Below are 144179 nucleotides of genomic sequence, written 5' to 3'. Positions count from 1 at the left end.
TCTGTATCTATGGTGTGTATATATGTGCTGTGATTGACCTCCATTACAGGGTGGGTTGGGTTGTTGCTTCTGAGACTGCATACATATGTGAAGATGGCCTTCTGGTTGCCCTCAGTGGATGTGCCTGATTTGTGCTCATAGTCAGCCTTACAGTAATCCACCTGTGACCTACTATGGTCATTCAGACGAAGGATGACATGCTGGCAGTTGGTGCCTGTTCCTACTTTTCCCTGTACAGCCAATATAGCATCCCATTATGTGCTTTGTGCATTACTGCTGTCCAGCAAAGGGGTTTCCTCTACTTTGGTGGAGACACGTTATACAAGTAAGATATTGCTGAGGCCATACAGCTATATGGGTGGTCATATAACTGTTTGTGGTAGGCATGGACATGAGGTCATAACACAGTTGGACAACTCTAAAATGTCTACATGATACTCCTGCTTATGCTAGTACCCATGTCTGTGTCAGGGCACTGCAACAACCATTAGCTGTAGAAGTGTAACTCTGTTGGATGCACAGACAGTAAGATTACACACGTGAGCGACATGTACAACTCATTTACTGATGTTTTGCATCCCATGTCAGGTGTTATGAGGCAGCCAGATACACCTACCCATACATGCATACATTTGCACAGGTAATACATGCTATACAATTCTGTTCTATGTCAGTAAAGCACACTGTCATAACACTTTTGTTGCTCAGTATTTCCTGTCAACCTGGTAGGGTAGGACATCTGGAGGATGCCGCACAGAGATGGTGGGCTATGGGCCAACATTAGTGACACTGTCTTCATATTGCTATAACACACGTATGTCATTTGATAGTTGGGTAGCCTTTGCATTCACAGTCATACCCTGGAGGATGTGCAATGCTCCTATGGCAGGCAGAGAGGGAAAAGGCTAGGAGTGTGGTAGTGAGTGCTAGGAACTTTTACTGTTGCATGTATGGCTGGTATTGGTACTGAGCTAGTTGATATGATGGACAGATGAAAGGTGGCTATATTGTGTGTGCCACAGACCAGATGGAAGGGGTTAGGGCTGTGTGTATCATACTTGGGTACAAATAGTTCTAACATGGTGTGTATGTGAGGGGAAATGGTGTAGGTGTTAACCTAATGGAGCATTATGCCAGGAGTGTGTTTGGCAGTGATAGGAGTGTTGGGTAGAGCAAGGTTTATGCGGCTGGGAATTAATGGTGTAATGATGACAGTTTTTAGCACATATGCTCCACTAACTGTGTGTGTGAGTAATAAGAGTGACGTACTTTTGACTGGTTGGATGAAGTGCCGATGACTGTACCCAAGGGTGAGAGACTGGAGCAGACTTCAATGGGCAAGTTGGTGAAGGGGACAGAGGAGATGCAGAAATGATGAGCTGGTATGGTGTTAAGCAAAGGAATGCAGAAGGTGAGATGGTGGAGTTTGCAAAAGAAGTTGGACATGGCTGTGGTGAATACATATTTTTACAAGACAAAGGGGCATAGGATGACATACAAGATTGGGGGAAGATGCACACGAGGGGATTATCCCCTATGCAGGTGGGCCTGTTTGAAGGGGATTGGAAACTGTAAACAGTTGACAGGGGAAAATTTAGTTAGGCAGCATGGAATGTTGGCCTGTGGGATGTTGTTGGTGATCAAGAAGAGGAGGAGAAGTGTGAGGGCAGCACCCCAGATCAAATGGTGGGTACTGACAAAGGGTGATTGTGAGGTTGAGTTCAGGGAAGAGTTATGACAGGCAGTGGGTGGCAGCGAAGAGTTACCACATATTTGGTTAAATATATCCGTGCTAGTAAGGGAGATGATTAGAACAGGGCTTGGTGTGACATCTGGACAAAGAAAGGAGGATAAGGAAACCTTTTGGTGTAATGAGTAAGTATAGGGGAGTATACAGAGAAAGAGGTGTTCAAAGGAGAAGTGGGATTGTCAGACCGATGAAGAAAGTAGACAGCAGTATAAGGGGATGGGGTGCATGGATAAGAGAGTCGTGGCAAAGGCTAAGGATGTGGCATCTGAATGGTTGTATGTAATGTTGGACACCAAGGACTGAGAATAAGACCTGTACCAATTGACTAGACAAAGGCACATAGCTAGGAAGGATGTGCAGCAAATAAGGGTGATAAAGGATAATGTTATGGGGAAAATATACTCAAAAGCAAGGAGACTGTGTACAGCAGATGGAAACAGTACTTTGATAGGCTATTGCATGAGGACAATGAGATAAAGAGAGATGAGGTTGGATGATGGGGTATGGTGAATCAGGAAGTGGAATAGATTATTAAAGAGGAAGTAAGGATAGCTATGAAGAGGTTTAAGAATGGAAAGGCTGTTGGTCCAGACGACATACCTGTGGACGCATGGAGATGTTTTTGAAAAATAGCAGTGGTCTTTTCAACCTGATTGTTTACTGTAATCTTGGAAAGTGAGAGGATGCATGAGGAGTGGAGAAAATGTGTTTTGGTTCTGCTTATGAGAATAATGGTGGTGTCCAGAGCTGTAGTAACTACAGAGGAACATCATTGATCATAACAGCATGAGGTAATGGTAAAGGGTGATGGAAGCTAGGTTAAGAAGGGTAGTGAGGATTACTGATCAACAGTATTGTTTCATGCCAGGAAAGAGCAGTACAGATGTGATGTTTGCTCTGAGAGTGTTGATGGGGACATACAGGGAAAGTTAGAAGTAGCTGCATTGTGTCTTTGAGGACTTAGAGACAGCATATGACAGGATGCCTAGAGAGGAGTTGTGGTATTGTATGGGGCAGTCAGGAGTGGTGGAGGAATCCGTAAGAATGCTACATGATATGTTAGCTAGAGTATAAGTATTCCCGGCTTCACAAAGTCTACTCTTCAATTTTTCCCTTGGAACTAGACAAACTTTCAACTTAAGCACTCAAATCATTCACTTCTCATCCTTGCACTTGCCCAAAGCTCATAGCAAGCACTAATAAACCTTAGCACTAGACCCCCTTATACTGTAGAGAAGGACAAGGGTCTCCACTCGACCTTACCAGCCAATCAGTAAAACAGTTCACTGTACCTATTCAGGCCTGTTCAAAGGGCAGTTTTAGATGCACTCTCCAGTCCAACTGGTGAATCTGTGCATTTTGAGGCAATGTTACAATTGCCTCATGTACACAGACAACCCTCTGCTCCTTCCACCAAACACTAATACATGAGAGAGATGCAATTATACAGCCAAACTGGAGGCTCTCTCAACCCAAGACTGGACCAGGCAGTCAAGAGGAGAAGGGAATCAATTGCATCACACCACCAGTCTCACATAGACCTATGAAACCAGTACTGGCAAAAAACACACATAAATACACAAAAACATACTCAGAGGCTCTAAATAAAAATCTGCAAAAGCAACAGAGACCTCCAAAGCATACATCCAAACAACCTCCACCCCCCAACACAAACCATGAAACACATACTTCACAAAACCAGTGTGCCACACAATCACAGCCCTTAAGGCAAAATAACATACCCAGCACACTAGTAATAGGTGACACTATAGTCAGGCACACTGATGTCCCACTCATTAGGTTGAACAAGGAGAAGGATACTATTAGTTGCCTGTTGGGTGCCAGGATCTGCTACATAACAAAAGCACTCAGGTCACTCCAGAATAAGTACAAATATGACTCTGTCATTGTCCATGTTGGTGTGAATGACCTGAGCTGTACCTCCCTGGACTACATGAAAAGAGACATGGAGGAGCTTTCTGATCATGTAGCCCAGGCTGATATGACCCTGACCCTGAGTAGCATCCTGCCCCCACCAAGAATGATACCACGGTATAGAGAAAAAAAAATATCAATTTCAACAATTGACTAAGCTTCTGGTGTCATTCAAAGGAGATCCAGTGTCTGTCAGACTGGGATGACATGCTCGACAAGCCAAGCTGCTTTGCTAGAGATGGCTTGCACCTGTCACCCTTAGGCTTTCGAATACTGGCCAAGGTTCTTTCCACCCCCATAGTGCCTTTTTTCGGCAAGGCTCAAAAGACAAAACCAACACTGTAAATAGCACAACTAACAAAAAAACGAGGGTAATGCCACTCAATGCCAGAAGTCTAAACCTCAAAACGCATGCACTCGAGGCACTCCTCAGTATGGAGAAAATTGATATATGTGCATTAACAGAAACCTGGTTTAAGGCTCCAGAGAGCACCCCAGCACTACCAGGCTACAACTCATACCATAAATTTCAGCCACAAAACCTGGACCAAAATACAAAAGGCAGGGGAGTATCCATATTCATCAAGGATACCCACACCTCCAGGTTAGTGGCACAGCACGATGCTTCAGAGATCATCCACGTGCAACTAACAATGGGCAAAACTGCTATTCAAACTATAACTTGCTACAGATCACCCATCATGTCCCAGGACCCCCACTCTGCATTCCTGGAAACACTGGGAAACATAAAGGTCCTACCAAACACCCTGATATTGGGTGACTTCAATTATCCAAACATTAACTGGGAGAACTACTTAAGTACGAACTCCCTGGCCCAACATTTCCTAGAATTTATAAACTCAACTGGTTAACACTCCCACCAGAGGTGACAACATATTGGACCTGGTCATCACCAACATGGGCGACTGGCGTTCCATACCAGAGGTCAATCCCTCACTGGTTAGATCTGGCCATAAACTAATCACTCTGGATATCCACATTCTGCCACCACCCCCGGTCAAAGAAACCACCATGAAAAACTTTTAAAAAGCAAACTTCACATTACTTAAGACCGAGGTGGGAAGTTTCAAAGCCCCCATGCTAAAGGATAATGCTGTCCAAGCTGCAAAATCCTTTACTAATGCACTTTACAGGCATCTACAAGAATGCATGGATCATGCTATCCCAAACAAAACCAAGACTCACTCCTCCAAGAAAAGGAAACCAGTATGGTGGTCCCCTGCCATAAAAAAGCTATACAATAGAAGGAGGAAACTAGTACAGAAAAGAGTAAAATCCCAAGAAGGGAAGACACCCCTGATCAGTATCAGCAAAAAACTACGTTCCCTCATAAAATTATCCAAGGCTAGCTTCGAAAGAAAAATTGCCATGGACTCCAAAGCTAACTACAAAGGCAGTCTTTAGCTATGTGAAGAATCTAAGTGGCAATTCTCAGATCTGCTCAGAGTTAGTGCAGAATGGCACAAAATACACTGAACTGACAGATATAGCCAACATCCTGGCAGACAGATTCAGTGCAAACTTCACCCCCCTCTCACCCCAAAAAGGGCCCATAATTATACCAGAAGAATGTAGTGCCCCTGAAATCACAGACACTCAGGTTAAAACAGCCCATTCCAAAGCCAAAAGCACAGCATCAATGAGACCGGACGGTGTCCCAGGCTGCGTCCTACACGAGCTCAAAGATGAACTAACCCCTCACCTAAACACACTGTTTAAACTCAGCATCTCCACAGGCTATGTGCCCACAGAGTGACGCACAGCAATGGTTATTCCACTCCACAAAGATGGAGCCACAATGGACCACGGGAACAATCACCCTATAAGCCTGACTAGCTTGGTCTGCATCTTTATGGATCTCATTAACAAATACACTGGAAACCTCCAAACACTGGACCCAACCCAGTTCGGCTTTGTTAAGGGCAGATCATGCCTCTTAAACCTGGTGGACTTCTTTGAGAAAGTTACCAAGGCTATAGATGAGAGAAAAGTGATCCACACAGCCTACCTAGACCTCGCAAAGGCCTTCAACACTATTCCCTACTCAGGTATTATAGACAAAATCCGAACTTGAAAAATTCACAAACATTCACCACAGACTAGGAGAAAAAGATCAACTCCAACAACTGGAACCACTTGATAGCACTGATATACCACTTTATTGAACGAACAATGTTAGTTGTATCTTTTTCATACCATGCAACTTCCTTTCAAACTCTTTAAAATGCTCAGTAAGTGTCATATTGACTCTAACAGTCATACCGTTAAATCGCTGGCGGATCAACAGCAGTCTGTAGCTACAAACAACATGTTTGGTAGTTTGGGTTTTCCTTTAACCCAGCCCACTCCCAGCACCAATACCCCTGGTTCTGGTATCAATGAGACGAATACTGGAGTATGACTACAGAATGGTGGTAGGTCTATGGTGGGTAATGTTATTGACTTGGATATGGATTTTGACAAAGCGCAATGGAAGAACAATAATTTCAACTTTCAAACAGACACGAGCAACAAAGTGGGTATGACCGTTAGAGTCAATATGACACTAACTGAGCGTTTGAAAGAGTTTGAAAGGAAGTTGTATGGTATGAAAAAGCTACAACTAACATTGTTCAATCAATAAAGTGGTATATCAGTGCTATCAAGTGGTTCCAGTTGTTGGAGTTGATCTTTTTCTCCTAGTCTGTGGTGACTGTTTGTGAATTTTTCAGTTTGGAATTTGTCCGTTTGTTTTTTTCGGCATGGAGAAACAGGAATCCAATTCTGACATTATGGAGCTACTACACAAAATAAATCAGCAGCTGACAGAACATACAGCGCAAATTAAATCATTGGCGGATCAACAGCAGTCTGTAGCTACAAACTACAGGTTTGGTAGTTTGGATTTTCCTTTAACTCAGCCCACTCCCAGCGCTAATACTCCTGGTTCTGGTATCAATGAGGCGAATGCTGGAGTACGAGTACAGAATGGGGGTAGGTCTATGGCGGGTAATGTTATTGACTTGGATATGGATTTTGACAAAGCACAATGGAAGAACAATCATTTCAACTTTCAAACAGACTCGAGCTACAAAGTGGGTATGACCGTTAGAGTCAATATGACACTAACTGAGCGTTTGAAAGAGTTTGAAAGGAAGTTGTATGGTATGAAAAAGCTACAACTAACATTGTTTGTTCAATAAAGTGGTATATCAGAGCTATCAAGTGGTTCCAGTTGTTGGAGATGATCTTTTTCTCCTAGTCTGTGGTGACTGTTTGTGAATTTTTCAGTTTGGAGTTTGTCCGTTTGTTTTTTTCAGCATGGAGAAACCGGAATCCAATTCCGACATTATGGAGCTACTACACAAAATAAATCAGCAGCTGACAGAACATACAGCACAAATTAAATCGTTGGCGGATCAACAGCAGTCTGTAGCTACAAACAACATGTTTGGTAGTTTGGGTTTTCCTTTAACCCAGTCCACTACCAGCGCCAATACCCCTGGTTTTAGGATCAGTGAGGCGAATGCTGGAGTACGAGTACAGAATGGGGGTAGGTCTATGGCGGGTAATGTTATTGACTTGGATATGGATTTTGACAAAGCACAATGGAAGAACAATAATTTCAACTTTCAAACAGACTGGAGCAACAAAGTGGGTATGCTCATTAGAGTCAATATGACACTAACTGAGCATTTGAAAGAGTTTGAAAGGAAGTTGTATGGTATGAAAAAGCTACAACTAACATTGTTCGTTCAATAAAGTGGTATATCAGTGCTATCAAGTGGTTCCAGTTGTTGGAGTTGATCTTTTTCTCCTAGTCTGTGGTGATTATAGACAAGATCACCAGCCTGAACATAAACCCCTATGTCACGAGATGTGTTGCCAACTGGCTCACGGACAGAACCCACATGGTAAGAGTTGAAGGAGCAAGGTCTGACTCTACACCTGTCACAAGTGGCATTCCCCAGTGCTCAGTCCTAGGACCCCTCCTGTTCAGCATATACTTCTCAGAGGTACAGGAAAGCACAGGAGGACTATGGTTTACCAAGTTTGTAGACGACTGCAAACTAGGGTCTATAATTGACTCTCCGGCTGACTCAGACATCCTCCAAAAGGGTCTCACTGAGACAAATACCTGGTGTCAAAACCATGGTCTCAAGCTAAATGCCAAAAAGTGCATAGTCATCCCCTTTGGAAAAAACAAAGTACCCACAAACTACCACATAGGTGGTAGTCCCCTAAATAAGGAAGTTGTAATAAGGGATCTGGGTACCAAGTAGATAGTAACCTCTCCTTTGATAATCACATTGCCAAAGTGGTTAGAAAATCCTTCTATGTGGCCCACCTAATCACAAAAGGGTTTGCATCCAGATCGAAAGAGGTCATTGGGTCCCTCTACGAATCGCTCATCAGACCCATCATAAAGTACAATGCCCCATTTGGGATGTACCTTACAAGACACCTGCAACAACTGGAAAGACCACAGGAGTTCCTCAACAAGAGGATCACTGGCCTCAGGCAGATGCCCTATGCAGCTCGACTGAAGAAACTTCAGCTGTTCTTGGTTGCATACCGCCTACTCAGAGGTGATCTTTGCCTGACATACAAGATCATGTCCAACCCAGAAATTATGGACATGCTCCACCTAAAAAAAACATATCCCCCTCAAGCCACATGCTCCAGGGATCTAAACCTCACCACAACAATAAATAGGATGTGCTGGAGGGATAGATTCCTGTCCCAGTGACTTCCCATGCTCTGGAACAAGATTCCAATCTACATTAGGCACAGCTCCTCGATAACACTCTTCAAGAGAAACCTTGATGAGTGGATGGGAAACAGAAAGTTTACCCCAGGGATCACTTCAATGGCTCTGCTGGACAGAGGCACAGGGAACTAATCTAAAGGGGCGGTGAAAGCCAACACATTCCAGCTAGGCTTATAAATGCCTTCAGGCAGATAGCCTAGTACCTACCTATGAACCTATGAACCTAAAAGGCTAGTGTGACAGCAGTGAGTTCTCTATTGGTAGTGACAGGTGCATTTAAGGTAGAGGTGGGAGTACATCAGGGATCAGTTCTGAGTCCTTTCTTATTTGCTGTCGTGATTGACAGGTTGACAGACATGATAAGACAGGGGTCCCTGTTGACTGTGCTGTTTGCAAATGGCATTGCGGTCTGCAGTGGGAGTAGGGAACAGGTTGAGGAGACCTTGGAGAGGTGGAATTATGGTTTAGGGGGGGTGATGGTCAGCAGGACTAAGACAGAATATATGTCTGTGAATGGGGGGGATAGAGGAATGGTGAGGATGCAAGGAGTACAGTTTGCAAAGGTGGAAAAATGTAAATACTTGGAAACAACAGTTCAGAGTAATGTGGAGTGTGAGGTAGAGGTGAAGAAGAGAGTACAGGCAGGATGCAGGTGGTGGAGTGGAGTGTCAGGAGTGATTTATGACAGATGGATACCACTAAGCATGACAGAGAAGTTGTACAAGAGGGTAGTGACACCAGCTATGTTATAGGGGTTGTAGACAGAGGCAATGAAAAAAGGCAGGAGTCAGAGATGGGCATAGCAGAGTTAATGACATTAGGATTTGCACTGTGTGTGACGAGGGTGGACAGGATTAGGAACATGTATGTTAGAGGGTCAGCCCAGCTTCCATGGGTTGGGGACAAAGCCAGAGAGTGGCAGGATTATGTCGGTTTGGACATGTGATGAGTAGGTATGCTGAGTATATTTGTGAAATATGAGGCACGCATATGCTCAGTGTGCATAACACTGTTGAATGGTGTGAGTTCTGTATATCACATTAAGTTCAACACACACACCTGCAACAGTATTTCACAATGCAAATGCCCTGTATAGATCCCTCATATTTCTGAGACAAGCATGTATATCATATTTGTATTCATAATTACTATATGGATATCTACTAGATCCCAGTAGCTAGCCTAGCAGTGTCACAGTCAGTATTGTTCAACACACACTCCAGTAGTAGTCATATGTGAGCCATCCTTTCCTGAGGTGGCTCAGGGGCCTGAGCTGTAATCTATGTTTCTGCAGACAGATGCAGATGCTATAGCCATATGTTATGATTATCAATATATCAGTACAGCAAGTGTTGGTGAGACATATTTGTTGGAATTCATATTTACCATTATTACATACCCCCTACTACATTCCATTACATGCTTACTTGTTTGACATACCTTTTTTTCAAGGTGTGGATGGATAGATGGCTAGCTAGCTGCTGTATCTGGATCTGGATCAGAATGTATCTACCTGTGTCTCTCTCTGTATCTGCCTATCTCTCTCCCTCTCTCTCTCTCTCTCTCTGTCTCTCTCAGATGTAGGGTATACACCTGTTTTGCATAGGCAGCAGCTAGCCTTTTGTAAGTAATGCTCATGAGCAGCTGGTGGTCTGTGTACCAACTGCAGTCTCCCACTTGCTAATTGCATGCAGAACAGCTGTTTCATATAGCCACTAGCATGGGAACACACTCCTATAATTGAGTACTTCATGTGGGCATTGTCCCTTTACCTTGCCTGTGAGGTGAACTTCATGGAGGTGTGTCAACAACAGCATCACAGAGGTTGTTTGGAAATACCTCTTACAACAAAGACTGTGGAGACAGCCCAAGAAACATGGGGAGAATGTTCCAGACATAGGGACAGAATGTAAGTATTGCTGTTATAAAGTTGAATTCATGCTAGTATGACAGGGTTTGTGTGGACATGGCTTTTCTGCATGAGTTTAAGTCTGACAGTGTTATGTGGTTGACATAACTCACTACTGTAGGACTATCCACAGACTGCTAGAGTTTAGACACTTATGTTCGGTGTGTTAATCATACATGTTTATTCTATAAAAAATCAGTACTATACTCTGACGATTGCAGTCAGTGAATGGTAACAAACATTTTTTTTCTGACTTTATATCCATCAGAACAGATATGTTACAACAAACCCTGTTACACCAGCTACGTTCTCAGTTTATGACACCAGTACGTCAATACTCCCCCTGTGTTTGGGCCTCTGTCTCCCAGGTATGTCAGGCATTGTCCTGATGTAATGCATTAATAGGTGGATAGGTATGGTATATCATTATTTAGTGACTTCATTCCAGATATTGTCCCAGTCATGTATCAGACTGCCAGACAAGTTATGTGTGAGAGACCTTATACATAAGGACAAAGCCTGGACATTCTGTGTGACTCTGTACAGGTGGGAGATCTGTGTATTTCTGGCATTTGTTAACAGACTGTCAGGATTGTGTAGCAGTGTAGTGTGAATATGTTATTTTGCCTGTGTAGGGAGGGGGGGTAGATGTATGTCTTATGTGCCCTTTTCTATCTGACTTTGCATGCTGCCCCAGTTTCTGGTGCTCTATCAGCTGCATATGTTTGCAGAGGCAGACTAAGACATGTCCCATACCACAGTCAGGCATCATACTACACTGTGAATTTGTCCAATATATGTAGGGATAGTGTGAGAGTGGGAAACATGCTGATGGTTTTGTTAACACAGTCATTATACTCTACTGTTAATTTGGCTTACCAGTATGTCACTGTGACAGTGGTGAAATTGGTTGTGGGTATGCACTTTCACACTGGTGTCTATTTATCAGTGCTGTTACATCCCCGTAGTACCTGATATATTTGCAAATGCATGTGTAGTTCCCCATAGCAGATGTGGGTTAGTGTTGTGTCAGTCTGACTGTAGTGAGAAAGTTGTTTGTTGTCATCCTTAGCATCTCAGTGTAGTTTCCCTAATGTGATGTTATGTCTGTATATTTGTCTGATGTACTGTTGCCTGGCCCCCATAAGTGTTGTATATTTCTGACACATTAGTGGGATGATGTGAAGAATTAAGTCACTAACTAGTGGGAAGTAACTGGATTTTGGACTTGTGCTATTCCAGTCAATAAATGTTAGAACAGACAGGACGCTGTTACTGCATCACCTATGTCAACTTACCTACGCCAGTATTTGAGATATGTCCCCATTTTCATGGCTTTAACCCCCCCCCCCTTTGTAAGGCTTGGTCCAGATTTGTTGCACTAAGGGGTTCAGAGCATACCTCTTGACTGGTCAGATTGTTTCGGACTGTGCAGTTTATTGCTCATATTTCTGGTCTGTTCCACAGAATCATATTATTTTCATTTCTCTGGTAAATCACTGTGATGATCTGAGGATTTCTGTCAGAAATGACATACATTTCAAGTTCAGAACTCATATCCTTCTGCACATGTATGCGGACACAAACCCTGTTACTATAGTAACATTCTACATTTGTAACTGCAGTACTTACATTATTTCCCCCATTTTGGCAGCCTTTGTCCAGCATTCTTGCAGTAAGATGTGGACAGATATGGTGCTGAAGTATGACTGCACTCCATGTTATGAGCATATATATATATATGAATATAAATATATATATATATATATATATATATACATATATATATATATATATATATATATATATATGTATATATATATATCGCCCACCTATCCTATTATCTTTATTATATATATACTGATATTATTATTATTATTATTATTATTATTATATCTGCTATCGCCCTATTAGCCTGATGAGATTGATCTGCAAGGTCATGGAGAGTACTATCATGGAACTCATAAACAAGGATATTGCTAACTTCCAAACTCTGGACTCCACACAGTTTGGATTTGTGAAGGGCAGATCATGTCTCCTGAACCTGGTCAACTTTTTTGAAACAGTCACCAAAGCCATGGACGAGGGTAATGCAGTCCATACAGCCTATCTCGACCTCGCCTAGGCTTTCGATTCTATCCCCCATTCTGGTATCATAAATAAACTCACCAAGCTGGGTATAAATCTATATATCACAAGATGGATCACCAACTGGCTCACTGACAGAACCCACACTGTAAAAATTGTGGACTTCAAATCTGATTCCAAACCTGTGGCAAGTGAAGTATCACAGTGTTCATTCTTGGGTCCCCTCCTGTTTGGGATCTACTTCTCTGAAGTACAGGCCAACACAGAGGGCATTTGGCAGACAAAGTTCACAGATGACTGCAAATTGGGTGCCATAGTCGAGTCCACAAATGACATGGACATCCTGCAAAAGGGCCTCACCGAGACTGATGCCTGGTGTGAGAGCCATGGCCTCAAGCTCAACGCCAAAAAATGCATTGTCATCCCCTTTGGTAAAAACCCTGTACCCATGGACTACCACATAGGTGGCAGCCCACTTAACACCGAAGGTGTGATAAGAGACCTCGGGACTCTAGTTGCCTCTCCTTTGATAATCACATCACCACAGTAGTCAGAAAATCCTTCTTTGTAGCGCAACTCATTATGAAAGGGTTCTCATCCAGGAAAAAAGAAGTCATTCTCCCCCTCTACTCGGCTCTCATTAGACCCATTATAGATTACAATACCCCATTTGGAATCTACCTTACGAAGCATCTGGAGCAGGTAGAAAGGCCACAAAAATACCTCACAAAGATGATTATGGTACTCAAACAGTTACCCTATGCTGCCCACCTCAAAAAACCCAGGCTTTACTCCATAGCATATTGCCTACTCCAAGGTGATCTTTGCCTATCATACAAAGCTATGTCAAGCCCTGAGCTGCTGGACATGCTACACCTAAAGAAATCCTAATCCCTCATAGCCACATGCTCTAGAGAACTAAACCTCATCACCACAATTAACAGAATATGCTGGAGGGCTAGATTCCTGTCCCAGAGACATCCCATACTCTGGAACAAACTACCTATCTATGTTAAGCAGAATTCGTCACTAGCACTCTTCAAGAAATATCTTGATGAGTGGATGGGCAATAGCAAATTCACCCTGAGCATCAAATTGGTGGCCCTACTAGACAGGGGCACAGATTAATAGCATCCACAGTGTGGTGAAAGCAGGGAACCTTGTTGGCTAAGCTTACATAGGCCCTAGGGCTGATAGCCTAGAACCTACCTATGAACCTATATATATATATATATATATATATATATATATATATATATATATATATATATGTAAATATGTGTATTTATATTTATTTATATGTATATATATATATATATATATATATATATATATATATATATATATGTACATAATTACTTTTATATATCTGCATCTATAGTTCTATAAAAATATATTTGTATATATTCTGTATGCATTTGTTTCATATGTATAGCTCAATATATCTGATGTATATACTTTTTCATATTTAACTATAACCATACACATCTATATGTGTATATTTATATATACTAAACATGACTGGTTCCAAAGTTTTCTCCCTACTATTCACTACCTGTACTGAATGATATATTTGAATACGAAACAGTGATTTCTACAGCTCTGATGGTGTAGTGGTACCTATCTCTGACTATGCTGTACAGGGTCCTGGGTTTGAGACTTGACAAGGCTGTTTATTTCTTGTTGCTGGGCAGAACTGTGGCTGATGGAGACAGGGTGAATAAGGCAGTTTTAAGCCATTGTAAGTGGGTTTGCCTGGTTTTGCGCAAAGCTAAATGATGACAACACACAGTTAAACATAAAAATGCTTCATCTGCGTAGGCATCGCTTAGAGTCATGCAAACTCTCTTACTGCCACTTACCATTGCTTACTGTCACTTACTCCTGCTTACCCCTGTGCTAATTTCTTTAAAAGAAAAGAAAACAGGGGTGATAGGAAAGTGGTAAAAAAGGGGCATGCAGAAGGAAAATGATGAAAGATAGCTAGGGATGTGCAGGACAGGAGTAGGGAAAGTCCACAGCTGTCCATTTCTTCTACTGCTACAGCTGTGCACTTCTACAAAATTTGGAGGTAGATTTGGACACTCAAACCCCTGAGAGAGGGATGAGGACAACAGTAATGTGTTGTCAGGCCAACTGGACCAGATTACAGACATGTGTGTGAAATGGACAGCTATGTATGGGGCACAATTTTTTTGGGAGGGAAAATTGGCCTTTTTTTAAGGTGAGAGTGGGATGTTGGGGAATGATAGTAGGTATAATTGGTGAGGTAAGTTGGGTAGGAATACAGACAAGACAGACAAAACAACAGACAGGGGTGGTATATGACACATGTGGGGAGTAATCACCTTGGACAGGGAGGGTGGTTGGGAATCAGATGCACATGAGCTCCCAAGGGAAGTAAATATTGTGGGAAGAAATAGCCATGGGATTGTTATGGCTAGGCTTGTAAAGGACCTAGGGCCAATACCCTAGAACCAACCTATGAACTGTGAACCTATGAATCAAGTGGTTACAGTGGGACTGAGGTCCCCACCCATAGGCAGTCACAACTGCAACTTCATGGCCCCAAAGATGGCTGTGCTGGGGGCTGAGTAGGAGGGGTAGTCTGACCCTCAAGATGTGTCACGCAGCCCTCAAGCTGGCATAGCTGATGGAGCTTCTTACGCACCACATCCCAGACCTGTGTACTGTTGACAGTGTCCTGTCTGCGCCCAATCCTGGGGAAGACAAGACCCATCCCCTGGGGCAGTTCCAGCCGAAAGTGGTGCAGGACCAGCAGATGAGGAGGTCCCAGGGTGGGTCTCAGATGTGTTGGAGCCTCGTGCCATGGCCAGATGAGGTGGGACAGGTGGGTCTGCCAGGATCTGCATTCCCAGACATGCTGTGGTATTAAGGTTTTAGTAAATATTAAAATGGTTATAATATAAAATATAATAGGATATATAAATATTTGATATGGTTAGTCATGAACCACACATTTCATGATTAGTTATAACAGCGTGCATGGGTGTTTCAGTTGACCTCATATAACAAGTTTGTAACAGTTGCACAGCAAACAGAACACGTGCATATATGGAACCACAGTGGACATTATAACAGCACCCAGGTTACATTGATAGCAACAGGCCACCAATGATAATATTTAAACAGGGAACATACATTTCAAACATTTAAGAATTTTTTAAATAATAGGGAACATGTCCCAACAGTAGGTTTGTTGAAAAACATACCCATTGATTTATGTGTATAGATTACTGGTACAGAAATGGTGGGGGAGAGAGAAAAATGACAATTAACAACTAAATAGGATTCAATTGCTCACAACTGTAATGATCATTATTCTACTTATTACTCTCCAGGCATGACCTAACTTTACATCTGCCTATGGCCTTGGAGTTGGGCAGTGGGTGTTTTACACAGTGCATAAGTACAACCTTCTTACAACACATATATACCTTTTCTTACCTGGTTCACCTGTGGAGGAAATTCTGTTAAGACTACCTGACTGTTTCTACCCATATTCACATAGTCATGGTTACATATGTGCACTCATACTCTGCCTTATTTCTATCAGTCTTCCTGGGTGTTGGCAGCAATAACCACTAGGTGTGACAGCATGACACTTGAGGGGCATATCCTGGAGGGGACTACTTGGTGTATGTACTTTTCTTTCTGTCATTTGCAGCCTTGGGGCTGAACAGTGGGTGTTATACACAGTGTATAAGTACAGCCTTGCTACAGCTAAGATATACCTTTTCTTACCTGTCAGACCAGTGGAAGAAGTTTATGTTAACACTACCTGACAGTTTCTACCCATATTCCCATAGTCACGGTTACATATGTGCTCTCATACTCTGCCTTGTTTCTATCGGTCACCCTGGGTGTTGGGAGTAATGACCACTAGACATGACAGCATCACACCTGAGAGACATATCTTTGAGGGGACTACTTGGTGTATGTACTTCTCTTGCTGTCATTTGCAGCCTTGGGGTTGGACAGTGGGTATTTGTTATACACAATGTGTAAGTACAGCCTTGTTACAGATAATATATACCTTTTCTTACCTGTCATACCTGTGGAAGAAGTTTCTGCTAACAATACCTGACTGTTTATACACATATTCACATATTCCTGGTTGACATTATGCATACAGCTTACTACCACTTAAAGGATTCGAACTGTGCCTGTTTGTGCAAAAAAGTACAACATGTTTGTGTTTCATCACAATGATCTATTGAGGACCTGTTGTCTCTTGTTTGACTGTTTTCTACCTACTACTCTCTTGGTTGTACAATTTGACCTTGTAATTCTGACATTCATGTATTGCTGATAGGTCTTATAGTGGGTATTCATACTTTTTGACATATGACACTCTGGGAAACAATGGTTAACACAACATTACTATTCAGAGATCAAATCATGGTGCATGGAACATTTCATATAGTTACTCTCATTTTTTAACACATTCATAATCTTTGTCAGATGAGCCACATTTATTTAATGATTTCAGAGCCATGGTTGCTGTGCAGAAAATATACACATTTATAGACTGATAGCACCAAATATCAAAGTAAACACAACCGTCTGGGGTTTTCAGTTTTATTGACAACTACTGACACTTTTATTGATATATAACGTGTAAATCAGTTGTAATATGCTAATTTGTCATTTATTCAGTACCAACAATACACATTTTGAAATAATGACAGGTGACATTCTACTCCTTTCTATTTATTTGCCCAGAATACTGCAAGCTAGATTTGTACTCACCAGCCTTGTGACACATCCTTAACAACCTATTGGCATGTGCGTCCACATTCACAGCCCTCTCATCTGCAGCTGTACAGGAGATAGAGAAACATTTATGCATACCTATCCATCATATACACAGGCTGGACTTTTCATTAAATAGTATTTGATACTGATACACACAGCTGGGACATTCTCTGTCTGAGTATCTTGGATCCACTGGTCCAAGAGATCTCTCTTCCTATGCTTAAGATCAGCAAAATGGTGTCAAACTTGATCACCAGTCTGAAGGATGCCAGTAGCACTGGTGAGATCATGTATGAGATGGTCCTAGGCCACTGCTTTGTATTGGGAGCCTTGGTACTGGCCCTGCAGCAGTCTCACTTCATGGTATTTTACAAGGATTCTGTTCATGACCTTGGACTCCTAAATGCCCCAGTACTATGCCCGAAAGCATGATCCTTCACCAACTCCAGCCATAGTGCCTGCTGTGATGAGCTACAATGTGTTATGGGCTGAATTCCTGCCTATGGGGTTTAAATAAGGCTGATTTCCTGCCCTTTGCCATCATTGGACCATTTTGAATATGCTGAGCTAAGCTAAGCACTGCACAAACCAGCTTAGCTAAGGTTGGCAGTGCTTACACAGTCAGAGCACTGTTTACCAATGGGCAGATCTGCTTAGCTGGGCTACTAAATGCTTACCATTCATATTTAAGCAATGCTTACACCCGGTAAGCATAGCTGTCCACTGCTTTGCATCGCTCAAATTTTTTGTAGACAATCAGCTTTATGGGATTGTTCATCATTACTAACATATTATAATTTTATGTTTACCTTCTTTGACATCCCCCTATGTGCTTTCATTACATTTATTCTTGTGTTACTATCCTGTATGGGGCACTTGTGTTTATATTGAGGTTTCACATCTTTTCTGGATTGGAACCACATTTTTGGACCTGATACACTACAATGGGTGACAAATATTATGTACTACCTTATGTATTAAAACATATCACTTTTACAACTGCTTTCACATGTAAAAGTGAACAGACTTTATTGGGGCTTGAACTGTGAATGCCTGCATGCAACATGGAAGCTCTAAACACTACGCTATTTTGGCTTACTCATATATTTCTATTTAGCTCCTTTGGCTATTTCAGCTATGCTAAGCACAGCTGTGTGACACACACATATGCTCAGTTACACTTAAACTTTACTTAGGTTAAAAAAAAGAGAAAATTTAAATGGAATTTAACTTTTTCTCACATTAAGGGTATGCACATATCTCCAGCCTCTTTCAGCATGAAATCTGGACAAAGCCAGATGTAATGGGGGAACAAGGGCACAAACCTAGGAATGATTTTAGCAATTTAAAAGTGCATAGGATAACAGGTTTTGCATTAGCATGTATTTTTTGAGGTTTATGAAGTCTGGAAACTCAAGCATGTCACTGATAACTTTATACATTTTTTTTTCTTTTTTTTATTTATTTAACATTTGATTGGGAAAGTCCTACTAGAATGGAGCCTATTTTCACCAGAGGCCCAGGGAGACATGCTCCAGATGCATGTCTATGAAATGCATTCTGCAGATATCTGCACAGTTGTGCAGTATATCCACATACAACTCTTTTTATTTACTTTTAACAGTGCCATAATGTCACTTTCTGAGTGAAGGGGTCATGTTATATTTGCGGACATGGATTGTGTCCATGTAGGTGTGACAGCAACGCAACTTCATGAATATTCAAGGTGCACTGCTGTGCTGCACAGACACGATCCGTTCCATGCAAGAATAGTTTATTCTTGCATGGAACTTTATTGAATCCTGGGGTTGGTTTATTTACGCAGAATAACACTACCAAACCACAATGAAATATAATTAAATAGTCAGGTGTATTTATGCATTGTAGAAGTTGCCATTTCATCAAAACAGTCTAAGACTACTTACATTTAACTCAGCATTTGATCACTATAGTTTAAATGACTTATGTAATGAGTTATAAAAGAATTTTTAAGTCATACTGGAACAAAAATGATTTTTTTTTGTAATTCATAAAAGGAAACATAAACACTGTTTTGTTAGAAGTAATTAACTTAGGATATATTTTATTATTTGTCCCTGGATTTTTTCTTGTTGCCTTTCACAGACCATTCAGTTTTTGCTGCTTGTCTTGTTAACGTAGAAGAAGTATCAATTTGTTCTTCTGTAGGTATTAATTTTTTGTGTTGTGCAAAGTGTTGGCTTCATCAAGAGTCTTGAAATTATTTTTGCCTTCTAGTAAACAATTCTTATTTTAGCAGGGAATATCAGTTGTGTTTTAATACCATTTTTTAGAGATTTTATAAGAGGTATACAGGACTTTCTTTTTGAGACGACAGCAGTAGAGTAGCCATTATCAAATCCAAGTCTTTTATTTCCTATTTTTAGAGGAGAAAGAGCCCAAGCAGATTTTAGGATGAGATCGTTATCTTGACTTGATAGAAATTTCCCAATGAAGGATCTTGGATGAATGGCTTTGTTATAAGAAGTGACTGTGGTTAGAGATCTATGGGCTATTTTGATGCCGAAAGAGATAGAGCTTCGAGTAGATTTAAGGTTGTAGAGAGCCATGTAGTTAAAAATATTGCTATGTTGTCTCCTTCCATTCCTTCTTCTCCTTCTTTGCTGATAATGAGTTTCTAAATCATAAGATTATTATTTTGTTGTAAAAGGAGTTCAATTTTCTTTTCTTTATCAATGTATAGTCTATATCAGAGACTGATTCCTCTAGTGCTATTTGCCTTTTCTGCTGTCTTAAAGCATCACTTAATATTTAAATTTGTTTTGCTGAGTCTTCTTTGATTTTGTCCACTTTAAGGTCTAGTTTGTCTATTTTCAGTATTAGGTCTTGAATATTTGTTAGTATTGATTGTTGTTCTCTTTAAGCTCGTTTTCTTGATGGGTGGATTTAGAAAAGACATCTTTCTTCAGTGAAAAGTTCTCTCTTTCTTCTTTTTTTCTTCTTCTTTGAAGTTTGACAGGAAAATATAAAACTTATCTGTGAAAAAAACACCAATAGATAGCTTGAAACTTCTAGAATGTAGATGGATATCTTTTAAGATGTTATTGGTGAATTTTATGTATAATTTCTGTCAGAAGATTCCTGATATTGCAGAGCAGAAAATTTGTGCTGCTTTCAGTGTCCCATCCAAGCCATGTCTCGATTTAGTTTAAATTCGGATGGATTTCCAGTGAAAGTAGCCATATAGTATGCATAAAAAGTCGAACTGCCACAGTAGAAGGAAAATTATTTATTGCAAGGACAAAGTGAGCACTTTCACGACCTTCCAGCTCGCTTCATCGACTTAATAAAACATCCAATGCCTTCCTTGACATATATACTTTCAAAGTGACCAATCAGCTTAGACAAACAATTAAATATTTATATCAGACTCAATTAATTTAAAAATAGTAGAAAAAATATAAATAGACATAAAACTGCTAAAAACAGTATACAAGTTCAAGTGTGAATGCCTATAGAACCATGTAGAAGGGGATTAGTGCTTTAAGGCTCTTGCCTTTAAAAATGGTTTCAAAGGAACAGTTTCATTAATGCCTGGGGGTTTGTCTGCATTTAGTTGCAGAATCCATTTTTGCTCAACCTCTTCTGTTCTGTTTCTAATGTCACACCCTCTGATATTTTCTTCAAGAACTTCTAAAACTAAAAATTTAAAAACATGGTGCATTCCTTCAGCTTCTATATGTTTAGCTAGGGCACTACTCTCCTTTGTGTTTACTATGTCCCTCATATTTTCTAAAATGTGTTCTTTGAGCATTCTATTGGTTTAGCCCAAATAAAAAACTTTACAATACTGGAAAACATTAAAATAGACTATATTTCTAGTCCTGCAGTCTGAACAGAAATTAAATTCAATTCTAAACTTTTGCTGTGGATGTACAAAAGTTCCACATGAGAAAATGTACTTACAAGCTTTGCAGTTCCTGCACATATATGTCCTTATCCTATCTGATGTGTTCAGGGACTTATGTTTTTGTGTTTTATAACATAGCTGCCTTTTAAGCAATTTTTTGTTTGTGAATGAGAAGTGGGGTCCAGAGTCTATGACCCCTTCAAGTTCTTTAGTGGCTAACAATATGTTCCAGTTCTTCCTAAATATATCACAAAATTGACTGTCATCACTTGCATATGTAATGGGAAACCTGAGTTTCTTATCTCTGGAGTCGATTTCAGGGTTATCTCTTGTAGTTTGTTCTGAGAAGTAAGGTCTACCCTTCCCTTGATGTTCTTGATATACTCCTTCTATGGTGGTGTCTATTTCTGTCTGGTTATATCCTCTGTCAAGTAGTTCTCCTCTTAACACTTCCATAGATCTCTCCAACTCATCATTTTTACTATGTAATCTTGAGGCTCTCAGGAACTGCCCTTTCATAACGTTTTTGCTAAGGTATCTTGGATGCATGCTATTTTTATGTAATATGGAATTCTTTGCACTTGGATTTCTATACAGGCTAGTAGCCATCTGCCCCATTTCTGATTTTTTCACTAGAACATCAAGGAATTCTGTCTCTTCATTTGAGTACTTACAGGTAAATTTTAAAAATGGTGTTGTTGTGTGTAGTTACTCTAAGAATCTACCCAGCATATCTATTTAGTTTTCCCATAGAAAAAACATGTCATCCACAAAATGTGCATACCACAGAACATATTTGCTAAATTAAGTTCCCTGTAGTAGAAATGTGTCTTCCCATTGGACTAAAATTAGGTTGGCGTAGCTGTTTGCACAAGCTGTGCCCATAGCTATGCCAACCTTTTGTAGGTAGAATTCTTCTTTAAAGACAAAAACATTATTGCCCAAAATTATTTTAAGCAGACTGCATAACAGATTCACTTTATCATTAGAGAAAGCACATTCAGAACATAGCAAGCTACTAATGTTCTCTATTCCCCCTGATTTTGAATCACTGTGAAAAGTGATGTAATATCTAAGGTTACAAGCAGATACTCTTTATTTATCAAAACTGTATTTTTGTACAATGTTTGGAGAAAAGATTTTGTGTCTTTCAATACTGTTTCACACTTTTCAAGCACTGGATGAAGATTATTCTTTGCATTCTGTTGCCCAACCACTACTAGACACTATGGGTGCCATAGGTGAACATATGATATCTTTATGTACCTTGGGAAGGCCATATATAACCGGAATGGTGGGAGTTTCTACATTAAAATACTTAAATAAATCCTCAGTTATCAAATTTGTAGTCAGCAAGTCAAACAGCAAAACAACAACCCTGTTTATAACAAATTTTACTATATTTACTGAGATACAGGTATAGGTTTCATGGTCATTCAGTAGTTTCATCATTTGCTGGATGTAAAATTCCCTATCCATGATCACAATTCCCCCTCCTTTATCTGCAGGTCTAATTTCCACTGGATGTATTTCCCTCAGGTCATATAGAGCATCAGTTTCTTCTTTACTCAAGTTATAAAAGACAACTCTTCTGTCTCAATTAAATACTTTTCTTATTTGCTTCTCACATACTGACACATAAGCTTCTACCATAGGATGTAATTTAGGTACAAAGGTACTGTTTTTTTTAATATTCACATTATCAGTCATCTGTCCTTTAAACATAATTTTTAAAGTTAAGTTGCGACCAAATAACTTAAGTTCTTTAAGAATGTCAACTAACACAGTTCTCTGGGCTGGAATAAAAGACAGCCCTTTATTCAAAATTGATGTGTGCATCAGTTAGTGTTAAAGATGAAAGATTTATTACTAGACTTTTGTGTTCTTGCTGTGGGTTACCATTGTGTTCCGTGTTGCTTCTGTGTTTGGTATCTGCCTGACTCGACCCTTCTTTCCTATGCTCCTCGATCTGCTTTTTATCGGTAGAGCATTCATTATTGTGAAGGGTATCATTTGAGTTCCTGGTATTCCCTTCTGTTGCATAGGAAAAGTGAGATTCTCATTAGAAGAAAATATCAGAGGGGTGACATTAGAAATAGAAGAGAAGAGGTTGAGTAAAAATGGATTCTGCAACTAAATGCAGACAAACCCCCAGGCATTAATGAATCTGTTTCTTTGAAACCATTTTTAAAGGCAAGAGCCTTAAAGCACTAATCCCCATCTATATGGTTCTATAGGCATTCACACTTCAACTTGTATACTGTTTTTAACAGTTTTATGTCTATTTATGTTTTTTCCACTATTTTTAAAGTAATTAAGTCTGATATAAATATTTAATTGTTTGTCTTAACTGATTGGTCACTTTGAAAGTATATATATCAAGGAAGGCATGGGATGTTTTATTAAGTCTGATGAAGTGACCTGGAAGGTAGTGAAAGCACTCACTTTGTCCTTGCAATAACAAATTTTGCTTCTACTGTGGCAGTTCAACTTTTTATACATACTATTGGCTCTGAGGTGAAGACCGAGCTGTTCATCTAGTACCTGTGTTTTTGTCTTTCTCTGAAAGTAGCCATATGCTCAATTGTATTTACCTTTTTTTTTTACTCAGAAGATTTTTATTTTAAATTTGCAATAAAACAATAAATGAGAACTTATCACGGTTTACAAAATTGTATTTACCTTTTGTTTACATTCCCTACATATTGTACATTTGATATGCTGCAAGTTTTACAGTAACCACAATTACGAATGTATAACAACATTTGTTTTAGCTGTCTCTACATTTCCACACCCCTTCTACTGCTTCCCTCTTACTACTTATGTACACTACAGCCTAGATCACTGTACCAGTAAATAAGGGAATGTGCTAAGGTGCCACAGTTTTGTATTTAGTATATATCCTTAACATTTGCACATAGAGTGTCATTATTAAGATTATTATACTTCTGGTTCTTATAATGATAACAGGAATTCTTGAAAGAAATGGATAGTCCCCAGGATTCAGTAAACTCCACGTAGGCTTTGCACAGAGCCTATATGGAGCTTTTCACATAAGTGATGTTGGTCATCATACGGCATTAAAAAATGCATATTAATGAGGCACAGTGTACTAGTGTTGCTGGCCATGAAACCTCTAATATGAATGTGTATCATACTTCTCAACATTTTTGTGCAAACAGTATGGACAAGGACTAAAGTAATGGTGGGACAAAGGCCCAAAAATAGGGACAGATTTTAAATATTGTTCTTATAAACATAGAAAGTAGTTAGAATAATAGCATTTGTGTTAGCATGCCTTTTTGGAGGATATTGAAGTATGAAACTCAAATGTATGCCATTATTTATTGACTTCAGTCATCAGTGATTTTTCAGAAAACTACAAATTTTACAAGGAACAGTCCAAAAATATGAGAAAAAAATCTGGACATTCCACAAAAATCCGGACTGTTGGAAGGTATGTTGCGGATAGCATTTCCATGTAAGGTTGCTCGCTGCAAAAGCAGATTGCTTGACAGTACAGCAATTGCTTTTCCCTTTCTTGAGTTTTCTTCATTAAAATGTGTTTGTGGCACTGTCACAGATTGTTTTTTTCTCATTTCAACTATTTCTCTATTTTTTTTTTTTTGGGACCAGTGTTTGTGCAATGTGCAGCTTAGCGCAAACATGTTTGGCCTTGCTGATCTGGTTTGCGTGAAGCACAGCAGTTTAATGACTGGATAAATGGACCACTCATGTTGCAGACAGGCCCAGACAACCACAAATATAAATGCAGATGCATTCAATTATTACTGTTGTCCATCACACAAACACTGTAAACAGTGTTGCACTACAATTAACAGCTAGAACTTTACAATGAATACTTAGATAGGGAATATCATGTAAGGAGTCTTGTAGCAGCAGCCAGCAGGTGTTAAGTCTAGGTCTGGAATGCAGATGGTCCTGGGTTCTGGAACAGGGTGAGCAAATGTTTTAATGTTGTGACATTGCACATTAAAGCAATGAAGTGCAACATACATAAGTGTTTTCTCAGTCATCATGTGGTAACAACTGCAAGTGTAGGGCTACCATACATATTTCAAATACAACATATTCCACATACTTTTAATGATGTTCCTCTTCACATTATAGTCACTCTCACTTATAACACTTGACATAATATGGCTCATATTAATATTTTTATTTGTGAGGGGGTGAGACACTGATATTGTGTCAGTTATTTATTTATTTATGCACTGCCTGTTTATTATCAAAATTATGACTGTTGGCATATTGCATACTATGTTCATGCAATTATACGCCTGGACTGCCATGGTCTCCCTATTTGACTAACGCAGTTACACAAGTGCCTGTATATCAAATAACCTTGAAATTGCATTGCTTGCCACTGTTGTGCATCACTTACTATTATGCAAACACATTGCCCAGGAATACTCACCCACAACTACCATCTTTGCACAATGCTAAGCTATGCACAAATTTTTCAAATGTTGCAAAACCAAGATGTGCAAACTTTCAGTAAGCGCGATGCATACAATTGATGGGAAATCATCAGGATACAAAATGCATTTGGCAGGAAATGTCCATTCTACACTGGGCTTGATCTATGGTAGTCATGTCTGGTGTTTCTGATGAGGGACTGGCTTCCTAGCACAAAGGAGGGGTATTCAGGAGTCCAAAGTGTTTATTGTACTCCTAGTTAATGAGTAGGGCCCTGGTTGCTGCAGCAGGACTATTTAGGCTCAGTATACAAGTGTGAATCCTGAAACAGTATTGCTAGGGCTTTAGCCAGTGCTACAGGTATTCTTCTCACTGAAGAACAATGTTAACATCATTTTGATGGCCTCCAGTGGAGGAAGAGGCATACCGTTGACCATTGTATCAGGGAATTTAGTATGGGGGACACCCAAAAGATGTGTAAGTATCAATTACAGTGACTAATTGTAAGAGTTAAACAGTGAATATACTCAAGACTTGTATTCATAATGGTATTCTGTTCTGTTCTTTTTCCACAGGTGCCACTGAGCAAGCATCAAATGTGAGATCCCATGCCTCGGGATTGGCAAGGATACAAGAAACATGTGGTAAGTATGCATCAGAACAGTACTGTTATTTTAGCATTAAAAGCTAAAGATGGCTTAGTTGGTATTTAATAAAGTTGTATCAAATTGAGCATGCATATGTCAACTGTAAAAGAAAGTCTGTATGCCTTAGTCTGTAGCACAAAGCAACAGTTCCATATTCTCAGATTACAGTGAGCATGCATCTCTAAACTGTAAAAGAAAAGTATGCATTGTGTAGTCTGTAGGACAAAATAACAGTACAGTATTAGAGAGTAGTCAGTAGTTGTGGGTTCAAAATCCACACTTTCCAAGTATATAATACTGTTAGTTTTTCATTATTATTGCAATGTAACTTCAGACCTCTATAAAAGTGGCACAAATGGTCTGATGTAAAATGTAATCAGTAAAATTAGAACACGCATTTGTGCAATATATGCACATATCAAGGATTGAGAGCTGCAATCTGTACTATAGTATTCGTCTGTTATGAACTGAGTAGTCTCAAAAGTAATAAGGACATTTGTTAGGAGTTTGTAGTGTTAAAAGCAAAGGTAACAGAATAGAGTCAAATAATTGTTTCAATGCTTTTATGTCACATATGAAGTTACTAATGTTCTTCCTTTTTTACATTTCACCCCAACCCTTATCTTCTCTCTTTTTTTTATTATTCCCCACAGCACAGTGGTTTAGGTCTGTCACACAGGATCCTCCTACACCCCATTCCACCAGCTACAGCACCACTCCCCAGCATATCTGGTGTGCAGCCTGGTTGCACTTCCTCTGCTGACCCTTAACTACCTGGCCTCTTGGGTAATTATGCCCTGGAGGATAGGCCTGTGGTTCCCTCTGGGAGCAGTGACAGAGGTGGTGACTTTATCACCTGAGAAGCACTGCAGGGATGGTGCATAGGATTGTTCTTTGCACTGTGTGTGCACGTCTACACCACATGGAGTATCCAGTTTCCATTCTGGTTCAAAATATCTGAAAGAGATGCAGATATTTAGCACTGCAGCCAGAGGTCCAGTGAGGTGACAGTGATGATAGTCCAGTGGGTGAGGACTCGATTCTCACTGTCACCCTGCTTGATGTACATGAGACCTTGATTTCCCCTCCCTCTTCCCAACCATGGTGTTCACCCACCTCTTGTGTCCTTCAACATCCCTGTCTCTTGTCTAGTATGTCCTGTCTGTCTGCCATTGCTATCTTACCTACCCAACTTACTTGACCCAGACATACTTATGTCCCTTCCCCAAAATTCCTCTCTCTCTCTCTCTCTGCAAAAAAAAAAAAAGGGTACCTGTCGTAACAAAAAAAATGTCCCACACATAGCTCTCCGTTTTGCACATGTGTCTTCTTGATACCCTAATTTGGTCCAACTGGCTATTCAACATGATTGCATTGTGGTCACCCTTCTCTCTGGAGGTGACAGTCCAGTTTCAGCTAATATTCTGTATATATGATCACGTTTTACTGTTGCAGAAATGGATAGCCATGGTCCTTTTCTACATCCTTCCTGCACATTCCTGCACTCTTTTCACTTTGTTTTTCCCCCTGCTTGCTCCACATTTCACTACTTTTCTGTCTTCCCCATTTCTTTTCTTCATTGTTACAATTATAAGCTTACTTTAGAGTTGTCAGCCACATTCTTGTTGAAAGTAGAGTTAATGCACATATAGAGATGTACATATATTTCCCCCATCATACTGTTAAATGTGATGATGTTGCCTTTACCTTTTGTGTAACTTCTTTCAGGATCATCAGGAATGCAGCAAGATATGCCTCCTGCAGATGGTAAACCAAATAAAGTTATGTCAGTACTGCAGATCAGTTTAAAAGAATATTGTAATGTGTCATTTTAGGCCTTTTTTGTGTTGCTATACTGTGTGTAACAGTGGCAGCACTGTTAGTTGTTTAGCATATATTGCACCATAGTAGTGCAGGTATTAATGTATTCCTGTGCTTCTTCCTTTTTATCACAGGATATCATGGCAGTGGGTGTGTTGGCCTTGTGCCATCTGATGTCAGTGTCTTAGCAGACACTGATGATGATGGTAGCCAAACTGAGGCACAGTCATGGGGGTGCAAAGGTTGAATCTGACACAGAGTTTGATATCCAGCCACCCCCTTCATTTTCCCCAGACACAGCCAGTAAGGCTACACCTACCCAGTCCACTGAGCCCACAGATATTAGACAGGTGGAAGACGAGGATATTGATGAAACCACACAGAAAGATTGATAGGGGTGCTCCAAGGGGGCCAGCTGTCCCTCCACCATCTGGTGCAGGCTCTCTTCCTGTGAAACTCAATGTATGTTTACAGCCTTCATGGAGGCACAGGCACATTCAGAAAGGTGCTGCAGACAAATGCTCAGGGTTGTAGATGTGGCACAGTCTGACATATGTGACTGCCTCCAGTGTGTTGCTCATACAATGGATTGGATGAATGACATATTGGAATGAGCAGTGTCTGTGATAGAACATCTGCTGGGAGGAAAAAGGCATCCTTGTGGGTGTAGGTCAGCCACACCATCTGCTGATAGCCAATGTGGCCATGCCAGATCATACTCCTGCAGTGCTATTGCTTCCACTGCCCTGTCAGTAAGTATGTTGCCCAAACTCAGATATGGCAGGGCATAGGGTCATGGTCCTGGGTGTTCCTGTGAAGGGAGCATGTCCAGCCAACATCAGTCATGATCAGGTAACAGCACTGCACCTGACCTTTGGCATGGAAGTGCCAGTGCATCTCCTGACAGAAACAGTTCTTTTGGTTGGGGGCAACAACTATAAACTGCCAACTCTACCATGCATGGCTCACACCTGTCTGGCATACCACTGAGCTTACACACACACACACACACACACACACACACACACACACACACACACACACACACACACAACATGCAACAGCTGGACAGATCACAGAGGTTTCTCATCAAGATAACACAGGGCCTACAAACCATGCCATGATGTATGTGGATAAATTAAAAGACATGTCACTGTAATCTGTCAGGTATTAAATGAGATGACATCTGCCTAGCTTCCAGGATGGTGTCTGATTATGCCTTGGTGGAATGACTGGATATGCAATAATCTGATATAGCTGATGACATCAGCATTGTCTGTTGAGCATATGGTAATAACAATGTCCCACATGCTGGTTAAAATGCTGTTTGTAATATCAAGTAAAAGCTCACACAAACATATGCATGCCCAGTTGACTGCAATGAAAACATAATCCCTATCTAAGTGCACAGACTACAGAACTCAGTACTTAATGCAAGCTCCACAACACAAGGCTGATTTATACAGGAATGCAGGTGAACTTATAGTAGATGACATTAGCAGGCCATGTGGGAGAAAAGAGGTTGTGAGGGCTGCAAGAAATGGATGTGTAGTTTTGTGCAAGTATCAAAATACTGACAGGTCATGCCATTGGACAAGTAACTATAAGATAGCACATCTACTCTGCTGACTAGAGACACAAACATACCAAGTTGACTGCAGTGAGAACAGAAGCCCCCTATCTAAGTGCACAGACTACAGAACACAGTACGTAACACAAGTGCCATGGCACTAGTCTGCCATTAACATGGCTGTGCATTTGGAGAGAAGAAAACCACAAAACTCAGTACTTTACACAAGTGCCATGGCACAAGTCTGATTTATATAAGACAGCAGGTGAATTTATAGCAGATGACATCAGCATGCCATGTGCCATGTGGGGGACAACAGGTTGAGAGGTCTGCAAAGGTTATATAGATTTATAGGCTGATATGATGCCAATATCCTAACAGCACTATTGTTTGTGAAGTCTAGCTGTGTAAAAACACAAGTACACTTATTGAGCATAGTTCAATGTTTGAGTTTAGCAGAGTGAGGCTGTACGTACCACCAGGTGGCCCTGTCCATGAGAAAGCACACAACATATGTTATACTTTGTAGTGTGGTTGATATATGTGTGGAAAATAAATACTGAGTCCCCAGGTTTGTACTGCTTGGTGGGGGGACCAACATATGGATGTATTGTTAATATATGACGTATAGTTAGATTGTGCCCTTAGTTTGCAATGTTTACAGATGTAGTTTTCTGTCATGCAAAGGAAATGAACAATAAACATCAGTAAGAAAGTATATATATATATATATATATATATATATATATATATATATATATATATATATTAAAAGATCAAAGAGGTGTTTCATCGAACACCTCTTGGTCAACACATAAAGAGTGAGTGCACTAAAGTGTGAACACTCAAAACAGCAATTTCTTTCCTTGGGAAAGAAATTGCTTGGCCATCCCCGTGTGTTTGCCCCTTTCCTCACTGTAGTGTGATCTCGGAGTTGGTATATTTAGTTAGGGGGGTGTAGGGGGTGAAGCCCCCTCATGTTGTTATGTATGAAAGTGTGTGTGTTTGTGTGTGTGTGTGTGTGTGTGTGTGTGTGTGTGTGTGTGTGTGTGTGTGTGTGTGTGTGTGTGTGTGTGTGTGTGTGTGTGTGTGTGTATGCGTGTTTGTGCTAGCAATTTCTTTCCCAGGGAAAGAAATCGCTGTTTTGAGAGTTTGCGCTTTAGTGCATTCGCTCTTTATATGTCGACCAAGAGGTGTTCGATGAAACACCTCTTCGGTCTTTTAATATAGACCCATATATACATATATATATATATATATATATATATATATATATATATATATATAGTTATGTTAACAATGTGTACATGCATGCATGTTATACTTGTTTGGAGACAGGTAGGCACTGCACAAATTTGAGCCACATTGCTGACATCTAACAAGCAGACTGCAACAGTGACAAGCAATTGTATGTGTAGGCAGTTTTGTATGTGTTTTCCCCAAAAGTTAAAGCCATGCCAGTCCACATAACAGGAATACATATACAGGACTATAGTATACAGTATACCTACAGTCATATGTTTGATCATTAATTTGATAATACATAGAGTACTCCATCAGTAAACGTAATACTGTATGGAATATTCTTTATTCAAACCCAGGACCATGTGTATGGCAGTCAGCACTTGCACCTGTTGCCACAAGAATGTTGAGGAAACAATTGTCTATGTTGCATTTCATTGCTGTAAACTGCAGTGTCACAGCAGTAAAACAAAGGTTGCACATTTTGTGCATATGCGGACAGAGACTGTGACAGCCTCTCTTTACCCCAAGCCATCAATCAAGGATCCTCAATCCTCACCACTGACACTGGTGAGAGATGGTCACTAAAAATAGGAATGAACTTACACAGCATTTTAAATGCAGCTCTCTGCATTAGGCACATTTTCCCTAAGAGCACACAGGGAACCTGCTTCAAACCTGGGGCTGGAGTCTCTAAATCTCCAGATCCCAAACAAGACTCGCTTTGGAGCACTGTGTCCCAGTTCCAAGTAGCTGACACACCCACACCTGAGTATTTAATTTTCATACACACACATTCCTGGGAAAGGCTAGTACAGATTTACTAGCTGTACCCCTTCTGCTCAGACTATCAGGTAACCTCACTACCATCAGTCAACCACTGTCAGGTTCTTACAAGGGTAACCAATTATACTGAGTAAAATCAATAATAACATAAATAGTAGAGTGTAACTAAAGCAGCCAGGCTTTTCAGAGTGGCCAACACATTCCTAAAATTAGCACAAGTACTTTCAAGCTTATAAAAGTATTCTTAAAAAGATGCAATAAAAGGTATAAAAATATTTAATAATAAATAATAAAATAGAAAACGAAAATACTAAATATCTAAGTACACTCAACATCAGAGTTTCAATCACAGGAGAAATAAATATAGCACTATTGGACAGATTCAAACAGATGCAGAAAAACACTACTTAATTGATCTCTCTGTATTTTCTGACTCTCTAAAGAATAACTGTTCCCTAGCTAACTTAATTAATACAGCCAGGCAAGATTAGATGCTGAGATGCTTACTTCCACAAGGCAAGGTCAGGAGCTTCTAACAGATTGAAATGAACTCAACTGAACTCAAGTAAATGTGATAACTGTCATAGATTGTTATATCAGGTTACAAAGAAAACAAAACAGGCTGTTTTGTGAGTTCCATCCTCTCAGTGCTGGTTGTAGAATAATATCATATTTGATCACCTAACTCTGGTACAATACACATTTAGACCTTTGCTAAGATCTGTTGCAGTATTTAAAAATTATAGAACAATTTCAAAAACCTCTACTCTTCCCTTCCAGAACTTTTTGTTTAAACTAAATGTTTAATCAGTTATAATAACACTGTTGATACATTTTTAGCATAAACACCTGTACAATTCAGTGTGATAGTCAAATTACACAAAATTATTTGCAAAACTCCAGATAACTATGCTGGCATATGTTACCGATGCACTACCCTATTCTCCCTGGCACAGATGGCAATACCTCACATCACCACATCGACTACACATTTTAACAAACAATAAAGAGGATGACACAGAACTTGTGAATTGTAAACTGCTTACATTCACTTTCACACTTCACAGACCTACATGTACACCTCTGTAAGTGTAACCTGATCCACCCCCAATGTCATCATTCACTGTTGCCATCCATTGAAAACAAACACTGGTGAAGTGCCTACAGGAAGTGAATATACCTAATCCCTACACAATTACAATTTTTTGGGATTCAACAATTCTAATGAGTTTTGATCTCATCTGTATCTTCGCCATGCTGACAGCCCTGATATAGTCAGTTGGGAAATGTGTAGGCAGAAATAACTGAAGAGGAGCCCAATGTTGTACACACAAAAGAGGGTATTACTTCTCTATATATCTGCACAGAGAAATACAGGTTTGATAAACTTTGACTGTATTCCATCAGATACATACTGCATATGTTTACATGACAGTATGAATTGTATGTTTCATGGAGTTTACACTTTTAGCTGTCTGTATGTTTCATGGGGTTTACACTTTTAGCTGTCTGTATGTTTCATGGGGATTACACTTTTAGCTGTCTACATTTGTCATGAGTCTATTCTTCATTTGGAGGTAGGGAGCAAACCTACATTTATGTCATGACACTTAAAAAGGATTGTTGCAATTGTTACTATACTTTTGTAGCATGCACTCTGTCTAATAATGTCATGATTTGTCTGCTATTACATGTTAAGGTCAGTTCTGTTCAAATCTAATCACTTTTACTTGCTCTTGTTTCCATTGTAGACTCCTTTCTGTGGCTATATTCGAAATGTTTTTGAATACATAGATAACACGAGCATGGTGTCTACACAGCTGCTTTACAGCTTGTTGTATCACTCCACCATGTTGGTTTGCTTCATTAATATACAATTCAGCTACTTATACTGTAATTTGCATGCAATGGAAATTGCCATGTTTGGTGGGAGTGAGTGCCGCTACATGGAGTTTACTGAATCTAGAAATATTCACAGTTGTGTGCACATTGCACCATGCCACTCACACTAGAAAAAAATGACTGTGTAGGCTTTATTGAATCCTCCCCACAATCTATGCAAAGTAATGCACTGTTTGTATAATCTGATATAAACTCACTAATCTTCTGCTTTAGTCTACTCTATTCAGTCATAGCAGTAGCAGTAATTCATAACCATTGGGATTTCAAGATGGCTGGAGTAGTGTGAGCAACTAAAAACAGATCCATGATGGGAGAATTGTTAAAAGCAGCAGAGGACAGTATACCACTGTAAACTTGTAACAGAAACTGACAGTTGAAGTTTCTTTGATATCCAGGAGATCAGCAAAGAAGCAAATAAATAAATAAATAAATAAATAACATAAAATAAAATAAAATAAAATAAAAGAGAAATCAAAGAGACAATAACTGAGATATATCAGATGGCGACAAAAACAGTATGGACAGATAAGAAAAAAAAAAACATATCAATTTCTGTTTAAAGAGAAAATTACTCAGTTCCACAGACAAAAAGGTTGATAAAATGTACTCTTGAGATTTCCAATCTAAGTGTCCCCCTTTTTGAAAGCACAGATGTGGAGAATAAATGGGTCTTCTGGAAATAGAAGAAGTTTTAAATAGGCATTCAGGGGAATAAACGGTTAGTCTAACTATTGAAAATCAGATGAAATTAAAAACTATGGCACAGCACCTCATATATAAACAAATGACAGAAAAGCTGGTTGAACATGAAGACATGTCATACATAGACAACTTGCAGTTTACAGAAAACTGAAGAGAATAGCAGTAAAGGCTTTTTGAGAAAATGTCTCCACACATGTACGGAATGTTTTACTGCTAATGTTAAATTAGTAAGTGCACATGCAGCATGTATTCTTTAATTGAGTCTGAGAAAGCAGCCAAGACCTATATTAATTAAACTGTACAATACTAAGGAAAAGAGTAAATTATTCTGATTTTTTTTAGAAAACATACATCTGAAATCTTGCAGATATAAGACTCATTGTAGATTTGTTTTAGTACAAACATAAACTAACTTAAATGTGTTTCTTGCTTCCATAAGATCTGTAGAGAAATTAAGTTTTGTTTAAAGCTAAGATGTCCTGGATTATTTCAAATCTTCTATCTACAGGGATTAAAAAGTTTTGCTGATGCACAATAGGCAAAGATGAGTTACAAAACAAAAACAAAAGAAAAAAGAACTGGAATAGAAGAATCGGAAAGAATGAACAAATAAACAGGCGACAAATACTGTAAAGTAAATTATGCTCACTTCAGTGGAGATTCCCTATGAAGTCTCTTCATGTTTTTGTAAAGAAAGTAATAGTTAAAATTAAGGTGATGAAAGAGCATTGTAAAACTGAAATTGTGTACAGAAATGCACTGGAAACATTAAATGAGGACAGTACTTAAATCAGATGTATCTATATGGACAAGAATTACTAATATAATGAAAACATGAGTTGTACTCTGAAGGATACTTTAATATTGTAGAAACAAATAAGTGCCAGAGGGAAAACAACTGTGATTAATAACATGGAAATATTAAGTATTATTTTTCAAATGTTGCTTACAAATTAAAGACTATATGCAATTGGAGGGTGAGGTTTTGTTACATGTTGTTTGGTGAAAGTCTTGTAAGTTTTCAAATTGTAAACTGAGTTATTTGGATTTGAGGATGGGAAGGAATAGTGGGTCGGAAACAAATAATGGCTAAAAAGGAAACTGCTTTAATATAATTTGGAAAAAGATTGTCAGTAATGTATAGGGTTATTATATGTATCAGTTGTAGGAATGAATAAAATGCTAAAAACACAAGTTTACTGAGTGAAAGTGGGCAGATCACAAGATTGCTAGTCTCAAAAGTAAGATGGCTAAATTGATATCTGCAGGCAACTGAAACAAATAGATTAGGGACAACATATTTCAAAACAATGCACTGGATGCATTGAGTGATGACAGGAGTTGAAATACATATAGATAGATAGATAGATAGATAGATAGATAGATAGATAGATAGATAGATACATACATACATACATACATACATAGATAGATAGACAGATAAATGGATATAAGTGACTATGTAGAGGAACAAGGGTATTTTATATAACTAAAATATAAGCTGTACTCTCAACAATTAAATGGAATTAATAAACTGAAGAAATGAAAGGAAACTTTAAAGCGACAAAAATACCAAATTAAAAAGGTAGATAGCAGTACTTGGATTTCTAGTAATACAAGAAGAGAAGGATAGCTTTAGAAAATAGATATCTAAATTGCTAGCTGCCGGCAAGTGAAACAAATACATTAACAATTTATAGCAGATATTCTCTAGCCCAAACAAATCAGTGTTTGAGTCTGAATAAAAATTGGCAGAATAAGCTTTATACTGCTGCACTTACAGACTGACACTCAATTACCGTGAGAAAATATGTATACAGTTATTATGCATGTATTTTTGTATGTATTTTTAGGGAAGACCAGGAATACTGAGTTGTTTAAATAAAACTAAGAAATCAGGTTTATTTAGGCCAATATTATAAACATATCTATACCTATATCTATATCTATATATATATATATATATATATATATATATATATATATATATATATATATATATATATATACATATATCTATCTATATATATATATATATATATATATATATATGTGTGTGTGTGTGTGTGTGTGTGTGTGTGTGTGTGTGTGTGAATATTACTTTAAAAATATGATTGAAACAGACTATGATGGTCCAGTTTCTAAAATCATGACAAACAATATAGGCAAGTATAATTAATGATGAGTTCCATTATGACAAAATTTGACTTAGTCTGAAAAATTAATGGACTAGTGGACAGGAAAAAGGAGGACATGGTGTGGACTTATATTTACATGAGTAATGCACAGATAATAACATTGCATGAAACATATATAAAACATAAACAAAATGAAAGACTTCTAAAGAAAAGTGGAAAGGATGGATTTTATTTTTAGAACAGAAGAGAAGTAGAGTGAAAAATGAGACTTGATATTAATTCAGCATAAAGACTGAAGAACAAATGAAAGATAGGCAGAGATTTATAATGGTGAGAGAATGCTGGACGTACATAAAAATTAAATTAACTGCAGTACATATTCAGCTAAAATCTGTAAGGCAAGATGTAAAGAATATCATGGGAAAAAATCACAGCATTTCATCGAAGATGTATGGCAGTGGGCTGAATGTGCCATGATAGACTGAATGCTGTAATTAAATAAAAAGGTGCTTCAAAAAAGTATTAGTTTAAGGGTGTGCACACGTATACAATAGCTTATTATACTTTTTTTATTTTTTACATTTTTCCCCTAACAGATTAAAGGTGAGAAAAGATGTTAAATGATTTATTGTGGTCTCATTTTTATACCACAAAAACCTGACATTTTAACAGTGGTGTATAAACTTTTTATATCCACTGTATGACCCTACAAGGGATGTAATGCCCAATACCTATTAATAGAAAATGTGAAAATATCCCCACTGGTATTAATGATATGTTATCCATTGCCCCCATACTAAAACTAAGGGCAGCTAAATTCCGATTAAATTTTAGATTACATGATTATGTTCTGATGAAGTCCTCTATATCAAGGGGGTGAAAGTGCATTGATTGTCATTCTATTGTGCTAAATGTGTGTTTTTAATAAAGTTTTTGTTTACTTGGACCCAGCTTGGCATTCCTTCTTTAGTGGAGGAGTAAGATTCCATCTGGTTTCCTTTTGTGATGTTTGATGGTTGGTTTTAGTTCCAGAATCCCATGGCTGTCCCTTTGCTTGATAGCCATGAAAGCACATTTGGTGAGGATGCCAGGCCATCCACTTATACAAACTAAGCTTAGTAAGCCAGCAAAAGACTGTCTTGACAGTCAGTAGAATTTTTCAGCATTTCTTCTTAAACATAAGTTGCTTAATAATTATGCGATAAAGCTTTAACTTGAAATGAAATAAGAATAAACTGCTCTAGCCAAGGAGTCCTTATGTTAAAGAAAAGAATAAAATGGTGATACATATAAAATTCAAGAAAACTTTTATTACAAAAGCGGGCGTAGCTTTTCGTATATAAAATACGCTTCCTCAGACCATAAGATAAAGTAAAGTTGTCCAAGATTATATAGTTAAACCAACCATCTAATTACATCATTAAACAATTAAATGAGCAATCAGCAAATCATTTAAATAGTTGTCAAACTTCTTCAAGCAACAGTAAAATATAATACAAATACTGAATAAGTAAGCTAAACTATATATGCCATCAGCTTTAACTTGAAATGTTATTAGACTTGAATCTAAGTAGTAAAGAACTCACAAAGTACGGGGATAACTGTAACTTAAGATTAGATGTGTAGTCACAGTGAAAGCAAATGAGATGTGAAATAATATTTACAATAGTTATCTACAAGACTCTAAAAAGTAAGAGTTTACAGATGTGAAAATGAATAACCCCAATACGCCATCTTAAAGATCATTTAAAAGAAGCTACAATGTCCAGGCAGAAATACTTACAAAATATAAATGAACAAAACACAAAGCTGCCTGGAAACTCCAATAAGTGTACCACCACCTTCTATGAGATGATGAGAGTTTATTCACAACATATAGACATCCAAGAGGTAAAAAATGAATTCAAAGTAAAAACATACATAAAAACAGAACAGACAGGTTAAGATCAGAACACCAACATTGTCTTGTAAATGCGTTAAATTCAAAATCTGGTGCCAATTTTATCAGCTGTTACATTATCTAAATCATTAAACTTCTTAAAGCGGTTTTGGTCATGATCTGTTGAAAATATAAATGAACATAGAGCACTGGTCTTGGAATTATTGTTTTTATAAAATAAGCCTGGATCTGTTAAATTGCTGTCTCGGTGTTTGGGACAACAAAAGGTAGAAAGAATGATAACTAAAATACAGAATTAAGAGAATGGTGGGGTGGGGTAGTAGTTGACCCAGTCAATATTATGATTTTAATGGCAATATGTATGTAGAGGGTGAGACTAACACATAGGAAATTATATTACACTTGAGACGTTTAGAACTATCCCAGTAAACAGAGATGGAAGGAATGGTATTAATAATGAAAATAAAGAAGATGGGTTCAAAGAAACTTAATAGGTATGCACTCTAAAAGAACATTGAGAGCCTATCCATAGTTCCCAATTGTCCCAAAACATTGTCTGGTTAAGTGACTTTCTCAAGGTCACACAGAAGACAAATGGAGTCTGAAGGATTCAAGCCCTGGACCATAGGCAGCAGCTCATTAAAAGATCATAGCCTTAATACTCTATGCTAACTTCTTGAAAAAAAAAAACATATATCAAAAGGACAAAACCCATGACCAACATAATTAAGTTTTTACTAAACTACCATATACTACCACACTACATACAGATAAAAAAAAAATAAGAATCCAGAGAAAACCCTTTAAAAGTGAAAGAATTCTAAACTGAACAGGAGATAACAACTTGTACGTTTTAATAATATATGTTTTAGCTTGTACTTTTTAATAATACTCCCCATTTGAAAAGGGCTTGTTGTAGTTATTCCAAAAGAGGGGAAAGATCCTCTTGATCAAGGGTCAAACAGACCCATTTCAGTTCTGAATCATGACTACAAAGTGGGTATAATAATTTTAGCAAAAGACTGATAAAGATACTGCAAGAATAATAACACTGGGCAGTATGGGTCAATAGAAGTTAGTCAAATATTTAACATCATTAACAGAATCCTTCTGATTTAAAGGGATGCATCAGACAATAATAGCACTAAAACTATTCTAATGTTAATAGGTCTGGATGATGAAAAAGATATTTGAGACAGTTGGGAATTTATGAATGGATCTTTTAAGGCTTTTGGCTTTCCAGAACATGGCCTACATTATTATTTAATATCTACAGAATACTTCAGGCTAGGGTGAAGTGCAGTTTTGAGCTGTCAAAATGTTCATTCTTAAGCTAAGAACCAGGCAGAGTGTTTACATTCACCATTGACATTTTATTTATTTATTTAGAAATATTAGCAACAGACATACGACAATCAAGCACAATTTGATATAAACAGAGAAATACTTATAAGAAAACAGATAAGACTGTGGAACTGATATTTTTTGACACTGATAATAAGGTGCAGCCAATTATGATGTTTTGGTCACACTAGTTCTTTGCATAGGTTAGAGAAATATGCATCAGATAACTGACTAGATATGGAAGATTATGAAAAAAAGTTATTTGTTTGGATAACAAGAGCAAAAAAGTACAATGGAAATAACTGACACTGACAAATGAGCATGGTACTTCGAACAAGGCATGTAGTAAGGTCACACAGCTTAGGTTAATATACTTGAGTCAGTACTTGGAATGCATGCTGGAGTGCAAACACATGTTAAGCATAGTGCCCATCGAGGCAACTACAGGATCACATGTGCAAATTTGTGTAGATTTTTGAAAGGAATATAAAGAAAATTATGTACGTTCTTATATAAATAAAACAATTAGCATTTCTTATTTAGATGTTACACATTGGAGAAACAGAATAACTTTAACAAGATATACCATATATAGTAATAAAAACACATAAGCAAATAAAATGCATGTTTGGAAAAGAAAGAACAATGGGCAAAAACTTTGAGAGCACATGTCAGAATGGATTATGTAAAAAATGAATAAAGCTAGGAAACATTTGGGTTATTGAATTCAGATTAACTAGCATATATAGGTCTAATGTTTGAGCTGAAGGGTGATTTGTGGGGACAATAACATTTTACATCACAAGCAGAATGTTTTTATATTTAAGAAAAGAAAAGAAATGACAGAGCAGAAAACAGTTGTAAACAGAACACCAAAGGCAATATAAGATTTGAGAAGACAAAACAGTATAAAATTAAAACAAGCATGAAGTGAGCAATTAGAGCTGTTATAGTTGATGAATGGGAAATATTTCATATCCATAGATATGTCGCCATTTTTATAAATGATCTTCACACCACTATTCCCTCTGCAACCTGTATACAATACACTGATGATTCTACTTTGATTTGCTCTGCCTCTTCCCCCTCAGAATTACATTCTATCACCCAACAAACTTTCAGAACAGTTGAAACTTGGTTCCTTAAACGTTGCTTAATCTTAAACCCAAAAAAAAAACAAACTGTTTCTCTTCTCCCCAACCCGTAAATCCTCTCCTCTCAACTACTCTGTCTTGTCTAACAATGGTACTATCATAACACCTGACATTTCCACCAGGCTCCTCGGAATAGAGATATAAAACAACCTATGTTTTGACTGTCACATTAACAACACTATAAAATTAGTTAACAGAAAACTAGCCTCCCTGTATAGAATTAAACCATTTCTTACACCTCTTGCTAAAACTTGCATTGCCCATTCACATCTGATCTGTACTCTACTTTATACCTCCCCTATTTACACTAACCTGTCCAAAACTAACCTCTCCAAACTGGCAGTCACTTTCAACAACATTGCCAGATTTGTCTCTAACTCCACGTTCAGAACTCATCACTGCTTAGCTGGTGGGTGGTGCACAGTGTAAGCCTAAGCCACAAAGAAGCCACAGTTCCAGTTTCTTTTCTGGGCTCTGGCTCTGTTCTGTTTGCATGTTCTCCCTGTGTTCTGTGTTTGTTTTCCGGGGTACTCGGTTTCCTCGGCTTCTCCAGACATCCAAAGACATGCATCTGAGTTGCTCCGGCCTCGGGCCGAAAAAACAGGCTCTGTGGAACCTAGTCGGACATTCCTGGTCAACAAATGTTAAATAAATAAATAAAATAAACCATAGGCAACTAGGATGGCTTGAACTTCAAAATCTGATCTTATTTCATCAGCTCTTCTTAGTCCATAAAATCCTCTATAAACCCAACAACACCCCTATTCTCAATACTCTTATTACAGGGTTCAGGTGCCTAGGCAGTGAGACATTTCCCTGTGGTACATTTGGCTGAGGAAAACATGGCTGAAGTGACATGCAGCTGCAGAGAAATATGGCTGTTTGCAAATTCACTGTGGGCAGAGAGAAGAATATGATGCCATGCCCACAACTTCAACTATCAAATGCACAGGAAAAAAAATGATGGCCATGGTCCCAAGGCAAAATTGGGCAGCATGCTGTATGGCAGGCACCAGCAGCAGGCTGGCTAGTGGGAATGTCAGTGGCTGTAAAAATGTAGTGCACAATGGGCAGTGCCTTTATAATTGTTGTGTGGACCACCACCCCCTTCACAGTGTGTAGGGAACATTACCTAAAATACATACTGGAGCATAAATGTAACTACAGCTGTATGCAGGATTTCCTCCATGCTGTAGCACATGTCTACATGTTGTAGCTGCATAATCATGCACTGTACACTGAACACGACACTCACTACTTCTTCTGCCCCCTTGCACTTGTTTATTAAAGCTATGGGCATGGCAGTGTGTGCTTCTTTTTGCTCACAGGCAATTTGTAAACATCCATCTTTCTCTGCAGCTGAATGCCATTTCTGCCACATGTCTCCAACCAAATGTACCACAGGGAAATGTCTCACTGCCTAGGCATGTGAACCCCTTATTACACCATATTGCAACCTCAAAAGCCTACGTTCTTCTAACAAACTTCTTATATCAACATGTAAATCCAGTAACCTGGCAGGAGCCTCCTTGTTCTCTAACACTGTAGGAAAGGCTTGGAACTCTCTTCCTGACAACCTCACTTCAGTCTCCTCTCTTCCCAGCTTTAAATCTCATCTCAAAACCCACCTCAAAACTCACTGGCTTTGCCCCTGCACTAATCCTGACTAGACTGCCTTTCCTACTAGTATGTTCACATTCTCCTGCATACAAAGCTTGCCTTTTGCTACTAGTATGTTCACATTCTCCTGCATACAAAGTAGTACTTATCTTCCTTTATGCTACCTCTCTTAATTTTGAACTCCCTCCCTGTAATTAATTCCTGTTGTTTATCTGTAATATTCTTTGTATTAGTTTGTTACTTCAGTAATATATGACTGCACTATTGCTTATTTTATTTATTTATTATTTTTTCTCTTGTACTTTTTTTCTCCCTGAGTGAATTTTTTGTGTGCTATTGTATATTTTTATCTGAGTAAAATTTGTAAATTCTCTTGGAACCTTTCTCCCCCGGCTTCTGCTGAAAATGGACATGTATCCAGTTAGACCAGCCCGGTCAACAAATGTAAAGTAAAATAAAATAAAATAAATAAAATGTTACTAAATCAAGAAAATGTAGGATTTTTGCACGAAAATGATTGCACAGATATTTTGTACACCGTGAGACTAAAATGTCCCCACAGACAAGAAGAATATGTTGGAGATGTGATTGTTAGAAAGCGGTACTTGAGAGCATATGTATATTGGGAATGTATGGAGTTTCTTTAGCATAAAAATGAAATAAATAGTATTCTAATTCTTATACTCTGAAAATTATTTAACCTCTGTATAGAAGTGTTCTTGTTGAGTTTGTGTAAAATAATTTTCTAAAGAACTGAAAGCATGTTGTCTTTCGTATTGATAGTGGTTATGAAGGCCTTAATTAGAAAATATAAAACCAAGGACAAGTAATCAATAAGAGAAGCAAAATAATGATTATAGAGATTATCAATATGGATATGATAACTTTTAAAAACAGGAACTGAACTCCCAAGTAAAAAAAATGGCTATAACGGATTATGTAATAGAGGTTGAGCGTGAAGAGGGTATCGGCATGCAGTAAAGTATCTAAGATGTGAACCTATTTAACAAAAACAGATTGTACTAAAATGAATGAAGTCACTGGTATATTTGTTGAGCTTTATTAAGTATAGTAAAATAATATTTTCACTAATTAATACCTGATCTCACGTTATATTGCAAATAGTTAACTTGTGTGCTTGAATGTTTTTAAGAAATAATGTTAAATCCATCTGCACATCTGATTCAGTTGAATAGTTTTGGATATATGGATTTACATTCTAAATAATGGGTAGTTATTGATAGTTTAAGGTAAGCACTTCTTGCCTGACAGAAGGCTAGTTTAGTAACATTATATATGCATGTAATTGTAAAATGGCTAAATCATCCATCAACATCAAAATAACATGTATACTATGCATGGGGATAGCACAATATGTATAAATGAAAATATGATATTGAATAAAATGTTGTACTTAAAAAAATAACTCATAATTCTTTTACTACAGTATACAAAAGAGAATGTACAAACATAATCAAAATCCCTAACAGCTTGAGCTTCCCAGTAAAAGACATACCCAGAAAATATCAGTTATGAAGTCTACAGATGCAGTATCTCATACTGGTTACGTATTACATCTAAAATGTTTACTTTAGGCAGTACTAGTTAATGTTCCCTTAGTTGTAATGTAGCAGATTGTTTATATCGTGGCTTGTTATCATTTTTGAAAACAACAGAAACATCAAAACACCTCAAAAAAGTAATATACATTATTGCAAAAGATCCTTTGGGAACTTCAGGAACAGTTCAATTGGAAATGTATATGAATCAGGTCCAAAAAGGAATGTTGACATGGAAAGTGATTAGTTCATTTTTCTGATGTTGGGAAAAAACAGGTTCATAGCATGGTTATTCATTGCTGACAGTTTACTGACCGTCTGATAAGAAAAAAGAATGAATAAAGAGCTGTAATTATATAGAAACATATTTATAATCTTGATTAATGTTGTGGCACACATGGATTATGAAAGGAATTACTCTGCATCAATAAAAAAAAAAAAAAAAAAAAAAAAAAAAAAACAAGGAAAATCCTTGAGCCAAAGATGATTCTTCCCAGAATACTACTTCTGCCTTCATTCTGAGCCATTCATCTTCTCCCTTGTCTTAATGATGTCAGTATATATATATATATATATATATATATATATATATATATATATAATAGAGAGAGAGAGAGAGAGAGGAAGAGGGAGGGGTGGGGACTTAATCAATAAAATTCAATAGGTTTATTATACAAATATTTGACTTTGCAAAAGTAAGAGGATAAAAATATGCACGTCTTCAGTCTGCCATTAGCACCTGATACCGTGCATAAAGGAATATGTTCAAATGCACCATACTGTTGATAAGTGTCCTAGATCCAAATACAACACAAAGTTCTATTAAGCATTTCCCTGTATGTCATTGAGTTATAATGAGTACTGAGTACCAATGATATCTTATTTTACCTTTATTTGAAAAACTATCAGTAGAATTCAATGAATATTTTCTGTAAAAGAAGTGTGTAGTTCAATGAACAATGCAAAAATGGAGTGATACTTCAGAACATGTGTATACGTTTAAATGTTTTGGGAATATAGCACAAACATCAATATCAAATATATTTAAATTGACTAGAAAGTAAACTGGAACATTCTTGTAAATGTATATTAGATCCAATTTGATAAGAGCTGATAAGATTGGCAAAGCATGTTGGTAGTTAATGCATTGGATTAAGGTTTCTAAACTGTTATTGAGTTGCTTCCTGTAGCCAAGAGTACATGGTTTGACCCCTTCCATCTCCAGTTGCCTATTGCATGACTCAGTGTTAGTCATTTAACCAGACAGTACTTGTGGGTCACCCTGAAAAGCAAGTTAGTAATACTACTGTTGTGTAATGTGCAAATTAAAAAAAAAATAGTCAAGGAATGTTAAAATGTGCAAAACATTTATCTGAATCATGTGTACACATATTTCTTGTCTTTTGTGTTGCATTTCTCTGAATATGGTGTGGATGCATTTAATGTGCCAGAGATTTCTATGGCAGAAAATTAAACTAGTTCTTTAATTGCTTGCAAGTATTCAATGATATTCTGTCCATTTTTTCAGCATCCTGTTTCTAGGAGCAATAATGTGAATGAAACAGAGGTGATTTCTTAAAAAATAAAAGATAGAAAACTAAAATAAAAACAAACGGTATGTTCTTCCCAGTTGTGTTTTCAGCCTTTGTCATTTGTCATTTTATATGTTTTGCAGCCTTATTTATACATATCTCTCTTTATATCTATCTAGCTACCTATTTGTATATCAAAAAGTGAGACGTAAATATTTAAGTTTGTTTACAGTTCAAACGTCATAGAAAAAAAAACAAATTTCACATCCAGTAGTATCAATATTTCCAATTCTGAGTGGAAAATCCTAGCAGACAACATGATTATTCATTAGACCATTGAGTTCTGATTAGCATTACTATCTGAAAAAAATCTCTCACTTTTTCAAGGCTGCAACCTGTACTGTAAGTGCATAGCAATATAATGAAACTGAGTAGCTTTTTTATTTTCTTTAAAAAGTAATACTGTATATAAGTGAAAGTGGGAACCTAGACACTGAAAAGTTGTGAAAGAAAATTAAATTACTTTCATACCAGAGTGTGCATAATTAGCAGGATCTTTAGTCTACGGTATGTCTAGCTATAAAAATCATACATGATTTGCACGTCTGCTAAACTGTACACACACCTGTCACTTCTGAACATCCTGGTCAGACATGTCAGTAGAAGTACATGTAACTCAGTGCTGTTACATTTTTGCTTCCACTTAAAACTATGTTCTGCACTTTAGAAATGAGTTTTGTCTAGTAGAGAAGCAGATAGGAGGTTTTATGTTATAACTTTATGTGTATTTCTGACACTGATTATTATTATCATGAAGACCTATAGTCAATGAATGTTGGCTCTTAAAGTCAAACAACCGCAAAGGCATTTGTTTCAACATACAAACAAAATAATATTTAATTGTATTGGCCTTTCATAAATTAATGTATTTTCAGACACAGTCATGTGAGTTCAAAACATAAAAACGTAAGCATTTTTTTTGCAAGTATGCAAACTCATTTTGCACAGCTGTTATATAATCATCTGCATGTTACAATGTGTATATTATAAAAATGATAAGTTAGTGGAAAGAACATGGGTATCTGAGACACAGGTGAGTGGCTGGTGGTTTCCTCAGTTCATATGACATTGCTATTAAGTTTTTATTTGTGTCCCCATGAGCTTTAAGAACTCATCTGGAGCAAAGCTTAAAGCAACACCATGCAATTTTAAATTCAGCATCAATCACCTGCTCAGTGGTATGTGCCCCAGCTGTGATGCTGGCAGGTGTCCTCCTACATCTAACAATGTGCAGTTTCAATTCATGTTTGAAGTGATAGCCTTTTTTTTCTCAGTTCATACACTCAATTCACAGGATGCCATTGTTAGATTTAACAACTCCAAGCACTAATACAACTGAAAGCCCTTTCTGGAAACTGAAACAAAAATACACAGTGATATATGAACTTTGTAACATTTTGTTCATTTTAAGAACTAAATAATTGTTCTACCTTCTGTATGCAGGTGCAATTGCAGAATTAGCTTGGTTTCACTAAGAATATATCATTGTATTAAATACTTACACGATACTTCATAGTAATCTATCAAGTAGAATGCTTGAGCTTCTATTTATTACAATTTTATATCAGTATTTTTATGCTTGCCATTTTTAGCTCAAACAGCAAAGGATTTTATGATAAAAATACAGTAGATGTAATAATGCAGCCACCTTCCTAGGTAATTTATATGCACAGATGAATTAACTGCATGCACAGGTAAGAAATACAATTGTTATATTTGCTAGATTTAGACCTGCATATTTACGTATAGCATCATCTCAACTTGTGCTATAAATCAGACACATATTTATTCAAAGGTTATTAGTGGAAGAAACTGCAATTTTCAGTGCAGTTGGAAGCTAAAGATTTTTATATAATTGGACTGTAAATAGGATTTTTAATGGAATCCTTTCATCTGGGTAAATGCATCATCTACAGAAGCAACGAGGAAACACTAAAAATGAATGCAAATGTATAACTCCAACTAAATACAAATATGTAAAAATATTGTGGCAGCATATGCACAGTGTTTATATAAAGAGCAATTAACGAGGATAGTGTGGAAGTGAATAAACAGATACAGGCAGACCGACAGCTACATACAGTGTGGTTTATTAATACAAGTATGCAAGGCTAGCAAAATAATGTCTTCTTCCTCTTGTATGCTCAGAAAACAGTATATCATATTAATTTATATAGAAAGAAATAAATAACTTTGAATTACTACAGTCATAAAATAAATATTTGCATGAGTATTGTTTCTCCTCAGAACCACTGCAGGGCAGAGAGTCATGTGACTGTAAATGAATAAAAAAATGAAATTATCATAGCATTAAACAAATGTAAAAAAAAAGCAACTGCACATGGTAAAGGAGTGATAGGGTATTTTAGAAACAGCAGAAAATATAAATCCTAAGAATACGCACAGTGTTCCACAAAACTGCTACAAGTAACAGTTCCTGAGATGTCAGCTGACCAACAGACCCTACAAAATTAGTTCATAATTCACACAGATGCTTGTGCAGGTCTAGTAGCTGATCTTTCAGTTTCAAATTAAAGCCAAATGTGATATGCCAAGGCATAGAAAACCAAGCAAAGTATTTGATTGCAAAGCATCAGATCTGCTCTTGAAATATTGTAACCCTCTTGCTGCATAAAGTTACATACTGCATGTCCTTTGAGAACTCAGATAACTTTCTCATACACATTACTGACACCAAAAAAACAATTTCCCTGTGCTAATCTAGATGAGTTAAAATGGTCATAAACATCTGCATATTTTCATTTTCAGTTAGAATGTCAATAATTCCCACGATTGCCAAAGATAGCAGAGTGATTCATCTGTAAAATAGTATACCTTTTTCATTCCTTGAATTTATATCTCATTAATTTAATTTTTTAAAATATCAAATAAAATATATTTTGCCTTCTTAGAACTAAAGTATCTCAGATCCACCAGAAATTTATAATGTGTTTAATAATGAATTCTTAGGCATTCATTGTCTATTTGTGTAATTACACAAGCGATGTAGGTTGTAATTCCTCTGCCTAAACACAAAGACAAGCATGACATGTATACTTCCAATATGTTGCAAAAGTCTGGTCTGTTATATCACTCTCATTATAATTTTTTTGATCACAGAATACAAAGGAGTAATGAGATGCCTAGTTCACCACTTCACTTTTTTAATTACATAGGCAGAAATCATATATTTCTCTTAAAAAATGTTTTCATAAACACAGGACACATAACCTTTCCCAGTAAATTTAATTATTGCTCAAACAGATGATTCCATGGCCACATGATACCATATGCCAACACTAGATGAAATACTATGAAAGCAAACCTATTGAAACAGGCATCAACCCAGACCACATTTCCTGGTTTAAAAACTTCTTCAATGCTAGACATTTCAGAGTTAAAATAGCCCCCCTCCCTGAATTAGAATCTGCAACTATTGTCAAATGGTACCACAATGATCCTTTCTTGTCCCCTTGCCTTCTCTATATTCATTATCAAACTTTCTTATGACCTCCCCATCTCTGACTCATCATATAAGCAGATGACACGGTCATCTACTGATCAAGTCAATCTCACACCAGCAATCAATCCCGACTCCAGTCAAATTTACATGAGTTCCACCAATGGCTCATAAACCATAAACTACTTCTCATCTCCTCCAGCACCTGCTTGTCTGCATTTGTAGTACTCTAAATGCACTGTATCTACAGTCTCCAGTCCTTTTAGGCCTCCATGTTTGTGGTTCCCTAACACTTGTGTTCCCAACCTGTCATTTTACTTTAAGAAGGTCTAGGTCTGCACTCTTGTGGCAGGACAGAGCTGGGGCCATACCTAGTTTAAAACTTGCACAAGTCATGGCTCAGTTATTTAGAGCTGCTCATCACTTTTCAACAACACCAGAGAGTTTGAAAGATTTTGCTTGCATCTGAAGCCATCCTTGAAGAAAAACAACCCCAGAAATATAATAAGTATTGCTTTCTAATTGTACTGCTTATTCTGCTTGCATTCTCAAATATTTCTGTGCTATTTATTGTTTTTTTTTTCTGCACTTGCTTAGAGTTTTAAGTTGCAATTTTCCACTGCTGTAAGGGCTTCTGTTCAGCAATTGTAGTTCTCTAAATACATAGTAGCTGCACTTTTTAGTTCTTTTAGGCAGCTATTTTTGTAGTTTCCTAACATCTGGGCCCCAAAGTAGTCATCTTACATTAAGAGGATCAATGTCTGTACTCTTGTGGCAGGGCAGGGCTGATTTCACCTATATGAGCTGAGAATTGCTTACCTGATTGCCTGTGGGAATATTTAATTTAAAACATGTTTTTTGTTTTGTACTTCTATATAAGGCTCAGGTTTGCTTCACACAGCAGAGGTTAGTAGTGCCCTGCACATACTCAATCACTAGAAGTTGTATTTTCTTTACAATAACTACTTCTGAAATTTTCCACAGTCCAATGCTACTCAAAGAGCACCAGCTTTGCTCTATGGGCAGCATCACCGGATAGGTTAAATTCATAGGTTCATAGGTAGGTTTAGGCTATTGGCCCTATGGCCTATATAAGCCTAGCCACAAAGATACCCTGGCTTTCGCCACCCAAGAAAATTATTTTCCTGTGCCCCTGTTGAGGAGAGCCACAGAAGTGATCCCGGGGTGACTTTCCTATTTCCCATCCAATCATCAAGATTTTTCTTGAAGAGTGCTAATGAGGAGCTTTGTTTGATATAGATAGGTAGTTTGTTTCAGGGTATGGGAAGTGTCTGGGACAGGAATCTATCCCTCCAGCATGTTCTGTTTATTGTGGTAACCAGGTTTAGGTCCCTAGAGCGTGTAGCTCGGAGGGATTGGGATTTCTTTAAGTGGAGCATGTCCAACAGCTCTGGGTTTGACATAGCTTTGTATGTTAGGCAGAGATCGCCTCTGAGTAGGCGATATGCGATGGAGTTTTTTGGGATGGTCTGTGTAGGGCATCTGTTTGAGGCCGGTAATCCTCTTTGTGAGGTATTTCTGCGGCCTTTCCAATTGTTGTAGATGTCTTGTGAGGTGCATACCAAAAGGGGCATTGTACTCTATAATGGGTCTAATGAGTGATGTGTAGAGGGGAACAATTACCTCTTTTTTCCTGGATGAGAAACCTTTTGTGATGAGGTGTGCCATGTAGAAGGATTTCCTGATTACTGTGGCAATGTGATTATCAAATGAGAGACTACTGTTCACCTATGCCCCAAGGTCTCTTATCATACTTTTGGTGTTAAGTAGACTACCGCCTATGCGGTAGTTCATGGGTACAGAGTTTTTACCTAAAGAGATGACAATGCACTTTTTGGCATTGAGCTTGAGGGCATGGCTTTGACACCAGGCATCTGTCTCAGTGAGGCCCTTTTGTAAGAAGTCCACATCGTTAGGAGTTTCGATTATGGCTCCTAGTTTGCAGTCATCTGCAAACTTCATTAGCCAAAGACCTTCTGTGTTACCCTGTACTTCAGAGAAGTAGATACCAAACAGGAGAGGACCCTGGACTGAACCCTGTGGTACTCTACTTGTCACTGGTCTGAAGTCGGATTTAGAGTCTGCTACTTTCACAGCATGGGTTCTGTCAGTGATCCAGTTGGCAATCCATCTTGTGACATAGGGATTTATACATAGTTTAGTGAGTTTATCTATAATTCCAGAGTGGGAGAATGTGTTGAAAGCCTTGGCGAGATCTAGGTAGGCTGCATGAACCACCTTACCCTCATCTACGGCTTTGGTGACGGCTTCAAAGAGTCTATCAGGTTTAGAAAACATGATGTGCCTTTTACAAACCCAAACTGGGTGGGGTCCAGAGTTTGGAGATTACCAATGTCTTTGTTTATAAGTTCCATGATGATACGTTCCATGGCTTTGTAGACCAGGCTCATCAGGCTAATGGGGCTGTAGTTCCCGGGGTCCATGGTGGATCCCTCTTTGTGGAGTGGGATAACTGTCGCTGTTCGCCATTCAGTGGGTACAAAGCTTGAGGTGAGGCTATGATTGAACATGGTACTTAGGTGGGGTCCCAGGTCATTCTGTAGTTCATGTAGAATGCAGCCTGGGATGTTGTCATGTCCCATGGATGCTGTGTTTTTGGCTTTGGAGAGTGTGGTTTTTACTTGTGCAGCCGTGATTACAGGAACTTTGCATTCTTCCAGTATAGAGATGGACTCTTTAGGGGGTGAGAGGGGGGTAAAGTTACCACTGAACCTATCTGCCAGGATGTTGGCAATATCAATTGGGTCTGTATATGTAGTGCCATTGTGCTGTAACTCAGAGCAGATCTGAGTGTTACCATTGAGATTCTTGACATATCTATAGAATGCTTTGTGGTTGTCTTTAGAATCAGTTGTGATTTTGTTTTTGTGACTAGCTTTGGAGGATTTTATGAGGGATCTCAGCTTCTTACTGAGGCTGACCACGGAGCTCCTCCATTCATGGGATTTTACTGTCTTTTGCAACAGTTTCTTCCTCCTGTTTTACAGTTTGTTTATGGCAGGGGACCACCAGATTGGCTTCCTTTTTTTGGAGGATAGCATCTTGGTTCTGTTAAGGATAGCATGATCCATGCACTCATGTAACATTTATAAAGTGCATTTGTGTAGGATTCAGCAGTCGTACCTCTATTGTCTGTCTGCATGGGTGTCATGACATTTGCCACTTCTGTCTTAAGAAGAGTGAAGTTGGCTTTGGAGAAATTTTTATGGTGGTTTCCCTAATGGGGGGGTGGGGGGGGTGGTGGGATGTGAATGTCTAGGGTGATTAGCTTGTTGTCGGATCTGACCAATGAGCAACTGACCTCTGATGTGGAACATTGGTCGCCCATTTTTGCAATGACCAGGTCTAGGATATTGCTGCCTCTGGTGGGGGTGTGGATAACTTGATCCAAGGCATTGGAATTTATGAATTCCAGAAAACGTTGAGCAAGAGTTGGTACATGAGTAGTTTTCTTAGTTAATGGTGGGGTAGTTGAAATCGCCCATTATTAGGGCATTAGATTGTATCCTAATATTTTCCACTGTATCAAGAAATGAGGAGTGGGAATCCTGGGGCATGGTGGGGGATCTGTACCAAGCTACAGTTTGGATTGCGGTCTTGCCCAGAGTTAGTTGCACTTGGATAATCTTGGATGCATTATGCTGAGCAACTAGCCTGGATGTGTGGATATCCTTAATGAATATGGACACGCCTCCACCTTTAGTGTTTTGATCCAGGTTAGGTGGCTGAAAGGTGTGGTATGAATTATAGCCTGGTAATGCAGGGGTGCTCCCTGAAGCATTGAACCAGGTCTCTGTCACTGCACAGATGTCGATGTTCTCCATTTTAAGGAGTGCCTCTCGTGAGTGCATTTTGAGGTTTAGACTTCTAGCATTGAGTAGCATTACCCCCAAATTTTGCTTGCTTGTACCTCTTACAGTGGTGAATTTGTCATTTGAACTTTGCCTAAAAAAGGCACTATAGGGGTGGCAACAGCCTTATCCAGTATCCAGAATCCCAAGGGTGACAGGTGCAGGCCATCTCTGGCAAAGCATTGTGGTCTGTCAATCATGTCATCCCAGGCAGACAGATATTGGATCCCCTTAGAATGACATCAGAAGCTTAGCCAATTGTTGAAGTCAATCATTTTGTCCTTGCACTGTGGTATCATTCTGGGTGATGGCAGGATGCTACTCAGGGCTAGAGTCATACTTGCCTGGGCTACAAGATAGGAGATCTCCTCCAAGTCTCTTTTCATGTAGTCCAGGGAGGTACATCTCAATCATTCACACCAACATGGACAATGACAGAGTCATATTTGTACTTGTTGTGGAGTGATCTGAGTGCATGTATTATGTAGCAGATCCTGGCATCCGACAGACAACTGACAGTAACTTTCTCCTTGTTTAGCCTGGTGAGTGGAACATCAGTGTGCCTGACTATAGAGTCCACCTATGACTAGAGTGTTGGGTACGTTGTTATGCCTTATGGGCTGTGTTTGGGTGGCACACTGAGTTTGTGGGCTATGTGTCATTTGGGTTGTGTTGGGGGGAGGAGGTTGCTTGCGTTTCTGCTTTGGAGGTTTCTGTTGCTTGGGCAGATTTTTATTGAGAGCCTCCGTGAATGTAGGTGTGCGTTTTGTGTTTCTATGTGTGTGTTTTGGTGGTGTAGATTTTGAGCAACTATGTGATGAGTGTGGTGTGGTGCAAGTGTTTACCCTCTCTTCTTGACTGTCTAGTCCAGTCTTGGGTGAAGAAAGCTTTACTTCCAGTTTGTCTATATAAGTACATCTCTCACAGGTTGTAGTGTTAGGTGGTAGGAGAAGAGGGTTGTCTGTGTACATGAGGCAATTGCTGCATTGCCCAAAGATGCCCAGATTCATCAGGCAGACAGTAGAAAACACCAAGAGCTGACCCATAGACATGCCTGGATAGGTGCTTATTCATTAAGTACTAAAAACTGTTTTCCTCTAGACAAGTGAGGAAAGTTGAGTGCTATAGTAATTTGTAGCTGATTTAGTGCTTACAAAGAGTTCTGAACAAGTGCTAAGCTCAAAGAAACAGATTTGAGTGCTAAAACTAAAAAACTGGCTAGTTCTAAGGGAAAATTTGAAGAGCAGACTTTATGGCACCAGGAATATTTTAACCCTAGCTAAGTGGCGATGCATAAAGTGTATTTTTTTTAATATATCAGTAGCGAATGAGCAAACTGATTTAAACAAATTAACCAATTAACCAATAAAAAGCCAAAAAAACAAGCCCTGTTCAAGCAGCCTTCGATCAGACAAGTTCTAACTGCACACTTCTGTCACTAGGGTGCTGGGGGACCTTCTCCTGAAAAAGATGGCCTGGATTAGTACTCAAGTTGTACAAACAAAGCTAGATACAGCAGGTCTGAATTTAGTCTTGTGCTACAGTAAACAAGGCGCACCAATTTCAGAAAGAAACAGTTAAAATAAGCAGGCACAATAAGCCTTTAACCAGAAACTTCCAGCTTAGAAGGGCAGAATCTACCCTCCCCTCCCACAAGAGTGCAGACCACACCTTTTTAATGTAAAATAACTGTCCCTAAGCCCAAGTGCTTAAACCAGAACTAGTACACTTTTAGAATAACAATGATAATCTCTAGGTTAGTTATAGGTTAAGTAAGCACCCATCCCACATCCAGTTGCCCTTCCTTTAGAGGCTGTTATCTTTGCAGTCACTGTAACATTTGCCCTAAAATAAGTGACACAACATATTCTACTAGTAAAACTAACAATATCTGTAACATTTTCACATCTGTCACATACTCAGCATATTTGGTAGTATATCTCGTTCAATGAATATGTGGTTCTGCAGACCTCAAAACTTCTTTGCTCATGAATTGGAGAACATCTTAGTGAAATAAGATGTAAAAATAAAAAAAAAAAAAAACACAAATGCTACAGGCAGATACATTATTCTATATCCATGGTGTTTATTTTCCTTTACAGGCATATATATATTTCATTATTTCGAAAAAGAAAAGTAGATGCCCACTTCAGCGAAAGTGCATGTCGATGAAAGTGCACTTTTGCTGAAGCCTAGTCGCCGTATCGGCTGACTAAAAAAAAAAAAAAAAAAATCACAGAAAACATGTTATGCAGGGCGGGAAGCCCCCCTGCACCCCCCATGTTAGAGGCTGTACCCCCCACACACAACCTACTTAAATATACCAACTTCGAGATCGCACTACAGTGAGGAAAAGGGAATATTCCCATTCTGTGCTGTATTGTGATCACCATACTTCATTTTCAAAGTTTTCATACTTTGAACAAGTGATCTTGACCAAGTGTGATTCGAAGTACTGAAACTTCATACAAATGGAGTAGACCCATATATATATATAAATACATATATATATATATATATATATATATATATATATATATATATATATATATAGTGGTTACAAGCTGAGTTCTTTATAACAGATAAGGCTAGGTCTATCTGGTATAAATGGTTTTATGTTTATTTAGTTTAATAAACCTGTTTCTGCTCACTATAGCCCTGGTACTAGTTTTTGTGCTTGCTTTATGTGATCATGCACAGCAAGGGAATATTTCACACACAGGTTGCAGTATCTGGTTATTTAGTTTGAAGATTTGTAATATGCCATGCCTTTAGTGTATTCAGCAGCAGGACATATTCAAACCTTAGGAATCAGGGCATAAATCTCAAAAGTCAGAAGGACTTTCTTACTGAGTAGGATTGAAAGAATATATGAAATTTTATTTTTTAAGGGTCTTTGGTTAAGTCCATTGAATGGAGTCATCAGACCAAACAAGTAAATATCCTTTTCAATGAAATATCTCCTCCAAATAGAACCACATAGCGAGTTGATACCCTGACTTGCAAATTATTTAAAAAAAACTTGAAATGAAAGGAAAAGATAGATTGATCTGATAGGAAAAGAAGCAGCAAGAAGTTTGGTATATATAGTGACGAGATTGACCTACGATAAGGAGTTGTAACTGATGATGTAGATAAAAGGTTGTGATTTAAGGTTATAGATTGACCTAAGATAAGGAGTGGTAACTGATGATGTAGATAAAAGGTTGTGATTTAAGGTTATAGATTGTCCTACGATAAGGAGTGGTAACTGATGATGTAGATAAAAAGTTGTGATTTAAGGTTATTCATGACAGAAATATTTTTTATATAACTATGCTCTTATATTGCACTTTTAATTTGTATTTGAATTCTGCTGTGTTTGAATTGTCTGGACTGTTTTTTTGCCACATTTTACTGTATACTGTACTACTTCAGCTGTAGCATAGTCCAGTTCCAGGTTTGCTGTTTCTGGGTCTGTTTTGTAACTTCTGAGCATCAAATTCAAGCCATCTTTGTTGGAGAAAGCCCCTCTGCACCCTTGTTGGGTAGAGTGCTGTCTGGGCCCCATCTAACTGAGGATGATTGGACTAGAGCTGACAGACAGCATCCTTACTAACCAGTTTGAGTTAAAAGCATTATTTCTTGTTTTTTTTAAGCCCTGCATTTGCACTTGTTTACATGTAACACAGCATGTTGCACTGTCATGTAGTGGAGATTACCATTGGTGGTTATAGAAGCAAACATTTTGCTTATTAGATATTTCCTTCACACTTTGCTTGTCGTCCTCAAGAGGTTTTTTGTGGCCCTGCTCTACTGTTAGGTGGAACACTAAGCCTATCCTCAGGTTTACCAACACACCTCTCACTCACTAGACATTCCTAAGTGTGACATCTTTTCCTAACCATATAAATTTACCTAACACTTTGGACAGACAATTCCCCACAGTTCTCCAGCCAGCTTGGTTGACATGGGCATCCTAAGGCAGTGTAGCAACTGCTTCATGTTCATCAACAACCCTCTTCTCCTAGTTCACACAAACTCAACATGTGAAAGATGCAACTATGTAAAGAGCCTTGAATCCATGGTCTCTCACACACCAGTCAGTACATATAACAATGAGCCAGTTGTCAGCATGCACACCTCACCTTCTACTCCAACCAAACCCACATCATATATATCTACATATGCGAAGGTCCTCACCAGAAACAAACCTAAATACCAGAGTCCTCCCAGACAGAAACACAAGCACACTACACAGAATGCTTCCTCTGCCGAACACAATACACATAATAGCTCACACACTAGTGTCTCACCTGTCAAGCCCTTAAGGCAAAACACAAAACCAAACATATTAGTCGTAAGTGATTCCAACATGAGACACACAGATGTCCCTCTCATCAGGCTGGATAAGGAAAAGGCCTCAGCTAGCTGTCCGTTAGGCACCAAGATCTGTTATATCATACATGCACTGAAGTCTCTCAACAACAGGTACAGTTATGACTCCATCATAGTCCATGTTGGTGTGAATGACTAGAGATGTACCTCTCTGGACAATATGAAGAGAGACATGATTGAGCTCTCGGATTATGCATCTCAGGCAGGTATATCCATAGCCTTAAGGAGCATTGCACCTTCACCTAGGATGATGACTCAATACAACAGAAAATGATTGACTTCAATGATTGGCTTAGTTTCTGGTGTCATTCTAAGGGGATCCAGTATGTGTCACCCTGGGATGATCGACAGACCTTGATGCTTTGCCAGAAATGGTCTTCATCTGTTACCTCTGGGACTGCAGCTACAGGCTAAGGCTCTTGCTACTCCATAGTGCCTTTTTTAGGCTGTGTCTCAAGGACAAACTTCCCAACATAAAAACTCTATCTAAAAACATCCTCCAGGTTATGCTGCTATACTCTAGGAGTCTTAACATGAAAATTCACTCACTGGAAGCAGTCCTCACCTTGGAAAATGCAGATATTTGTGCAGTCATGGAGACCTGGTTCAAGGCTGTGGAGAGAACCCCAGCCATACTGCATTACACCTCCTTCCACATGTGCAGACCACAAACTGAAGGCATGAAAATGAAAGGACGTGGTGTATCAATATTCATTAAAAATAAATACACCTCCAGATTGGGTAAACAGTATGACTCCTTGGAGATACTTCAGGTGCAATTAACTGTTGGTAGGACACCTATTCAATTCATTGCCAGCTACAGGACCTCCTCCATGAATCAGGATACCCACTTTGCCTATTTGGATCTACTTGAATTTATCAAGGTACATCCAAACACCATTGTTTTGGGCAACTTTAACTACCCATCCATTGACTGGGTAAATTACTTGTGCACAAACTTACTTACCCAAAGGTTCCACGACTTCATTAACTCCAATCCCCCAGTCCATTTGGTTGACACCCCCACAAGGGGTGCCAACATCCTGGATCTGGTGCTTACCAATATGGTGGACCACTGTAGCACGCCTGTGTAAGTCTTCACTGTTGAGATCTGACAACAAATCAGTCTCATTCAAAGTAACAATCACACCTGACCCTCTTCCAGCAGCAACTAAACTAAAAAACTTCTCCAATGCAGATTATAACGTCTTACAGGATGGTATAAATAGCTTCATTGCACCTCCCCCCTCAGATAGATTTGGCAGCTATGCCAAGTTCTACACCAATGCTTTATACAAACACCTGTATAATTGGATTGACTTGACCGTACCTGATAGGAACAAAACAAGCTCCTCAAGGAAGAGCAAACCTGCCTGGTGGACAACTGCCATTAACAAGCTTTACAGTAAGGGGAGAGAACCCTAAGCTGGAAACACTCCTTTCTCAGCTTAAACAAGCAAGTAAGACTTCTTGTGAAATCCTCCAAAGCAAACTAATAATCCAAATTAACTTCCTTTACTAAGGACAACCAAAAGATGTTCTTTAGTTACATCTGTAACCTAAAAGGAAAGGCCCAGATTTGTGCTGAACTGGTAGTTAATGATACCACATATACTCAGCTTGTGGGCATAGCTAACCTGGTAGCTGACAGGTTAGGTGAAAAGTTCACTACCCTGTCCCTACCACACGTACCCCATGACATCCCTAACACCTGTCCCCTACCTTGTACCTCTAAAGAGCAGGTGATAAATGCCCTCTCTTCTGCATCTTAGGGACCTGTTAACACTGCAGGCTGCATCCTACGTGGGCTGCAACAACAATTAGCAACACCATTGTATACTCTTTTCAATCATAGCCTTAGCACCAGCTTCATCTCAGCTGAATGGAAAATGGCCACCGTTAGCTCCTTGCAGAAATGTGGTGCTTCCACTGACCCCAGGAAGTATAGATCTATTAGTCTGACTAGCTTTATCTGCAAGGCCATGGAGCAAATCATCATGGACCTTATCAACAAAGATATAGGCAATCTCCAAACACTTGACCCTACTCAGTTTGGATTTGTCAAAGGGAGACCTTTTTCGTTTAACCTGGTGGACTTCTTTGAGACAATCACCAAGAACCTGGACAAGGGGAACTCTATGCATACAGCCTTCCTAAACTTAGTCAAGGCTTTTGCCACTATCCCTCATGCAGGCATCATTGACAAACTCATCCAGCTATGTATCAACCCGTATATCATTAGATGGGTCACTGACTAGCTTACTGATAGAGCTCATATAGTCAAAATAGGGGAATCCACCTCCAAAAGCATATCTGTAACCAGTGGTGTTCCACAGAGATCAGTCCTGGGACCGCTACTGTTTGGAATCAATTTCTCTTTAGTGCAAGCAAAAACTAAAGGTCTGTGGCTGACAAAGTTTGCTGATGACTGCAAACTGGGAGCATTCATAGAATCTGAAATTATGCCAACATCCTACAAGAGGGTCTTACACAAGCAAATGATTGGTGCCAAAGTCATGGCCTTAAACTCAATGCAAAAAAAAATGTTCTATCATCCTTTTCAGTAAGAATGATGTTCCTGCTAACTACCACATCAATAGCAACAACCTAAGTACTCATTTGGTGATGAGAGGCTTGGGTACACAGGTTGACAGCAACATTTCCTTTAATCACCATGTATCCACAGTGGTAAGAAGGGCATTTTTTATTGCTTGTCTAATAAGGAAGGGCATTGCCTCCAGAAAAAAGAAGTTATAACCTCCCTGTCCTCTTCTATCATCAGGCCAATAATTGAGTACAACACCCCTTTTGGTATGTACCTTTCCAAGCATCTGCAGTAATTGGAGAGACCACAAAGGTTCCTCAGAAGGAAAATTCAAGATCTTCAGCATCTGTCCTATGTGGGTCATCTGAAATCACTATCACTCTATTCTGTTTCATACAGACTACTCAGAGGTGATCTTTGCCTTGCATATAAGGCAATCTCTGACCCTGTTTTAGTGGAAATGCTGCATGTCCACAAGTCAAATGTTACACAGCTTACTTGCTCTAAAGACCTTAACCTGGTGTGTGACATTAATAGAATCTGCTGGAGGGACAAATGTGTCTCCCAGAGTTTACCACACCTTTGAAACAGACTCCCACTTCATGTCAAACAGAGTACATCATTGGCCCTCTTCAAATGCAATCTGGATGATTGGATGGATAACAGTAAATTCACCCCAGGGGTTCTACCTGTGTCCTTCTTGGACAGGGGCAATAGGTACTGATCATGGAAATAAGGGTAGAACTTTGCTAGGCTTTTAAGGGCCATTAGCCTAACTCCTTATGATCCTATGATCCTATAATATAGTATTCTGAACAGTTCTAGCAGATATAAAACAGAACATCCACATGGACTTTTGTAGCAATTTTGATTGTATGGCTGGTGCCTTTAGTGCTGTCTTCTAAGTAACCATGTTATTGTTTATCTAGTGAATCAATTATAATTGACTAGGTTTTGATATTATACCTGTATTTCTTTAAGAAATATAAATCTGCATGTGTATGAAATAAAGAAAAGGAGAACATCTGAAAAAATATGTGGTAAAACTGCATAAATCTGATAGATGTATGAGTAAATGGTCACCAAAGGAAATGTGAGCTATCCAAATCTGAGATTGTCAGTAGTTGGTTACCAAATATTTAGAAAAGTAATCTCAAATGTCAACATCCTGAAGACTAATAGTTGTAAAGTTGCTCTAACTTTTTACCTATAGCTGTATGGAGGTTCTGATTGTTTCCCCCTAAGTACGATTTTAGAATGCGTGTGAAATCGTCTTCTGTCAATCAGTTGTACAACTACATGAAATTTTTGCATCACTCCAAAAGCTATGTCAAAGCGTTTCACTCCAAGTGCACAGAAATGGCCATGTAGTAGATATGTTGCTGAAACAGTATCCCCATTTTTAGTCTGCACATACTGATCCTACTTGAAATACATTACGTTGGCTATCTCAGTTTACACTTAACTTCCAAGAACTAAAGAGATATGCCTTCCAGCCAGTGAAGGAAAAATACTGTGAGTTATGACAGCATATGCAGGTATAAGTATATTGTGAAGGGAGGGACAGTGGCTATGCATGAAGAAGTTCATATGCTGAAGATATAGCTTTCCATATCACTTTACTCAGTTTTGTGCAAAAAAAAAAAAAAAAACAACACAATTGATTATTTCAGGTAGGAAACACCAGTGCATTAAACACATGGCAGTGTCAAAATACAAGAGATGTGGCAATGTAGATTTGACCCTTTTCTCCCACTGCCATGGACTGCAGTTTGAGACATGACAGGGAGAGCATCAAAGGCAATAGCTGTATTGAGAAGATTCATTTTTTATTCCATAGTAGATAGAGACATTTCCTTTTTAAAGATTATAATTGTTTTGGAAATTTCATGAGTGCATTATTGACTGAAGGATCACTTGCTATTGTCCTGATATCAGTTATAATTGATGGAGTGTTTAATACATTCTGTATGTTTTCTGTTACACATTTACTGGAGGTAGTGGAGTTAGGGAATTTTATAAATAAATGCTTCATACATGAAATATATTTTCTTTATGGTCAAGCACATATGAGACTAGAGATGAGACATTTCTTCATGCAATTCCAAAGACTTGAGGGCATACACCTATGAGCAATGGTCAAATCTAATAACAAACTGTTGTAAAAATAAAACTGACATTGAGTGATTAAATTGTCAGTAGATCTAGGCATCTTTTTCATTTCACTTACCTTAATAAGACAATTAATCAGACAACAGCTACACTGAGTGGTGAAGAGAAAATAGATCCATATAAGCTACCAAAACCCAAAGATTGTGTAGATGGTGGATCAGCAAGGTTGAACTGGTGTGAATATTATTTTCTTATCACTCTTTTCCCTGTTGTCTGTCAGCCATCAGCCCTTCTTGGCCATCTAGCCCATACATTCCCCATCACCAGTGCAAGGATAAGCTGGCAGTTGTCATCATTTACTCAGCCATTAGCAGTATATCGAGGGTATCTGTCTTAGCCCTATGTTTTCATATGAGTGCCTGGCTTATGTTGCAAAAGGTAGCTGGATAATGGTCCATCTGCAGTGGGCATCCCAACACTTCTACAAGCCTCATTAATAGCTAGCAGCACTGGCACCTCCCCTTAAGGATGCATAGTGGTTTCCCTTGTCTCCTCCAAATGAAATTGCACTTTCCTATATGCTCCTGATTGCCTATTATATATCTGCTTTGGAAGTGGAAAGTGAACTATGATTGTCCAGCTTCTCCATGACTGTGGCCAATAATCAACCTCCAGTCACTTTTGTTGCAGAAAGGTTACAAGTCATTTGTGCCACAGAACCAGGCAAACAGTTGAAAAATTATTTGGTGACTCCAAATCCTGACAGATGGCTTATACATTTATCAGGAACTTGCAAGAGCAGCAGCAGAGGTCAAGTATAGCGATATTAGCTCTGACAAGTTATAGCGGAATGCCAAATACATTCTAGCAATGTACATGCATTACTAAATTGAATGACCAGTAGTCAGAACTCTTGAACACAAACAGCTGGCCGGATCTGTACAAATATTGTTCTATTACCTGCCTTTGAAAGTGAAGGCACTATCTAAATAGAGCAACTTATAGCATGAATTTAGAACTTTTTATAATACTATGCAATGTTGTTACCTGTAAGTCGTGTTAAATATATATTATTTTAGCCGGTTTAGGAAAAGGACAGTCAATTGAGCTGGAGATGTTGGCACAACTGTATCCTCACTCTTTCTTGACCTTTCTAAAGCCTTTGATACTGTCTCCCACCCTTTACATCTCTCCAAAGTCTCTAATCTAGGTATCTCCCCCCAACTTTAAACTGGTTCACTAATTACCTAACAAACAGGCAATAATCCACTAAATGGTTCAACTCTTTCTCCCCATTCCTCGACACATCCACCGGCGTTCCCCAAGGCTCCATTTTAGGACCTCTTGTCTTTAGTATTTTCATCAACAACTTTCAGTCCACTCATTAATGGATCAGTATTACAATATGCTGACGACTCAACCATTATCTGCTCTGCCTACTCTACTACTGAACTTCTGCAAATAACCAAAAATGCCTTTACTTCTACTGAAACCTGGATGACTAATAATCATCTTTCCCTAAACCCCAACAAATCCAAACTGCTGCTATTTACCCCCAAGAAAGCACTCCCATAAATAAGATAGATGTTATCATATACTCTGAGAACATGACCACTATATCGGTAGTCTCTCAGACAAAGCTACTAGGAATTATCATGGATGAAAATCTTTCTTTTGACTTCCATGTTCACACCAATATCAAAAAAAGACACTAAAAAGTAGGCACCCTCTACAGACATAAAAATGTTCTTAACAGCTCAGCTAAGCAAACTCTTGCTTTAACCTTTCTCCTACCTTCTCTCCTGTATGGTGCTCTACTCCTCACCAATATCCAGTCCTCCCTAAAAACTAAGCCTGACTCCTGTTACAATAAAGTTGCCAAGTCTGTGACCAATGCAAAACACTCCTCCCATCATTGCTCTTCATTACACTCTCTTAAATGGTTTGAGCTCCCACATCAGCTAACATACCTACAATTAATCACAGCACATAACATTATTTATAATCCCTCAGATTATCCAGCCCTCTCTTCTATACTGACTCACTATTACCCAAATAGACCACTCAGATCCAAAAACCAAATTCTCCTCCAGTCTGAAAAACCTAAACTCCCAGCTGGTCACATGCTTTATTCTTTCTCTATTGCTAAACTAAGGAATGCTCTCCCATTACCTATTAGAACTGCAAGTAATGTTTCCTCCTTCAAAAAAATCTCTCAGACTGCATCTCTCCACTCTTTGGCTTTGCACATGCTTCAGTTCTCACCCTCCTAAAACCTGACTCCCCATACTTAAGTCATGCCATTTTTATCAACTTCATTCCTCCTTCTAATCCTTCCTTACTAATAATGAGTACATCTATTGAAGGTTTCATCTAAGTCTACCAAAGGCCTAATCTAACTCAGTAGTCATGCCTCGCAGGATATGGTTATCCTTTACTTTCAAAATAGCATGAATTGTATGGAATTGTACTGTTCAATCTACTATATTTGCTTTGAACTTATTTCTCTGCATTGCATTATCTTGTATTATAATGTATTCTATTGTGTATTTGTACTATGCCTTTTGTTTTTACTAACTGTTTTGATCATTATGTACTGTCATACTAATTGATCTGTGGAGCTTTTCTCCCTGGGCCTCCACTGAAAATGGGCTCTGCTTGGCCCAGAGGACTTTCCCAGTAAACAAATGCCAATAAATAAATAAATAAGAAGTGTTTTAAGTGGTTTGCATATATTTTTAAACTGATAGTTTATATTAAGTCTCTGTAATGTAATTGTGCACAAGTCTTTGTCACGTTAAATGGGGGAACAAAAGAATGGCTTTTAGATCAGGTGATGCTAGGAGGGATATTTAAACTAATGTGAGTAACAAGAATATTATCTGATGAAGTCCTGTAAGTTCCAGGATGAAAGCGCTCATCTTTATTAAAGAATTTTTGTTGCAGTTCCTAAAGTGGTTTTTGCTATTCTTATGTGAATTTTTATTACAGTTTGTTTAATTACAACAGCATTTTAAACTTGCAGTATGCTCTGTCTCCATTTCACACACACACACACACACACACACACACACACACACACACACACACACACACACACACACACACACACACACACACACACACACACAAACACACACATGCACACACTCACACATATGCACAGCTTTTGTATAAATTCATATGTATATGCGTATGCATATATAACTGCTGTTCTTCGAACATTCAATCAATGATTGAGAAAATCGTTAATCATGGGATGCCAGCATTCTTTCTCAGAGGTCTTTTGTTGGAAAAAAATGCACAGAGAATTCAAAATATATGTTACCAGTGTCCAGTATAGTGGAAGAATTTCTGGAGCCTATCCTAATGAAGACACACCCACCTCTCCTCCTCTATACCATGGAGCTAGTGTCAATACACATATGATCAAAACTCACAGACGTTTTAAAATGGTACAGCTGGGTAAGAGGCATTTCATTCTGTATCTCTCTTTCATTTTGAAATGTAGTCCTGACACCTTTATTTGCAAAATGTTTCTTTTTCATGTGTGATATATTGTTTATACTTAGCATCCTATAGTCCACCTGTAAATTTTGGGTTGCTGGTGTTTCAGTTTTCTGCTTAGTTGTAAATGTTTATTTATTTATTTATTTTGCTTTTGGCAGAACCTCCAATGTATACCTTGACTGACTTCAACTTGACCAGGATTCATACCCTTTTCTTTTTCTATTTAGTCATGATTTCTGTTGTCAAATGATTCTTTGCTAGGCAGTTTGCTTATTTTATTTTTAGGGGGTCCTTTTCATTGTGTGACATATTCAATTTTCTTCATGCAATTTTACTAAATTTTTCTTAAAATTGTGATTCCATATAAGTGGTTATGTTTAACTGCTAAAGTTAATTAAAATTTCACCCTTCCTATTTGCCGCTTACTTTTCGATATAGCCTCTCTTTTGCAAATATGATTTATTCATTTATTTTGAGTTCTACACTGTTTTCCAAAGCTAAATTTTTTGAATCACAGCTTCTATATTCAAAATTCAGCTATTTATCAGTATTCCTTAAGTTTATTGTTGACTTTTGTTATTTCTTTATAAATAACATTTTATTTACTTTTTTTTAATCTATGACCATAATATTTACTTTTAAAATTTGAGATGACACTTCTGGAATGATATTGTCATTATGGATTGCCCTTCTTGAAGAAGAGTTTATACTGGATGTTTTGGGTCACTTGTCTTTCTTATTAATAGTAAGTGTACCGTATAACCATTGTGAATGCATTTTCTATTTAAATGGAGAAAGGAAGGCACAATGTGTTTTTTCAGCTTAATTATGCTTTCACTAAATTGGTGCAAACTGTTTTCTTACTTCTTTTAAATATTTCTTGTATACTTATACAGACTCTAATAAAAAGTCAGAGTTAATATTTTATTTTTTAACAAATATCAAACAGCATGTTTTCATATGTTCACTTTTTTACAGCTGTGCATTATTAGGAAGTGTTTTCACTTCATTTAAGAATAGTTTAATATTCTATTAGCTTAGCATCTTAGTTTTGTTGGAAGTTTTGGTTTTCTTTATTAGAAAAAATGTCAATGAATGAAAAATAAAAACAGTTGTTTTGTTAGAATAACAAAGGTATAACCTGGAGTTTGTTTAGAATGGTCAATATATATGATGGCATTTATTTATTCTGTTTCATCAGAAAAGAACAACAAATTGGTTTGATAATTTGCTTGTCTTCATACCAACTGGTCATTATACATCTGAGTTTCACACTGTTAGAATATTATTCTGTTTCATTTCCAGCTTGGATTGTCTGTAAATATTTGATAAGATTAGATTTATTTGAGTGTGTAGTAGTAATTCATATCAAGAAGACTTTAACATGTGCATACATAGATACAGCATACTCAAGAAAAGAAACAGATTGTGAGTATTGCAATGGGAGTTTAATATATTAGAAAACGCATAAGTACCTTTTTCACTCTACTGATTTGTTCAGACTGAAACATGCATTCATCATATATAACAATCCATGCCCTAGAACAAGAATTTACAAATTAAAGAGAAGAACATGTGGCCAAGCAAAGTTATAAAACCTACAAGATTTGAAGCTTAACCAGAGGAAACATATCTATGCCTTAGCTCCTGCCAATGGGTGATTTACCAAAAGATTGTAGCAGAGTTGTCTTTGGCTAATGTGGACTTTAGCTTATACATGAAGAGTACAAGGAGAGGTGAACCAATTGTTTGACAGTGGATTGGGTAGAGAATCCAGGGGATAAAATCTGCTCAGAAAAAGCACATAGATTGTGCAAAAAGGAAATAGGCTAGAGATAATGGAGAAGACACATGGTGGTTCAGCAGTTGGTGCTTACATAAGAGGCTAGTGAGTTAAAGAGAGAAATAGCCTGTGTCATGGAACATTGAATAATCAAATCCCCAGGGTGTTTGCGTGGTGTACTTTCATCCCAATTAAGCTGAACGGAACTTCATCCAAAAGAGGATAACCAACCTCTCACCAAATTACAGCAAAGTGAAAAGAAGAAATATGACAAACTAACAAGAAGAAGCTTCTCAAGTTGCTAAATGAGGTGAGGAAATTATAATGATCAATGCTGAGGAAAGATGGGCCTTTGGGGCACTTTTCTGTAAACATTTTACTTCAGGACTGGCTTTGGAGCTTCTGATAATTGATTCTACATGTTTTTTTTTCTGATTAAAGTCCGGTTTATATTATTTGATTATCAATACTACAGTTATAAAAGGAGTTTTTACTTGTAATTTAACATTATCCTTTTCAGTGTGTTAACCTTAGACTTTTGTGTACAAGACTGGCATCAATTCTTAACTTCATAGATTCATTTACATTTAGATTTATCTGTTTTTCAAATGATACTTCAAAGATGTTTGACAAGTTAAAATGATAAAACACTGTACCTTTCTATACTTGTTTATAAATCATGTAGTAATGTTATAGTAGTTTTTCAGCCTTGCTCTAGCTTTATAATATTCCAACTACAATCATAGAACTTGAACTTGTCTTTGACAGTGATGGCCTTTTGGTCTTATCTATTCAGAATTTGCACAAAAACCTCATATATGTTCATTGGATCTTAAGCATGTTCTAAGCAATCAGTCTGCAGTCCATTATAAGCCTAGCCAAAAAAAATATTCAATAATTTCCAGCAACCATGCCAATTCTATCAGAGAAGTTGTAGTTAGCTATCCACCTAACAGCATAAAGATTTACATATTTAGTGTCAAAGGCCTTGACCAGATCAAGATATGTTGTATATGATACATAACCACTATCCACTGCTTCTTTTAATTTTTAAAGAAAATTTTGAGGTTACATTGCCTGGATGTTCCTTTGAAAAAGCTGAACTGATGAGGGTCCATGGTTAAGAGATTTTTACTGTTCAGATTAATAAGGTCTGAAATAATTTGTTCTATGGGTTTACATAAGATGCTAGTCAGACCAATAGTTGTCTAGCTATCAGGATATGCAGTTTTTCCAACCTGCTGTAATTGCTTTACAAGGGCTGCTTAACATGATTCTGGAATGTAGACAGTAGACATGCTTTGATTAAAGAGCTTAAGTGGAAATTCAGAGGCCATATTAGGGCACCTGATAATCAGGCTATCTGGTATATTATCAGGGACCATAGATGAGGTGTTATTAGTTTTGAGAGGGTTCACAGAACTTGTTCCATTGTAATTAAAGGGGGTGATTTAGATTATGGATTCTGCGGAATAACTAACTGCAAAAACGTGTAAAAATTGCACTATATTTGTAAGCTATGGCATTAACTATTTCCTTTGGGTCAGAGAGTGCAATATCATGGACTATCTCCAAACACTGCTCTGTGCTAGTTCTTAATGACTTGACATATTTAAAAAAAGATTTTGAATTATTTTTTGGCTTTAGTGGCTATTTTATGATTATACACATCTCTATTTCCTTTGGGTCAGAGAGTGCAGTATCATAGATTAGCTCCAAATACTGTTCTTTGTTAGTTCTTAATGTCCTGAGATATTTAAAGAAAGATTTTTAATTATTTTTGGTTTTAGTAGCTATGTTATGTTCATGCACATCTTTGAGGCTTTCAATGGTTACCTTAAGTTCTTACTAATTTGCTTACATGTGATCTTAATGTTGGTAGAATGAGACATTAAACAATTTCTTTCTCTTGTTATATAATTTATTATATGAGTATTCCACCATAGGGGGTTGTTTTTAAATTTCTCATTATACTTGGTGCATATAGTGGCCGCCTTATCAGTATGTCTGTTTAAGTGGGAGTAAACATTAGAGGCATACGCATCAGCTTTAGCAATGGATTAAGTAGAGGAGACTTATAGCTGAATTTGTTTAAGTCATCAACTAATTGAAGAAGTTTTGCTTTTGAGCAGTCCCTAAACAAAGAGGTATTTACAGGGAAAGTACAATCAGTTTTAAAGAAAAATGTCAGTAATTTATGGTCTGATTTAACAAGACAGGGGGATACATATGGAAATGTGCAAGAACTGGTTATGTCTGTGAGGACTAGAGTAAGGATATTGGTCCCCTTGTTGGATAGTAACTAATTGTAAAATAGGTTTGTATTTATAATAACAAGGAAAACTTGGGCATGCTGACCATTGGCCATGTAGATTAGCCCAATTATTGATAGATAATTGAAGTTTTCCAGCAGAAACATATTGAGTTCAATAGAGACTTCATTGAATGTGTCTAGACAGAGACAGAGAAGGAGACATTGAGGGTGATTTATAAGTATCTATGAAGTGGGTAATTATTTTTAATTATTGTGATTTTGACATCTAGGAGATAAAATATTTCATCCTGATGAATCTGTCATGGGGTGATGGCATTCTTGACTAAGGTAGCTACGGAATGGTACTTAGTCTTATTTAAGGTAATTTTGGACATATAGCTGCTCAAAATGGGTATCTGGAAATATCTGCAGAAAAAAAACAAACGGTGCTGGCAAGAGTTACCTCCAACAACAATAAAATGAACAGTAAAAAACAAAGCAGGAGGTAGCAGCCATGGCTATGTAGAATAACAGCTTTATTAGTAAAACAAGTGAGCGCTTTTGTGGCACCAGCCACTTCATCAGACAATCAAAGAAGAGTAAAGCACAGCATTTATACCAAGCTTATCATTGCCATCAACTGCCCGATTAATCCTTAAAGCCATATACTTAGTATAAAAAGTTTTATATCTAGTGTGAAAAATTTTAAAAGCATAAAATTAAAAACAGCTCAACAATAGAAACAGCATATTACATCATACAACTTAATACATACAATATAAAAGTATAAATATATATATATAAGTATAAAAATATATAAAAAAGTATAAAACGTATAAAAGATCGAGGGGGGAGGGGGGTACTACCTACTATTTCTTTAAATCTCTATTTAGAAGAATGGGTTTAATATTGATTTTGTCATTTAGGCCTACCCCAATGTTAGCTTGTAGCCTTATAATCCATTCTAGTTCCCTAGTTTCTACTCTATTCCTAACATCTCCACCTCTATTGTCGGTATAGACTTTATCTATTACTAAAAATAAAAATTTGTGTGTCTCATCATGGTCCCTCACATGCCTGGCTAAGACATTTGTCTCTATTCCTCTGGTGATATCATATACATGCTCCCTCATCTGGTCTCTCAGCCTTCGCGTTGTCATTCCAACATAGAAGGCAGGACAGACTGTGCAGTGTGCCAAGTATATAATATTCATACTGTCACATTTAGCTAATCTTCTGAAGGTAAACTCCTTCTTTAGATCTGAATGTAGAAATCTACTTCCAGTGTCAACGAAGGTGCAGTAATTACATTTATTGCAGGGGAAGGTTCCATATCTGACTGCATTTTCTATTCTTGTTTCCATGGGTTGTGGTCCACATAATAATCTTTTTATAGATTTTTTATTCTTAAAAGCAAATCTCGGGGTCTCATCTACCAGCCTTTTAACATCATCATCAGCACATAGTATATTCCAGTTTTTTTGATATACTTCCTGTAAAGATCTAATGTTACTCGAGTAGGATACTTGTACTCTCATGTGTTTCTAACTAACAGTTCCTCCATCTATGAGGGTATCCATATCTTAAAAGTATGGCTTACCTATTCCTTCTCTTGCATCAGATAGACCCACTAATGACTGTTGCATCTCTTTTTCACTGTAACCTCTATGTATGAACCTTTCCTTCAAGTTCTTGATCTCTTCCTCGTACTTATTTTGATTAGTTGTGAGTCTTGATGTTCTCAGTCCTTGGCCTCTTACAGTGTTCTTAAATATATGTCTCGTGTGCATGCTCTGTCTATGGAGATAGCTATTCCTATAACATTCTTTCCTATAGATTTCAGTTTCCAGATTACCTCTATCTTTTTGAAGTATCCTGACATCCAGATAATCTATAACATCATAGGAATGCTTCAATGAAAACTTAAGGAAGCTGGTACTATTGTCTATTCTGTGGAAGAATGATAGAAATGAAGCTACATCACCTCCCCATAGAATAAAGAGATCACCCACAAATCTCCTGTAGAACTTCAGATGCCTTCCCATCTCAGTCAGTAGGAATTCTTTCTCCCACATAGCCATAACAATATTTGCGTAGCCATTTGCACATGAAGTGCCCATGGCCACAGCATCCTTTTGTCTATATAAATTTCCTTCAAACAAAAAGATATTGTTCTCTAATATCAGTTTCATCAACAGTGATAATAAATCAATAACTTGTACATCATATGTTTCGTCTTCCATTAAATACTGTTTGAAGAGCTCAACACCTTTACTATTGGGGATGACTGTGAATAGAGATTTCACATCCAATGTAATCATGAGCCATCTATCCTCCACAGCTATACTCTTACAAAATGCATACAGATCTTTTAAAAACTGTTTTGTATCAGTTAATATATATACATTCTTTTTCAACACAGTTTTAAGGTGGTGCTCCACAAAAATGGACAAAGGTTCAGTGCACCAGCCCCTCCCTGATACAATGGGTCTCATGGGGGGCACTCTGGGATGTTTATGTATTTTGGGGAGTCCTTGTATGATGGTTAGAACAGGTTTGTCTGCTATGAAGTATTTGAATAACTCTTTTTTTTTTTCAAAACAGGTTTATTGTTTTAACATATAAGAGAAATATCATAACAATTTTATACAAGTAATTAAAAATAGGTATTATTATAATATTCAACAAAACAACTAAAGTATTTACAAAGACATCCACTACAATCAGATCAATTAATTAAACTAAAATACCGTGCTATTGAAATTAGAATTTTTTTAACAAATTTTGTAAATTATCCCATACAATATAATATGATGTTTTTCTAGTTATTCTCATTCTAATTGTGCTTATTTCCATATGGCACATTATATTCATAACATTTTTAAATTCATTGAACGAAGGAGGTGTATCTGAAATCCAATTTCTAGTTATTATTTTCCTGGCCACTGCTAGGATAGACCATAACAAGGGAAGCTTAATCGTTTTAACACATTGAGGTACAGGTGTGTTGAATAATATAAGAGACTTAGAAATAATGAAATTATCTGTAAAAGAGCCTGCAAAATTCATTAATTGACTTCCAGTATTCTTTCAACTTCATACAGTCATAAAACATATGAGCCCAGTCAGCATTAATTTCTACATTACATCTCTTACATAGATTATCTTTATTATTTATTTTATTCATCATCAAAGGTGTATAAAAGATCTATGTAAAAATTTCCATGTATAAAGTCTCCAGACAATGGAAGATGTAGTTCTATAAGCAGATTCCAATATATATTGTTTATCTTGTTGAGTTGGTGGGTCCCCATTAATAGAGGTGAAATAATTCCAGTATGAATCTACACTGTAAAAGTTTCTTGTCTGATAATTTTATGTATATATGAAAGTTTACCTTTATCAGAAACTTTATGCTGTAAATTTAATATCAAGTAATCAATCAGTTTTGGAATAGATTCTTTAACTGTTATAGACATTAGATCTATTCTATCAATGAGATGTTGTCTAAAGATCTGAACCTCTAACCAGCAAGTTTCTCTTAGATCAAATTCTTGTTTTAAGAAATCTAGATTTTAACTTTATTATCAGATATCAGCTGATACCAGTACTTTAGATCATTATCTATAGCTAAATGAGCTCCTTCAGAAGTAGATGACATAAGCATACCCTAAGTATACATTATAGGGAATACAATAAAATTCCATTCCCTATACTTAGGGTGCATAAATATAAAGTTACGATAACTAATAATAATATTTAATGGGTAACAAACCATATGTTTAGGTGTAATAGGTGAAGTACAAAATTCCTTTAGTAACCACAACATGGAGTTATTTACAATCATATTTTTATGTGTTAAGGAGATTTTCATGAAGTGCATACTAATTAGCTCCCAATAATCTTTCCATTTTGCGATATATGACTGATCTATTAATAAAGTAATAACTTTTATAATAGAAGAGATAATATATAAATTAAAGTCTGGAAAAGAAATTCCCCCTTGAGACCAGCTATTAGTATGTTTCTTTAATGCAATCCTAGGTCTATTAGGTGCCCATAAGAAATTTAACATTAGTGTATTCAGTTTCTTGATAATTATTTTTGTAGGTGAAAGTATTATTGATTGTATTAAGTATAAAATCTTGGGGAATATTATCATTTTAATAATTGTAAGTCTCTCCTCCATAGTAAAAACATATTATTCCAGGTATTAAAAAGATTTTGTATATTAAGAAAACAGGTATTATAGTTATTATATATAATAGATTTAATATCTTTAGATAGTATTATACCTAAATAAGTTATCTGACCTGAATTGGGTACATATTTAGTAAAATCACTAATGAGAATATTTTTTCGTGTATATATAGGTAGTATTTTAGTTTTTTCTTCATTGAATATTAAACCAGAAATACTTTTAAAATTCATCATTTTATCAAATAAAGACTGCATAGAAGAATTAGATCCTGCTGATGTAATTAGAACATCATCTGCAAAAAGTTGAATTTTTGATGTTGTATTTTCGTCTATTTCAAAACCCTCTATGTCAGTACTTTTTCTAATCAAATTAGCCCAAGGCTCCATTACTAAAGTGAATAATAGTGGAGAAAGTGGACATCCTTGCTTTGTACCTTTAAGAATGGGTATTTTTTGTGAAACATATGTTACGACTTTAATATAAGCCAGCGTTCCTTTGTATACATGCTCAATTAAATTTACAAATGCATCAGAGAAGTTTGTGCATTTCAGTAAGGTAAACAGATAGTCCCAACTTACTGAATCAAATGCTGAACCTATATCAAGACTAATAAGTGTTAAATCTTTCTTTTTCCTATTTGCAAAATCAATTAATGTTAAAGTTCTTCTTATATTATCAAAAGTATTTCTATTTACAATGAAGCCTGTCTGATCTATATCTATAATGCCGGGGATGATTGTCTTCAATCTATCAGCAAAAATACTCATAAACATTTTATAATCAACATTAAGTAATGAGATGGGTCGATATGAAGAACATCTAGTTGGATCTTTATTAGGTTTTAAAATTGGTGAAATAAATGTATATTGCCAAGATGGGGGTTATTAACTCAGTTTGGGCCAAAATAAAACCTTATGTATTAATGAATATGTAGTTTTAGAAAGGATTTTATATATCTCTGGTATAATACCATCATTACCGGTGCTTTGTTTGATTTAAGCTTATTTATTTGTGTAATAACTTCTGTTTATGAAATACTCTTGTCCAATAGTTTAATCTGTTGTTTATTAAGCTTTTTATTCATGTTTGTGGTTATAAACTCCTTTATTTTATCTTTAGGTTCCATGTTAATGTTGTTATGGTTAATCTTGTGAAAGTGATTTCTAAATTCATCCAGTATTTCTGGTATACTAGAAACATTCTTCTTTTTCCTTAGAGAAAAGATTTCTTTGATATGGTTTTGTTTATTCAATCTTTTGTTTTATTTTTAAGTCTATGTAAGTATTTGGGGCTTATTGAATAAGACAAAAACTTATATTCTCTAAAGTTATTTTAACTTTATGAGTTAAAATTTCTTTGTATTTCTCATTTAGTTTGTTTATTTCTTCAATAACTTTCTTGTCCATAATATTTTCTTTATTATTATGTTTATAAGAGTCTAATTTACTTTGAATATCTAACAATTCCTTATCCCAAGATTTCCTTTTATTATTATACCATCTGATACTTTGTCCATATAGATATGATTTTAAGGCATCCCAAACATAGACAATGGAGACTTCAGGAGTATTATTTATGTCTAGAAAATTTTGTACTTCTGAAAGTATATATTCTTTACAGTCTTTTAGCTGAGTTAAGTATGCTGGTATCCTTTTGATCTGAACATTATGAGTATTTTTTATCATGAATTCAAAAACAATTGAGTTATGATCAGATATAGGACATGAAATGATTTTGGAATTAATTAAATCTGTTACCATCTGGTTAGAAATAAAGACCCTATCTATTTTTGAATAAGTTTTGTATCTGTTAGAAAAAAGGTGTATGGTAATGATTTTGAATCTATCTGATTATTAATATCATTCAAATGATAAGAATTAGCAAAATCATTTAAATGTTTTGCATTAGATGTAATTCTTCTTTTCCTTATAGTGGTAGTATCACTTTCATGTAGTATACAATTACAATCACCAGCTAAAATAATATCCCCTAAAGAGAATGATATGATCTTATCAATATGATGTTTCACTGTATTAATACCAATTCCAGGTATCAATATACATTAATTAAAGTGTAAGTCTTCCCATTAATTTGTATTGTAACCATACAAAACATTCCTTTGTCATCCTGATAAGACTTAATGGTTTTAGGAATGGGCATACTTTTATTCCATAAAATAGCCACTCCTCTTTTTTTCTGAGTGTGCTCTGAACTAACCAATACTGTATACTTATTAGTGGCTAGTTTATCAATATCTTTTTTCAAGAGATGGGTTTCTTGCAGGAAGACTAGATTGGCCTTGTGTAAATTAATGTATCTTATTAGGCTTGCCCTTTTACACGGATTATTCAATCCATTAATGTTTAAAGAAATTCCTTTTAAAGATGTAATTTGGCATTTTAAAACTCAAGAATCTTATGATCGAAATAACAAATAACAAGATAAATAATGTTACATCTCCTCTTTTAGGTGTACCTTTAAATATAGCTGTATTTATTAAATCTCTTATGGGATTTTGTATAGGATTCAATTTTGTTTGTAGTGACAATGAGTGTACAAAATATATTGTGGATGTCAAAACTATATACATATAACAATGAACAAGTGAAAATAATGTAAGGATTAAACCTTGCATCCAGCCTGGAGTTGAAAACTCCAACTTAGAGTAGTATTTACTACTCAAGTTAACCCCTACCCTAAGCAGCAGTACCTCAGCTACCACCTTATCAATTTAATACTAGTTATATTTAACTGAGGTTAACAGTTTTCAATTCAATTATCTATCAAGACAAAACTACACATTTGGTAAAACAGCATCATATAAACTAAAATAAACTTTTTTTTTTTTTTTTTTTTTAAAACTGTTCATACTACTATATAGATCTATGTAATATATAACACTTGTATTCAAATAGCATTCAAATAATCTTGATGTTAGAAATCAAGAGGAGAGAAAATTAGGTTCTAACATTCATTTAAATCAAAAACTTTGGCTAATATGATTCAGACATTACATATATTAAGATGCATCTATTTTCTGTCATGTGAATACTATTAACAGCTTCCAAAAAAAATCTTGAATTGTTTGTATATGAGCATTTACTTAAACTCATTATTGTCAATAAAGTAAAATATTGTATTCATAAAAATTATTATAAATCATATTGCATAGTTATGCAAATTCTCAGAAACACTTGCATTATTAAAAAAAAAAAAAGCCATCACACACATACACACAGACACACACACATACATACACACACACATACACACACACACACACACACACACACACACACACACACACACACACACACACACACACATATATATATATATATATCTGATCTCACTGAGTTGTGTCTTTGTTGAGCACTATCCTACTTGCTGTCCCTAGAATAAATCTGTCTGCTTTATAGAAAATAATGCACAGCAAACACATTTTAGTAACCAGATTTTACAATCATGCTAACCTACTGCTTTAAAATATATCACATGACATTTCTTCCAGAATAGAATTATAAAATTGTTTATGCTTGTCAATCAGATGAATTAAATGAATTATAATAAAGTATATGTTTGGAACAGAAGTTTTTAACACAGATTATTATGCTGCTGTTAAGTAGATTTTCAAAAACATTTAAATAAATGTTTCATTTTCTATGCCTTCTAAAATAAGACATTTACTTACTACAAGAAACTACATCATTTAAACTCATTATAACTGACATATTTTATGAATAGAGTATTTTTCCTGAATCTGTGGTGTGTCAGTATGATAACTAGGTCAGAGGTTATACTAACTGCTTTCAGTTTCTCTGTGAGAATTCTGTGTGTTGAAGCTTTTGAAGTAGTTCATGGACACTGTGCATGAGACAGCCCACATCCCAGATTGTCTCCCTTAACATTTTGGCGGGAAACTTATTAAAACTTGTGACAAACATTCATTTTGTCAATAGAGTAAAATATTGTATTCATAGAAATTATTATAAATCATATTGGATAGTTATGCAGATTCTCAGAAACACTTGCATTATTATATAAAAAAAAGAAAAAAAAGGCCATCACACTCACACACACACATACACATACATACACACACACACACACACACACACACACACACACACACACACACATATATATATATATATATATATCTGATCTCACTGAGTTGTGTCTTTGTTGAGCACTATCCTACTTGCTGTCCCTAGAATAAATCTGTCTGCTTTATACAAAATAATGTACAGCAAACACATTTTAGTAACCAGATTTTACAATCATGCTAACCTACTGCTTCAAAATATATCACATGACATTTCTTCCAGAATAGAGTTATAAGATTATTTATGCTTGTCAATCAGATGAATTAAATGAGTTATAGTAAAGTATATGTTTGGAACACAAATTTTTAACACAGATTATTATGCTGCTGTTAAGTAAATTTTCAAAAACATTTAAATAAATGTTTCATTTTCTATGCCTTCTAAAATAAGACATTTACTTACTACAATAAACTACATCATTTAGACTCATTATAACTGGCATATTTTATGAATAGAGTATTTTCCTGAATCTGTGGTGTGTCAGTGTGATAACTATGTCAAAGGTTATACTAACTGCTTTCAGTTTCTCTGTGAGAATTCTGTGAGTTGAAGTTTTTGAAGTAGTTCATGGACACTGTGCATGAGACAGCCCACATCTCAGATTGTCTCTCTTAACATTTTGGCAGGAAACTTATCAAAAACTAGTGACAGACATTCATTTAGTAGTGTAAATGTATGTAAACATGACAAAACCTTCACAATGTATTCCACAGACCATTACAGCCTCTTACTTCTTTTCAGAAAGAGAAACAAATTGAATCACAGCTTGCCATTAAATCTTCAGATATTTTGACTGGTTATGAAACAAAACATTATAACTGACATATTTTATGAATAGAGTATTTTCCTGAATCTGTGGTGTGTCAGTGTGATAACTATGTCAAAGGTTATACTAACTGCTTTCAGTTTCTCTGTGAGAATTCTGTGAGCTGAAGCTTCTAAAGTAATTCATGAACACTGTGCATGAGACAGCCCACATCTCAGATTGTCTCTCTTAACATTTTGGCGGGAAACTTATTAAAAACTAGTGACAAACATTCATTTAGCAGTGTAAATGCATCTAAACATGACAAAACCTTCACAATGTATTCCACAGATCATTACAGCCTCTATGTAAGTGAAATTAAGCCCAAAATTACCAACAGGCAATAAAACTCAACATTCTTCTCCCAACTCAATTTTCATACAAATCCTATTATTCACTGTGCCCACACAATCAAAAGCATTTCTATATATTAATAAAGAAAAGAAAAGAGAGTAGAAAATAAAAGGAGTGAGGCAGAAATAAAAAATGTAAGAGAAAGCTGTAAGAAGTATATACAATGGAATGTTACTTACTGTTTATATTAATAGAGTTAAAAATAAAACATATTATTTACTCTTATTTAGTTCTGATTATTATTAGTTAAAGCATAACAGATTATTTACAAACAAGCATAAGCAGTATAATCAAGAAAGTATAATTAGAAATAGCATTTGAAGAACTTATAAAACTTTTACAAGGAATAAATATGTTATTATTCTATTAATGATATTTTCATTACTGTTCACTCCCTGCCCTCCCCACCCTTTACCCACTACATAATCTAAATAGAATGTCATTGTTTAAACAAAGAAAATAATAAAAGGAGAAGGAAAAAAAGGTAAAGATAAAAAATGTATCAAATTACTAACCTTACTTCTTTTCAGAAAGAGAAACAAATTGAATCACAGCTTGCCATTAAATCTTCACGTATTTTGACTGGTTATGAAACAAAATATTTCTTTGCACATAGAGAATAACTTTGATTAAATCTTTTCCAAAATATTTGTGGCTTTCTGGAAATGCAGGAACTATATTCAAAAGATTAATAATGAACTAAAATGATGAGAGAGAAAAAAACATATAACAAATCATTTGTTTTTAGTCTCTTCTTCTTCTCTGAAGTCTTCCACGAAGCTTCAGTTGCCAATCTCTTTAATGAAGAACTAGCCCATTCCATTTCTTCTATTTTATCCAAAATCCTTTTTCTTTGACAAACAGTAAAGCAGAGTCTAAATCATCGAAAACCTTAGGACCATCAGGAAGGAAGATTTTAAGCTTGGCAGGAAACAGAAGGTATGTTTTAAACTGTGCTTTTTTAAGCTCCCTTATTAGTGGCAGAAAAACTTTTCTTTTAGCTATTACCATGGAAGAATAGTCATTGTCAAAACGCACAGTTGCCTCATTAATCTTAACAGGAGCTTTAGCCCAAGCAGATTTAAGAACCATCTCTTTATCAAAAGATGATAGAAATCTAACTATAACTGATCTAGGATATTTTTTGTTAGAGTTAGTATTAACTATAGATCTATGTGCTCTTTCGATACCAAAAGAGAATGCTTCTGTTAAGTCTAAAGTTTTAGGGAGCCAAGTTGTTAAAAAAGAAGTAATATTGTTACCTTCAATATTTTCTGGAAGTCCAACAATCCTAATGTTATTGCGCCTAGATCTATTTTCCAGGTCATCCAGCTTTGTTTGTAAATGTGTATTTTGTTTCAGCAGAAACTCAATGTTGATTTCCTCTTCTTGGATTCTATTTTCTATGTCATTCACAGCTTCTTCTATGCCTGTCATCTGGATCTTCTGTTGTTGCAGGTCTGTATGTAACAGGTCTATTTGTTTTGTAGTTTTTTCTATGAAGGTGTCTATTTTAGTATCCATTTTATCCATTTTATCAGTAAGTTGCTGGATTATAATTATCAGAGACTGAAGTTCTTTCTTGATGCTGGAGTCTTGAGAATTTGTCTTACTGGAACTCATTTCAGACTGATAAACTGACAGGAAAATTTCCACAGTGATTTCTGACAGGAATATTGTTAAGATTTCCTTTCTTTTTTTAGATATAGTTCAAGAACTATATAAAACAAACGTATTTAGAAAGAAAATTACTTCAAAAATTAATTTTTTAAGTAATTAATTCCTGTCAGTGTAATGAAATTGGTGGAGCTGAAGAAATCTGCTGCTATCCTGTGTTCATCCTTGGCCACGCCCCCAAGTATTTGAATAACTCTTGACTAATAACTTGACACTGTAATCATTCAAACAATGCATTGTATATTAACATGCGGCTTATATGCACCTGTTGAATATCTACTTTCTGATAAGAGATGTCATCATTCAACATTGTCAGCATAGATTCCTTATAAAAAACATAATCCATCACCACTAGAGAACCACCTTTATCAGCTGGTCTCACTGCAATGGAGCGATCATTACACAAAACCTCCAAAGCTTCTTTTTCTTCTCTGTTTAAATTATAGAAGCATTTCTTAAAAATACCACTATCATGCATCTTATATATTTCTTTTACACATGCTTTTTCAAATGTCTCAATAGCAGCATTGTTTACAGGAATATAGCTACTTGGTTTCTTAAAAATGTTTGCACACCTATTACTCATATTATTGTCACCAAATTGAGATTTAAGCATAAGATTCCTAGTAAACATTTTAAGTTCTATAATATTGTCAGTCATATCCATTCTACTTGCCGGTACAAAGGATTTCTCTTTGTTCAATACACTTATCTCAGAATCAGTTAAAATCCGCCGTGATATATTCCATACTAACGGATGTTGGATTGTTGCCACATTTTCTTGAGTGTCATAGGTTGTTCCTCTTCTATGGATGCTTTCCGTTTCATCCTTCCTCTGCTCGGGAGCGGTTCTGATATTTTGTAATTCATATAGGATACGGTGAAGAAAGAGCATCAGATGGAACTGATGACATACGGCTACTGTTAAAGTTAGTAGATACATTTCTTTCTGCAAATTTGCTGCGAGCTCCTCTCTCGGGACTCTGTATCTCACTTCTGCTTGTGGAATCAGAGGGAGGTGTGGTAGGAAGTGGCATTACAGCATTGGAGTTCTCTAGTGTATCTCTAAGAAGAGAATTGGCAGGCTCAATCGGTTGCTTAGGAACCAATTGAGATTCAATGGGTTGAGTAGAGCTACCGCAATAAATGTAATTACTGCACCTTCGTTGACACTGGAAGTAGATTTCTACATTCAGATCTAAAGAAGGAGTTTACCTTCAGAATATTAGCTAACTGTGACAGCATGAATATTATATACTTGGCACACTGCACAGTCTGTCCTGCCTTCTACGTTGGAATGACAACGCGAAGGCTGAGAGACTGGATGAGGGAGCATGTATATGATATCACCAGAGGAATACAGACAAATGCCTTAGCCAGGCATGTGAGGGACCATGATGAGACACACAAATTTTTATTTTTAGTAATAGATAAAGTCTATACCGACAATAGAGGTGGAGATGTTAGGAATAGAGTAGAAACTAGGGAACTAGAATGGATTATAAGGCTACGAGCTAACATTGGGGTAGGCCTGCATGACGAAATCAATATTAAACCCATTCTTTTAAATAGAGATTTAAAGAAATAGTAGGTAGTACCACCCTCCACCCTCGACCTTTTATACTTTTTTATACTTTTTAATATATTTTTATACTTTTATATATATATTTATACTTTTAAATTGTATGTATTAAGTTGTATGATGTAATATGCTGTTTCTATTGTTGAGCTGTTTTTAATTTTAAGCTTTTAAAATTTTTTACATTAGATATAAAACTTTTTATACTAAGTATATGGCTTTAAGGATTAATTGGGCAGTTGATGGCAATGATAAGCTTGGTATAAATGCTGTGCTTTACTCTTCTTTGATTGCCTGATGAAGTGGCTGGTGCCACGAAAGTGCTCACCTCTTTTACTAATAAAGCTGTTATTCTACATAGCCGTGGCTGCTACCTCCTGCTTTGTTTTTTACTGTTCATCTGGAAATTTCTGTTGTAAAGTGGTGATATTGCTGACAAATACTGATACGCCCTCACAATGGCCAGTAGATCTAAAGACATGATAGCCCCTATGCTCAGTGAAAGAATGAGTGTTTTCATTTCTTTGAGACCGTATCTATGCAAATGTTCGAGTTACAGGATTTTGTTGTTTGTTTGTTTGTTTGCTTGTTTGTTTAGCATCATGGCCATGAACAGAGCCAAAGCCACAGCCACATTCATCTGTTCCAAATTAGAATTTACTAGATTGGAAAGGTCACCATGTGGGCTCTGCCTACAAAAGACAATATGGTAAGCAAAGGTGTTTACCAGAATGCAAAAGCCTTGGTCAGACAGGTGCAAACCATACCTTGCAAATACAGAAGGCTTGTCAGCCAACTCATTCCAAGCTGACACATACTGCATCCCCAGCCACACAATGACATTAGCTATATAGCCAATTATTAAAGCCATTTTTTATCTCTGAATCTTGATGTCATTCTGGTTGATGGCAAAATGCCACTCAAGACCAGGGTCATTTTTTAATGCAAAATAGTTAATACTTCTTAAGCTTCAGATTTTTTCATGTCAATGTAATAGCATTAATTGATTAATTCATCAAAAATGAAGACTCGGCATCACATTACATCTATTTAAATACATGCTTTAAATGTTGATTGTTCAGTTCTGATGAAGTTCTTCTTAAGAACAAACAAAATAAACTGAAGTATATAAAATGTGTGTATTTCTGGAGTACGTCCATTTTTCACTTTTCTGGAGGGGAGTGGTCAATCTCTCTTCCCACTGACTCAGTGATTTTGCTATAATACAAGTAGAAATTGAGAAGTCATCCAACACAAATCAAAGGCAAAGTGGCAGGCACTTCAAATCAAAGAGAAAATGTATTGATGACTCAAACTAAGGATGGAAATTCAGAAGAAAAGCTGATACTGTTGTTTGAGAGCCTTTCTGTGATGTACTTAACTTGGTGGTTGAAATTATACTGTGCTGCATACTTTGGAAACATGTACGAACATGTAAATGCATATTGCCACTCCTTTAGATGAGAACAATAAAATTAAAAAAGTGATAACTGAAGAGTCAGATGGCAGGAGATAGAGAGGAAAGTATATAAGTTAGAGCTGAAAGTGAATGATTTTGAAAACAGAAGCTGGAAGTGAAATGTGAATTATTGATACATTGAAAATATGACTACTCAGGAATTACTTGAATTTGTAGAAAGTATTATCAGAAATAGGATGAAATTTCCATCTAAGCTTTTTAGACAATAAAAAGAATTCACAGGGCTGGGAGGAGGAAATCAAAATTGGATAATTCTTGATATGTGCTTATCGCCCTAAACTCCAATACCGCAGAAAACACAGAAGGCTTCTTTGACAGTAAAACTGCATTAAATTTGGGAAAGACTTTTTGTAGATTTATATCAGCATTGCAAGGACACAGGTTATCTGAATCTGAAAGTAGCTGAACAAGGCTTCCCCATCTTGGACATTTACCCAGCAACATTATGTTTACCAACATGGGATAAATTGAGGAGATTCACAAATATTCCATAAACAGTGCAGTTTTACAAAGAAAAGAAGAAATAAAGACTAGTAAAAAACTCATGTTTGGAACATATTATTACATGCAAGGAAATTAAATAAAAATCAAATAAGTACAGAAAAATGGGGAATGCAGGCTATAGCCAGTCAATGAGAAAAGGGGCAAGGCAAGACTGAGATGGTGGCATTGGATGACACACTTGAAAAGAAGGATCTGCATGTTTTACCATGGCAGGTAGTAAATGCATCTTTGAAGGCTTCTCTTATGATAATAGAAGGTAATTGGTGGACACAGATTACTATAGTGCAGGAGAAGGAAAATAGGTTAAGAAAGTTAAAGGACCAAATATCATTAGAGTCTATTAAGGTGCCCTGTCTGACTAAGAAGCTGTATATCTAAAAAGAGGAGCTGGTACACTGAACAATATCACAGGCAGAAGCACACTGTATAAGCAGGAATAATGTTTGGAGGCTGTGAGAGAAGAGAGAAGAAGAGAAATGCATAATGTCTGGGTAAGCAAAGAGAAATGCACAAAGCAGGAGGACAGCATAAAGAATAAAGATAAGCTGCTTATTAGATTCACCCAATTAAATAAGGGAGGTCATTAGTCTATAGTGTGAAGGAATATGCCAGAAACATGAAGAGTTACTCATAATAAGATAGTTTCAAAGTCCATTGTATAGATAGGCAGTATGTGAAGAGGAATGGTAAAGTCTAATACTCCTATTACATACAGGAGACCCTCATGGGTTTCATAGAGCATACATGAGTGGAAAACATCAGTCTGGATGGACTTACCCACCCCCAAAGTTTGCAAGTGGTAATAAAGAGGTTGTACCTATCTTATTGGAACATTATAAGCAAATTTGACGGGCAAAAATAATCACAATACATAAAGAAAAAGAAGATAACACAGACTTATTTTGCTATAAGCCTATACTGCTCTTGAAGTGGTACATAAAAAAATTGGCAAAAATAATAGAATCGTGGTTGGAGGTGACCTTACCCAATATTTTAATTTCAGAATAAACTGTGATTATTGAGAGTAAGTTGAGTATTTATAATTGGTACAATCTGACTAGTTTTCTTGAAAACTATCATGTAGGATATCATTCCTCTGGGAAAGGTGTATTTGATATTTCAAAAAGCTTCTGATATAGTGCAGTGGGACTTTTTGTTTGAATTATCATGGCAAAGGGATTTTGGAAGTGTGCTCTTTCAATAGATTACGATAACATATGATAAACCCACCATTCATGTATTAATAAATGAAAGAATATCTTCAGAATGATACATTTCCAAAGGAACAAGGCAGGGATGCCCTTTACCACCAGAATTATTTCTTAATGATTGAAGAGTTTTTTTTTTTGAGTGTCTGAGATATTAAAACATAAGCAGAGAAATGGTACAAGGACATGTTTCAGCTGTACATTTATGAATGTATTTTAATGCCCAATACAGATAAGACTTTACCAGCAGTGTTAAATATATTTGACAAATTCCAAAAAGTGTCAGGATTGGAATTAATCAATAAAAAAGAGAACTGATCAGGGTGGGCTTAGGAAAAGTACAGGATGCAGTTGTTGACATAAAAGAGGAGGATTTTCCCACTTACCAAGGATTAAAGGTGGTTTATACTTATGAAGTGCAATTATAAAAAAACTTGGAGAACCTGTTTAAAAATAAATAAACTCTTACAAAAGGGAGATAGTAGGAGATACACAATAGTTTGCAAAATATTTGGTATCAAGATTATGATTTTCCCTCAAATTACATGTCATAAGACATATTTTAGTATGGTTTGACCACCTTTGATGGATAAGATTCAGGTCCTACTTGAAGAGTATATTGATTAAGCAAGTCAACATGGAATTCCAAGATAGGAACTTCTAAACTTTTGTTAGGAGGGAATATATAGTTTGCTATACCTCCCTTCACAGGTTATGCCATTTAATGTACCACAATGTATTATGATGCACAAAAAGTGCAAACATGCAGGCTATGTGTTGGGCTCTATGCTTATCTGACACTTAGAGAATACTGGGAAACAGGGATTAAGTAACTGGGAAAAATTATCTAAAAAGTGACCATCTGTAAGTGGAACAAGTATCAGACAAATATTAAAGATATTCCTTCGTACGAGTGAATAATGTGAAAAGAAATAGGCATATATTGATGGGAACAGTTAACGGAACTAGGAAACAAGACAGTAGACAGGGGGAAGAATCCTTCATGCCCATAAATTATAGAGTTGTTCACAGCTTAGAGATCAACAGAACTTCACTTTTAATACCTTGATAATAATATATATTGAATCTTGAACAGTGCAAACGTGAAGAAGTACAGGCTGCCTTCTTGGAGCTAGCATAGTAGCATTAAAAAGGGCAGACGTATCTTAATATATAATGTTTTCAAACAATATAGAGGCATTAAAAGAAAAACCAGGCCATAGGGGGTCTGGCTGATTCAAGAAAATAATAATGAAACAATAAGTAGAGATTTATTGGAAACGTGCAAGGGAAAATGCTTTTTATCTTAAGAAATAGCCATATGCGTGGGATCAACAAATGAGGGCTTTTCAATTGCAGTATAACACACAAAATAAAGTAACATGGGATAGAAGAATTTCTAATTTGAAATAGAGATCTGAAGATGAATATGTAGAAGCATTTCACATATTTTGGGAGTGTTAAAGAGCACAGGAAAGATGGTGGCAGGCAACTCAAGGAGTGCAGAGTCATTTGGTAAAACCTTAACTCGGTCATGGGAAGCAAATCAGGGTAGAGGCATCTACAAGTAGGCTGGAGTAAAGAGAACTTGAAAGCTATAATGCTACTGGCATGTGTAATAAAAATCAATCATATCAATGAACTGGAGAACAGTGCAATCTGTAAAAATGAAAAGTTTGCATGTGGATTATGTGACAATGATTAGAAGACTAGGACATTATTATAACTGAATAAGGCAGAAACTAAACCTAAAAGCTGGATGTTTGTTACATGCTTTTATTCAAATTTGAACTAAACTAAGGGGCTATAAGCTATTTTTAATAAATATTGTTCAGGTTTAATGACTATGTATGCAGAAGATACAAAATGTCTTATTGATATGCTACTGTATCTCACAGATTGTGTAGAAATGTTGTAAAGTTTTTTTAATATATTTCTGCTCTTATTCTTCATCTTAATTTATTTTGAAAAATAAAATGATCAAAAGAGTGGCATACTTCATTTTAGAAAACAAAAAATGTCTACATCAGTCCATATAGGTGACAGACACTGTTGTAAGGAATCTAGTCAATCTTGCTGATAATTTATTATCTTCCAACAATGTCTGTGTAGTAGCTTGTATATTCTTCTATTTGGCTCAAACAATTTCCAAAGGTATCTCCTCTATATATGAGGAAGTCTTAATTCCCTTAACTCATCTTTTATGATGCCCATTATTTAATGTTAATGAAATTCCCATTTAACATGTTTTTGTCAAAACATTACTCTCAATCAGAGAAAGCTCAGAGAGTCTTAAATAAAAACTTCAGTGGTCTACAGATCATCAGTTGTCTGGACAGACTTGCAGACCTGTCTCTGCACTCTTTCCCTTTTTTGTTCCTCTGCGATTATCTGTATATAGCATTTTGAACCAGAAAAGACCCAACCTTCTTTGATCACATATTCCTTTTAAGAAAAAAAAGGTGTTCTTCAAAGGTCTGGCTAAAGGACCTGAAATTTCATCAACAGATAATATGTTACATTTGTGTGAAAAATTCATATCCCTCTCAGTCTCTCACCTCTGGGAGAAAACTGCAGTACTTGACATTAAAATAACACCTTTGCCACCTTCATGATAAACTTAGATAATTGAATAACCAGCCTCAAATTCTCTGGAGTATGACTTGTGCTGCTATCTTTAAGGCTGAAATATTATTTACTGTCGAAGTTCATAATCGTCTGTAGATTGATTAACCAGCACTTACCTAAGAATCCATGAAACTGTGATTGTAATAATGATTAATCTTGATCATGCTTCCAAATTTAACTTGCCTTGAAACTGAAAAGCTAACTTCTTTAATATGCCGAGATTGAATTTATCTGCAATTTCCAGATTTTCCTGGTGGCGCATTCTTTTCTTTACATCTTATGTTTTCATATGACGTTTATGCAGTTTCAATTATATGTCTCATAAGTCTGATAAAAACATTTGGAGTTAGTGTTTGCAGGTGGCAAAGCCTGTTTCAAATTTTTAATGTAGTAGGTGATTTTGTAAATGGAGCAAAATATATATTGTCTGATTTGGAATCTACACATCACATTTTCAATGCGTATAAATCTAGGCATATAATAGTTCAAGGTTTGCTCTGTAGGCTTTTGAGACTTTGGTAGATTATCTCTCTCTCTCTCTCTCTCCTTCTCTCTTTTTTTTATTTGGGGGTCCCTGCAGCTGACTACTAGCTCTCACGAGCTCCTCACCTCTCTACTCCTCCAACATAGCCTCTATGAGCTCTGCCCAACCCAATTATATTGCCAGTGAGGAGATTGAAGATTCTTTTGCAGTGTTATACTGCTTCTGGGGAGTGTTTTTCCACAATATCTTAGCCCACATCTGTCTCAGTCTTACAAGATCCACAATAGATGCTTTCAAGAGGTGCATGCACATTTCCACTCATGCACAACCTTCCTACCAAATGACATGTAGCTTGGAGTATTGCTGCAATTACAGCAAACCAGGCTACTCTCCCCATAGTGGGAAAATGAGTTTTGGCCATTAAATCCCATCTTACCCACCTCAGCCTCTCCAGCATTCATGCCACTAGTCGAACACAGGTTGTCTGGGTGGGGTCAGGTCTTTATCACTTTACATGATGAAGCTAGGATGTGTTCTTTTTTCTAATATTTAGCATGGATCTCTGATTTTTCTGCAGTCTAGGCCATAGACTCCTTGATGTTCCTTGAGATACAGTGATGGCTTTCTCTTGAGATTTTAAAGTTGATGTTTTCTATATGAAAAAAATATAAAGATGTAGTACTCACATATAAATAATTAGCAGATTCTGAAGAGTAGCAGCAATTGGATCAGCTTTTCTTCATGCTATGGCTAAAAAGCTTGAACAATTCTAATTTATTTAGAAGCAAAGTCCTAAGACTGAAATGAATTATTTATTCACAAATTGCTACTTTAGAATCTTAAACAGAAGCAAACTTAAAATTAAAAAAAAAAAAACACGACAAGCACAGGCATTCTGCACAGTGAACTATTCCCCTACATTTAAAGAGACAAAAGTAATTAATTGCTTTTAAATAGTTCTTAGCAAACATTTCTGATTTGTAATGCTATCTAATACAGTATAGTGCTACATTTCCAGTATCATTTCTAAAGTCTACTACCGCTTGAGCTCTGATCACTATGATTAACTGTTTGTTCAATTTTATAACTGTAAAAACACTTTATCCTGTTACCAAAGTAATTAATTAGGCTATGGGAGAAGATATTAAGGAACAGGCCTTCCTCAAAAATGTAAATTTTCAGAGAGAAACATGCTATATTGCATTTTTGGAATCTGACATTTCTATTGTTCAAGTGCTACGCATGACCTTCTGGAAACATGTGTCAGACAGGATCCTGTTCTGATTGTTCCAGCAGCATGTAGAGATGCACAAATCCTTCTTCAAGTGCGAGGCAATATTATATATATTAGTCCGTAGTGTGCCACATGAGTTGCTGCTAAACCCAGGTCTTGTAGCTGGCAGGATTTAAGACAATATGTTGACAAAATATCTATCAGGCTAAATAAGAAAGCAGAATAAAAAGGCACAGCATACCAGATGAAGCTATTATTTATTTATTTTACATTTGTTTATTAGGGAAATCCGACTGGGCAGGAGGCCTGGGGAGAAAACTACCCATAAGACTGGCACAAATAGTCATGGTACTTACATAGTATTACTTGAATAGTGGTATAAGATGATTGCAAGATAACTGTTGATATAAAATAATAGAGCAATTCTGGATTATACCTGGGAGATGATTGGTGTGCCATGAGATTTATGTACATATGGTGCATCTCACAGCATTGAAAGAACTTATGTAAAAAAGGCTAACTGCTAAACCATTATTAATGGCCATTTGACATAAAGTACATTTATTGCATAGAAACAATTTTCAGACAACAGTATTTATTTATTGACAGTTGTTAACCGGGTTGGGTCCAGCTGGGTTTGCGGCCCATTTTCAGTGGAGACCTGAGGAGAAAAGCTCCAGTTACATACAATTTTTAGTAAAAAAGAAATTTACAAAGACAATAAAGAATCTTGAAAATCAAAAGGTCATAAAATAAAATACAAAGTGGAAAGCAAATACATAGCAATATACAAGTAGCAATTTTACAAAGAAAAATATAGATCTACATATTGTATCGAATCTTCAGTTTAGCTGAGCGGGTTTAGTAGGTAGCCACCTAGAAGGTAACTAGGTGAAAAGGGGAGAGCTTATTCTAGATAGGGTCTATGTCACATAATCGAACTTCCAAAATTTCGAACACCATATGTTCAAACTTGGAAGTTCGAAATGTGATAACATCAAAACCTCAGAACAGCGATTTTTTTCCCAGAGAAAAAAATTGCTGTTCTGAAAAACACACACACAACACAAGCACACCAAAAACCTTAGAAACCTACACTAAACCTTACATACACAACTATCTATTCACTAACCTTAACCCAAACCCTAACCCTAAGGTCCGTCACTATCGCACACTTACCTTACCTGCACCCTAACCCTAAAGTCTTTCACTATCGCACACTTACCTTACCTGCACCCTAACCCTAAAGTCCATCACTATCGCACACTTACCTTACCTGCACCCTAACCCTAAAGCCCATCACTATCGCACAATTACATTACCCGCACCCTAACCCTAAAGCCCGTCACTATCGCACTCCTATCTTACCCGCACCCTAACCCCAACGTCCTACACAATTACACACTTACCTTAACCTGTTCCATAACTTTTGCACCACAGTGGAGAAAATGACAAAGCCACAGAAACAGCTAACCGAATTCTTTCCCTGGGAAAGAATTTGGATTTCCACGGCTTAGACATTTTCAATTTTCGAACTTTCCCGTTTGAACTTCTGGTGTTCAAACTTCTGGAAGTTTGTGTACATGACATAGACCCTTCTAGATACATATACAGGGGCAGAGGAGGATTAGGTTGGGTATATACTCTTATACTAAGTAAAGTTTGACAATGAAATTTTGTGATATAAAAATGACATAAATAGTGTGATTCGTGAATATAAATGGCATGCATAAAAATATACAGCAGCGTTTTTCCATAAGAAGAGGTATGTATGTCAGATGTATTTAAATATAAAACTTATACAATTACATGAACAACTTGTTACAGTTATACTAGTTTTCATATAAAAAGAAAATATGCAATTAATAATCCATATATAATGTTGCTATTGTAACAGTAAGATCAACGTCATAAACATCTCAGGGTATTATAAGGATTCTCAAAAATCAACTTTGATGAAAATAATCAGTGAAATGTGGGTTTTATAAAATAAATCAAAGAAGATATAAAATGTAGCAGAGTTATATAGTCTAGCAGAGCATGGTTACCATAGAGATAGACAGGCTAAAGCTCTTATTTGTAAGTGACTAAGAAATAAGTTTATACAGTGTTGCTGGAAGCCTGAACCCCAGCCCTTTACTCAAACAAGGAAAAACACTGACCTTTGACTGGTGTTGACTTTCTGGTCACAAACAGGCATGCTAAATTCGATATAATTTTAGTAGCTGATGACTGCCTTATTGTATAAGATTTATGTCAAACAACTTGCATTACTGTATCATGTAAAATAATATATCCACGGTTGTTTAAACTACCATGGTCATCATGCACCATAATTTAATTGCAAAAGAAATTATGACATTAAACGCAAGAACATTCTGTGATAATTTATTTTATTTTTGTAACAACTAACAACCTATTCTGAACTGTTGGCAAAAGACTTGTATTTAGTTTCTCATGCTGTGCTACAAACTGTTTCCACTTGTGTATGTGTCTCTACCCAGTTTCCTCCCTTCCAAACATCAGTACCCCAGCCACTAACAGCCCACTTACTTTAAATATTCCTACCTTTTCCCATAACACAACCACATCAACATTCCCATTAAAGTAAAGTCACACCCACTATATAAAGAATGATAACCTTAATCATTCACAATTAACACATTGCATGTACTTTATCAAACAATTGATTACTTTCATATACTCTTCAGTATATGTTAAACATATATAGTCCACTGAAGCAAATTTGTTTCTGTCAAACATCCACGCATCACCTTTCATACTACCATCAATCATTATTCCCCAAGAATCCACTCTCTACATTTCACTTCACATTCAGCACTTCTGTTCATTCAACATGCTTACCTTGCTGACAACCTCTCTTCTACTGATATTGATGTAATCTACCTCATACAACATAAGCCTACCTGACACAGATTTCATGCACCTACACCTTTCATTCATTATCACTTAAACTCAGAAAAGCCACTCTATATATCTCTTGAGCTACTCTCCACCTCCTAAATACACATCTTTATAAACAGGTATCTCTTACCCAGTATGAAGAGACAGTATCTATGCCCACTACCTATCTAAAACAAATCCAAACCTCCTCACTTTAGACTAGCATTGTTACTCTGCAAACTTAAAAAATCTGATGACATTCATAAACTGCGGCCCATCCACATTTCATGAATCTTACACCCACAGCTCAAGACCTATTGATTATACCATGATAACTTACCCACAAATAACCCCCCCTAAAAATTATTTTCACTTACATATATAATGTGTGCCACAAAATAACTGTGCTCCATTCCATGATAGCACAACATGATCCAGACATTCTTGCTTTACCAAAATTTAAGTTAAAAAAAATTAAGAGAGATGCACTAGATAAATTAGCTAGTGCCAGCAAAAACATCCTGCCCTAAGTGAAGCAGCAAAAACTTTTAACACAACTTTCATAGATATTCTAAATTCCCAAATCCCAATAAGAAGAAAATGTGTGAAAATTATCCCCACACCTTGGTCATCTCAGAACATAAAACAACATGAGGAAATAAAACAGTATCTAAGAGTGGTACCAGAAAAAGGCACATCTGACCACACGATACTACAGAATTCTATAAAATCAAGTCAAAGCCTTAGTAGAAAAGATAACAAAACACTTCTATTTATCTTACATGCTGACCAGAAAAGAAACTCAAAGACTTTCTGGACACCAGTTAACAATCTTCTAAACCTTGGCAAATCACCCCTACTTAACTGAATGTTCAATGTCTCTGTTTATAACATAACCTGTACTTTTAACTCCCACTTCATTACCACAGCATTTTTCTCCTTCAAAACAACCCTAGGAACCTCCCATACTCAATTTGACTTCAGTACCATTGTGTCTACTGTTTTTTCATTACACCTTTTCTCAACCACAACTATCGGGGGAAAAAAAGAAAAAAAACTACCCTAAGTGTAAACCAACCAGCTCAACAGCCATCAGTCATCCAGCTGATTTCATTAAACTAGCCACAGATGCCCTAGTTCCCAAAATCTGGAGGTAAAGTTACATATCCCATTTACGTAACGGTGGCAGATCTAATGATCTTAGGCACTCTAGGCTGGTTGTCATACTACCTGCACTAACAAAGTTATTTAAAGTTGTGGTCAGTCATAGTTACTACAGTATCTTTTAAACCAAAATGTGCTCTGTAGCTCCCAACATGGATATCTACCACCACAATGACCACATCAGTATTTTTTCTGAAAAATGGTCAGCCTACACTGTAATAACAGTACTTTTGGTGTCTGTCATCTTTCTTGATCTGTCAGATATTTTACACAGTCTCGCCTTCTAAACTACTCCATACGCTCACCAGTGTTAACTTCTCCAATAACACTATGAAACGGTTGCATAGTTACCTATGTAACAGAATACAATCTGCAAGTGGCAAATGACATAATCTTTCTTCCTCCCACCCTCCCTGCTAACTTAGGTGTCCCTCAATGGTCCATGATGAGCCCCATGCTGTTTAATATATTTGTCAATGATCTACATACAACTTCTATCCCCTCCTCACTTATTCAGTATGCAGATGACTCCACCATTGTTTGCTATTTCCCTTCTATGACTGAACTGTAAGCCAAAATCCAGAAATCATACTTGTCAATCAAAGTCTGGTTACAGCAACAACAATATCACCTAAACTTAATTCTAGAAAGAAATAAGTCATGATCCTCCTACCTAGATCCAGTCACATCATGCATACAAATTTTTCCATTACCTCTTCTAGCAATATTATTCTGGATATTTTCCCAAATACTAAACTGTTTGGAGTTACCCAAGACAATAAATTGCAATTTGACCTCCATATATCCAATGTCATTATCAAAACTACCAAACAATAGGTGCCTTAAACAGAGTAAAAACCTATCTTTCTATGGTCTATGATTAACGGTCAAACAGAACATTCCTAGAATAGCCGTTCATCATACATAGACCATCGAAAGTTCCCTTTATCTAATGGCCATATGATCATAAATAATTCCATCGAACAATCATAGTTGGCCAACATGAAGAGAATGGAACATAGTAGGTACTTAACAGTACCCACCCTAGGGATAAGAAAATTGCCCTTTACCCACTGTGCTGTGATCTCAGACTTAGCTTAATTAATTAGTGGTGGGGGGGAAAACCCCACACATAAGGAGGGTCTGGTCTTCTGTGAAGATTCTATTTGACTGTTAACCATAGACCCCTTTTAGAACAAGCCTGAAAAGCCATCTTGACTCATAGGTTCATAGGTTGGTACTAGGCTATCAGCCCTATGGTCTATACAAGCCTAGCCATAACAATTCCCTGGCTATTTCTTCCCACACTATTTACTTCCCTGGACCCCTGTCTAGCAGGGTGACTGACGTGATCCCCGGGGTGAATTTCCTTTCTCCCATCCAATCGTCAAGATACTTTTTGAAGAGGGCCAAAGAGGCACTCTGCTTGACATGTATGGGCAATCTATTCCAGAGTCTGGGGAGTCTCTGGGTCAGGAACCTATCCCTCCAGCATGTTTTGTTTATTGTGATGACAAGGTTTAGATCCCTGAAGCATGTGGCTCTGAGGGATTGGGATTTCTTTAAGTGTAGCATGTCCAACAGCTATGAGTTTGACATGGCCTTGTATGTTAAGCAGAGATAGCCTCTGAGTAGATGATATGTGATAGAGTATAGCTGGAGTTTTTTTAAGGCGGTCAGCGTAGGGCATCTGCTTTTGGCCTGTGATTCTTTTAGTGAGGTACTTCTGCAGCCTTTCCAGTTCTTGCAGATGTCTTGAGAGGTACATACATGTTTTTTCCCAAAGGGGATAACTATACATTTTTTGGCATTGAGCTTGAGCCCATGGCTCTGGCACCAAGCATCTGTTTCTGTAAGGCCCTTTTGTAGAGTATCCACATAATTTGGGGATTCAATAATGGCTCCCAGTTTGCAGTCATCTGCGAACTTTGTTAGCCAGAGTCCCTTAGTGTTGGCCTGTACTTCAGAGAAGTAGATGCCAAACAAGAGCGGTCCCAGGACTGAACCCTGAGGTACTCCACTTGTCACTTGTCTGGAGCTGGATTTGGAATCAGCTACTTTTACAGTGTGGGTTCTATCAGCAAGCCAGTTAGCAACCCATTGGGTGACGTAGGGATTAATGCCAAGCTTAGTAAGTTTATCTATGATTCCAGAGTGGGGAATTTTATCAAAGGCCTTGGCAAGGTCTAGATTGGCTGTGTGGACCACCGCACCCTTGTCCATAGCTCTGGAGACTGATTTGAAGAAGTCACTCAGGTTCAGGAGACAAGAATGGCCCTTCACGAACTCAAACTGGGTGGGGTCCAGTGTTTGAAGGTTGCCAATGTCTTTGTTTATAAGTTCCATGATAATACGCTCCATGGCCTTGCAGATAAGGCTTGTCAGACTGATGGGACAGTAGTTTCCGGGATCCAAGGTGGATCCCCCCTTGTGGACTGGGATAACTGTAGCTCTGTGCCACTCAGTGGGCACGAAACCTGAGGTGAGGCTATGATTAAATATGACACTTAGGTTAGGTGCCAGTTCATATTGTAGTTCATGTAGTACACAGCCCGGGATGTCATCTGGTCCCATGGATGCTGCATTCTTAGCTTTGGAGAGTGCGTTTTTTACCTGGGTGGCCGTTATTACCAGAATTTGTCAATCTTCCGGTATTGAGATGGGCCATTTAGAGGGTGAGAGGGCGGTGAAGTTGGCACTGAAACGATCTGTCAGGATATTGGCAATATCCTTGGGATCAGTATATTTAATGCCATTCTGTTTTAGCTCAGAGCAGATCTGAGTATTGCCATTTAGATTCTTGACATAGTTATAGGATGCCTTGTTGTTGCCTTTGGAATCTTTGGCAATTTTATTTTCGTAACTAGCTTTGGAGGATTTTATGAGGGATCTCAGTTTCTTACTTAGGCTGGTAAGGGAGTTTTTTGCATCCTGGGATTTTCCTCTTTTCTGCAACAGTTTCTTCCTTTTGTTGTAAAGTTTGTTTATGGCAGGGGACCACCAGATTGGCTTCCTTTTTTTGGATGAGAGCATCTTGGTTCTATTTGGGATGGCACGATTCATGCATGAGTGGATGTGCTCGTACAGTGCCTTAGTGTATGATTCAGCAGTTGAACTTTCAGTTCCCGTCTGCATGGGTGTCATGAGGTTTATCACTTCTGACTTGAGTAGCATGAAGTTGGCTTTGGAGAAGATTTTTATGGAGGTTTCCTTACTGGGGGGGAGGAGGTGGGATGTGGATGTTAAGGGTGATTAGCTTATGGTCAGACGTGACTAACAAGGGGGTGACCATAGGTGTGAAGCATCGATTTCCCATGTTGGTAATGACCAGGTCTAGGATATTGGAGCCCATGGTGGGACTATGGATTAGTTGATCCAGGGCGATGGAATTTATGAATTCCAAGAACAGTTGGGCAAAGGTGTTGGTACATGAGTAGTTTTCCCAGTTAATGGCAGGGTAGTTAAAAATCACCCAGTATTAGGGTGTTTGGTTCTATCTTAATATTTTCCAGTATGTTTAGAAAGGTGTAGTGAGAATCTTGGGGTATGGCGGCAGATCTGTAGCAAGCTACGATTTGGATTGCAGTCTTACCTAGTGTTAGTTGCACCTGGAGAATTTCAGACGCATTGTGTTGGGCAACTTGCCTGGTGGTGTGAATATCCTTGGTGAATATTGACACTCCTCCACCTTTAGTGTTTCAGTCCTGGTTTGGTGACCGAAAAGTGTGGTAAGAGTTGTAGTCTGGTATTGCAGAAGTGCTCTCTGGAGCCTTGAACCAGGTCTCAGTTACTTCACAGATATCGATGTTCTCCATTTTTAGGAGTGCCTCGAGAGAGTGAATTTTGAGGTTTAGACTTTTACCATTGAGTAGCATTACCTTTAGATTTTGCATGCTTGTACCTATTACGCTGATGGTTTTGTCCTTTGAACTTTGCCTAAAAAAGGCACTATATGGGTTGGCAAGAGCCTTAGCCAGTAACCTGAATCCAAAGGGCGACAGGTGCAGACCTTCTCTGGCAAAGCATCATGGTTTGTCATTCATGTCGTCCTAGGCAGACAGATACTGGATCCCCTTTTAATGACACCAGAAGCTTAGCCAATTATTGAAGTCAATCATTTTGTCCTTATATTGTGGTATCATTCTGGGTGAAGGCAGGATGCTACTCAGGGCTAGGGTCATACCTGCCTGGGCCACATGATCAGAGAGCTCTTCCATGTCTCTTTTCATGTAGTCCAGGGAGGTACGTCTCAAGTCATTCATTCCAACATGGACAATGACAGAGTCATATTTGTACTTGTTGTGGAGTGACTTGAGTGCATGCGTTATGTGGCGGATCCTGCACCCGACAGGCAGCTGACTGTAATTTTCTCCTTGTTCAACTTGGTGAGAGGGACTTCAATGTGCCGGACTATAGAGTCACCTATGACTAAAGTGTTAGGTACATTGTCTTGCCTTAGGGGCTGTTGCTGGGTGGCACACTGGTGTTGTGAACTATGTGACACTTTGGTTGTGACTGGTGTTTGTTTGCATTTCAGCTTCAGAGGTCCTTGCTTGGGCAGGTTACATTTAAGGTTCTCTGCATATGTGGATTTAGTGTTGCTATATGTGGGTGTTGGTGGTGTGGGTTTAGAAGGGCTATGTGTTGCTTGAGGTGTAGTGTGGGTGTTAACCTTCTCCTCTTGACTGTCTAGCACAATCTTGGGTGGAGACAGCTTTACTTCCATTTTGGCTATGCAAGTGCATCTCTCACAGGTTGTAGTGTTGGGTGCTAGCAGGAGAGGGTTGTCTGTGTACATGAGGCAATTGCTGCATTGCCCCAGTATGTCCAGATTCACCAGGTGGACAGGAGAAATCACTGGAAGCTGACCCTTGGACATGCCTGGTTTGGTGCTTTTTTTTTTTTTTTTTTTTTTGTAAAGTACAGGAGCTGTTTTCCCTTACCTTAGCAAGGTACTTTGCAATTATAGGCTGTTTAGTGCCTACTATTAATTTCACCTTATTAGTGCTTTCCAGCAGGTATTAGAGAAAGTGCTAGTCACAGGGATGCTTAAAGGTAAGATGAAAAAAAAGTGCACACTGCAGTGTGCACTAGAGAAGTTAGACGTGAAAGTAGGTAACTTAAGTTTTACCTGTTTAAAAAGTTAAGGTTTAGTGGAGAGTTACTATTTCTAAAACAGCAAGATGGGTTGAAAGGGGTGGTCACTTTTGTATCCTGGTACTATGGAATACAGTAGGATGGCCAATAAATTTAAATAGTTGAAGGGGAGGGATTTAAAAAATGATGATTTTGTAATTACTCACACAAGCCAGTGAAAGTAGAGAGGAAATGAGATATATGGTCAGATTAACATAAGAGGCAAGCAACTAGAAAGACAGTAGTATTTATCAAGACAACTGTAACTAGGTGGGTGGGTGGGAAAATATTCTGCCTGACTCAGAAGAGAGAGAGCTGTGGTCTCTTTTGATGTTTTAATATGCTGTTAAAGCGGAATGCAAGTAAAACACAAGGTAAAGAAAACTAACCACAGTATTCAAAATATAGAAAGGCAATAAAGTAATACAAAATACAAAAAATAAAAGTAAACTAACCTTTCCTTCACAGTAAAGTGTACAGAGTCTGGATGAGCCTTTCTGGTAAAGCTCTGAAATGTTTTATTTTACCTCTTAAATAGAAGCTTTAGTTCCTAGCTCCACCCCCCTCAGTTAACAAATGATTAAACTTAAGTGATCTCTTCTATCTTATGAATGAGGCCTTAATTGATCATTTCTAATTTCTGCCTGACTCAGTTCTAATTTCTGCCTGACTCAGAAGCACAAGGTAAAGAAAACAAACCACAGTATTCAAAATATAGAAAGGCAGTAAGGTAATACAAAATACAAAAAATAAAAGCAAACTAACCTTACCTTCACAGCAAAGTGTAGCTGAATCTGGATGAGCCTTTCTGGATGAGGCTTTCTGTCTACTATATGCTGCCCCAATCTACACTAACTTTCATTTTATTCAATAACAGACTAGTCCCCAGATTCAGTAATCTTCCATGCAGGACTAGCTTAGTCCTGCATGGAAGTGAACATTTAGGAGCAGCACGGCAGCGCTCCATGCATATTAATGAAGGCATGCTGCGTGAGCTCCTAAACGGACATGGAGTGTGGACAAGTGCAAGAGGCGTGTCTGAGAGCAGTGCTCTCACAATATGCATGCCCCTGCAATCAAGAACTGCAGTTTAGCAATAACAATGAGCAAGAAGACCACTCATAGGAGGTTGCATACCCCCAGCAACACCCCCCAAGTTTATAAGAACAATAGTTAAGATATAATAATATTAACAAGTTACATTTCTTTTTTATCAAACAGATAAAAATTAACCATAGGTGCACGGGTTTGCCCATTGCTTAGCTACATATACTGCAGCTTAAATGGCACAAGAAGATAAATATCAAGATATATGCAAATGAAGCAGTACTGCAATAGTGTAGTGGTTAGAGCATTCACCTTACGAGCAGTCATTCCCCGTTTGAGTCTCACTCCAGTACATTCCATTTTCCATGTCAAATCACTTTATGAACAATATTTTTGTTGCATAACCTACTAAATAAGATATATTTGTGAACTGGAGTTCTGCATTAAATGTAGATGTGAGGTTTCATTATAATAATGTTGCAAAATCCACAGATAAACATGCCCCATACAGTATATGTACACATGAATCAGGGATACAAATCGAAGGTATAATGTGTAATGAATGATAAATCCATAGTGTCCAAATCCACCACCTTCCCAAGAACCATTTTACATTTCTGTCTAAATTAGTGTGGGGGTAAGCGGGCGTAAGCCCTATTAAGCAGTAGTAAGTAGGAGTAAGCATATTTAAGCAGTAGTAAGCAGGTTTAAGCCCGTTTGTGCGGGAGTAAGCAATGTGCACAGAGGTTAAGCAATATTGAAGCTAATTCTCTGTAACATATTTAACCGGAGGTTAGCATTGCTTATCATCATGCAAACCAGAGCAAACCTGCTTATAATTGCTTAAAAGTGCCTTAATCACTCTCTATGCAACAGCCACTGTTCTGCCCAGAAACAAAATAAACAGCTCTTGCAGGTCTTGAAGCCAGGACCCTGTACACTACCAAAACGAAAGCAGCACCCTGGCTAACCAAGAATACGAAGCAAAAAATTATTCTCAGAAATAAATCCTGGGATAAATGGCGGTCTACCAAAAACCAAATTGACCACCAAAACTTTAGGGAGCTGAGAAACAGCACCAAAAAAGCTACTCTGACAGATAAAAACTATTACTTTCAATTACAGAAAAACACCATAAAAGAACCAAAAAAATTCTGGACTAGTATTAATAATCTTCTATCCCCTGGCCAAGCAATCATACTGAACCCTCAGGATTCTGACCCAGATAATCCCACACAAATAGCCAATGACTTCAACTCTTTCTTCACCAATGCCATCCAAACTCTTGTAAACCACCTTTCTTCTGACACTTCTAAACTACTCTCACCTAGCTCAAAAACTACTCTTCCTCCCCTTCACCTACAACCTGTATCTACCTCCTATATCCAATCTCTACTCCAAAAACTAAAACCTACCACCCCATCTGCAGACAAGCTTCCTGCAGAATACCTGCAAATAGGAGCTAAAGCCACTGCCTATCCCATTGCCATCCTAATAAATAGATCTATAAAGGAGGGTATTGTCCCTTCTATCTGGAAAATATCCCATATCATTCCCCTACACAAAGGGGGCAAGTCTAATGACTTCTCTAACTTTCGTCCCATAGCACTCATCACCCATAGCTAAAATCATGGAAAAATGTATCCATAAACAACTACTAAACCACCTTCTCCATAATAACCTACTTGCCAATAGTCAACATGGATTCAGACCTTCCCACAGCACCACTACTGCATTACTCTCCTTTACCAACTCCATCAACTATAACCGTAACATCAATAAACTCTCATCTTCTCTCTTCATAGACCTATCAAAAGCCTTTGATATGGTTAATCATAAACTTCTTCTGTACATACTAAAATCTCATGCACTTGATCCCTCCTCCTTAACTTGGTTTACTTCTTATCTTGAAAATCGTCAGCAGGCAGTACTCTGGAAAAGTTCACTATCTACCCTCCTTCCTATCTCTATAGGAGTACCTCAAGGGTCTGTCTTAGGCCCACTTCTATTTTCTATCTTTATTAATGACCTCCAATCAGCTATCCCTAACACCACTTGCATACAATATGCAGACGATTCCACTATAATCTGCACTGCTTCTTCTCAAGCTGAACTCCAACCTCTTACCCAAAAAACCTTTACCACTGTTAAACAGTGGTTCTCTGACCGTTGTCTACTCCTTAACCCCAAGAAAACCAAATTACTACTGTTCGCAGCTACCCGCAAATCTACTTCCCTAAACTTCTCTATTACTTCCACTGATAACACTCATATTACTCCTGATTCTTCTACAAAACTACTAGGTATTACTATTGACAATAATCTTAACTTTGACTGTCACATCAATAACACAATAAACGTAGTTAACAAAAAGATTGGATCCCTTTACAGAATCAAATCCTTCCTTACACCTGAAGCCCGGACCACCTTAGCCAAATCTCACCTCCTCTCTACCCTTCTATATGCTTCCCCTATTTACACTAATCTCTCTAAAAGTAACCTTAAGAAACTTGCTTCATCTTACCATAATATTGCTCGATTTGCCACAGGATCCCAGTTTAGAACACACCACTGCCTGAACTTAAAACAACTAAACTAGCTTGAACTTCCTAACAAGCTTATTTATCAACAGCTCTTAATAGCTCACAACATTCTATATCAACCATCCAAAACACCAATACTCTCTAACCTCCTTACTCCCTACAACAATCTGAAACAACTACGTTCTTCAGATAAACTACTAGTTAATAGTACCAAACCCAATAATGCTGCAGGAGATTGTCTTTTTTCCAACTCAGTTGGCAAAATGTGGAACAAACTTCCACTCAATATCTCATCTTTGTCCACTCTTCCACTCTTTAAAAAACAACTGAGAATCCATCTTAATAAACACTGGCTTTGCTCCGGTACCAATCCTGATTAACCTTTCTTCCTCCTTTCCTCTACCTCAATATTTCCTTCTCTCTGTACTACATCCTGACTGATCCCCACTGACATAACATCCTTGTGGATATAACTTATCTCATATATACTATAAAAAAAAAAAAAAATTATGACATCGATATTAGTATAACTATGTATTATTTACACTACGTTTTGATATTATCAAATTGCGTATTGCAATTATTTAATAACTTTTTTTAGGAATACTATCTTGTTATGTATATTTCCTCTGACATGTAAATTACCTATACTAAAGTCTGATTATCTTTTATGCTCAATTTTTGTTTTGTTTTGCTTTGTTATTTTTTTGTATTCCCTATACTTGTTATATCCATTGGAGCTTTTCTCCCCGGGCCTCCACTGAAAATGGACATATATCCAGCTGGACTAGCCCAGTCAACAAATGTAAAATAAAATAAAAATAAATAAATAAATAATCAGTATGACATCATAGCAGTACATAAGATTGAGGTATCACCAACAAGATCCTCACTATAGAAATAAAAAACTTAACTTGTGAAAGGAATCTATATGCAGTTTTATGTTGTATAACCTACTACATAACATAAATATGTGAACTGGAGTATTGCATTAAGTCCAGATGTGAGGTGTCATTGGAATAAAGTGTTGAAATCCCCTAATAAATACAAGGATCCCATACAGTGTACGTACACATGAATCATGGATACCAAACACATATATAACATGTAATGAATAATCAATCAATGCGAAACAGCAAATAGTATGCAAATTAAAAATTAAGCAATGCTAAGCTTTGCACAGCCCTGCTTACTTGGTGTAAGCAATCTGTAGGCCAGCTAAATCAGTTTTCCCATTGGTATAACCCTTTAAGCAATGCCAACCTTAGGTAAGCAGATTTGCCTATAGCTTAGTATTTTCAAAACTGTCCAATGATGGCACAGTGTGGGAAATCGGCCCTATTTAAACCCAACAGGCAGGAATACATCTCATAACTGGTTGCAGCTTCCTCCTGTAGGCACTATGACCGGTAGGGGAGAAGGAATGAACTTTCAGGAGCAGCACTGGGGCATCCAGGAGTCCAAAGTCATGGCAGAACTCCTTGTTAAAGACCATGACCAGAGACTGCTGCAGGGCCAGTACCAGGGTTCCCAATATAAAGCGGAAGCCTGGGACCATCTTGCCCATGACCTCACCAGTGCCACTGGCATACCTCAAACTGGTGAGCAGGTCAGGCATCACTATGCCGACCTGAAGCAGAGAAAGAGGGAGCTCTTGGATGAGTGGATCCAAGATGCTAGGCAGATGGGGATGTCTCAGCCATGTTTAAGTATCAGTCCACTACCTGTTTAATAATTGCCAGCTCATGTCTATTATGGATAGGAATGGCTAAATATTCCTCTTATGTCTTGACAGTGGCAGATGAGTGGGCTGTATACTGGGAAGCCCATGCATGTAGATTGCAGAAGTTGCGTTGCGAGGCAGGTTAGTAATATTCTTGCATGTACTGTCATAAGAAGTAAATCTAAAAGTAGCAGAAAGTTAATTGCCAGTATAAAACCTGTATTGTTTAAGGCATGTACTGAGTACACCAGACAATATGGCAGGAAGAGTCTCATATAGGTTGTATGTAAATAAAAGATTAACAGCCTGACAATAAAGGTCTAACTGCTGGGTTGCCTGTGTTTACTCTGGTATCATATGGTAATGTAGTGTTGCAATCTCTTAATAGCACTGTTATATTAAGTAGTGTTACCCACACTGTGCTACATAAATAAAATGTGTAGGAATGTCTGTATATGACTGTTGTAATCACAAGAGGTCATATTGTACAACTGAGAGAGACTTAGAAAGAAAACAGTGAAAAGATAGACAACATAATCCAAATAGCACACTCGACTGATATGTGAACTGTTGTATTTTTAGCACACACAGCCATGGTTCGAATCCTGGGAGTGGTAGTAAGCTGTATGCAGAATCATACCCCACAACTGTACAGATATGTCCAGAATGTCCAGTTAAATGGCCCATAGCTGCTGCCTGTCAGCCTGTCCCCCTGGCAAATCTGAGGGATGATCCCAGATGTTTAAGCAGCAAATAATGACATACAACTAATTGTCAGACATCTGTAAGAACAAACCTGTCACTCTAGCAACTCCCCAAAATGTTATGAGAGTAATACGCAAAGTATGTCCCATCTCCACCCCCATGTTGTGAAGCAGTGACCAGAGTGTGTGCAGTAACAGACTGAGATGTAAGTGCATAACAATAATGTGGAATCTGGTAATATGTGTGGCAACATTTAGATAGTGCTAACAAACATTCCCCTCACAGGTCTGTCACATACAAAAATTGTGCCTAGAAATAAAAGACTGAAATCCTGGACTGGTACTGTTTACTCTGGTATTGTATGGCATTGTTAGTGTTGCAGTTGCTCTGAATAATAAGGTATTACTCATCACTGTCATCCACACTGTGCTACATAATAAAACTATCTAGGAAACCCTGTATAAGAGTGTTGCAATTACAAAGTCAGATTGTAAAACCACGGGAGACTTATAGACAAAATTCAGAGAAGAGATACACAGCAATGTCTATATAGCACACTCAACTGTGATGTACACTGTTTTATTTTTAGCAGATACAGCCATGGTTCATATCCTGGGAGTGGTAGTAAGCTGTATGTAGAATCATACCTCACAAGTGTACAGAAATGTCCATAATGTCCATTTAATTGGCCCATATCTGCTGGCTATTACCCGATCCCACTGGGATATCAGGGTGCTAATATCTGACATGTAGGCAGCATTTAATGCCATATAACTGACTGTCGGGCCTGTAAATATCTGGAAAATGTCTATGAAAACAAACCTGTCATTGTTCAACTCACCAAAGGTTTATGAGGGCAATAGTCAAAATATGTCCCAGTTTCACCTGCATGTTGTCAAGACATGCCCAGAGTGTGTGCAATAAGAGATAGACAAGTATGTCCATAACATCAACCTGGAATCTGGGAATATGTGTAGAAACAGTCAGGTAGTATTAACAAACAATACCTCCACAGGTATACCAGGTAAGTGGTACCTAGTGCAGGTAAAACTCAGTTCATGTATATAGTTGTCGACATCCATACTACTGTCCAAACTAAGGCCATATGGTAGTGTAATAATACCTGTAAGGTACAGATCAATGCACTGACTAGGAAGGTAATGAGAAATACAGGGATATACAAGTTGTTAATTGACATCTTTCTCTTGCCCTCACCATATCTGCAACAATAAACTAAATACACAACTCAATTGGTATGTGCTCTATTAAATCTACTGTTGGGACATATGTCCTATTGTTTGATAAATATTTAAATTTGTTTCTATGCATGTGCTATGTTGAAATACTCCCACATTGATGGCGTGCTGCCATCAATGTACTTGCATGGTGTTGTAATGGCCACTGTGGTTCCATATATGCATGTTTCATAGTTTCATAGTTTCATAGTATAGTACTAGGCTATCTGCCCTGGGGCATTTGTAAGCCTAGCCATAGTGATGTGGCTTTTGCCACCCCATGAAATGGTACAAAAATGTACAGAATAAATATAGAATACTGTGCCTCTGTCTAGTAGTGACACAATGAAGGTCCCCTTATACAATAGAATTAGTTTACTGTGCCCCTGTCTAGCAGTGACACAGATGTGACCCCTGGGTAAACTTTCGATCTCCCATCCACTCATCAAGATTTCTCTTGAAGAGAGTCAGTGAGGGGCTCTGCCTAATACGAACTGGGATCCTGTTCCAAAGCATGGGAAGCCTCTGGGTTATGAATCTATCCCTCCAGCATGTCCTATTCATACTTGTGCCGAGGTTTAAGTCTTTAGCTCTCGTGGTCCTGATGGATTTGGATTTTTTGAGGTGGAGCATGTCCATCAAATCCTGATTGGACATGGCCTTGTACGTCAGGCAGAGATCACCTCTGAGCAGGCGGTATGCTACTGAATAGAGCTGAAGTTTCTTTAGTCTGGGAATAAGACATATGTTGGAGACCCTTGATCCTTTTGGTGAGGTACTTTTGTGGTCTCTCCAGCTGTTGCAAGTGCCGGGTGAGGTACATACCAAATGGGGCATTGTACTCAATCATGGGTCTGATGAGGGAGGAATATAGGGTACAATGACATCCTTGGATCTGGATGTGAATCCCTTCATGATGAGGTGTGCAAGGTAGAATGTTTTTCTAACCACTTTGGCAATGTGGGTGTCAAATGAGAGGTCGCTGTCTACTTGGGTCCCTAGGTCTCTGATTACTTTTTCCGTACTCAGTGGGTTTCTGTCTATGTGATAATTTGTGGGTACTTTGTTTTTTCCAAAAGGGATGACTATACATTTTTTGGCATTTAGTTTAAGGCCGGGACTACGGCACCAGTTGTCCGTTTCAGTGAGGCCTTTTTGTAGGATGTGTGTATCGACTATGGCGCCTAGTTTGCAGTCATCTGCGAACTTTGTCAGCCACAGCCCTCCCATGTTTGCTTTAACATCTGAGAAATAAATGCCGAACAAGAGGGGTCCCAGGACAGATCCCTGTGGGACACCACTTGTGACTGGCTTTGAGTCTGACATTGCTCCAGCAATTTTAACTTTATGGGTTCTGTCCTTTAGCCAGTTTGCAACCCATCTAGTGACATAAGGGTTTACTTTTAAGCTGTTTAGCTTATCTATGATGCCTGAGTGGGGTATTGTGTCGAAGGCCTTAGCCAAGTCCAGGTATGCTGTATGGACTGCTTTGCCCTCATCAATGGCTCTAGTGACTGTTTCAAAAAAGTCAACCAGGTTTAAAAGGCAGGATCTGCCCTTCACAAAGCCAAACTGGGTGGGGTCAAGTGTCTGTAGGTCCCCTATGTCTCTGTTTATGAGTTCCATAATGATTCTTTCCATAGCTTTGCATACCAGGCTAGTTAAGCTTATGGGGCGGTAGCTTCCAGGGTCTGTAGAGGCACCCCCTTGTGGAGTGGGACCACTGTTGCTGTACGCCAGTGTACAGGTACATATCCCGAAGTAAGGCTAAGGTTAAATAGCATTTTTATGTGTGGGTTTAGCTCCTCTTGAGTTCACGTAACACGCACCCGGGATACCGTCAGGTCCCATTGATGCTGTGTTTTTGCTTTGTTTAGGGCGGTTCTCACTTGGACATCTGAGATGACAGGGAGATTACATTCAGCTGGGATAAGTATTTCTTCTTTTGGGGGTGAAGGAGGCGAGAAATTTGCACTGAACTGTCAGCCAGAATGTTTGCAATATCTGTGGGTTCAGTGTATTTTTTGTTGTTGTGAACCAACTCTGAGCATATCTGAGGGTTTCCACCCAGGTTTCTAACATAGCTGAAGAAGGCTTTGTGGTTATCTTTAGTGTTCTTAGTGATTTTTCTCTCAAAGTTTGCCTTGGATGTTTTTATGAGAGAACGTAGTTTTCTGCTAATGTTGATCAGGGACGTCTTCTCTTCGTGGGATTTCGCTCCGACGTGCAGTAGCTTCCTTCTTTTGTTATACAATTTGTTTATGGCTGAGGTCCACCAGACAGGAGGCTTACATTTGGTGGGGAGGGACTTGGATTTGTTTGGGATTGCATGATCCATGCATTCTTGGATATGTCCATAGAAAGCATTTGTGAAGGATTCGGCATTGCAGGATGTGGTATCCACTGGCACAGTGGGCTTAAAGGATACCATCTCCATCTTAAGAAGAGTGAAGTCTGCTTTTGAGAAGTTTTTCACTGTGGTCTTTTGTGCTGGGGGTGGAGGTGGGATATGTATATCCAGGGTGATTAGTTTGTGGTCAGATCTCACGAGTGAGGGGTATACTTCCGGTGTGGAGCATTTTGTCCCCATGTTTGTGATGATCAGGTCTAGTATATTATCTCCTCTAGTGGGAGAGGTGACTAGTTGTTCCAGTGCATTTGAATTTATGAATTCCAGGAACCTTTGGGCTAGGGTATTAGGGCTAGAATAATGTACCCAATCTATGTTTGGGTAGTTGAAGTCTCCCAGTATGATGGTATTTTGTGATACATTCATATCCTCCAATGTCTTCAGGAAGGCTGAGTGGGGTTCTTGAGATTGGGAGGGTGGTCTGTAACATGCTACCAGTTGTATAGCAGTTTTGCCTATGGTTAGTTGCACCTGTATGGTCTCTGATGCTTCATGTGTTGCTACTAACCTGGAGGTGTGGGTGTCCTTTATGAATATGGACACTCCCCCTCCCTTTGTGGTTCAGCCCAGGTTTTGGAGCCGAAAAGCATGATATGAGGTATAGCCTGGTAGTGCTGGGGTGCTCTCAGGAGCCTTGAACCAGGTTTCAGTTACTGCACAGATGTCGATGTTCTCCATGCTGAGGAGTGCATCAAGTGCCTGCATCTTGAGATTTAGACTTCTGGCGTTGAGCAGCATTACCCTTAGTTTTTTCCATTTTGTTTTCTAAGGAGGTGGGTTTGTCTTTTGAGCCTTGCCTAAAAAAGGCACTATGGGGTGGCAAGAGCCTTAGCCAATATCCGGAAGCCCAGTGGTGACAGGTGTAAGCCATCCCTTGTGAAGCAGCGTGGCTTGTCCAACATATCATCCCAGGCAGACAGACATTGTATCCCCTTGAATGACACCAGTACTCGAGCCAATTGTTAAAGCTGATCATCTTGTCTTTGTATTGTGGTATCATTCTTGGTGAGGGCAAGATGCTGCTCAGGGTCAGGGTCATACCAGCCTGGGCTACATAATCGGAGAGCTCCTCTATGTCTCTTTTCATGTAGTCCAGGGAGGTACGTCTCAGGTCATTCACACCAGCATGGACAATGATGGAGTCATATTTGTACTTGCTTTGGAGTGACCTGAGTGTGTGTGTTATGTGGCGGATCCTAGCCCCCGATAGACAGCTCACAGTCACCTTCTCCTTGTTCAGCCTGGTCAGTGGGACATCAGTGTGTCTGACTATGGAGTCACCTATTACTAGTGTATCAGGCAAGGTGTTTGGCCTTAAGGGCTGCGATTGGTCGACACACTGATTTATTGAAGTATGTGTTGCATGTGTTTTGTTTTGAGGTGGTGGATTTTTGGATGTCTGCTTTGGGAGCCTCTGTTGTTTTGGTAAATTTTTTATTAGAGCCTCCGAGTATGTCTTTGTGTTTTTTATGTGTTTGGTTTGCAGTTGTGGTAGGTCTATGTGGGACTGGGATTGTTGTGTGTGTGGTTGCCATCTCCTCCTGTCTGGTCATGCCAGCCCTGGGTTGAGAGAGTTCAGCCTCCAGTTTGGCTATATAGTTGCATCTCTCACATGTATTTGTGTTTGTTGGGAGGAGGAGAGGGTTGTCTGTGTACATGAGACAATTGCAGCATTGTCTCAAGATGCCCAGATTGACCAGCTGAACTGGAGACGACGCCAGTAATCTACCACTCGACATGCTAGAACAGTATAAGGGAGTGTTCTGTTTGCTATGCAACTGTTCCATAGCTGGTGTTTTGGGTTAATGGGAATATCTATGCATGCTGTTACACCTAATCCTGGAATGTGCTGACTATTACTAACCAACATATGTTGTAAAATTAAAACAGCATAGCACATTTGAGAAGGCCGGTCCTAGCAGACTCACCTCTCCCACCTCATCTGGCCATGGCACTGGGCACTAGCACATTTGGGGCCCACTCTGGGATCTCCTTGTCCACTGGTCCTGCACCACCTCTGGGTGGAACTGCCTCAGGAGATGGGGCTCACCCCCTCTGGGAGGGGGTGCAGACAGGACACTGTCACCCATTGCCAGTTCCAGGGTCTGGTGCATAGCAAGCTCCACAGGGAGTTTGGAGATCTGATACACCAGCCTGAGGGCTGTGTGGTGCAAATAGAGGGTCATTCTGGCCCTCCAACTCAGCCCCCAGCACAGCCACCTTCAGGGCCATGAAGGTGCAGTGGTGACTGCCCATGGGAGGGACATCAGTCCCACTGTTCTCACTAGGGGGCTCATGGGCTTCTGACTTCCAAACACCTCTCCCCATCCAAGGTGTTTACCCCCACATGTGTCATATACCACCCCTGTATGCTGTCTTGTCTGTCTTGTCTGTTATCCTACCCAACCTACCTCCCAAAATATACTTACTATCCCTCCTCAAAATCCCTCTCTCACCTTAAAAAAAGGGCAATCTGCTCTCAAAAAAAAATCTCGCCCCATACATAGCTGTCCATTTTGCACCCATGTCCACTGGACACATGTAATCTGGTCTAATTGGCTTCACAACATATTATTGTTGTCCTCACCCCTCTCTTAGGGGTATGAGTGTCCAAATCTACCTCAAAATCAGTGTATATGCACAGCTGTTGCTGTAGAAGAAATGGACAGCTATGGAACTTCCCTACACCCATCCAGCACATCCGTAGCTATTTTCCCCTACTGTTTTTCTCTCTTTGTGCCCCTTTTTGACCAATTTCCTATCAACCCTTTTTCATTTCTTTTAAAGAAATTAGTGCAGGGGTAAGCAGGAGTAAGCACTTTTAAGCAGCAGTAAGCGGGTTTCAGCTTGTTTGCGAGGGGGTAAGCAATGCCTACACAGGTTAAGCAATTGAGAAGCTAAATCAGTATAAGAACCTGTAACTGGAAGTTAGCAGTGTTTATCTCTGTGCAGCAAACCCACTTACAACTGATTAAAAGTGCCTTAATCACTCTGTATCCAATGACCCTTCTTCTGCCCAGCAACAAAATAAACACCCTTTGGAAGGCTTGAAACCAGGACCCTGTACTCCATAGCCAAAGTGATGTATCACTACGCCATGTCAGATATACATAACCCTGATGTTTTCACAAACATATCATCCAGCACAGTCATTCAACAGTACAGGAAATGTATTTATACATGTAGATGTTATGTGTGTGTGTATATAACACTGAAAGCTCAAAACACTGAAAATCAAAACACTGTAACCAAAACACTGACACTTCAAAATCTTGAAAACTCAAAACACTGAAACTCAAAACACTGAAAGCACATATCATACATATACTGAGTTTAAACAACATACATTATAGCACTTTCCACCAAGTGTAAGCAGGGGGGCAAGCCCCCCTGCACCCCCATGTGGGGAGCTGTGCCCCCCACACCCACTGCTACTTATATATATCAACTCCAAGATTGCACAAATCATGTTAATTCCCTTACATTGTCAATACCCCATTCATTGGGGATGACAGTGAAAAGTGATTCTACATCCATTGTCACAAAGAAACAACTGCTATCATCATTAATCTCAGCCCATTTTAATCTAAGAGACAATGTAAGGGAATTACTTAATATTACAAATCATACCAGGAATAAATGTGAGTTGATTTGTGCATTGTTGGACATCATTTTAACCAACAATATTTTCATTTTTCACAAGAACTATTATTTACAGAAAGTTGGCGTGGCTATGGGCACAGCTTGTGCCAATAGCTATGCCAACCTTTCCCTTGTTCAATGGGAACAAACTCATGTATTATCTAACGCTAAATACAGTAAGCATATTAGCTGGTACACTAGATTTGTGGATGACATCTTTTTGCTATGGAATGGTACTGAGGCTGATTTAAATGAATTATTTGCTTATTTGAACAATACTACTACGTTCCTTAGGTTTACATCTAAGTATTCTGTACATGAGATTGATTTTTTAGATGTTAAGGTTAGGAAAGATGATTTAATTCATATCAAAACCAGCCCATGTAGGAAACCTGTTAGGAAGAACAACTACGTGCATAGCACAAGTATGCATCCTAACCATACCAAGCGGAATATTATTAAGGGTCAAGTCTACAGGACCATGAGATTGTACAATAATGACAATGAACTAGCTAGTGCTCTACAACTATTGAAGATAGAACTTTTAGAGAGGGGATATAATACACATGATATAGATAAATGTATTAACAAAGGTTGGAGTAATAGAGATGAAAGGTGCAGACCTTATTTTTATGAAGAAGGGAGCATTGAACCAAATACTCAAATCATTAACAATAATATGACTAGCCATATCCAAGGGGTTATTGATAACACCCAAAGGATGCTGTTAACATTTGCTAGTAATATTAATTCTGTCTGTAAAGTGATTACCAAGAATCGGGGTATTCTTTCCACAATTAGTGATCTACAAGTCATTATTGGGCCTAAACCTAATTTTACACTTAGGAATAACAGAACATTAAAGAGTCACCTTTGCTATAGGAATGATACATCAACCACCAAGAAAGGATCTGATAGATTGGGTACCTACGTATGTAGAGATTGCACAGCCTGCAAGTATATTCACAGTGGTAGAAGCTTCATACACCTATTTAAGGGTTTCAGTTTTAACAGCAGTCAATATGCTGATTGTACAACATCTAATGTAATGTATCTTGCCTATTGCACAGTATGTTTTAGTTTCTACATAGGTAAGACTAACAGACGGTTGAAAGAGAGAATATTCACTACAGGGACATCAAGAATTGTAAAGAGAGTAGTGCTATAGCCATGCATAGTAAGAATGAGGGACCAGACCATAATTTTAAGTTCCTTGTTCTACAAGTCCTACCAGAGAGATTGAGAGCGAGCAATTTGTCGAATTACATGGAGGTTGCAGAACAAAAATGGATTATGTTGTTTAACTCAGATAAACCACAAGGTCTTAACAATATGGTGTCCTTGAAATCGTTCTTAAAAACTCATCCACTTAAACATTGACTCTTAGGATTTTAGAACTTTAATGTATAATTTTATCTGTTGCATTTATGTTCTGTCATTATGACATACTAAGTTGTTTATGTATTTCTTATGTATATACATACATTTTTATCTACATATGTACATGTATATTTTTATATATTTTTATATATATTTTCTAGATATTTATATACATCATTTTTTCTTTTCTATATATTTTTATACACACATGCATACATATTTATACTTACATAGATACTGGTATACTTCAACATGCTTTTTCATAAACATACATATATTTTACATGGTGTTAGTGCACTATATATATTTATATCTATGTTGCATGTTATAGTTTATGTTTTTACATTTTTTTTGCATAGTAGGAAATGGTTTTAGCAATTTTAATACAGGTTCATGGATTTGTGCTGGGCTGAGTGCCCTTGTGGGCCATTTTGAGACTAGCCAGTTGCCCCATGTGAGGGTCGAACCCTGCATGTTGTGTCTATAAGGTAAACACCTTAACCATTATGCCATTATTAACCATGACTCATATACATAATATGTTTGTAATATTTATGAATTTTTGAACCAGATATATGCATATTCAAGATATACTAGAGTGGACCAGGTTAAAGCATTTGTATTTAGCATCGTATATTTAAGACTTAATTGATAGCAGGTACTTCTACTATATAAAGAATGAATTGTTTTTGTGAGTTGTCTGATGAAGGGGAACATGCCTGAAAGCACTTACCTGTTTTATAATAAAATTCCTAGCTGTGGTACAGTTGGTGTTTGTTTGCTACTTCAACTATATTTATTTTACACCAGCTATTTTATTAATTGGTAGAGATATTCTGCTAACTGATTAATGCAACTCTCAAGCAGATCATTTTATACAGTAATCCAAAAGCATAACATATATTGCTGTCTAGGCCAAGGCCTTCAAGTAGTACAACAGTAAAGACAGACTGGGTCAGAGGATAGCAATCAATCAACACTATGTAATGCAGATGTATAGTCCAGCAGCCTCTAATTATAGGAAAAGACTTAAGTTGACACAATGGGATGTATCTGTTACATACCAATGCATAACTGAAAACATCACAATCACACTGACAAACAGAACAGTCTGTATGGCAGTAAGCACTAGGCCACCAATGTTCCCAAGGTGAAATGTATGGTAATGTATTTATGGTAATGTACAGCCATATACCTTAAGGTGGCTTACTACCGATATCCCTCACATGTTGTAACAGCCTAGGTTATATATGGTACATACCCCTCCCCCATAGACTGACTTACAGGGGCATATAACACTGTTACATACACTGACCTCTGGACTGCAGAAGGGCACACGTTTTGTGCAGCTGAAGCCCAAATATATATGGACCCTACCCCACAATATGTGTATGGGCCACAACAGCACTGGAATGATGGCAAGAATTGCAGCACAGCATAATCACAGGCCACTACATAACAACCCCTTACTACATGTCATATGGACAAAGCCTGGTATGTAGGTGGAGGACAGAGGCCGGAACACAGGCCCATATGTGAAATACTGTTGTCATACACTGAGTAAGTTGCTGGTGTTACAGGATATTCTGCAACATACCCTTAGTCAGGAATATGAAGTCAGAAACACAAATGGATGTAGCCACGTACTGATAGCACTCAACACAAACAATGCCAGTGATATATCTGACACAAGACCTTTGTGGTGGACAGACAAAACTTAACAGGCTGGACAGACAAAACTTAACAGGCACAAGAGAGAGAGAAAGAGAGAGAGAGAGAGAGAGAGAGAGAGAGAGAGAGAGAGAGAGAGAGAGAGAGAATATAAGCACAACCAAAAAAAACCATCCATCCAGCAAACTATCCAGAACAGACATCATTCCCACAACAGGTATGTGAAGCATATATGCATGTAACTGAATGTATTACTTGGTCCATAATAATGGGATAGATGATGTGGAAATATTTATATGTGCCATCAGGTGTTGTTGTAATGATGTCCAACTGAACAACTGCTATAGTGTCTGTCCCTGTGGGTAGTGGGCCATACCCATCAAATGTGCAGATAAGCACTGACTGTCAAGATGTAAGCCATCATAGTGTGTGTTGTGTAATGAAAAACATGTATATTAGTGTGGCTAATAGATGGTTGTAGAAGTAATGCCATTATGGTGGACACATGGGATACAGAACCCACCACTTGCAGGACAGTCAAACTAATGTGTAATGTAGCATGCAGAAATGCCATAGGTGTGTAATAGGCTTACCTGCAATCTGTCCCTATATATACCCCCCTAATGTTAGGCTGTGTCCACATGTGGCACCTGTCTGTGTTGTAGAAAGGCAGAACAGTGCAGCTGTGCAGGAAGGAGAGTTAGAGAGTGTGGACCTGATGTCTGAATGCACCTCATATATATATATATATATATATATATATATATATATATATATATATATATATATATATATATATATATATATATATATATATATATATATATATATATATATATATATATATATATATATAAATATATATATATGTATATATATATATATATATATATATATATATATATATATATATATATATATATTTATATGTATGTGTATATATATATATATATATATATATATATATATATATATATGTATGTATGTGCACACAACTCATAATATATATCTACACACACACACACACACACACATACATACACACACACATATATATGTATATATATATATATATAAATATATATATATATATGTGTGTGCGTGTGTGTGTATGTCTACATATATACAAACACACACACACATATGTATATAAATACATGTGCCTTAGTTTTGCATCACAGTGCTGCACACTATGTGTGAGGGAACATCACACATATCAGTACACATACACACACACACACACACACACACACACATATATATATATATATATATATATATATATATATATATATGTATAGCAGTAAGTGTGTGGAACATGGATAGTTATGTTAAATGTGAACCCCATGTTGGGACCACATTGCCCTTGTTTGTGAAGTTGGCATTGGGAATTTGGGGAAGGATAGCAGGTATATTTGTGGAGGTGGGTTGGGTTAGAAGATAGAGAAGACAGCTTACAGGGGAGGTATATGACACATGTGGTGGGTAAACACCCTTGATGGGGAAGGTCATCTGCAAAGTGGAAACCCCATGAGCCCCCATATGGAAACAATCGGAACAAGGCCCCCAACCATTGCCAGTCACGACATCAGCTTCATGGCCCTGAAGGTGCCTGGACTGGAGGCTGAGCAGGAGGAGCATGTGGAACCTGTGAGTGTATACTGATTGTATCAAGGTGCTGTATCTCATCTCCCAAGTCTCTGTGGAGTTCCCTATGCACAAGACCCTGGATCTGACTTCGGGTGACAGGATCATGTCTATGTGTGCTCCTGGGGGGGTCTGTCTTATAACAGTGAATGATCAAAAGATCAAACGCTGTTATAATGAACCCAAAACAGCAAAAACGTAAATTTGCGAACTACCAGAACAGCGTTTTTTTCCCACAGAAAAAAATCAATGTTCCCAAATAAAAAAAAAAACCACACTGAACACTATTTTTAGTGAGGGGCTTCATCCCCCACACCCCCCCCTACTTAAATATACCAACTCCGAGATCGCACTACAGTGCCGGCAAAGTGACGGAAGCAGCCAAGCAACTTCTTTTCCAGGGAAAGAATTTGCTTAAAAGCCGCTTTGTCATTTTGTATTTTCGACATTTACAGTTCGACCAAGACGCATTCGACAGAATGCATCTTCGGTCTTCTGATAGGAACCCTCCTGGGGGACACCATCCCTTGAGGTGGTTCCACCTGAAGGTAGTGCAGGACCAGTAAATGAGGAGGTCCTAGGGTGGGTCCCACATGTGATGTGGCCTGGTAACATGGCTAGATGAGGTGGGAGAGGTGGTTCTGCTGGCATCTGTTGCCTAAACATGCTGCTGTGTCACTGTTATAGAACATATGTGGGTAGTAATAATCCACACATTCCCGGATCAAGTCCAACAGCATGCATACATATCCGCAATAGCACAAAACAACAGATGTGCAGCAATCGCATAGCAAACAGACCACGTGCATGTATGGAACCACAGTGGCCCTTACAATGACATGCAGGTAACATTATCCATAACCGGCCAGCAATGACAGTGTCCCCACAGGGAACATGGCTACAAATACATAGCACAAAGTGAGGTACAATACGATATATGTCCCAATGGTAGGTATTCTGTAGCCATACCTATTGAGTTATGTGATCAGATTGTTGTTGCTGATATGGTTGGGGGGGACAGAGATGTGTAGTAAGTACTATGATAACCTTGCTGTATGAGATGCTCAGACCTGTTTCCATCTTTATGTCTTTCAGGCAAGATGTCCCATGAGAGACTTCCTGTTTATACAGCGGACGAGAATGAGGTCATCATCACACACCTGGTGCAGCACTACCAAGTGTTGTTTGGCAGAACAGTCCATGAGCAACAGGAGCAGACTGCCCTGTGTACCTATCTTTTCCACAGGGTAAATGATGTCGGCCTGCATAACCGCAGTTATGAGCAGGTCTGGCATCATTGCACTGACCTACTTTGCAATGCCTGTAGGTGTGCTGCTACAATCAGGGGGATCACCTGACTGCAGCAGCATGCCTACAGGCATTGCAAAGTATGAGTGCTGCTGCAGTCAAGGGGTTCACCTCGCAACGGGGGGGGTCATGCCATCCATCCCCCCAGACACATGTTGAGGAGCTCCTTGCCAACCTCGGGGCACCTGCCCACCCATACACACAACACCTGGCAGAGAGCATAGTAGAGGTGGGTGTTACCCACAGAATGGCAGAGGAGCATTCAGGTAAGGCCACAGGGCACATCACTAGACCACTGTTGTGTATCCATCTGCATCTGTACAGTTAAATCATGCATATTTGAGATGACACATATATATATATATATATATATATATATATATATATATATATATATATATATATATATATATATATATATATATATATATATAGTCTGTTGATTTGTAGTAGTAATAAACAGTGTGCATAAGCTGTAATATTGTGGGCTTGTACTGTTGATGTACTGTAATGCTGCACCCACCCTGTTCCAATGCCACAGCTGTGGCTACTGACATCACATCTCTCACACACTTATGTATACTTCCAAGGCAGCAGCCTGTCCTTTGTGAGTATGGTTTTTGTTCAGGTTTGGCAATGCACCGGTCATGTTATGGCTGTGGTATGTTCCATGCACACATTTAACACACCTACCCATAAAGCATGCTGTACATGTTCACGTATTGTTGCTATTAACTGCACTGCATCACAGTTGTCACCATGATGGTGTATCTGAAGGGTATGTCAGACTCCTGCAATATAACTAACATCCTGTCATTGCAAAATGTTTGTGCAGAGATGGATATAATGGTGGGACAAATGGCATACACTAGGGGCATGTGTGAAACATCATCCTTATACAGTGCTACAACAGTGTATATACCAGTATTACAATGGCAACTGTTACAGATCTACACTACAGCATACCATAATACTGCAGTCCACAACCCTCACAACCAGCAATGTGGTCCTAACATGAGCAATGAGTGTGTAATATGGAATTGTATGTTAGGGCAGAAAATATGGGGAATACTTACCTTTACAAACACTGGAAGCATATGTATGCACACACTCCAGATAAAATATAGAGGAAATAGCTGTTGAGGTACTGAATGCATGCATTTGTCATGGAAATGCACCTTCCAGCAAATACACATCCCAAATGTCACACCAAGAATTGGTCTGCTGTTCAAGATGTTTGGCCATCAAATGTGCACACTTACCTGCAACAGAGGCAGCCATGGCTTGCACACATCTTACATGCCATGGTGTGGGCCCCATACCCAACAGGTAGCACCCATGAGCTGGACATGTAGCCACATCTCACCATTGCATATACCATGGCAAACAGTGTAGATAGTCAAGTATGTGGCAAGAATGTATGGGACAGGAATGATGTAGGAAATAAACAGATGGCCATCCAAGACAGTTGATGTGACATGTAGCAAACGGGTCATGCAGGCTGCCTAGTAACATGCCACAACACTGTGGGGGTTGCAGGAATGTGTAGCAAGTACTGGTTGTGAAGTACCTGTGTCAGCAATTGCCTGGACTCTGCAAACATGTAGCCCATGGGTTATGCTAATCAGATGTGACAGTAGTACCACAGGAAACATCAGCCAGGCCTCTCTACAGGTAGCATATGCATAACAGAAGAGGTCCCCAAAAGGCATGTATTGCAATATGTACTGGTGTAACAAGACCACGATGGAAACCTACAGACAGTATCATGTATGATATATGTGCTGCACAACCAACACCTCACCCCACCTCAGGCCCACCATCCCCATCTGTACCGTGCCAGTGCCAGTGTACACCTGTATGTTTGCCATTCATTAGCTGGGACTAGGCTGTTACATGTGGTGGTCAGTGTTTGAGACACTGCAAACTGATACACATGTGTAGGCCATAGTTGTCAAACATCTGCAAAAAGGCTGAAGGTAGGGAGGGTGTGTCATCATGACACAACAGTGCACTGCAGCAGGGAACCAAAGGATTCTACAAATGGCTGTATCTGCACACAGTCAGAGTCAGGAAGTGTGGCAGACATAACTCTGACTCCACAGCAATAGTGACGGCAGTGTGTTAACTCCAAGCGATGTGCACATGAGTTGACCTTGCAATCATGCAGAGTTGGGGGACATGTGTAGGGCAGACTGACCATATACTGGCAAATGCAGATGGCCCATGCTAGTATACCCCTGCCAGGAATAGTGACTGCTGTAGTGCACATAACAGTAGGTGCAACAAACCATCATGATAAGGGCATGCACACATATGCACCCACAAAGTGTATACATTTCAATCAGCATCAGCACAACTAAGACATTTGTTTGACACTACATTTGATTGTACAGGACATATGTCACATATCAGGCTCATGTAATGTTAACATATGCAGTAATGTGATCCCATGGCATATCAAGGAAGAGGGTGTCATATTAATAAGGGTGTGTACACTCCCCATAGCCATAGTGAGGGTTGATGGTTGTCAGTGTAATTGTAACATGTTGCTCATACATGCACCGCTGATGATGACATCTGTAAATCAGACAGCAGGCATTCACAAATGACATCTGTCCACATATCATCCCAGGTATGTGCCAGACAAACACATAGGGGCTTTGAGCAGCACAGCAGACATAACTGAAGCAGTAATACACATTCAGCAATGGTGTGTACACCTGTGAGGTATGGTGCACAGTACATGGCAGGGTTCTGAACAGGTGCACAGCAATACTGTGCCCATGGGTGCAGTGTTTTCCAGGGGAAGGGGCATCGCCTACTAACACAGCCCATGCACCACACACATGTATACTGTTGCAAGCATGGATTGACTATAGCTGCACTGGATGCTGTTGAGTACCATATGTTATGCATGTTGTCAGATCTGTAATAGGAGGTCTGTGTGTAATATTTTCATGCAACCTCACCTTTAAGTGTGTGTGTGTGTGTGTGTGTGGGGGGGGGTATTTTGTCTGTAAGTGCAATCTGGCGGAGTGGAGGGGGTTGATGCATGTAGGATGTGTGTGTATGTGTGTGTGTGTGTTTGTGTGCGTGTCCATGTATGCACATGTGTGAATGTGGGGTTGTTCATACATCTCAATTTACCTTTGGAATTGTGCAGTACATGGACATGGACTGACACATGAGACACCAGGAATACATGTCTGATATGTAATCTCAGGAAAGCTGATAGTATAATAAGGTCTGTAGCATGGAACATTCATTGGGGGGGAAACTAGACACCAGGTATACTGTTAAAACTGCAATCAGCAGACAGGTGAAAGAATACCCATGTATGCAGCACTACAGATGCATTGGGAAATTACTAGACAACACCAGTGAGTGTAATCAAATATTACTGTTGTCCACATAATAAGTTAATAGAGCAACATATCTTGCATCTGCTGAGCAATAGTTATGTATAACTCTCCAGTGCATGAAATTATTGAGTGACTGTAGTAGCTCCTAACATATGTGGGCCATGCTCACGATGTCTGGACAAACCCAGGGAGAACACTGCATGACAGCGGTGACTCCTTGTAAAACCGACTCCAATCAAATCAAAGAGGTAATGGAGTAACAGGTCATGTTTTGTGGTCACTTATCTAGGCAATTAGAAGAATGATATGTTAATGATTGGTATTAATGACTGTAGTTTTCCAAGTGTGATGCAGGATGGGGAACTTAAGAGAAGAAACCTCGGACAGTCTGTAAACTCAGGGACTGGTGGGTATTATGGTGGAATGTCAGGGTATTTGTGTGTGTGTGTGTGTGTGTGTGTGTGTGTGTGTGTGTGTGTGTGTGTGTGTGTGTGTGCGTGTGTGTGTGTTTGTGTGCATGTGTGTGTGCATATATGTGTGTACTGTTAAGCAATGATGTACAGGTTTTTAAGTGCATTTCCTGTTTTCCCCTCACAGGTGGTAGGTCAGGGTCCCTCCTGCATGCAATCTGATGTCGGTGTCCATACAGACACTAAAAATGATGATAGGTGTGTTGAGACACAAGTGGGGTTGTCAGAGGTTGAAACTGCACCATCGTTTGACATCCCCCATTATCCACCCCATGCATGCACACAGTCACAGTGCCTAAAGATACCCCATCACCAGTATCCATAGCAGAGGGACAGTTGGTGGTTGGTGGCAGTGCACAGGAGAGTGTGGTCTCTATGGCTGCTGTGTCTGGACACAGCAGCCATAGCCGGATGTCCGGCAGGGTACCACATAGGCAGATGTGCAGGGGTGCCCGTGGGAGGGCTGCTGGTAATCGTGCCCCTGGCAGAAGTGCCACATCTGGTGTCACATCTGGTACCACCAGATGCATGTTTCAGGCTGTCATGGAGGTGCAGGCAAGTATGGAATGGTACATCAGACAGGGTCTGAGGCTGCAGAGGGCTGCTTTTTCAGCTGTAAATGACAACATCCGTGATCTTGCAGGTACCCTCCGTTATTATACAGAGGTCATGGATAGATGGTGGGGGGAGATGATGGGTGTCCTCAACAGTGGATTGCTTGTGCTAGAGCATGTGGTGGGACTGGTGTGATGGCCACATGGATGTAGGCCAGCAACACCAACATCTGGTGGTCAATGTGGATGTGCAAGGACACCAAGCTGCTCCTGTAGTTTTAGTACCAGCCCCAGCACTGCAGGGGGGGACAGTGTCCATACCACACCACAGCAGGCCACGTGCATGTGGCCCTGGTCAGTCCTAGGAGGGGCCTGGTTCCAGCGGACATATGTCATCATCAGGGGAGAGTAACATATCAAGGCTTGTAACCGGATGTGCCCATGGAACCCCTGGCAGGCACAGTTCCCGTGTCCATGGCCGGAGGTGGTGAACTGCACACCCTGGCAGGTATGGTCTGCAGCTGTCCAACAAACACGTTTAGAGGGCAGCCAGATGGCAGAAATGTGTGCATGCATTTCTGAGTTGTGTCATCATCTGTTGTTCCAGTGTTTTTTGGTTTATTTCCCTGTGTATGTGATGATACCTGTGCCACATCCCTGTCATCCATAACATCGATGCAGGGACAAGCTAATATGGTTCTTATGCACACGGTGACTGTACTACAGTGCACCAATGTACTGCTGTGTAACATGTTGTCAGCAGTAATGTTTAATGCTTACATGTCAGGTAGTATAGCTGTCCTGCCATGATACATTATAGCTGTTAGTAACACTGAGCGATCGTGGTCTCCATAATGTTATCCGTTAGTGTTGTAGGTGTCCATGCGTCAGCAGGAGGATGGTCTGCTGTCATATCTCACAAGGGTTATCGCACTGTGGTGACAGCATGGCTGTGCCATATCCTATGTACAGTTGAACACATGTCACAGGTCTGTATAACAGTTACTGGCTGTGCCACATGGACACATGACCCCCTGGGACATGTATACTAAGCAACCTGAAGTAGATCCCTTCACATACACGCACACTCGTACTTAGCAACATTGGGACTAGACACCTTCCTAGGTATGTAGTGCTACTGATGTGTATGGCTTTAATTGCACACAACACACAGAGTATAGGATGAAGTGTGTTCCAGGTTACATGTTACATGCAAAACATCCCCAGACATGTACAGTATGGTAATGGGGGGGGTGTAATGGTTGTATATGGACAATACATAATGTTACAGACCATCATATAAACATTAACAAACACATAACAGTCAGACACACATCTGAGAGACCTGGGCATATCAGTGCTACCTACCTTGTCAGTGTGTCCAATGTATTACAAGTAGGCTACACACAGCACATGCATAATTGGGTTGGATAGTGTTATCAGTTACCCATATGGTTGATAGTGACAGTGGTCACCATGCAGTGGTACATGGGACATGTGCTGGGGGTACCATGGTGCAATGACAGTATACCCAGCACCCACACCCCACTGTGCATATTGTATGCACTGGATCCCATGATGACACTCTGACATACCCACCATCACTCATTGACCAGGACTGCAATACAACCCCTTGTCCATCCCATTAGTGCTACTATACAAGGATATGCATCTAATGCACATGCCACAGGCATAGTAGGGTGATGCATTGTCATGTCTCTCCTATGTGCAGCAACATCACTATCCATAATACTGCATGGCAATGCATATTGTAATAGGAGTATGTGGCTTCGGAATGCTGTACCCTACATATATACATACATGTGCACATACACACACTTGCCAGAACTCGGTGGGTATTCCATGCCTATCAACCCATTTGTACAACAGTGTTGTGCTGGTACTGCAAAGCTCAGGTAGCCCTTAGGAAGTGGAGTGTAACAAGGTACATGTAATGCCCTGTACAGCAGCAGCCACATCTAACTACGGCAAAGGATGGGGCAGTGAGTGTCAAGGGCCTAAGGGCATTCCCAGCTACAGGTGTGCTAACACACAGACACTGATATCCTCAGAAAAGCACACGTACACATTTGTCAGTACTGGGGGTGCATCGGTGCAGGTGTTCATAGGTGTGTACCTGGCTATTGTCCATGGAGAGATGGGAAGTCTATGGAATGTGTGTACAGTGGTATTATGCCACTTGCCATGTGCCAGCAGGACATCTAGCTACAGACACCACTATGGTGACCCTCAGGGTGAGAGTGACATGCATCAGCCAATCCTCTGGGTGCCTCCTGCAAATGGCCAGTGAGTTGCTCCAGTTGACATGTATGCAACATATATTACATAGCATGGTTATTGTCTGTCTTGGAGACCTGTACCCAAGCATGTTCTGTTGACTGTGGCAGTGTAGTGGAGGTATCTATGGCATGTGGTGCATACAGGGTGTTGTGTTCGATCTGTGCAGTTATAACACAGCTGGGCAGACGTGTCAGTCAAGTGGTATCATGCCACTTGTCATGTGCCAGCAGGACATCTATCTACAGACACCAATGTGGTGACCCTCAGGGTGAGAGTGACATGCATCAGCCTGTACATATCCAAGATGGATATCTGACATCTGCACATCTGTATATGGACTGACAGACATCAGCTCACCAATAAGCTATGCAGTAGGATGAATGTGATGACAGATAGACGTCTGACACCGATAGATATGCCATTACTACATGATGGCAGACCTCACTGACATGTGCTATACAGACAGTAGTCTACAGTTATTTTCCACATGTCACATCATTATCCAGTAGGAAATATATAATGTGACAAAGCTCACACAACAGGAGCACGAAAGTGAAGACTCAGAGTCCATCTATGCATGCAAGGGTGTTTGTTGCCAGTACTACAATTAGCAATCTACCCTTGCTTGGGAAAGCACTGTCAACAGTAGTAATGTCATGACACAATGCATGCCAGTGTGACTGCACATAAACTGGGATACTACCCTTGTATGTAACACATTCACATGGATAAGAGTGTTGTCCAGGTCATATATACTCAAGTGTTCCAGACAGGAGACTCACACCCCATGCTATTGTAATGACAGCACATAGACGCATGTTATGTACATGGCATTACATACACTTATTACAGATGTCATTACCCTGTTATGTTATAAAACTGGGATGTGAGCACTGGTTACCAGGGCTGAGCCATGCTTAGCAGGTGTCAGCATTGCTGCAATATAACAGCTAAGCACATTTGTGAACTGATAAGCGAAGCCTACATGGTGTAAGGGCCCGTGTGTTTAACCGTACCTTAGCACCGCTTAGCTTCATGCAAACCCATGCAAACGCACTTAAAGTTGCTCAAAACTTCCTTAACCACTCTGTATCCAACAGCTATTGCTCTGCCCAGAAACAAAATAAACAGCCCTTCCAAGACTAGAACCCAGGACACTGCACACTGTAGTCACAACTGTTAACTACTACACCATGACAGCTGTGAAAATAGTTGTTGTTTTACCAATACATCTTTCAGTAGACATACTGACTAGTAGTGAACGATTTTCTGACTTCTACAATTGTATAGTGCTTGTTACTGATATTACTGTTGCATCACATATGTTATTATATCTAAATATACTCATATCAGATACATATGGTGCGATACATCTCAGAAAGTATACACAACAGTAATGTTTACACATGACAAGGATATGGATATATACATATACATATGTAGATACATGCCTAAATGTACATACCCATATATTCATATATATATATATATTCATACACATCTGTATAGTGCATTATATATATGGCCATATATAGATCTATGCTTCTATATATATATATATATATATATATATATATATATATATATATATATATATATATCTGTGTGTGTGTGCGTGTGTGTATATGGATTCACTTTATAAACTCGAAATTCTGAAATCTCGAATTTCAGAATCTCGAGCCCATAAAGTGGAAAATCCAAATACCCGAAATCATAGTCACGAAGCCCTAAATCCTGAAACTGCAAAACCACGAAATTCAAACTCCCAACACTTGCAAACACCAATACAACACAAACGCACACAACTAAACAAGCACACACACCTACCCTTATTATATTCAGGGGGGCAAGTCCCCATGCACCCCCCACCCCCCCATACTTAAATATTCTAACTCCAAGGTTGCACTACATATACACACACACATAAAACACCACCACACAAGCTACATTCCTCTCGCACACACACATCATAGTAACAACACACACTAACACACATTACGGCCCCTACCCAACACCCTTACACATAAACACTTACCTGAATCCATGAACACAGTGCAACACCAGAACCACTAATTCAAAATCTCCCACTTTCGAGATTTTGAATTTCTCACTTCTGGTGTTACGATCTTCTGATCATTCCACTTTATGTGCTCGAGATTCTGAAATTCATGTTCCCGTATGTATATATATATATATATATATATATATATATATATATATATATCTATATATATATATAGTTATGTTGATATATATGTAGATATCTATAACTATATGTGCATATATATCTATATGTCTGCATATGTCTAGACATATATAGATGTGTGTGTGTGTGTGTGTGTGTGTGTGTGTGTGTGTGTGTGTGTGTGTGTGTGTAGATATATATATATATATATATATATATATATGTATACATCTATATGCATATATGTTTCCCATATGTCCAGAACATGGATTGGAGTCATACCTCAGCACTAATAGTCTCAAACTCTTAGTGCAAGGGGATGTCATGTATGTATAACAGGTATATATGCAGACTGTTGCTACTGTAACAGGGGTTGTCTTAACAGACATGTTGTGTGTGGGAGGTCCCATCTACTATTGACATGTACGCCATCAGTTACTGACAGACATCCTAAGGACAGCATAGTACAGTACCACTGAAAGCACATAATGATCCTTTGGACTACAGCAGAGATATGACCAATATATGTGGGCAGCCTGGTACACTCTGGTCTGTCCAGAGGTATACACAGATCCCCTTAGTGTGAGACATGTGGACCAAGCCTGACAATGTGGATGTTAACAGCCATGAACATGGGTATATCACGCAAATACTGGACTACACATGCCCACACAGTTTATCCATTCACGCACTCCTGTCTGTCCTGACACAAAATAACTGGTGGTGCAGAGGTCACATGGCCACATACTACCCAGTAGTTAATGATATACATCTGTACAGCATTCCACTGCTTTTTCATAAATATACAACACTTATGGTGGCCCGGCAGCAGTACATTTTGCAGATATCTGGACAAGACACCACACTGGGTAATTAAGCTGCTAGGCATGTAACAAAGCACTGTGCAATCTACAGGCAGGCAGTCACAACATTGGCCTACATTTCATATGGGGAAATACACATGTACCTGCAAATATAGCAGGCCCTACAGGCATGTCACAGCACAGAGTAACAGACACCTGTGTGAAAGTCCATAGGCACAACCAATGTGAACGCAGCCACAGCCACATATGGTACGCAAGCTTAATATTACACTACATGGACTGTCTGATCAACACCATCCTCATATGTGCCACTCACACACTAACCCTACATATACTGGGTCACGACACAATGTGGTCCAGTGCCTGTCTGTGGTATGGGACACGTGTGTGTTTGGCCCTACAAACATGTGAGCCGATAGGGTACCATACACTGGAGCAGCATGTAACATCAGATAGAACATTACCAAGAACAATGACAGCTACCACAGTCTGTACACAAGCCAAGGTACATATTTGGAAAAGACATACTGTCGACAATCACCATAAGTACACAGACCCCTCAACTGTACACACAACCACTGAATGCCCATGTTATGTCCTCAGGAATAACCCTTACTATACATAACATGTCTAGTAGACTTATATCTGACTGGCTTGTTATCAGGTATGATGTTAATAAATAATGGTGTACAAAACATATGCACCTCTTACTGCATGACATATGTACAAAGGTTGACAGACTTGTGGCTGGAGGCAAAACACTGGGCCAATATTAGCATGTTGCTGTGTTATCCTTATACATTTACTGTTGTAACAGGGTTTGTTGTGACATATGTCCTATGAGGCATATGAAGTCAGTAAATATCATGGCTGTCACCAAGTACTGACTGCAGTCCTCACACTATGCTTCTGCAGTTCTAAGATAGGTGATCTGTGAGCTACACAAGATACATAAGACTTCAGACACTGGCCAGTCTGCAGATAACCCTACAGGTGGGAGTTTCCTCAAACACAAAACACTGTCATGACAAGTATTAAATCATGTAGACCAGCCATATCCACACAAACCCTGTTAAACCAACATTACTCCAAATGCAGAAGAGCAACACTTACATTCTGTAGTCATGTCTGGAACATCCCCCTCCTGTTTGTTGGCCTGTCTCCATAGTGTATGTTGTTAGAGATATATCCCACGACCATCTGTGATGCTGCTTGCCAAACACCGACATGAAGTCCTGCTCACAGTGAATGAAAAGGGCCAACATCCACATGATGTTCCTAGTTATAGGAGTGTGTTTTCATGCAATTGGCTATAGAAATGTTACCACAGCTGTTCCACATGCAATCAACTAGTGGGGGACTGCAATTTGTGCAGAGGCCATCAGCTGATCATGAGCACCACTTACAAAACACAAGCTGCTGCCTAAGCAAAGCAGGTGTACTTCTCCACATCCACCAGATAGGGAGTGAGAGAGACAGACAGAGGCAAAGTAAGACAGGGAGGGGGTGGGAGAGTAAAACCTAAGCATGATTGTGTCACACATTTACCAGTACGGGGTTTCAAACCCCTGCTTGACTATGTATTGCATGTTTATGCAGTTATCTCATGCACCACAGAGCTTATATATTGGGGAGTTATACTCGATGGTGAGTGACATCTGCAACAGTGATAAAGGAGGGATAAAGTAGGTGTAGTACATGTGCCTGTCCACATGAACTGGTGTCAAGGTTGACACAGCCACATTCTCTCAGGGAATCACACACATTATCACATTTGGCAGGGTCAGGATTAAACTTCCTAACTAGCTAGTTTGCCACAATACAGTAATACGCAGGTATCAGATGCACCACAGGGGTTATCAGGATGATATATTGGCAAAGGGTATGTCAAGGTGTCTGACACCAGAAGGCATGCTCCAGTAGGCCAATGGGAGGTGTAGTGAGTGTGAATGGTGTCCAAATCATTATACTCTACACACAAACACACACGCACACACACACACACACACACACACACACACACACACACACACACACACACACACACACACACACACAGGTTGCCAGTACCAACATGCATGGGTACACCGCTTCACAGATGTGTAGTGGTTGACTGTACCAGAAGGTTGTAAAAGGTTAGGAAAAGGATATACCTTGACATCAGGCCACATAACAATGGTCTGAAGTGTGGCTCAGGGGTGTAGAGTCTGGATTGGCCCACAGAGGTGGGTACTGTATTCACCATCCAGTCATCTGGGTTACTATTGTGGATGGCCAGTGCTGTGCAATGCTTACCATGTATGTGTTCTATAGTCCATGACATGGACGGTGACTGGTATGTGCACACATCCCACATACATGTTCTGTGACATGTGGAAGTGTACCTGGGTGTCTGGGGCATATTGTGTAGACAGATTGTTATCATCAGATGTGCCATTCCTGGCCTCATGTGGTGAGAATTGGCAATGGACACCAGGTTGACCCTGCACCTACATTGACAGCATGATACAGGTATTCCCTGGTGTCAGTGGCATCTGTCCATACGGGGCATGTGTATAAGGCATGGTATGTCCTTTGTGGGTTACATTTGCTGGCTCTACAGTTGCTGCAGGCATCCAGTGGGCAACATAGTGAAGGAGTACTGTATGCAATGATTTGCCTATTTAGGGATGGGACAGGGTGCCATGCCCTTTGTAGCCCACTGCAATCACTCAATGGTTACTATCTGTGGGCAATATGCAGGGAACTACCAACATAGTGGTTGTTGCCTAGCCGAGTGTATTTGTGTATGAGACATGGGTGGAGAGTTTTCTCTGGGTAATACAAGGGTTGCCTATATTGTTCGCCAATCCATGATGTCACATGTAGGGGTATGGATTGTCTACCCCAGCCTCTCTGCTGTTTGACACCTGGTATCCTTGTAAGGTGGACATTGTGACATATAATAGGCCCATGATATAAGACATTTGCAAAACCAGCTCCACAATGAGTCCAGTTGTTATACACTCACACCTATTTCCACACAGGATACGAATGACAGACACACCCACCCACCCACCAAGTCTCACAGTTGCCATGTCTGGGATTAGAACTCCTACCTAACTAGTACATCACACCACAACATTACACAGTTATAGCATGCACCAGGGAGATTACTGGGCTACTCTTTCCCCAAAGGTGTATTTCAAAGTGGATGACATCAACAGGCTTGCCAAAGTAGGTAAATGGAAGTTGTAGTTACTGGAAATGGCCTCAAAAGCATTGATCCCTATACAGACAAACAGACTTTTACACTTGCCATGTCTGGGAATAGAACTCGTACCTAACTAGTATATTACAGTACAACATTACGCAGTTATAGAACACACCATGGTGATTACTGGGCTACTTTTTCCCCAAAGGTGTATTCCAAAGTGAATGACATCAGCAGGCTTGCCAAAGTAGGGCAATGGAAGTTGTAGTGACTGTGAATGGCCTCAAAAGCATTGATCCCTACACAGACAAACAAACAAACTTTTACACTTGCCATGTCTGGGAAAAGAACTCCTACCTAACTAGTATAGCACACTACAGCATTACACATTTATAGGATGCACCACAGAGATCACAGGGTCACTTCTTCCCCAAAAGTGCATTTCAAAGAGAATGACATCAACAGGCTTGCTAAAGTAAGGCAATGGAAGTTGTAGTGACTGTGAATGGCCTAAAAAACATTGATCCCTACACAGACAAACAAACACACCCACTTTTACACTTGTCATGTCTGGGAACATAACTCCTACCTAATTAGAATATCACACTGCAGCATTATAAAGTTATAGGATGTGCCAAGGAGATTATTAGGCTACTTCTTTCCCAAAGGTGTATTTCAAAGTGAATGACATCAGCAGGCTTGCCAAAGTAGGGCAATGGAAGTTGTAGTGACTGTGAAAGGCCTCAAAAGCATTGATCCCTACACAGACAACTAAACACACACATTTTACACTTGCCATGTCTGGGAAAAGAAGTCCTACCTACCTAGTATAGCACATTATCGCATTACGCATTTATAGGACATGCCACAGAGATTACTGGGTCACTCCTTCCCCAAAGGTGTATTTCAAAGTGAATGACATTAGCTGGCTTGCCAAAGTAGGGCCATGGAAGTTGTAGTGACTGTGAATGGCCTCAAAAACATTGATCCCTACACAGACAAACACACCCACTTTTACACTTGTCATGTCTGGGAACAGAACTCCTACCTAACTAGAATATCACACTACAGCATTATAAAGTTATAGGATGTGCCAAGGAGATTATTAGGCTACGTCTTTCCCAAAGGTGTATTTCAAAGTGAATGACATCAGCAGGCTTGCCAAAGTAGGGCAATGGAAGCTGTAGTGACTGTGAAAGGCCTCAAAAGCATTGATCCCTACACAGACAACTAAACACACAAACTTTTACACTTGCCATGTCTGGGAAAAGAAGTCCTACCTACCTAGTATAGCACACTATCGCATTACGCATTTATAGGACATGCCACAGAGATTACTGGGTCACTCCTTCCCCAAAGGTGTATTTCAAAGTGAATGACATCAACAGGCTTGCCAAAGTAGGGCAATGGAAGTTGTAGTGACTGTGAATGGCCTCAAAAGCATTGATCCCAACACAGACAAACAAACACACAAACTTTTACACTTGCCATGTCTGGGAAAAGAACTCCTACCTACCTAATATAGCACACTACAGCATTATGCATTTTAGGACACGCCACAGACATTACTGGGTGACGTCTTCCCCAAAGGTGTATTTCAAAGTGAATGACATCAGCAGGCTTGCCAAAGTAGGGCAATGGAAGTTGTAGTGACTGTGAATGGCCTCCTACCTGACTAGTATATCATCCTACAGCATTACGCAGTTATAGCATGCACCACAAAGCTTACTGGGCTACTCCTTTCCCAAAGGTGTATTTCAAAGTGAATGACATCAGCAGCCCTGCCAAAGTAGGGAATTTGAAATTGTAGTGAGTGTGAATGGCCTAAAAACACTGATCCCTACACAAACACACACAGTTGCCATGTCTCGGATTAGAACTCCTACCTAACCTGTACATCAAACTACAGCATTATGCAGTTATAGGACACACCATGGAGATTACTGGGCAACTACTTACCAAAAGGTGTATTTCAAGGTGAAGACATCAGCAAGCTTGCCATAGTAGGGCAATGGGGTTGCGGTATGTGCGCATGGGCCATAACCCATTCATCTAGAGGTAGACACACAACACTCAGGAACACGTAGGGTTATATTACACAGGTATGTGTATACAACTGCTAGATGACTACCGACTTGTACAGTCATGTTACACAGTTAGCAGAAGCACCACAGACACTATAGTGCTGAGGGATACCAGAGGCAAATGTCTACAGTGATTGACATTTGCACATCATGTGGTTTTAGCCAATTGGATGTGTGCTGGGTGGGACAGGCCTCATGATGGGAGGCTCTTTGTCACTGTCTGTCACTTTCTTCCAGACATCTATGTATATGTAATTTTGGCCTATTATAGTGTGTTGTCCTTGGATATATGTGTGCATTCCTATCCAATGTGTGTGCAAAGCATGACTGGTGTGTACTGAGGAGTGTGTGCACTAACATCTGCGACAGTAAGATATGTATGGTCTACTGTTGTTGCCAGATATGGGCTTCACTAAGTGTGGGAGCATGCCCAGTATGACCGTCTGTATTGAATGTGTGAATCCATTCCAGGTAGATTGTACTCCAGTGCAGGCTTTCATGTTCACCTACACCTAGCAACCTGTCTCTGCAGGATATCTGTAGATCAGTTGACAGTATAGGGTCAAAATGGGCAAAGGATAGTGGGTTACTGTAGGTAATTGTGTCTGTGCTGCTTCTGCTACATGATTTTGGTGCTAGCAGAGATATTCAGACATATGTACTGTTTTGCACTGTGATGTTTTATGTCATCAAGTACTGTCAGATATACATATTTGCTTGCAGTGATGTCCTGGGGAACACAGGGTGAATGCAGGTTCCTATTACGTTGTCGAATCCTTGAAACTTTGAACCTGAGAACATCGAACTCAGATGTTCAAAGTTTCAAGAATTCAAATATAAAAAAAATAAATAAATAGAAAACCTAAAACCTACCTAATTATTGCAAGCCCCCCTGCACCCCCCACTCATTAAATATACCAACTCCGAGATCACAATACAGTGCGGAAAGGACCGCACTGTATTGTGATCTCAGAGTTGGTATATTCAAAGAGCAGGGGGTGTGGGGTGCGGGGGGGCAAGACTTTATTCTTTGGGGGGGGGGTTGTTGTTTTTTTAGCATTTTTGAAGTTCTGACACTTCGAACATAAGGGTTCGACCTTATGGTGTCCGAAGTTTCAGAACTTTGATAATGTAATAGGAACCTGGTAAATGCACCTGTGTCCAGTATTGTGGTCAGCAGCCTACATATTCTTGCACAGTCATGCCTTTCTGGAGGGGAAGCTACAGACACTTGCTGCTGGGTCTGTGTAAATGGTTCAGCACCTTGGTACAGTGGTGGCTGAGGATTCCATGCTTGTACATCCATTGATGTGACAGTATGGCCATATCCTGCTGTGGCCATACCTCACAGCTGTACAGATTCACACAGGTTACCCAGAGGCAGGGGTCATAATTTTGGACATTACCCCTTCACATTGTGGTTTATGAGCAGGTATGTACCCATCCATTCTTGTGTTTGGAGGCAGGGACAGTATGTGCACATGGCTGAGTGTCAGACTTCACACACTCCATGCTGCCCATGCTCCTACCCACCCCTCTATTATTCTATCCTCTTCCAAACATTATAACATTATCTGATATGTTCCCTAAAGTTATCACCTCATCCCAGCAGTAATTTGGTGTTGGTCCACAGTTCATGCAGTAGGACATGGTGGACATGTTACTGGGATTTGTCCACATGGCCTTGCATTTGGGTTCTGGGACTATGTTATGTTGTTATTTGGGAGTTCATGACATAGCATACATTGGCAGTACAGGTGAGACACAAGCCTTTAACAGAGGACTGCAGGCCATTTGGTAGTGATGCAGACCAGCTGTAGCAGGCCATTGCATTCTGTCACTCCTACAGTCCTAGACTGCAACACACTATATTCCCTTGAGGAGACAGGGCAGGTGTGCAAGGTGTTCATGCCAATACTTTCTGTCATTATTGATCCAGTGGTGTGGATGCTGGCAGGGTGCTGCTTACAGCTAGGGACACACCTGCATGGGACACCTATTCTGCATGCTGCATTCTTTAGCTATTGCCATACAGAGGTGGGGGTCATATTGTACTCATTCCCCACAGCAGGGATAAGACTGGAGAGGTATCTGTGGGTGATGGTGGGGTGAACTGGGTGCATGTGTGCTATGGACACTACTTGCATCTGACTCACAGACATGCATGGGGCATTCCATTTATGCTGGCTTGTGCAGGGACATCAGCAGTTTCTCAATACTTCATACCTGTGACCTTAGTGGTCTGCCAGTGTTTGGCCAGATGACATCGGTATTCCCTACTATAAGCCCAAGTAATGTGCTGCTAACCTGTATGTACGATTCCAAGGGTGTTTCCATTTGACAGTTACATATTATACACTGTCTGTCTGGGGTACTTCCCCCTGTCTAGTGCTTGCATGTCTGGGCCCACATTTATGCCATGTCCATCTTAAAGATGGTGACACATATTACATCCAAACATTTACTATGGCTTACTGCTGGAATGTGTTTTGCTGGAAATCATTGCTTTTGGCACTGCAGTTGTGAGAACTGGCCCTGTCATCAGCAATACTGGCCAATGGCCACCAGGACAAACCTCACCATGCATACATACTAATCACTCTCACACAATATGCAACACACACCAACCTAACACACACAGCCCTGCATATTGCACACATGCTACAATCTATCCTACTACCTTGGCCAGCTCAGGTAATCTGTGCTCTACTGTTATTATACCTACACATACATGTTACTACATTTCTACATAGGATTGGGGGGCACAACTGACTGTTACTACATTTCCACATAGGATGGGGGGCACACCTGACGACTGTTACTACATTTTTAAATGGGATTGGGGGTGGGGGCACACCTGTCTGTTACTACATGTCTACATAGGATTGGGGGCACACCTGACTGTTACTACATTTCTACATAGGATGGAGGGGGGGGGCACACCTGATACTTGTACACATTTGCTAAGACTGTACTGGTATTTCAGGTACTCTATTTCATTCTGTATTCTGACATATCATGCTGACTAGAGGCATATCAGTGTACTACAGGTCTTAGGTTTGATTGAACTACATTTCAGTTTCTGGCTTCTTACCCTTCAGAATTAACATCCCACTGCCGGACTTGTTGTAGTCTGTCTGTGAGTTTTGTCACCGTGTCTAGTACTGGCTACTATGGTGACACCAGTATTTGTTACAGATCTCTTGCTGCCACTATAGGTGTCTCCTATCTGCTGGCATCCCATTCAGCCACCCAATTACCTTGTATGCTCACATCCATACCATAGATACAAGTACAACACATACATAACATAATAACACATACTACTCCATTCGGTAATTGATAGGAGAGTGACTTACCTTGTGGCTGTGCCAGTACTGAGGATGGTGCTGAAGGGTGGACTATGTTTGATGCACATAGTACACTCCCTATACATGATTAAGCACAGGTAGTGTCATGACTGGCATCCCTTTTACTGTATGTGTGAGTCAGAGATAGATGTCATTCCCTGGGTCCCTACCATGTCAGTGTATGTGCTATGCGTTGCCTGTTTGCCACGGCCTGGGCATACTGGGCACACCTCTTTCTGCCTACTGGGGCAGGCTCAGGTTGTTCCTCCTCCGAGTCACTCTGTGCCTGTGCAGGCCTTGGCAATGGTGGGTGGGCTGTGCGACTCTGCCCCATGCTGTTCCTGCTGCAGCTGTTTCCACAGGATCATGTTGTGTAGCATGGTACATACGATGACAATTTGGGTACATGCAGCAGGTGAGTACTGCAAGGGTCTACCGGATGTATCCAGGCACCAGAACCATGACTTGAGCATCCCAAACACATCCTCTATTATGATTCTAGTCTGTGCATGTGCCTAATTATGGAGTTCTTGTTCAGGTGTGTGTGATTTCTGATGGGTGCCATCAGCCATGGCTCCAGTGTGTAACCAGCATCCCCTACTAGGTGGCTGTAAACGATGTCCCCATTGGCAAATCTCTGGTACAGCTGCGCCAGATGTGGGAGTCATGATTACTTCCAAGGCAGCCAGCACACACATTCATTATAATGCACTGGGCATCGCACACGATCTGGCAGTTGATGGAGGGGAAGCCCTTGTGGTTGATGTAGACCATACCCCATTCAACAGGTGGTGCTTTGATGCATATGTGTGTCCAGTCTATAGCACCCACTACCTCAGGGTATTCTGCTATTTGGTGGGAGAGACACATATTGCTGGCCAATGCCTCACAGCTGTTGTGGAAATATATGTGCTCACTGGCATGTGCTGACATGGCATCCAGAAACTGGTGGAGTGCTCTGGATGCTGATGCCTGTGAGATCCTCATGATATCCCCAGTTGGCCTTTGGAAGGTATCTGTAGCTAGTATTCTTAGGCCTACACATACCTTGGTATCCACTGGGATGGGTTCCCCTCTGTTGGCTCTGTGTATGAGGTGTGGCTGGCACGGCTCAACAATTTGCTGTAGGAGGTCCCTGTCCACCCTTTAGTGCACCACTATCTCCAGCTCATGTAGCCCCTTGCAGGTTACCCAGGGTCTGTACACTCTACTCCTTCTCCTCACTGTGGGTTTGTCATCAGCATTCTCATCCACACCACCCTCAGACTCTTCCACATGTTGATTTATGATAGCTGTTGCAGTCCCTATCATTTTGTTGCTTTTGTTTGGTAAAATTTCCCCACTTGTGTACACCAGTGGTATAGAGTTTGTGGGAAAAACCAGAGGGAAAGGTGTTTGTATAGTTTATAGTGGTGTGCTGGGCTGGGTTGGGCTGCTGCCTGTGTAATTGGCTGATTCTGATACATTTTACCTGCCAGCTATGCTAGTTCTCCTTGATTACCTTCTACTGCTGTTTTCCCTTCCCATTTCCTTCCTGTTTAAGACCAGGGGCATGCCGCACAAACACAGTGCTCAGATGTACACAGAGCCACTACTTCCTGGTTTACTTTTTTTCCTTTAAAATACAGTGCACGGTGCACACACCTGCTTAGGCAACGTAAGGACTGCTAGGCAGCCTCAGACACACCTCCTTGCTTAGCTCTGCTAAGTTAAGGGCAAACCCAAGCCACAGGGCTCCAAAAAACTTACAGTATGGCTGACACACCACTCTCTGATGTCAGCTAGCTCTTAGGCTTGCACCATGGTCTTCCTGCACTGACATGGTTGGGTGCAGGCTAGCCATGAGGGGGGATCTAGGATTCAGTATCATTCTCCTCATTTGCATAGGATTGCTTGCTAATTCCTAGTTACAAGTCCCACACTGAGCCTTCCTCCTTAGTAACCACTATTCACTGGCCATGTTGTCTTCTGCCTGCCATTGAGTATAATGTCAAAATTGTGATCTTGGATAGAATGCTTATTTGAAGATTTTGTTTTTTTTTTTATTTTCAGCCCAATCCCATTTGCACACCTCTGCCCTATGCCAGCTAAAAAAAATAAAAGTTATTTTTTTTTTTTTTTGCAACTGTTTTCCATGCCAATGGCCATATATTAGGCCATTGGCCTGCTTTCCACATTATATACACCCTTTATTTGGAGCTGTCATGGCTCTATTTTGTAGTTTGCAGAAATGTACTTAGTTACTAACCAGGTACATTTCCGCAGACTACACTAGTCCTGTATGGCCAGCTGCCAGCTTCCTGGATCACAAATTCACCTCATTTGTATGGTTTTCACCTGCAAATCGTGTAATTTGTATACAGGAGCTGTGTCCGTGCAGGAATAGTGCAGGAGCGCTCGTGCACATCCCGGGAGCTTATTCCTGGATCACACGGTGGCCATATTCCCTCCAGCTGCTCCTGCACTATTCCTGCACACCGTACAGAGCTTGCTGAATCCTGGGGACAGAGTTTCTCCCATCATTAATAACTTTAGAATTTTGTTCTTTTCATAACTGCAGATATGAACCCTTAACCTCTTCTTTTCTGTAGCTTTGGTCCTGCAGATTACTAAATAGATTTTGCAGCTTTTCTTCCAAGATCTCAACAGAAAAGGGGTCAAGCATAACCCACTTAGACCTTTCAAGTAAACAAATGCAAATAAATATATAAATAAGTAATAACTGAGATACATAACAGACATATATGCTGCATATATTTGAAATACCGACAAAACATTTGTTTCTGGCTAAGGGAAACATAACATTAGATAAAGCCCTGATGAGAAACCTGTCCCTAGAAGATGCAGAAAAATTATGCATTTCAGTTGAAGCAGCTTATGCGAGACTAAGCTGTAAAAAAAGATGTCTGATAAGCATAGCTAGAACTCAGCAAGGTTATTGGTGCAACAAAACAATATATGGTGCTGCTGACTATCGAGTACAAGAAAATATTACCTGTACAAAATACTGCAAAGAAGGCGATATTGAACACATGTTCATAACCTAAGGCAGAAAGTGTTAAACGGGGAAGGACATGCAAGGACTCAATTGTGTGAGGGGTTATCAATGCATATTTTCTTTAACAATGACAGGAAGGCGATACTGATGCAGAAGAGGTGCAGGAGGTGGCATAGTGTATGGGAAGTGCTCAATGTGAGTAAAAGAACATCAGGACTAGAGTACTCCTCTAGTGGGTGGGCTGATAACAAAAACTGAATTGGATACTGCAGCAGCAATAACTGCAATTTATGTTGCTGATCATAATGATCTGTTTTTAAACATACCATTGAAAAAATCAGGGTATTACTGAAAATGTATTTTATTGAGAACATGGCTATTATGAATACTTTTAAAATGCCAATGACATTTAAAATCACAACACAGAGATTTAATTTAGATATACGAAGCTGAGAAGGCAACCACTGTTGTCAGAGAATGAAAAATAAACATATATGTGGACTAATATTTCATTAACATCTTAACACATGACATGGGACATTATTAAATGATTCATATGAGATCAACATAGAAAATTCATTGTACCTTTTAGCTGGTACAGAGTAATACTATTATTCGGGACAGGAATAGAAGCATAAGTTTGAATGACTAAGGCTACTTATAGATACATGAGTGGCAAAAGAGGGCTATACAAAAGGGCTCTGTGGTATGTGCATTTATTGTTATTCTGAGAAAATAAGCAATATTGTGGATTATTCAATGACAATAGCACCTAGAATGTATGAGTTACAATACTGCAGTGAACCACAGCATTGACCAAGCAACCTTGATTTCTTGCTCCTGCATTGTTTGAATTATAGGTGCCACTTCTTTTTTACTTCTGCTACACCAGAGTCTCACTTCAGCACTGACAGGCACTTCTACATATCTCCTCGCACTAAGAGAATCAATCACCCTTTCCCTCTTACAAGTATCTAATATAAAAATTACTTTTCAACTGCATAAAAAAGGACATGAGGAGAACCATGTAAAGGCTCACTTGGGCTGCGTTAGACTAAAAGAATTCATATGAATCACAAAAACTTCAGGGGTACTGAGTCTTGCAACCCTTGCACCTTTGTCAGTTCCCATCTTAGACTACAGCTCATATCTCAACGATGGCTAAACCAATCAAGTTCACACGAAACTTATGAAGATTTGTGCATCATATACCTCAGAAATTTTGGACAAGTACACAAATTATTGAAATGAGTCATATTAAGACTAGTGGTTTAGTAGGCATCAAAAAGATTGGAGGAGGACCTGAAGATGGGAAAAGGTTTTGCACTGAGACTAGATCATATTAATCTAGAGTACCTCGCTAGTCTAAGAATAAACATAAAAAAAAAAAAAACATTCCCCAGGATTTAATAAAATCCATGTAGGCACAGTGTAGGGCCTGCATGGAATGTATCCATGTTTGTGGTCACGGTTCCCCCTCAGCAATGCACCATGCATATTACTGATGGTGCATTGCTGACGGATAGCCGAGGAACATGGTTATTGAATCAGTGTGGGGAGAGGTGTAGTGCTAACTGTGGCTGCAGATTAGCATGAGAGTCCCTGCAATGTCCATTGTTTTATATTTATTTTATTTGTTTTCCTTTGTTTTATTTTATTTCATTTTTTTTAAGCATGTCTGCATGGTGTGGAGCACAGCAATGCCAAGCTGTACTCACATATAAGATAGCAGACACGTGCCAGACATCTAAAAATAGAAATTGGATGCAATTAATTATTTATTTAAAGGTGTGTTTAAGAGTGTCTGAGCATGTTTGGGTGGTGCAGTGCTCAGCACTGCTTATAGGTAGTTCAGTGGTATATGCAAAGATATAGTGGATTGCTTACTATCCACATAGCTAAATGGGTAGAGTTGTGGCTTTATGTGCAGTAGGTACAGGATTTGAATACATGGAAGGGAAAATATGCGTTTAATTTTGATATACATATTATGTATTATTTTATAAAAGATCTCCCCGCTGAGCTCTGCTAAGCTCTGCTCAACTATTCTTAGACCTGCTAAGCACAGCATAAACATGGTAATGGCTGCCAATGTTTATGCACTGCTCAGCTGTGCTTGGCTGGTTTGTGCACTGTTAAGCTCCACTAAGACTACGATTCTGACAGTTTTTTGCGAATCTCAGCTCAGTTGCGATGGTTTGCTTGGTGCTAAGAGATGCAACGCTTTTTTCAATGTTGCCCAATGATATGTAAGGGTGGGAAGAGAGCCTATATTAAGTCCAATAAGAGGGAATACAGCAGAATCCATTGGAGTTCTGTCACTGACGGCATACAATGGCTGGCGGTGGTGAAGGTGCATGCTTTTGGTTGCAGCGTTGGGGCATTCTGGAGTCCAGCATCATGGTTGGGCTCCTTGTGCAAAGCCATCATGAGAGGCTGTTGCAGTGTGGTTTACAGGTCTCAGAGTGTAAGGTGGAGGGCTTGGACTGGCTGGCCAGAGATCTCACCAGTGCACTGGTATCTCTCACACAGGTGAGCAGTGTCATCACCACCATCATGACCTTAAAAGACAGAAGAGGGGACTCTTGGACACCTGGGTCCAGGAAATGAGGGCAGGGAATGCCCCACAAGTATGTAAGTACTTTTTCCTCTGTTTTACAAATATGTACTCTGAATGTCTGCAAAACTGGTATGCATAATGGTGTGCTTCTCTCCCAACAGCTGCAGCTGAGAGGGCTCTCAATGTTGAGTCGCAAGCCGGGTGCTTGGCTAGGTTGCGCTGCAAGTGTGGTAAGTACTAATGTATTATGCTAACTGTAGTGAAATAAGGAAGAACGAGAAAAACATCAACTGCAATAAAGTAAATACAGTAAAGCTTGTAGTGTTATACATGTGGACTTAAAGCTGTAGTGCAATAAATGAATAATGCCAATTGTAGTGCAATAAAAAACATGAACCAATACCAATAACTGCTTTAAAGCATATAAAGTAAAGTTTGTAGTGCAATAAATGTGGAATTACAGCTGTAATGCAATAAATGAATAATGCCAAGTGTACTGCAATAAAAACATGAAACAATACTAACAGCTGCATTACAGTATATACAGTAAAGTTTGTAGTGCAATAAATGAGGAATTAGAGCTGTACTGCAATAAATGAATAATGCCATCTGCAGTGCAATAAAACATGAAACTATACCAATAATACCAAGGAAAATGGTGTACATCAGGATTGTGTTGTTGTAACCATTGCAGTAGAGCTGTATGCATTGAGGCTGTAAGGTAAGGAGCTACAGTCAGGTATAACATGGTAGTAGCTGCAGAATGCAAATCTAATTGCTGCAAATTGTATAGGTTATCTCATATAAGTACTGTTCAAGGCTGTCTCTAGGTCAATATTAGTCACATAATGTTCTGTCATCCACAGATATCAAGTAATAAAGGTGTATGGGTGAGGTAGCCCACTCCATGAGTTGATATGTTTATTGACTTCACAGATATGATACTGAACTATAGATTACCTACTGTGTTATGCTTATATTTCATGCATGTACAGTGTGTTGCTGGTCTGTCCCCATATAGTGGTTGTAGTAATAGCACACTGCTATTTGTTTGGAAGTGGCCCTATGTATTTGTGGTGTTTGCCCATAGAGGACACACTACAGTAGACTGCAGTGCTGGGTGCAGGAACATACAGCAGAATCTGTCATGGCACACAGGGACATACCACAGTATTGCTACTCTCTTGGTGGTATCCACACATGTAGTGTGTGGCCAGACTGTGGGGTATGATGTGTGAGGAAGCATTGGATAGTGCATACCATTATGACTGTGCTATATCTGTAGATAGTAGACATCCATGTAGCTGGTCCTGTAATGTGTTCCCCTTTTGTTGTCTTTCAGTAACCATGTACCACAGAAGTCATGCCCCCTTCTCAGATGTGGAGAATGAGATAATAGTGGCTGGTCTGATCTTGGTGTCCAGGGGGAGGCATAATCGGGAACAGCCAGCAGCATTATGGGCAGACCTTGTGTGGGATGTCAATCAGATTGGCCAACAGGACAGGGCCTATGAGCAGGTCCAACACCGGGCCACAGACATGCTGAATGCTGCACAACGAAGGGCAGCTGATGTTACCAGGGATTGTGCCACCACCAGTGAAGGGCCTGGGATGGAACAACCACTATCAGCCAGAGAGGAATTCCTGGTGAACCTAGGAGCACACAACAGCTACCAGGCATCCATTTCACCATACATAGTGGAGGTGGGTACCACAGTGTCCACAGCAGAGGAGCGCCCAGGTATGTGTAATGTTTTCACCAGTGTAATACTGTATCAGTCATTGTGGCAGGCTGTACATTCCTGTACATGGGTGTCAGGTCTATCTGCACTGAGAGGGGAGTTTGTGTTTACACTCAGTTGTGCACACATACTCAGAATGTCAGCAAAACAGTCAGTATCACAGTAGCTACATACATGTGGATATATGGACATATTACCTTGTAGTGCTGCAACATTTGATGGTGTTGACAGTACCACTCCCTCACCTTTCCATAAGTCCATCAGGTATGGCCCAAGTCTACGGTCCTGTATCTGGTAAGTGTGATA

Source organism: Protopterus annectens, chromosome 5.part0, assembly GCF_019279795.1.
Source record: "Protopterus annectens isolate FY-2018-M chromosome 5.part0, PAN1.0, whole genome shotgun sequence".
Classification (NCBI taxonomy): domain Eukaryota; kingdom Metazoa; phylum Chordata; order Ceratodontiformes; family Protopteridae; genus Protopterus; species Protopterus annectens.
Note: the sequence above shows the minus strand (reverse complement) of the source record.